The following is a 144179-nucleotide window of genomic DNA, read 5'->3' as shown; positions in this document are numbered from 1 at the left end:
AATTCAGTTTATAAATTTGGAAAAGTAACTTAGCCTCTTAGTGTCTCAGCTTATTCAACAGTAAAATTAGGAGATTAATAGAAACTTGCATAATCATAATACTGAAATGGCAATAAAGTAATTTTCAAATTTAAGCCTATAATAATTTCTCTTTTCAATATACTTGCATTATAATACAGATCCTCGCATTTTTATGTAGATAGATAAATTTTGCCATTCAATCATGAACTATCTAAAGTTATATAAAAAGATCATCTATTAATATATAAACTATACCCTGACAATTAGGATCTTTGAGAAGCTATGTTTATTCTTTTGACTCATTGGATATCATTTAGTCATTTAATTATTTGGTTCACCATTTTTTAAATTACTACTTCATTATATAAAACAACACCCTCATGGCTTAAAAAGGTTAGTAAGTCTACTCCAAAGTTTTTTTGTTTTTTTTTTTCTATTAGAAGGTAGGCAAAAAATCCAACTAGTTAAAAGGTCATTGCAAACACTATAGGCCCTTTCTATGTGTAATGAGTGAAATTACTATTTTTCTGGTCACATTAGAAATCAGTAAGCTCTTTTACATAGCACAGTCAATTGAATGGCAGTTTGAATTGCCCCTTGGGGCATCCTCAGAACACCAGAATAATCCAATAATTTTAATTCCATAGACATAGCAACAAATTGTATGCAAAAGTTTTCCCATCTATGCAGGTCTAGACTTCATAGAACCACACCTAAGAAAAAAATTCAATGGCATTTAGTTATAAAGTTATCTACAAACCCCCAGGTATTTGTTACTATGTAAGAATAAACACAAAGAGTGATATTGCTAAGATGGCAAAGTGCGAGACCTTAGCCTCCATCCCTGACAAAGATCAACAATTAGACAACTATCCCAAAACAAAAACAGATCTGGGAGAGCCCACTTAAGAAACTTCAATCATTCAGTGGAACAAAAAATTGAGAATAACTGCACAAAAGGAAAGGAGAACAGCTTCACTTTACCTACATCATCTCATCCCATAAGCTGGCATTTCTCAGTGCCAAGAAGAAACAACCCAGCTAGAAAGAGTTCTCCTCACAGGGAAAAGAAGAATGGGGTAAGTGAACAGCTTCCCTAGCCTTTTAGAGCACTGAAGGAGGGTCCTGTTTTGGTTTCATCCCACTCAGAGATTGCCAAAGCTGAGATGTATAGAGATGGTTATGGACAAGGAAGAGGCCAAATAAGTATTTTAAGATGCTCAGAGAGCTGCAAAAGAATACCAAGAATTAATTGAATAATATCAAGAAAACAATACAAAAACAAAAGAGAAGTTCAACAAGATAGAAAACATACAGAGAACCAAACAGGAGCACCTGGGTGGCTCAGGAGATTAAGTGTCTGACTCTGGATTTCGGCTCAGGTCATGATCTCATGGCTTTGTTGGTTTGAGCCCCACATCAGGCTCTGCACTGGCAGCACAGAGCCTAGTTGGGATTGTCTCTCTCTCCCTCTCTCTGCCCCCCCCCATACTCATGCTGTCTCTGTCTCTCTCAAAATAAATAAATAAACTTAAAATAAATAAATAAATAAACAAACAAACCAAACAAATTTTGGAGCTGAAGAAACCATGATAAATTTGAAGAATTCAACAGAGAGCTTCAATATCAGACTAGACCATCAAGAAGAAAGAATCAGTAAACTTGAAGACAGATTACTGGAAAATATCCTGTTAGAGGAGAAAAAAGAAAAAAAAGTGAAAAGGAATGAAAAAGTTTACAGGTCTTATAGGATGCCATTTAAACAAACAATCTTTATATCATTAGGCTATGAGGAATAAATGAGGTAGAAAGTTTATTAATATAAATAATAGCTGAAGATTTCCCAACCTAGGAAGAGATCTGGACATCCAAGTTCATGAAGCTAATACGTCACCTCAAAATTCCAATCCAAATGAACTTCTCCAAAACACATTATACTAAAACTCTCAGAAATCAAAGATGACAAGAGAACTTTAAATGCAGCAAGAAAAAAAAATAACTTTCTAATACAAGAGAATTCTCATAAAGCTATCTGTGAATTTCTCAGCAGAGATCTTGCAGGCCAGGAGAGAATAGAATGATACATTTGGAGTTCTGATAGAAAGAAACCCAACCAAGAATATTTTGTTGAGCAAAATTGTCCTTCAGAAATGAAAGTAAGATAAAGACTCTCCCAAATGAACAAAAGCTAATGGAGTTCATTACCATTAGACCTGCCCTATAAGAAAGGCTGGGAAGGGGTTCTTCAAGCTGAAATAAAAGGTTGCTAACTAGTAGCATGAAAACATATGAAAATAAATAAACACTGGTAGACACAAGTATATAGTCAGATCACAATACTCGAATGCTTGTGATGTGTTAGCCACTTAAGTCTAGCATAAAGGTTAAAGGAAGAGAGTATTTAAAATAACTATAGCAACAAGAAAATGTTAATGGATACACAATATAAAAAGATGCAGAATGTGATAGCAAAAACAAAAATGTGTGAGAAGAAAAAATAGCCCCTGCATTGGGCTCCAGCTCAGAACCTGGAGCCTGCTTCAGATTCTGTGTCTCCTTCTCTCTCTGCCTCTCCCCACCTTGCTCTCTGTCTCTCTCTCTCAATAAATAAATAAATATTTAAAAAAAATTTTTTAACTTGCCACAGTCTGGCCAATGACCAAAAACTGCCCATGTAGGCACAGAGTCCTCTGCAGAGGACTGGCCTGAAGGACAGAGCAGCCAAAATGCACACAGCAGAGTTCACACAACACACACTGTAGACATTCCCTGAAGCACCAGTCCTTGGTCACCATATGACCTCTTCTTCATAAAACCATTACTCTGAGGATCAGGAAACATAATAGGCTTTTCTGACATGGAGAAGAAGACAGAGACCTAGACAAATTGCCAAGATGTTTAATTCATCCCAAATTAAACAAAAAGATAAGGTCATGGCCAGAGATTCCAAGGAAAACAAATATAGGTAATATACCTGAAGGATAATTTAAAACAGTAATCACGTGGATATTCACTGGGCTTGAGAAAATAAAGGAAGGCTTCAGGAAGGCCCTTACCACAGAGAAAAAAGAGTTAAAAAACAGAAATGAAAAATACATAACAGATTAGAGACAGACTGTGTGCAATGAACACAAAGATGGAAGGAGGAGAGGAATGAATAGGTGATATAGAAGATAAATTAATGGAAAATAATGAAGTTGAACAAAAGAGAGAAAGAAGAACTATGGAACATGAGAATAGACTTAGGGAACTCTGTGACTCCATCAAACATAATAATATTTGTATTATAGGAGTCCCGGAAGAGAGTCCCAGGAGAAGAACAGAGAGAAAAGGGAGCAGAAAATTCATTTGAGGAAATCATAGCTGAAAACTTCCCTAATCTGAGGAAAGAAACAGTCATCCAAATCCAGGAGTTACAGAGAACTCCCATAAAAATCTAGAGTAGGCCAATACCAAGACCTATTACAAATAAATTTGAAAACTATAGTGATAAAAAAATCCTAACAGCAGAAAGTCAAAAGAAGTCCCTAACTTACAAGGGAAGCCCCATAAGGTTAGCTGCATATCTCTCAACAGAAACTTGGCAAGCCAGAAGGGAGTGGCATGATATATTGAATGTGCTGAATGGGAAAAATCTGCAGCCAAGAATACTCTATCCAGCAAGGCTATTATTCACAATAGAAGGAGAGATAAAGAGTTTCCCAGACAAACAAAAACTAAAGGAGTTTGTGACCACTATACCAGCCCTGTAAGAAATATTAAAGAGGACTCTATGAGTGGAAAGGAAATACCAAAATTGACAAAGACAAGAAAGGGAGAGAGAAAATCTCCAGAAATGACAAAAGAAGTAATAAAATGGCACTAAATTCATATCTGTCAATAATTACTCTGAATGTAAGTGGCTAAATGCTCTAATAAAAAAATGTAGGCTGTCAAAATGGATTAAAAAAACAAGACCCATCTATATGCTGCCTATAAGAGACTCATTTTAGACCTAAAGACACCTGCAGATTGAAGAAGAGGGGCTGGAGAATGCTTATCATGTGAATAGATGTCAAGAGAAAACTGGAATAGCAATACTTTTATCAGACAAACTAGATATTTTTATTTTATTTATTTTATTTTCAAATTTTTATTTAAATTTTAGTTAACATACAGTGAAATATTGGTTCCAGAAGTAGAATTCACTGATTCCTCACTTACATACAACACCCAGTGCTCATCATAACAAGTGCCCTCCTTAATCTTATCACCCATCTAGCTCATTGCATCCCCATATCCCTCCATCAACCCTCAGTTTGTTCTCTATCTCTAAGAATTTCTCATGGTTTGTTTCTCTGCCCCCCCCTCGCCTCACCATATATTGTTTCTTAAATTCCACATATGAGTGAAATCATGTGGTATCAGACAAGCTAGATTTTTTACCAAAGATTGTAATAAGAGATGAAGAAGGGCACTATACATAATAAAGGGGACTATCCAACAATATCTAACAATTGTAAATATTAATGTCCCCAATATGGAGACAACCACATATATGGAAAAGTTAACAACAGACATAAAGAAACTCATTGATAATAATACAGTAATAGCAGGGGACTTTGACACCCCACTTACATCAGTGGGCACTTACATCAATCATCTAGGCAGAAAACAACAAGGAAACAATGGTTTTGAATGACACAATGGACTAGATGAACTTACCAGATACATTCAGAACATTTCTTCCTAAAAGAGTAGAATACACATTTTTTTCAAGTGCATGTGAAACATTCTCCAGAATAGATCACATATGAGGTCACAAATCAGGCCTCAACAAGTACCAAGAGATTGAGATCATACCATGCATCTTTTCTGACTGCAAAAGTATGAAACTTGAAGTGAACCACAAAAAAAAAAATGGAAAGACCATAAATGCATGGAGGTTAAAGAATATCCTACTAAAAAATGAATGAGTCAAACAGGAAATTAAAGAAGAAATAAAAAAATACATGGAAACAAATGAAAATGAAAACCTGATGGTCCAAAACCTTTGGGATGCAGCAAAGGCAGTCCTAAGATAGAAGTATATAGCATTACAGGTGTACCTCAAGAAGCAAGAAAAATCTGAAGTAAACAAGCTAAACTTACACCTAAAGGAGCTGGAAAAAGAGCAACAAATGAAGCCTAAAGCCAGAAAAAAAGGTAAATAATAAATATTAGAGCAGAAATAAGTGACATATAAGCTAAAAACAAAAACAAAATAAAACAAAAAAAAAAAAAAAACAATAGAACAGATCAGTGAAACCAAGAGATGGTTCTTTGAAAAAAATTAATAAAATTGATGAAACCCTAGCCAGATTTGTCAAAAAGAAAAGAGAAAGGACCCAAATGAATAAAATCACAAATGAGAGAGGAGAAATAACAACCAACATAACAGAAATGCAAATAGTTCTAAGAGAATATTATGAAAAACTATGCCAACAAATTGGACAACCTAGAAGAAATGGATAAATTCCTAGAAACATATAAACTACCAAAACTGAAAAAAGAAGAAATAGAAAACTTGAACAAATCAATAACCAAAGAAATTGGATCAGTAATCAAAAATTTCCCAACAAACAAAAGTCCAGGACCAGATAGCTTACAGGTGAATTCTACCAAACATTTAAAGAAGGGTTAATAACTTACTCTTTTCAAACTGTCCCAATAAAGAGAAAAAGAAGGAAAACTTCCAAATTCATTCTATAAGGCCAGCATTACCCTGATTCCAAAACCAGACAAGACTCCACTAAAAAAGAAAACTACTGGCCAGTATCCCTAATGAACATGGATGCAAAAATTCTCAACAAAATACTACCAAATCAAATAAAATAGTACATTAAAAGAATCATTCACCATGATCAAGTGGGATTTACTCCAGGGCTGCAAGGATGATTCAATATTTGCAAATCAATCAACGTGATATACCACATTAATAAAAGAAAGAATAAAAACAACATGATCCTGTCAATAGATGCAGAAAAAGCATTTAACTAAGTACAGCATCCATTCTCAATAAAAACCCTCAACAATGTAGAGATAGAGGGAACATACCTCAACATCATAAAAGCCATATACAAAAGACCCACAGCTAATAATATCCTGAATGGGGGAAAACTGAGAGCTTTTCCTCTATGGTCAGAAACAAGACAGGATTGTCCGCTGTCACCATTGTTATTTAACATAGTACTGGAAGTCGTGGCCTCAGCAATCAGAAAACAAAAAGAAATCAAAGGCATCCAAATTGGCAAAGAAGAAGTCAGACTTTCAGTATTCACAAATGACATGACGATACTCTATGTAGAAAATCCAAAAAAACTCCACCAAAAAATTGCTAGACCCAATTTATGAATTCACCAGAGTCACAGGATATAAAATCAATGTAGATAAATCTGTTGCATTTCTATACATGAATAATGAAGCAGCGGAAAGAGAAATCAAGGAATCGATCCCACCAAAATCCATAAGATACCTAGGAATAAACCTAACCAGAGGCAAAAGATCTGTATTCTGAAAACTATAAAACACTGATGAAAGAAATTGAAGATAATGGAAAAACATTCCATGCTCATGAATTAGAAGAAAAAATATTGTTAAAATGTCTATATTACCCAAAGCAATCTATACATTTAATGCATTCCCTGTTGAAATACCACCAGGATTTTTCACAGATCTAGAACAAACAGTCCTAAAAGTTGTATGAAACCACAAAAGACCCTGGAAAGCCAAATCAATCTTGAAAAAGACAAGCAAATCTGGAGACATCACAATTCCAGGCTTCAAGTTGTATTACAAAGCTGTAGTGATGAAGACAGAATGATAGTAGCACAAAAACAGACACGTAGATCAATAGTACAGACTAGAAAATCTAGAAATGGACCCACAACTATATGGTCAACTAATCTTTGACAAAGCAGGAAAGAATATCCGATGGAGAAAACAGTCTCTTCAACAAATGGTGTTGGGAAAATTGGACAACAACATGCAAAAGAATGAAAACTGGACCACTTCCTTACACCATATACAGAAATAAATTCAAAATGGATGAAAGATCTAAATGTGAGACAGGAAACCATTAAAATCCTAGAGGAGAACACAGGCAGTAACGTCTGACACTGGACATAGCAACTTCTTACTAGGTATGTCCCCAAAGATAAGGGAAACAAAAGCAAAAATAAATTATTGGGACTTCATCAAAATAAAAAACTTCTGCACAGGGAGAGAAATAATCAACAAAACTAAAAGGCAATGTATGGAATGGGAGAAGATATTTACAAGTGACATATCTGATAAAGGGTTAGTATCCAATATATATAAAGAACCCATAAAACTCAGCACCCAAAAAATGAACAATTCAGTTAAAAATGGGCAGAAGACATGAAGACACAATTTTCCAGAGAAGACACAGACATGGCAAACAGACACATATAAAGATGCTCAATATCACCCCTCATCAGGTAAATACACATCAAAACATACTAAGATATCGCCTCACTCTAGTCAGAATGGCTAAAATTCTGAAACATAAGTGTTGGTGAGGATGTGGAGGAAGGGGAACCCTCTTACACTTTTGGTGGGAATGCAAACTGGTGCAGCTACTCTGCAAGACAATGTGGAAATTCCTCAAAAAGTTAAAAATAGTACTACCCTACAATCCAGCAAGTGCACTGGTAGATATTTGCCCAAAGGAGATAAAAATACTCATCAAAGGCATGCATGCATCCCCATATTCACAGAAGCATTATCAACAGTAGCCATATTATGGAAAGAGGCCAAATGATGGATGGATAAAGGTGTTATATATATATATATATATATATATATATATATATATATATACACACACACACACATACATATATACACATATATGTGTGTGTATATATATACACACACAATATATACAATATAAAAGGTGTGTATATATATATATATATATATATATATATACACACACACAATATATATATACAATAGAATATTACTCAGCCATTAAAAAGAATGCAATCTTGCCATTTGCAATGACATGGATGGAACTAGAAAGTATTATGCTAAGTGAAATAAGTCAGAGAAATACAAATACCATATGATTTCATTAATATGTGGAATTTAAAAAACAAAACAAACTTAAGGGGGAGGGGGGCAAACCAAAAAACATACTCATAGAGAACAAACTGAGGGTTACCAGAGGGAAGGTGGATGAAGGGAATGAGTTAGATAGGTGATGATGATTAAGAAAGGCACTTGTGATGAGCACCAGGTGTTGTATGTAAGTGTTGAATCACTAAATTCTACAATGTTGTACAATGTTGTACAATGGCAAAATAATTTTAGAACTACAGGCAACAGATAAGTAGGAGACTAGGAGTTCCCCTAAAATAACAGGGGTGGGTGTTGGAGAATGACAGTGAGTAACTGGTATTTGTGGTCTATGTAAATACTTCAAGAAGATCACTTTCACTATTTTGTGTTCTAGATACTATATTTCCATATTAGATTTCATTTGAAGAAATATTTTGTTGGTTAACATTTCAAGACTACTTGAATTCAGCATATCCAATATATGACGTAACTTGGCTGGTAATAGTAAACATATTTGAAGATCTGTATGTTTATATTATATAGTGACATCTTGATTATCACAGAAATGAGTTTGATAATGTAATATTGTTAGTAATCAATAGGCATAGATTTTGTTTGAAACTCTCTTTCTAACTTAGCTTGAGATGATAGTTAATGATTATTTGAGGAAGATAGTATGGCATTGATGTATAGCTTCTCTCCAGCCAGGAGATAAACTCAACTTCAGCATTGATGTTTTCAATTCAAAAACCAAATTCTTCTCAAGTCAGCTAACATACACTGATGTACTAAATATTCTACCCTAAGCTGACCATATACCCCAATGCTACATTTCTTAAACACAGTATAATACATATACATGTATCTTTACATCCTGTCCTTATATCCTTAACCTGTTATCTCAAAAGGTAGGTAGCAATCCATCCCAATGTATCCATCATGTACTATATACATAGTATGCTTTTTGTTACTGTCTTATTCCATTATTTAATCACTTCACTTAGGTATAATTCCTATAACATACAGAGAACAAGTACCTATACATGACCCAACAATCAGTGTCCATATGCACAAAAGTGTCTGAACAGATACTAATATTATGTGTATTTCCTCTGAAAGTACTATTAAACACTACAAACATAAAAGTTTGTTAAGAGGAAGCTGGGTGCCTCAGTTGATTGAGCATCTGACTTCAGCTCAGGTCATGATATCACAGTTCATGAGTTTGAGCCTCTCAATGGGCTCACTGCTGTCAGTGCAGAGCACGCTTTGGATTCTCTGTTCCCCTTTCTCTGCCCCACACCAGCTCATGCACTCTCTCCCTCAAAAAACATTAAAAAAAGAAATTTAGGGGTGCTTGGGTGGCTCAGTCAGTTAAGCATCCAACACTTGGTTTCAGCTCAGGTCATGATCTCACGGTTTTGTGAGCTGAGGCCCCTTGTCAGGCTCTGTGCTGGCAGCACAGAGCCTGTTTGGGATTCTCTCTCTCCCTCTCTCTCCCTCTGCCCCTCCCACACTTGCACTGTCTCTGTCTCTCTCAAAATAAATAAATAAACTTAAAATAAAAGAAATGTATATTTAAAAAGGTGTTTTGTTAAGCCTGGTGTTTTTTGCAATGACATAAACATAAAAGAGTGGAGTGTTTGTTTCTAGCACAATATTATCAGTATGGAAAATAAAGCTAACCCTAAATTTTTAACTAAGCCATTTGATTTTGTTTATAATGTTTAAGAAAATATGCTGTAAAAAGCATTGTGAATATCTTACTATTACAATAATATTTTTTAAATCTTCTTAAATAAATTTAGGACTCAGAAGATGTCACACTAGTACTTTTAGGTTTTCTCCCTGCAACAGATGACACAGGAAGCAAAAATTTTAAGACTAGTTGTGAAGTATGATCACATAAAAGATTAGCATTGTAGTTTACTTTTTCTCCATGGATGCTGACATTTTTCATAGTTTAACCTATTAGACTCTTTCCTTTTTTGGCTTGAAAAATGTATTCTGTGTTTTAAAGAAAAGTTCTATAATGATAATCTATTTGGAATCTTTTCCGGTTCCCCTCCTAGTAAAAACTGTAATCATCTAGAATAAGTCCATATTGATCACTCCCTTCTCTGACCATATACTTCAGGCTGTGATGACTCTTAGCTTGAATATCTTGATGAACATCCTTTATGGAAATTAGATACAACCCTCAAATTTGTTTCTTCCCTGTTGTTAGAGCAACTTGAACCAGAGTCCTGGAGAACTTGTCAAGAATACCTTAAGGAGGGCTATCAACTTAGCATATCCCCATCATAACTCTTGCCAACTCCTGCTTTACATACTTTTTGATATTTTCTTTTACATCTTCCTCACTCTCTTTGTGACTCTTTCCCTAGTTATAGATTACTGCTTAGTGCTATGAGACATCTATTCTTAATGGTTAGCTACCTGTTACCCAATTTACTGGTATTCTTATCATTCTGCAAGCACATATTTATATCCCTAATAATACCCATATAAATATTTGTGAGTATAGATTGGGAGATGACACTGGAGTTAATTATATTCATCAGGGACTGAAAACCTGTTTTTATTTCACTTGTAATCTTCTAGCATGAAAATACAGTAGAGAATGTCTCAGCTGTATTCATAGGTGATCAATTTACAATAACCAAACTTGTAATAGAAAAATTCATTAACAAGCTATACAGTAAGAGCCCTTGTTAATAAGAAAGGAAAAGAAAGAAAGAAAGAAAGAAAGAAAGAAAGAAAGAACATCTCTCAGAATACTAAGCATTTCCTCTTGTTTAGTAATTATAAAATTAGGAGAGAAAATCAATCCAGAAATGTATTGTATCAGAATAAATGAAGTTGATGATGTTGTACAGTGTGGGAATATTAGCTTAATGAATTATCCTTCTCTATTTCAAGGATATTCCTACATTGTGGAGTAGTGATTAGCAAAAGCAGTAATACCCCAGTTTTGAGTAAAGAACACCTCTGAGTTGTTTGTCATTCTTTTGTTTTCCTTTTTTCTAAACTCTAATGTAACTCCCAACCTTCCCTTAATATGATTTTGACATTTTGCAGTTACCAGTTAACTCCCATCAGCTATGTTTTGACTCATTTTTGAGAACTGGCAGAGACTTTGTCTGCATAAGCATAACATTTATCAAGTTAATTTTTGTTGTCATTTTTATCTTACTCATTTTATGTTGATTTTTCATCAATTTACATTATAGAGAATGACTTTTAGTGAGCTTACAAAGTCTGAAATTGTAGCTTGTTTAGAGCCAGTAGCTCTCTATTCACAGATTATGGTGACAAATTAAGTTTTTTGTACGTTTAAAATGCCTCCCTCTGCTTTGCCTAGAAATACCACCTTAGGAAAGCTTGCCTAAGATAGGTATCATGGAGGTGAGTAATAGGATACCGATGATGTAAGATTGTCTGTGCAATCCCAATACTTGTCTGAAACATAAAACCATTTCTTTTTTTCTTTTATAAATGTTCTCAAAGTGAAAAGTGATATTTGGGCAAGCAAATTATTAACTTTGAAAACAGAACTTTAAAAATAAACAAAATTAAGGACCTTGATGTTTATTGCTTCAACTTTAAATATTATCATGAGAGAAATGATTGGCTTTGAGGATAAATGTTAAATGGAAATAGTTTATTTTTAAGCATTATAAAGTTGCAAATTATCTCCAATAAAATATATTGAATTTCATAATGTTTACATTTTTAAGTGAGAGAAGAAACCAAATTGGCATAGCATAAATTAAAACTTAAAATATAACCATATTATTAAAAAAATAAACTAAACTCCTAGAGTTGATAATCTAACAACAAAGCATTTTTGCATATGTTTATACTTCTTTCAATTCCAAGAACAGAGTCAGCACCCTAAAACAATTCAAAAGCCCTTAAACAAATCTTTTAGATTCTCAGCATTTAAATTTTGGACTCAACGTATTGCTACAAGGCTTTGCTGTTTATCTCTTAATCCTTTATTGTTTAATAATCTTTCTTCACAGATGGTGACATGCAAATTATATTTTCCCAATGTAAATAGTGCTGGGAATGCAGATTTAAACCTGAATAAATCAGATTTGTCTTAGGTGGCATTGACAATGAAGAGAAGGACACATGGAGGTGCCAAACAAACTTCTTGTTTCATTCCATTCCTTATGGCCTTTTGATTCCTAAGCAGGTGGGAAATCATCCAAACAGATTGTATCTCAGTATTAACTCAATCTTATCAACTGTTTACATTGAATTAAGAGTGAGTACTTGTCAATTCATATAATTACTTGAAGATGTTTGTGCCTGCATTGCCATCAGTGAAAGGAAAACTGTCTGAACTTTGGCACAGTTATATCCTGTGTTCAATAAAACCCCTCTTTATGAACTGTCAGCCCCTTTCCACTTCCAGGTGACAAATGTGATTCCCCACCATAATCTGGAATTCCTCCTCCTAAGTGATAGTACCACCAAAGAAAGCTATTCTCATTTAATTCAGTGGTCATATCCAAGTTAAGCATATAATGCAATGCTAGGATACTAAATACCAATTTAAAAAATTAAGAAATAAGAGGAGGTTTTGGTAAACCCTTACAACCAATGCCATTATTAAAACAAAACAAAACTTCTGAAAGCAGTTACTGTGTAAATAGCCTAAACAGTATTTAAAAAGAATAGACTTGGCACTTCAACTCACATTTCCATTCAACTGACTCTTTCAAATATGGTTTTGGCTTACTGAGCATTGGCAGGTGATTTTAAAGCTGATTTGGACGTGTGTTATGAGTGAGAAGCAGAAAACTATTTTTTCCCTTAATTTCCCAAACATATTTTCTGCATAATGATGATGATACTTTTTCTCCACAGTATCTTTGGTTTTCAAGGAGCACAGGGTAAATATAAGCAAAAAGAGGTCCAGATAAAATATTTGACGCTGGTTTCCAAGACAGCTTAACATTCAAAGAATTTGTTTTCTGTAGAATCAGCAGGTGTCAAACCAGGAAACCACCAGCAATAGAGCTTCAGTGATTCCAGTTAGCTGGGCATAGGCAGAATAAAACCAACAGGAATGAAGACTCAGTAATTAGAAAGAAAGACATAGGCTACAATTTGCCTAGGTCTGCAACAGCTATAACTTAAGTAAATAATTATCAACAAACAGGCAGAATGGCAGAAGTCAGAGATAGAACAAATTTGTATACAGAGAATAGAGGAAAAAGGGATATGATATCAGATCAACATTCAAAGCCATGATACTAAAATCTGTCTTCAATTTAGTACATTTGGCAAAAGAGAGAGGTCATTTGAAAGATACCAGCTCTTAAATTTAACTACTGTAGATTTTGATTAACTGTTCCAGGGCAGTCTTGGATTTTGGTATGTTTTTGAAGATCCTTGGGTGATTTAAATTGCAGCCAGAGTTAAAAAGCACTTGTCTAGAAAAACATAATAAGCAAATCTGAATGAAAAATAGCCAAAATTGTATGCAGATTGGCTATGGCTTTTTACATAAAAAGACACTAATGGATCCTTACTGAGATATTTAAGATCTTTCCTGGCAGTCCAACTTGTTGGAGTCTATGTATTGTAAATCTTAATAAGAAATATGAATTTTGTCTCCAAATATGTATTTTGCTCAGAGTTCTTAAAAGGCTTGGAATTACCTAAGGGATAAGAGTGATAAAGTTATCTTTTGTTATTCATAACAAGCCCCTTTCAACCATATCAGAGTTAATTGTTAACTTTTGGAAAGCCCCTAAAGATAGAGGCTGGTTGCCAGGGAAACCAATGGACCATTAGAGGGCTGGAACTTTCAGCCTTACTCTACTCTCACCAGATCTCTGGGAAGAGGAGAGGGACTGGAGATTGAAACAGTCATCAATAGCCATTGATGTAGTCAATCATGCATATGTAATGAAAACCTCCAAAAGGAGGGGATTTGGACAGTTTTGGGATTGGTAATATGAAAGTAAGCAGATTAGGCCCACAATGGAGTCGCTCATTGCTAAACCCTTATCAGCACACCAAAATTTACCTGAGTTTCTGTGCTTTGCTTTCCAAGAAAAAGAAGCTCTGGTTCAACCAGTCAGTGCTTGCCGACTCAGGACAGGCCACCTGACCCAGTTCCAAGACTTTCTTTTGCTCCATATGAAGAAGGCAACCTTGCTTTAACAAGTCAGCAATTGCTCAGTATAACTTTCTTGTTCCCACTCACTTTAATCTGTAAAACTCTCTTTCTTGCATTGTATAGCTCTTCGGACCTCCTTTCTGCTAGATTAGATGCTACTTGATTCATGAATTGCCAAATAAAAACTTAGATTAGTAAATTGTCTGTGGGAAAAGAAATTTAACAGTGAACACGTAGAGGTGCTGGGAAGGTGGTATGCCTAGAAAGGAAATGGAAGCTCGGTACTCCTCCCTCATATCTTGCCCTGTGCTTGTCTTCCATCTGGCTATTTCTGAGTTATTTTCTGTTATAATAAGCCAATAGTCTAATTAAAGTAACTGTTTCCTGAGTCCTGTGAGCCACTCTAGAAAATTTATTGAATATAAGGAGGAGGGTCTTAGGGAATCTCTGATTTGTAGCCAGTTGGTCAGAAGTATAGGCAATAACTGGTACTTTTGATTAACATCTGAAGTGGTAGTGGGAGGGGACAGGTTTGTGGAATTGAGTCTTTAACCTGTGGGGAATGACAGTATTTCCAGGCAGGTAGTCTGAGAACTAAATTGTAAGATACTAGTTGTTGTCCACAGAGTTGGGGAATTGCTTGGTATTAGGGAAAAACCGACACACATCTGATCACAGAGGTGTCAGAAGTGAAGTATTGAGAATGAATAAGAAACACAGAAGTGTTTTTCCTTTACAGGGTTCCTAAAATTATACACTCTCTTTTTCTCCCCTGTCTGCCACACCCATTTCAGGTTCTCCCAATTAGGCCTACGGGTGAGAGGATGTACATCATCAAACTTGGAGTCCCCTTAAGGAACTGGGTTTTGTTTGTTTGTTTGTTTTTTAATGTTTTTATTAAGTTTATTTATTTATTTTGAGAGAGAGAGAGGCAGACAGAGAGAATCCTAAGCAGTCTCCCTCCACACCCAAAGTGAGGAGCCTGACACAGGGTTGAACCGCGAACCGTGAGATCATGACATGAGCCAAAACCAAGAGTCACACTTAACCAACTGAACCACCCAGGTGCCCCCCTCTTAAGGAACTGTTAACCAGTGTTGACCAATGATTGTGGCTTTTGAGTTCTTTATGGAATCATTGAATTCTTCTAGTATTTCAGCTATACTCTAATGTTATACAAAATGTTTGATGTTTATTAATGAAATCAAATTTCTTTATGTGAGAGGCACAGATCTTAATTCTATAAACAGTTTGAAGAGATATGATGAATGTACATACCAGTGATCATCAACCCAATCAATATATAGCACATTTCCATAATCTCAGATTTGATCACCTTATATCAACTTCTATTTAGTCAACATGCTCCAGGTGCAGCTCACCTATTTCTATCCCCATAGATTAGTTTTGCTTTTTCTTTAAGACTACATAACAGCAACTATACAGTGTATGCTCAATGTCTGACTTCTTTCACTCACCTTCATGGTTTTCAAAATCATCCTTGTTGTGTGGGTATCAGTAGTTCTTTCTTTCTGTAACTGAGTAATGTTTCATTGTATGAATATACCACAGTGTATTCATCCATTGTCTTATTGACGGACCTTTGACTAGTTTACAGTTTGGGGCTATTAGGAACAAAGCTGGTATAAACATTCTTGGAAAAGTCATGTTGGGGAAGTGTGTTTAAAATTCTCTTGAGTAAAGGGAAAAAGAGTGAAATTGCTGAGTATGGGTAGGTGTATGTTGAACTAAATAAGAAATTTCCAAATATTTTTCCAAAGAGTTTTACCACTTGGTACCCAGTGATGGTGGAGAAGGATCCTAGTTGCTCCATATCATCATTAGCGTTTGCTGCTATCAGTCTTTTTAAATTTTTTTTTGATGTTTTATTTTATTTTTGAGACAGAGAGAGACAGAGCATGAACGGGGGAGAGTCAGAGAGAGGGAGACACAGAATCTGAAGCAGGCTACAGGCTCCAAGCTGTCAGCACAGAGCCCGACGCGGGGCTCGAGATCACAGACTATGAAATCATGAACTGAGCCGAAGTCGGATGCTTAACAGACTGAGCCACCCAGGTGCCCTGGTGCTATCAGTCTTTTTAATTTTAGCCATTCTCGTCAGTGAATATAGTATTTAATTGTGGTTTGAATTTGTTTTTCCTTGATGACCAATGATGAAGAGCAGAGCTTCTGAAAATATGGTTTCTGGACAAGCAGCATCATTAGGAAAGTTGCTGGAAATGCAAAATGTGTACCCCACCCTAGGCTTAATGAATCAGAAACCCTAAAGTTGGAGCTTAGCAATCTGTGTTTTAACAAGCCCTGATTCATGATTAAATGAACTCACTTAATCATGTGATTTTTCATCTCTTAAATTCTATAGCAAAAAATATAGGTAAAAGTTAGATATCATAATTTGTATTTAATAGGGATTATTTTGCACAATAGAAAATAATTATGCTTATATAGATAATTTTCTTGGTTATTCCTACAAACAAAACTAGAACTCAACCAAAATGCAGACACACACACACACACACACACACAACACACACAACACACATACACAACACCCAAGCAAACAAAAGCAAACAAACAAAAAAATAAAATAAACTAGAACTCAGCCAATTTGAATGTCTTCAAACATTTAGTGCCCATATATGTAGGTACCTGTTTGACTTTCTGAACAGTAAAGCTTAAATAATTCCTTTGAATCAAGGAATAAATTAAGAATGAGATTTTAAGGAAGAATACTATAGCATCTCAGACATGTAGAGCCCTGTAAATACTATTATTTCCTCCAATTTAATATTATTATCCCCAATTAAAACCATATTATGCTATACAACATGTAGCAACTTTTCAGTTAGCACCTACATTAATGTTCAACGTTTCTAATATATATGAGAACATGGCACAATAGTGGGCATATTACAATCTTTATCATTAATTTAAACCACTGTTAATCATCATAGAGAAAGTTTCCCTTGTACTTTAAGATTTTAATAAAAGTAGGAAAAAGTTATTTAACCCGGGTTTGTGCAAAGTCACATTTCTTTACAGTTTTCCAAAATTCACACGGTCTTAGGTACTTAATGTTCAGTGGTATTCCAGATTATTTTATCCACCCTATTTTTGATTTCATTTTTGTCCTACATATTCTCCTCACCTTACACACATGCCAATCCACTTATAGAATTCATTTAACTCTGAATTTCCTAAAAAATATTTACAGTTGGGATTTATGTGTATGACAAGTTTAGAGTAACATTGTAGTAATGAGTTGATCTTTCAACAAAGTATCATAGTCGTCCTAGATAATAGACATTCTCATTCTTGGAAGTCTTTCACCCATGCCCAAACTGGAAATTTCTCAGCAACTACAGTTCTCCACAAAATCCAGTCTTTCATTTTGTTTCTTGGACTTTGGTTCCCCTTTTCACCTTTTCCAACAAATCTCCCACTCATATTATCTCCTTTTCTCTCCCCTACTCTTCAATTTCTCAGTATTCTTTACTGTCACAGTATAGCCATGTTTTTATTCCATTGTTCTGTTCAACCCATGCCTTTGAAGATCACAGATGTCAACCCCAAAGAGCATGTGAAACTATCAAACTGCTTTAGAAACCACCTACAAAATAAATGTTATATCAGCTATTAAAGTTTATATGTATCTGTACAATATATAATTACATATATGTATATGTAAGTATTGAATGTGGTACATTAGCAGCTTATTCTTATTTGACAGATGAGGAAACTAAGGATTAGAGAAGTAAAATCATTTGTCTAAAATTTTCATACAGTAAGTAGCAAAGCTAGAATTTGAACCCCGAACCCCCTACGTTCTATTACAGCAAACTGCACTTCCAAAGATGGTGGTAGGTAGCCTAGATGGAAATTGCCCCCTCCACCAACACCAAACACACTCACCCATAGGACCAGCTACAAAATTGGCAAGACTTAGTGCTAGATGAAATGAGGGACGCTTGTTCAAAAATGAACAATTTCAAGAAAACAAAAATAGATCATCAAATGAAGTGCAGGCTCTTCTTAGCATGGAATCTTATGTAACTGAAGTTGGTCCTGCTCTCACATTATCCATTTAGTAATCCACTCATTTTCTACTATAGGATACCAGTTTTCCATGCAATTTCAACTCCCTCGTTAGACATTTTCCATTTCCTTATGTTAGTTTCTCTTATTTACTAATTTTCTATGTGCTTCCTGTGTTAGGTTCAGCACAGGGTTCTGTTAAGTTGATATAATTTCCTATCTTGTTTGCCTCATGAATTCCCAATAATATTCTCTCTTTTTTCAAATAACCATATATTTGAAGTCCTCACAGCCCACTACTTCAAGAAAATAAATTTTTTAGCTTGGCTGTATTTCACATAAAGTGAACTGGGCCCATCCAACTCTGGAGCTATTACACAAGACTTGCTCCATGTAATGGATCCATATAAAACTATACATTAAAATGCAAATAGTAGTTTATTGCAAACTCCTGCTAATTCTGTGGAATGTATCTCTCAATAACTTCATGTAAATTTAATAAGAGTTTTTCTGAGGGGGGGAAACACTTTCTTTTCATTTTTGGCAATCAGTAATTACATACATTTTAATCATATGATGATATACTACTTTTCCCTCTTACCATCACAATGGAAATTTAAACCTAAGACATTTTAACATTTTAGAACTTAAGCATTCAGCTATATCACTATGAGGCTCAGTGGTTTTGCATTGCATAATTTTGAAAAGCGGCTTTTCATAAAGTGCATGCATGATATTGAATAGTTTAGCTGCTTTAGGATTGACTGTATAATTCTGAGGCATAAAAATAAAAATAGGGTTTTATCTGAATTTCCTCCTTAGCTAAATTTATAGTTTCATGCTTTTTCCTTTAATTTACATTGTTAAAATCTTTAAGGAGATCTCCAATAAATAGCACTCCTTTTCCCTGCCTGAGTTCTGATCCAATTGAGAAAAAAGAGAATATATGTTTTTAAATGTTTATTTATTTATTTTTGAGAGGGAGAGCACAAGTTGGGGAGGGGGAGAGAGAGAGGGACACAGAGAATCCCAAGCAGGCTCTGTGCTGTGAGTGCAGAGCCTGATGCAGAGCTCAAATTTATGAACTGCAAGATCATGACCTGAGCTGAAACTAAGAGTCAGATGCTTAACCAACTGAGCCACCTAGGCTCCCCAAGAATATTTTTAAAATGGGACACAAGATAACCCTTTATAATGGAAAAAGTGTAGGCTACAGCATATGACTTACAATTCTGAATCTCAGATTTATACAGATTACTCAATGCATCTCCAGGGCAGCCTCTGACATGGAGGTTTTTAGTTATCTAATGCTATACAAGAATGTTACACCCAAAACTTTGTAAAGTAAAACAATCAATTAGTATGGTCACAAATAATGGGAGACAGATTTGGCTCTCGTAACCTAACAGACCTATTCATCTAGAGCTGGGCTGTACACTCCCACGATCTGGGGAAGGAGATAAACAGTTTTGTTGCAAAGTCCTGTACTGATGTTATGACTAGCTCCTCAATGCCAATCTTTTGTTTTTCTTTGGGATTCTCCTGAGACTACTGATGGACAAATCACATTTACTGTTAGAAATCTCTGAAATAAGTCGGAATAGAATTAAAAAAAAATACAAAACTCCAAACCACTGTATTTTATTACTTATTCCACATTTTGATATTATGTCTAGTCCAATATAATCTAGCATACATTCTGCAGTGAAATCAAATGGCAAGATCAAAATACTCCAATAATAAAATATCACCCTGATAGAGATGATCAAAATTTACATATAAACCTACTTTCATCATCAAATTCCATTATCTCTAATTTTTGCCTTTCCTAGCCCTTACTTTGTCCTAGAGGTGGAGAAAGGAAAATCCACCAATCAAACTTCTTTATAAGTTGGATTCTAAAATAATTAGTAAAATCAAAATCCCTTTCCCCCATGAGTTAAGTGTCCAAAGAAATTAAAGCCAACAATACTCTCTTCAAATTCATACATTGTTCAAACTTAGCCAGAAGACTCTCAATGCTTGTGTAGATTTTTTAGGCTACCTCTCACTGGAATAAGATTTATTATGAAATTTTTATGGCCTCACAAATGGAATTAATTTCATGTCAAGTTTCTGATGTTCGTCACTTTTAAAGAACACTTAAAGATGATAACATATGCAAAATTAATGTAGAATTAGTCCCACGCTCACCAAATTTAAAAGCGAGCCAACGTTTCCCAAAAGCGGTTCCTCAGGCAAAATTATGTTCCTATAATCTGGTACTTAGTGTTGCCAAAAACAATGGCAGAAACTCAGTTGTTTCTGAGGAAAAGAGGCTTGGAAGAATAAGCATCAGATCAATCCTCCAGGATGTTTTCAGACTATAATACTTGTGAACATAAATTCAACAGAGAGAAATATCCTAGCAGAATTTTAATTTTGCCAATATGCAATAACCATTTCTGGGAGAAAACTCTAATCTGCATAATGTTTAAAGTCTTCTCTCCAAATGATTGAGTATTGCTGACTTCTTGCAAAGTTTAAAAATATAGAGTAATGGAAGTCTGTGTTGTCAGGTCTTAGGTCAGTTTCCCTGTAACCAGAGCCTGTGGATTCTTGTTCCAGGGATTTATTGAGGGTATGCTTTCTGGTAAAACCTATACAGAAATGAAGACAGCAGAATAAATCAAGAGATGATGCTAGACAAAGTTGTGGGTTTACCTGAAGTTTAGATTTAGCTTGACCCAGTGGAGAGCTCTGTAGAGTAATGGCACAGAGGATACAACTGGGAGTTATAATAGGACTCTCAGCAGCAAGGGAATCTGACAAAAGAGATCTGCATGAGGCACCAAAAGCATCCACTAACAAAGGGTAAATAAAAGTAGTAAGTTTGAAAGAACAGAGTTTCTTCTGATTTTTAAAGCCATATTCCATAAACAATTATCCCTGAAGTGGGTGATAATTTTGAGTTTGCAAATCTGTGAAAAGCTGTCACTGAACACCTTAAAAATTTGATACCGTATTTTGAATTTTATTTTCAATCAAATGAAGATACATGAATAGGAAATTAATGAATCCAGAATCTATTTCTTCTGCCAGGAGATAATTTAAATGTAACAATAACTTTACAGAACAAATTGTTGGACCTGGCTACTAGAAAAGGTTTGGACATGAATTTTGAAAGTATAACATATCTTGGTTCTTTCTGAATAAAACCTAAAATGAATATTCAAGCTTTCAGAAACTGCTTTAAATTTTTTTCTCTTGTTCCTATTAACTACTTTTGTCAGACTGAGATCTACACTGTCGGAGTCGAAAGCAAAGAGAATGAAAAACAAAATAAAACATTGAATCAGTTTAGATATCATTTTCCCATATAAGTAGCATTCATTCAATCTATATTAAATAAGTTAACAAGCAAAGAGAAAAAGAAGTTCATTTGTCACTATAAAACTTTTTAATACCAATGTATATAGAGTTACTCCAAGAGTGATATCAGGTGCCTAACTTAGGGAATCACCACTTCATGTGTGAGTTCTGTTGAATCACAACTGAGGGACAAGTTATGACCATAAGAGAGATTCTCTATGTTAATCATGTGTACAAGTAATTTCAAAGGATGTCTTAAAATTTGTGTGTAATTCTTTATTTTTTTACTGTTTTATGTTCTGGTTATAGCTATTGGAGAATGTATATATTTTGTTATCTGTTGAATAGAATGACAAAAACACCGAGGCTTATATCTTTGTATGAATTTCCATTCAATTTTTTAAATAATTAATCAATATTATATTTTACAACAGTGTTGGTCCAAGATGAATTTAAAGTTTAAAAAAATAACAGAAGAGGGGCGCCTGGGTGGCGCAGTCGGTTAAGCGTCCGACTTCAGCCAGGTCACGATCTCGCGGTCCGTGAGTTCGAGCCCCGCGTCAGGCTCTGGGCTGATGGCTCGGAGCCTGGAGCCTGTTTCCGATTCTGTGTCTCCCTCTCTCTCTGCCCCTCCCCCGTTCATGCTCTGTCTCTCTCTGTCCCAAAATAAATAAAAAATGTTAAAAAATAACAGAAGAAAATAATTTCTTTCACCAAAGCTAGTTTGAGAAGCACTGCTCTATAGGGTATGTGAGAATCAACCACCTTGAAGTTAAAAAACTAGCTCCTTGCTCTACCTGTGCCTATAAAGTTCAAGACTGAGCAGCAGCAAACTTGTACTCTGGAGCTGTCCAAACCTGACTAAAATAAAATAAAATAAAATAAAATAAAATAAAATAAAATAAAATAAAATAAAACTATGCTTTTGCTAGGTCAGCGCCCCAGGCTAAGCACCTCCCACTCCTTGTGGTAAGCAACCAGATAAGGCGCATCCAACACTACTGCCAAGGTCTACACCTTTCCTGATGCCTCATTGACCTTTAAGCTTCTGCTAAGACAACAGTTCACAGGGTCAGTACTGAGAATGGTGTAATCTTTTCTGAGGAGAATGTTTTTCCTTTTCCTCTCATCTCAAATGCCCACTCCTCACCCTAAAATCGTTATCTTACTTTCTTTTTCTTAGGAAAAAAAAATTAAAGAATCAGGAAAGAACATCTTTATTTCATCTACTACATATCCAAAAACCCAACTTTTTTATTTCAAAAAGGATGGATTCTCTCTGAGACTGGCTCTCCTTGTATGTACAAAAATTCTATCCCTTCTCTCCTCAACAACAAAATGTTTTATGATTATTCTTTTTTTCTCGTCTCTTTGATTTTCCTGTTTCTACTGAATTATTTACAAATATGATATCATACTTCACTCCTTAATATGGCTCATCTCCTCCAGCAAATGCACTATTTTTCTGTTCAGTTTTCTCTAAAACCAGGTTAGATCCATCTATTCCCCCCATCATTCCAAAGTCTTTGCTTCTGTTAAGGTTACTGATGGCCTTCATTGAACCAAATCCACTGGTTTGCTCTCATCTTATCTGACCTGGGAGACTATTGATTCTTTTTTTTTCTTTCTTTCTTTCTTGAAACATTTACTTTTTTTGGAATTCAGGACTTGATGACCTACCAATTTTCCTTCTACCTCATTGACAAGTCCTTCTTAGATCCCTTTGTCCAATTCTCCAAACTACTTTCTAAATGTTGGAATGCCCTAGATTTCTGACCTTGGCCCCTTTCTCTTCCCTGGATGTATGCAATGCCTGAGTGAATTCATCTGGTCCTGTAGCTTTACACCTTCTATTTTTTGATATCTCCTAAATTTATATCACCAATACTGGCATTAACACTAAAATTTTCAACCAACTATCTAATTAACATCTCCACTTGAATGTCTTTAAGCATCTGTCACCTTAATATGTGCAAACCGAACACTTGGATCCTCACTCTCCAGACTCTCAGCCAGTGTTTCCCATTTCACTAAATGGTGCCAGGATTTGCACAGTTGTTCAAGACAAGAACTCTGGCATTACATTTAACTGCTCCCTTTGTCTCGCAACCCGGAGAAATGTAGGTAGAAGCCATTGACATTACCTGCAGGTCTAGACCATTAAAAACAGCAGCAGATTTCCATTCTCTTTCTCTTTTACCTTCTTAGCTAAGCTGGAGGCAATGTGTACTGAGGCCTTAGAGGGTAACAGAGACAACATTTGCAGGCACCTGGATCCGTGAATCATCAGATTGGAGAAAAATCTTCCATGTGGGTCATCCAGTAAAACAAACATTAGACTCTTGTGTAAATGAAAAATGAGCATTTGTCAGGTTAAACTACTGAAATTTTAGAGTTGTTTGTCAGAGCAGTGTGGCCTGTCCTTACTAATATAAAAGTTCCTACTCAGAAGGATGGTATTACTTTTCAACAAAAACAAAATTGATCATGTGCTATTGGTTTTGTGGTGACACAGCAGAAGGCAAAGGAACTGAAAAAAAATAATAAGCTTGAAGGCTGGTGAGCCATATTATTTTGTGGCAAAATATTTAATAGAAATTTACCTGCAATAACTTGAAATGAACACTGTATACTTACTGAGCCTATAATCTTATAACAGTGCCTAGAAAGTGCCAGAATGATATTATCCATCAGCTATTATGAGTTCCTTTTTAGAAGTCCTTATAAAAGAGAGAGCTGCCCATAAAAGAAGTAGTTCATTTTCAGGGAAAGATCAAAGGGAATGGAGAAATTTCACCAATCAAGGGTATTAAAGTTTTGGAAAAATCACTACTCTGGACCCTAAATAGTTAAGAGATAAGACAAAACAGGAAAAAAGAAAAAGAAAAAAAGCTTTGAGCAACAAAAATCCAAGAAAGCTTTTAAACTAAGTGACTTAGTTTTGCAGGCAAAGTCAGATCAAGAATATTACTCAAGACCCTTAGTCTCTATAGCCTCAAGGTGGCTGTCATTAATCAGAGAGGAGGTAGGTGGAGATAATAAAGGAAAAAGTCAAGCATGGGAAATAATTTTAGGTACAAATTTGTGTTTATTGCCAAATAGATCTGTCTGGAAGCCAATAGATAAAAAGCTTCCTAAGTTTTCAAGAAAATTGTATTACCAAAGAAACTGCAAGCCTAGTTTAAAAAAATAGTCTATGGCTGTCTACTATGTTCTAAACCTCTACTGTAATAACCTAACAGTAACCTGACAAGCAGGTGCCACATCTGTGTTTCTCTAAAGAAGACATACTTCCCATCATCTCTGTTAGCTGTGGCCATGGTGAATAGTAGACAAAAATAAAATAAAAAAATAAAAAGAAATTTAAAAAAAGTACTTTCTAAAGAGAGAGGAAGGAACCATGAAAAATATTGTTTTACAGGAATGTTATCAGAGAACAAAACCAGAATCTACATGACATTTTCCTTACCCCAGGTTAGGTTTTCATAATGCACATCCAGCAGATTCTGATAACTTTTGTGAAGCTATGACTGCTCTGAATATTCCATTCTGCCCATTCTGAGCCAATTTTATTATAGTTGTTCCATCCTCAGTTTATCATTATATATTGGGTATGGAGATGCATATATTTTTAAATAACATACATTATCAGTTCATAACACAAGCAATATCTAGGCCAAATAAAAATAACTGCTCATCACCTGGAGAACATGGGCTAGTAGTTAAATGGAGTTATTAGAATAGGGTCAACTAGTAGCTAGATAAGATTTTTTAGTTACCTCACATAGGAAGGAGGTGATGTGTCCTGTGTATTGGGCAATGGTGAAATGAATATTTGGTGGCCAAATGCATATTGTGGCAGAGACTGGCTAGATTTGAAATATTTTACCTTTTTCTTCTGCACACATAACTTGATTATATTTCATAGTTTTGCTTGCTGGAGTGATGAGATAGAGTACTGACCAATGGAATAATGGTGGAAGGTATCTACAGTTGACCATTGACCAACACAAGTTTGAGCTACTTGGGTCCACTTATAATGGATAATTTTCAATAATTATATATACTTACAATATTGATACAGTAGAGTACTGTTAAGTATATTTTCTTTTCCTTATGACTTTCTTAATAACAGTTTCTTTTCTCTAGCTTATTTTATTATAAGAACACAGTATATAAGACATGTACAAACATATGTCTTAATTGACTGTTTACATTATCAGTAAGGCTTTGGTCAACAGTAAAATTATTAGTAGTTAAGTTTTGGGGGAGTCAAAATTATATGCCCATTTTTTTACTGCATAGGAGGTTGGTATGCCTAACATTTGCATTGTTCTAGGGTCAGCTGTATAGTCTACTAAGCCAGACTCAAATAAACAAACAAACAGACAAACAACCCTACGAGATCCTCCATTCTTTCTTTCTCTGATAGGGATTGTTTTGACAGAGTCAAAAGAAGCAAGAAGCCTAAAATACTGCTTGACAAATAGAAAAGGAAGCAAAAAAGCTGTACATATCCAGGAGACTTGCCTAACTAGAAACTGGGCTAGTATTGGAATGATAAATAATGTTTTATTATGTTTGCCCTGAAAATGCTTTATTTGTTATAGTTATCTTTTTCTGCTAATAGAGTAGGTGGTATTATTTATGTTATTATTTTATACTTTTTAAATTATATTTTCAACCAATAGTTGACTAGGAGTTACTTGAGGGCAAGACAAAGCCTTAGTTTTTATTTTAATCACTTATTAAAATATCTTTCAAAACACATTCACTGGGATGTAACCTGTTCAAATAATAGTATATGCTATACCCCATTACACTGTAGTGGTAACTTCAGAAGCATTAGAAGGTTAATATGAGGTATCTCATTTATTAATATCTAAATATATATTAACATATATTAGTATAAGATGCTATATATCATATGAGATATATTAACGAGATATGATATGGGAGAACATGTATTTCTTTACAGATTTTTGAAATGTGCTAAAATAAATACTACCTGTCCAATATTTGGGCAAAACTTACTAGCTTTGGTGTGATAAAACCTGGAAAAAAAACCCCTCAAGCTCAAGATAATATTAATTCAAGTGAAACAGAGACAAAGCTACCCTGAAATTGATTTCATTGAAATCTTCAGCAAAATTCTTATTCCACTAAGGAAAAAAAACCACACTAAGTCCTAATTATAAACCCTGGATTTAGCTGTTAAGACTAAAATTAAAGTTAAATTCTCCAATGATACATTCACTGCAGTAATCCTTATTTTTAGTGCCATAAGATACATGACAGATTCCTATGTATCACACCTAATCATGAATATATTTTGGATTAAGGTATCTAATTCCTATAGAAGAAGACAAATAGTAACTTACCTCTATGTTTAAAGGACTATCCTATATTTTCCAAACCTACATACCCATTAAAATTTTGTGTTATTTCTTAAAATATCCTGTCCTCTGCAGTTTTTTTTTTTTTTTTTTTTTTTTTTTTTTTTTTTTTTTTGGTAACAATCTGCAGGTTTAAGTCAGCCTATTAAATATCTTCTATGAAAAAAATTTCAGTTTATTTCAAATGATTTACCACTAATAATACATATACTTTAACCCAAATTTACCTATAATAATGTAATATTTTATTGAAGTAGAAATAGAAGCTTGAAAACAAAGGGCAATTCCTGAGTCCATTTTTCTGAACTATAAGCTTTCTTTTCAGTGTTTCTTATAATTTTTCATTTATCACAAGTGTCTGATAAGACAATTTTCAAATTCTTTCATGTCATTTACTTCTATAAGGTGAGTTTTGGTGGTAGATAATGCAAGTGATCTTTGTTTAAGTTTGGTTTGAAAAATAAGTGTCTAGAAATGTAGTGGGCAGATTTTGAAGGCAGCAGAGATGTAGTCTATGTGGTCACTGAAACTGGTGACTGTTATGAGGAAGATGTCTACACGGGCCACTTGAGATCATGTCATTCAGCTCCCATAATGTCTAATTCTCACCGAGACAATTGGGAAGCAATGAGCTTCATTTCACATATACTTCCTCTGGCCTCTCTAAGACCCTCTGAAAATTGGAAGCTGGTCAAATTCTTATTCTGAAAAGTAGATAATGGGAGAAAACTGTCAGTTATAAGAAAGTCAAGTAGAATTGTAGGTGTAAGTTTTCTGTCTCTTAAAATAACTTAAAAATTTGAATCGATAAAGTCAGTATCTACTCTTGAAGAACCCAATGACTGACTTTGAGGGTTTTATTCTATTCTACTGGCAGCTATGGCCATTCAAATCTGGTTTAAAATTTTTTTTTAACGTTTTATTTATTTTTGAGACAGAGAGAGACAGAGCATGAACGGGGGAGGGGCAGAGAGAGAGGGAGACACAGAATCGGAAGCAGGCTCCAGGCTCTGAGCCATCAGCCCAGATGCGGGGCTCGACGCGGGGCTCGAACTCACGGACCGCGAGATCGTGACCTGAGCTGAAGTCGGACACTTAACCGACTGAGCCACCCAGGCGCCCCCAAATCTGGTTTTAAAAACTAAGAAATAAGAAATAAACGCACTGTTTAATTTATCCAGGCACAGGAGATGCTGGGCATGGTCAGAAACAATAGCCAAAAATCAACTCTGAGAGCAGAGCCCAGTTCTGCTTCATCTTTATGTTCCCAGCGCATTATAAATTGTAAATATTCCTGTGAATATATTAAGAAAAAAGAATTGGTATATTGGTCTAAAGGAGAAAGATGCACAGATGGAACATTTAGGGTTGGACTTTCAATGACAGTCTCACTCTGGTGGGAAGTTCACATTGATCTTCAAAAGACCTCTCCTGATAGCCGAATTTTGGTTTTAATGGAATAGAATCTATACTTCATTCTCTGAAACCCAGTATTTATTTATTATGGAAAAGTAAAGTTATCATGGGTCGGAGGAAGTATTTACATTTAAGGAAAATAATGCCAAGTAATGTTTTAAATAAAGATGTGACAAAGCCAAAGTAGTAATTACACAAGGGATTTACAGGAATAACACAGAAAGCAATGTTTCCATAACCCCTGGCTCCTCTTTCTCCCTCTTGCTGAACTTGAACTTGTGTCTGTGTATAAACATGTTTGCTTCTTTGTTGTACAGAAGATTGGGTGAGAAAATAAAGCAAACTTTATTAACTCAACTAAAAAGATAGGTGGGTCTGTTCAGGAAACAAGTTTGGATTATTGTCTGGAGGTAAATTTTCTTAAGGGAATCTACAAATAAATTATGCTAACATTGAAATTCTTTAAATGTATTTTTTTTCCTGCAGAATCTTTAAAGGATATATCAGGTAAGAAACAAGTAAGGGAGACAAATAATAAAACAGTCTTTATGATGCATAAAAATTACCTGATTATGCTAAGGTAATACTAAATAAATTTAGTAAAATATGAACTGAATTTATAGACAAAAAATTACATTCACAAAAGCAAACAAAATGTCTCCCATGATAAAATATGTGTTTTTCTTTGAAGAATGAGTTATGGGATAGTAGTATAGGATAGTAGGTTATTATGTATCATAGGATAGTAGTATATAGTAGGATGTAGTATAGTAGTATATTGTTACATGATAAGCTAAAATGGAAAAGATAGTAGTAAGTTGAATAAAAAATTATTGAAGTTACATTGGAACCAGCCATATAGAAGATTGATGTGCAGTGGATGAATATCATCTAATTCATTATCAACTCCACAAGAAAAAATAAATCAGTCCGTTTATGTATTTATAATTTATTAATTTTAAATAAAATGATGCTTTAAGTTAAGCAATTTAATTGAAACATCTGATACCTTTATAAATTTAATTAATTAGCTAATTAATTTTTATTTAAAAGATTGATCTAATAATCCTGTACAATCACAACAGCAAAATGCAGTCTAAACTGTACTTTCTACTCCAAATAATATACAATAAAACCAAATAAAATGAGAGAACAGATAGCCAATAATTATTATAAGGACTATTCTTCTGTCACATGTGCACACATATAGCAATATTATTTAGTATCATCCTTTGAAAATATAAACCATTAAATAAATTTTGTTACTTTAATCTAGTTTGCTAAATAAACATTGCCTGGTAGTCAATGTATAATTCACTTTCCAAAAACTTCTCAAACTGATGTTTAAGCCACATCTTCAATTCCAACTAAAGTAAAGTGAGCTTAAAGTTGCCCTTTGTTTTTTACCTAGTTGAAACTGGAATAAAATTAGTAGGTAAATTAAAGCAACAAATAGTTGCTGAGATATATTTTTTATTAGTAGAAGCGGAAGATGAATAGACATTCCTGGGTGGCTCAGTTGGTTAAGTGTCCAACTTCAATTCAGGTCATGATCTCATGGTTCGTGGGCTTGAGCCCCCCATCAGTCACTGTGCTGACAACTCAAAGTCTGGAGCCTGCTTTGGATTCTGTGTCTCCCTCCCTGTCTCTCTGCCCCTCCCATACTTGAACGCGCTCTCCCTCTCTCTCTCCCTCTCTCAAAAATAAACAAACATTAAAAAATTTTTTTTAAAAAGATGCATGGACATTTCTAAATTCAGAGCTAACAAAATTAAATTTTAAAAATTAACTTTGCTTAATTCTTGCATATTTACCTGGGTAAGTAGAATTTTCATCTTTGAAAATATACTTTTATGGTTTATATAAATGTAGCAAAATATCTGGATGAAGAGTAAAAAATAGTATGGCCAATCATCCACTTATTCTAGTTACTCACATAAATCATACTATATGCTAAAATTCATGTATTAAAAAAAAACAAGGTAGACATAAGAGCATTCTAATGTTTTATACTAGCTGCATCAAACATTTAGTTTCAGATACATAGATTTGTAAATTTCAAAATGGAATTCCTTCCTTTCCTCCAGTATTTAGACATTAGTTGAAATTTATGAATTCTGAAAAACACATAACAAGATAATCTATAAAGTCAGAAATTTTCCTCCTCATTAGTGAAAACAGCCTTACTGTATAAAAGTATTATTATTTCTCTCTTTCAGAAAACATTCTGAAGTTTTAATTTGTTTGCTGTTTATTAAACAAGCTCTCTCAGCTTCCATTATATCATAGTCTTTTTCCTTGTATGCTACTTTTTGTTGCATTGCCTGTTTTTTCTCTGCTTAATTTGTTTTTCCTCACATTTTACTCATGACCACATGTTTTTCTCCCACTGTACGTCATTCAGTAAGTCATTCCCGATATACATGGTACATTTTGGAAATTTTCTGGAGTATTATTGGTTATCACGATCAGGAGCATGTTTAGTGGGAAGGGAATAATTAATTATGCTGGATGTCCTGCTCTCTGTGGGATAATTTTATGAAATGAGAAGTGACTCACAGCCTGAACAACTTTAAAAAGTTTCACCAGACATTCATGGTAGTAAACGTGATGAAATATTTCGAAGTGAGCATCTAACTCCAATTCACATGAAATTCAATTGATGTTTAACCAAGGGTACTATTGTAATTTTTTTTTCTATTTGGCCTTTACCAATTACCAAGTCTAGCTTCCTTTGACCTAAAATGCCTAAAGTCTCCTTACCTCTCCTCTTTGCTCCCAGCAATTCAGTTCTGACACTACCCAGAGTTGGGACAAACTTTACAAGATAAGGGCATAGGCCTCCAAAAAACTGTCCTCACTTTAGATACCAACCTTGAGCCCAGGAGTTCCCATGACACCAGCCCTCTTGACAAACTGGCAAAATACTTGGGGGTTTCCACTACTCCCTCAGTTTGAATAATTCACTGGAAAAAGTCACAGGACTCAGGAAATGTGCTATACTTACAGGGTTTTTGTTGTTGTTATTTTTGTTTTTGTTTTTAATAGAAGAAAAGGATACAAAACAGGACCAAAGAAGAGATGACTAGGGTGAGACCTGGGGGGGGTTCTGAATGCTAAGTTCTTCATCAAGTCAAGATACATCACTCTCCTGTCACACTGTTGTGTAACAATACACACAGAATGCTGTTAACCAGGGAAGCTCACCCAAGCCTCCGTGTCTAGAGATTTATTGGGATATCATTACACAAGCTAATTGATTGAATCATTGGTCTGGCAGTTGAACTCAATCTTTTGGCCCCCTGTCCTCCCCAAAAGTCAGTCAGATACCAATTGGATCAAAGCCCCAACCCTCTAATGACATGGTTGGTCTTTCTGGTGTGGCCAGCCCTGATCCTGGTTTTCCTCATCAGCAGAAACCCAGCTATGGTCACAGGGGACTACCTTGCATAACAACGGTACACCTGTCACTTATGAAATTTCAAGGATTTGGAAGCTGCCTCCTAGGAACCAGGGATAAAAGCCAGCCAAATTCTTTATTACACAACACTCCCTATTACCTTTCCTTATTTCAGATTCTCATCATCTTTCCAAAGACTTGTGTTATCATCTAAGTTATGTTCCTACTTCCTACAATGGTTCTGCTTCAGATCCATTGTCTGTAATCTTATAGGAATAATCTAGCTAAAATGCAATTTGAGCAATCTCAGTCCTTTGTTTGAGTCCTTTAGCAATGCTCTGAATTAAGCAAATCTAGGTTCCTTAGCATAATGTACAACTCTCCGAAAGCTTCACCTGCCCAGTTCTCTAGTCATATTCATACCCCAAATTACTTTTTTCCATTTGAAAAAAAAAACGTAGTTGTATATCCCTCCTAAAGTGACTGATATTTCGCTTTTGGGTGCGATTGCTCATTCTAATTTCTTTTTTAGAAGACCTTTCCCTCCCATAACTGCATAACTCTTTAAAATTCAAGATTCAGATTAGGCAAAATTGAATCTTTCTTGCTCTACTCAGGTTGGGTGGGGTTCCATTTTTTTGTGTGTGTGTTCTTTTGGTACTCTGTACACTATTTTTGGGAAGTCATTTATTTTCTATTAAAAATTTTATTTATGTAAATGTCTACATTGTAAAATTATCCCTGATACTTGTTTTCTTCTTTTAATTTGTAAGAGAGACCCGAGTTTTTATATGGCTCTTAAGATTTCCCACAAGAAAGACTACATTTTCCAGCTTACATCATGGGTAGTGTGTCATGTGGTTCTGATTTAAGGGATATAAGTGTGATGTAAGACTTCCAAGAAGTGCCCTAAAAGGGAAGAATTGGTCCTGTCTTTTATGTTTTTTTCTGCGTGCTAAAGTGAAAATATTCAGAATGGAATCATATAGTGCCATAAGGTGGAAGCCATGTGTATTGGAAGCTGGTATGAACTGTTTCCTGAATAATTGTTGTCTTTATCATTCTTAGACTATCTTGATTTTTTTTTCCACAAGAGAGGAATAATGTCTGTCTTATTTAAGTAGCTATTGTCTTGGTCACTCTGGCCAAAATCCAGTACTGATTGCTATTCTTCTCACAAAGTGTAAGCTCTTATTATCTTCTTAATTTCCAAGAACAAGAACAATAGCTAGAACTGTATGTACTCAGTCATTGTTCACTGAATTGAAATAAAATATAGATGAAAGAGCAATTGATTTCTATTTATAAGGAGATAACGAAGTATTTGTTCAATAGTTTTAATAGATTTATTCCACTGAAATAGGTTTTTGGATAATGATAATTTAAAGTTTTAAATATATGAAATAATTACATGAAATTGGTCAAGTGAGTAAATATCTGTTAGATAAAAGAGACACATTTTGGAAAGACACATTTGGCCAAATTACCCAAATGGCAAAATCTATTATAAAGATAGATTGTATATTTCAAATAGATTGTATATTTCAATATTATAAATTGCTTATTTACTTTAGTATTGAAAAGCTTAAGGTAAAAACATAATTATCAATATACAAATTAATGGGAAAATATTTTGGTTTATTTATTTGGTTTGCTTTCAACAGAGTATATCTTTATCAATGTCAAACACAATGTTCCCACTTTTGGGCTTTTATTACATCACTTCTTCCTTGTTTTCCTCTACTTCATACTTTCCTCTCTTCTTAGGCTTATTGGCTGACTCTTCTATTTCTGTTCAAACCCTATGTGTTGCAGTAGCCCAGGTCCTGTCTATCAGCCCCTCACTCCCTGGGAATCTCATTGAATCCATAGCTTTAGTTACCATCTATAAGCCTGTATATCCCAAATCTGTGTTTTCTGTCTGTATCTCTCCTTGAAATCTCGATTTGTATATCCAAATATTTACTTAAACTTTACATTTTGATGCCCAGTAGTCATCTAAGACAACACATTCAAAACAGAATTATTGAAATACCACATAAACTACCTTCCCAAAAACAAACCTGCTTTTTTTTAAAGCAGTTTTTTAACATTTATTTATTTTTCAGACAGAGAGAGACAGAGTGTGAGTGGGGAAGGGGCAGGGAGAGAGAGAGGGAGACATAGAATCCTAAGCAGGCTCCAGGTTACGAGCTGTCAGCACAGAGGCCAATGCGAGCTCAAGCTCACAAGCGGTGAGATCATGACCTGAGCTGAAGTCAGACACCCAACCGACTGAGCTACCCAGGCGCCCCAACAAACCTGCTTTTATACCTGTCTCCTATCAATGAAGTCCATTCAGTAGCTCGTATCAAAACCTTAGATCATGGTTTTGATGTGCCTTATTTATCATATCCATTTGTATTCAATGACAGATTCAACTCTAAAAGATAGCCACATCTCTTGGAATATATCCAACTCTTTCTATCAAATCTACAACTCTCCTATATCAAACATCCATCTCATTCATTTGAATCACTACCATAAGATCTTAGATAGTCTCCTCTTTTTGTCTTGTTCCTGGGCTCCTAGTTTCCCTCAGAAACTATTCTCCACATATGGAGAAAGTCCTTTTACATGTAAGAAGGAACATGCCATTTCTCTACTTAAAATAAGACATTTAATATATGTTTCAAAAGAGTAAACACATTCTTATAAATGGATTGATTATTCTAGTCTTAATAATAGGAAGATGATACTTCTAATACAATTGAGCTAAAAAACACTAAAAGTCCCTTATACAAGATGTGGAATAGAATAATATTCAGCCATAAAAAAAAGAACGAAATCTAGCCATTTGCAACAATGTGGATGGATCTAGAGGGTATTATACTAAGTGAAATATATCAGGGAAAGGAAAATACTGTGTAATTTGTCATATACGTGGAATCTAAAAAACAAAACAAAACAGAAACAGACTCAAAAAATACAGAGAACAAACTGGTGCTTCCCAGGGGGGATGGAGTGGGAGGGATGGGTAAAATAGGTAAATGAAATTAACAGATTCAAACTTTAGGTTGTAAAATAAATGTCATGGGGATGTAAAATACAACACAGAGAATATAGTCAATAATATTGGAAAAACTTTATATGGTGATAGATGATAACTATACTTAGTGGTGAGCATTTTGTAATATATGTAGATATTGAATCATTATGTTGTACACCTAAAACTAATATAACATTGTATGTCAACTACACTTCAATTTAAAAAATTCCTTTATGTGTCATTCACCTATATATCTATAAAATACTATTTCAATGTCAGCAGTAAAGTCATATGTTTTACAATCTGTAGAGTAAAGTTGGTGAATTGTGGTACATTATCACACACAAATGATCCATCACATAAAGGTGTATTAACAGAACAATAATAATTTGAATCATATGCTAAAAATAAATGAAATTGGTGATTTGGTTTCTTGTTTATTGTTTCCTTATTAACATTTCTCATTCAAATCTGGTGATAGAAATTACTCTACTTGGATTGTTTTCCAGTGAAAAGATGGAATAAATGAAAAGAATTTCTTAAATACAGAACAATGAAAATTTTATTTTCATTTTGTTTCATTTTGTTTTAGAGATCAGCTTCCCCTAGAGGCAAAGTGTTTTCCCTTCCCATATTATCACATTATACCTTGATCAAAGTATCTCAGTAAACAAAGTTATCTAGCCCTCTATTACTAGGTAAACTCCCTATTACTGAATTTTCTTTTGTTCCCCACTGAATTAGTGTCCATTTGCTACTGTAACTTTTTATCACAAACTTATTGGCTTACAATAACAGAATTTTTTTTCTTTTTTTGCATGTAACAGTAGTTCATTCCTTTATATTTATTATTTTTTCAAGTTTTTATTTAAATTACAGTTAATATAATGTTACAGTATAACATTAGTTTCAGATGTAGAGTCCAGTGATTGATCACTTACATACAATACCCAGTGCTCATCACAGCAAGTGCCCTCCTTAATGTGATCATTCTGTAGCTCAAACGTTTAAAACCATCTTATTGGGCTAAAAACAAGGTGTCAGCATGGCTGCATTACTTCTGCAAACTACAGGGGTCTGTTTGCTTGCCTTTTCCAGCTGTGAGAACACCTGCTTCCCTTGGGTCAGGACCATCATTTTTTATCTTCAAAGCCAGTACTGTCCAGTCAAGAGCTTCTAAGGCTGCCACCTTCCTGGTTCTCTCTTGTGTTTCCCCCTTTCACTTTTAAGAACCCTGTGATTGTATTGAGCCTGTCTTAGTCTGTTTAGGCTGCTGAAACAAAATATCAGAGTGAGTAGCTTATAAACAACAGTAGTCTATTTCTCACAGTTCTGGAGACTTGGGAAGTCCAATATCAAGGCACTGGTGGACCTGTGAACTTCTCACTGTTAATTTCACATGGCAGAAGGGGAAGGGAGCTCTTTTGGGCACCAATCCCAATTAAAAGGACTTTGCCCTTATGCCCTAATTACATCCCAAAAGCTCCACCTTGAACACTATCACAGTGAGCATTAGGATTCAACATATAGGGGTGCTTGGTGGCTCAGTCATTTGTATCCAACTCTTGATTTCAGCTCATGTCATGATCTCATGTTTCATGAGTTCAAGCCCCATATCAGGCTCTACGCTGACAGTGTGGAGCCTGCTTGGGATTCTGTCTCTCAAAATAAATAAATAAACTTTTTTAAAAAAGGAATCAACATATAAATTTGGAGGGAGTATTACAAACATTCAGTCCACAGCAGGGAACAATAGTAATAATCCAAGATAATCACTGTATTGTAAGGTCAGCTGAATGGCAATTTTAATTCCATCTGTAACCTAATTCCCCATTTTAATGTAAGCGAACATGTTCACAGGTTTCTGGAACTGGGCCTTGAACATCTTTGAAGAATTATTACACTTAACGCCATCACCAACTGGTGGACTACTCCCGTTGAGTTGTCAGGGGATGGAGAGATATATTTTGGAACTCAAAAAGTGCAAATGATGTGTTGAAAATTAAATTTTCCATTCTCAGATTAAACACATTTTTATTCATCCAACCACATCTTCAGTAAAACATTTATTAGACATTTACTCGACCTACAACACTGAGGATCCCCTTGGAAATAGACACACCACCCATTCTGATGAAATTTATAATTCATTGGGGGAACAGGCACACTGGAATTGGTGTGAATGTTACAGAGATACACCCAAAATTATGGGATTTGTTACAGGTCCCCAGATAGTCAGTGGTAGCTAGTTCATTAAGAGAAGTGGGAAATTATTTCACCTAAAAGAATTATTTCCCACTAGTAAATATTAGACATTGAGGCAGATGGAGAAGTTATCCAGAGCCTTTCAGTATAGTTCAGATCACATCATGTAAAAGTCTGGCCTGATCTTAGCACTTTTTGAGATAAAATTCAGTTTCTTAAAAAATGACTGGAATGTTTGTTTTAACCATAGCAGGTAAACACTCCGATTGTTACACTAGTGATCAGATTGTTATCAGACACATCAAAGACAGGAAGAAAAGAGTAATGGTGGTTTTTACTACAATAACATAGCAGTATAGTGTATAGGCAATCTAGAGAGAACATTAAGCTCTGTGGGAGCAGTGCTAGAGTATGAAGCCATTTTCTTTGTTACCATAGAAACAGCAAAATGTCAACTATTTTTAGAGCTTTGTTCCAAGATTCAAGCATCCATGCTAGTTATCAGTATGTTTAAAGATGCCAGAAACATATGCCAAGTAATATAGCTAGAAATTTAAGTTTGTAAGGTAATTTATTTCCTCTAGGACATTTTAATAATATGCATGTCCCCCACATTTAGTGGTATTTATGCAAATAAATGTCCACACTTTATAAAAGATTATATAAACAAGTATTATTTTATATACACATACTTAATAAAATAAGTTACTTCCACACATGGTTTTTCAAGGGTGAGTATAACATTATAGTGTTCATAGCTATAAACACTATAATTAACTTGGTACACAGACACTCAATTAGTTGGCCTCTGTTATCACTTAGCTAATTTCTTTCACCTTCAATAAACATCTACTGAAAGCCAGGCACCCCACTAGGTACTGCAAATATAAGGATGACAAAAGTGCCATATTTTTCCCCAAGTACATATTTTCAAACATGAGCTTGACCTTAAGATGCGTTATATTATAAAACCTGACAAAAATTTTAGGACAAACAAATGTTAATTAAGGTGCCTTTCTCCAAAAATAAAATGCTGGTTCTTAATTTTTGCCAAGAAGCAAAAATGAAGAATGGATTCATGTTTAACTGTAATTTTCTTTGTGTTTGATGCTTAATGAAGATCCTCTGGCAAATAAGAATGTAAAATCCATCTGTGCAGAATGCTTTACATATTTGTATATAATGGAAAATTAGTAACTTTTATGTTTTTATGGGTAAGACATAAACCATGCAATTAGGAAGAATGATGCAGTTATCAAAATTTTGAATTACCAAAAGTACTGTTCTCTCATTACTATGTATATATAACATGTTTATAATTCATGACCTTCATCTTCTTTTTTTATATTTTAACTTAAAATGTGTATTTGGGGGTTTATAGACAAATGTAATTATTGAAAGCAATTTGAGAAGAAAGTGATCTGGCAAAATATTCTCACACTAAGATTTACTTTCTTAGATTACCACTGATGCCTCCTGAATTCTGTAGATAGAGACAACTAATTGAGAATAACATGGTCAGAAGACCTTTTGCAGGAAAACTATCCTCTCATTTGGAGTGACTTAAATACTGTTGTTACACAGTCTTTAGTAGCAAGTTATTAGGCAAATTTATCTAACTTAAATGGATCAAAAGTCCATATTTAAAATTAAGAAAACAAACTTGTATGGATTCCTTCAGTAGGATTGGTGTTTATTGGTTAAGAGGTAATAGGCAAGCCTTGATAGCAAAAAAAGAAAAAAAGTGGGGGGAGCATGGCTGCAATAAGCTAAAGTTGCCATCTCTTTAACATGTGGAAAACATTTTACAATATTCCAAAAATACACATACAGATATCTGCATATTTTTTAAATGGCATTTGATGGTACTTTAATGACTCACATATCCTGAGATAAAAAGTTAATACAATTATCTAGATAATTGCATGTCAAATTATTTAGATATCTCCAGCAGAGAAAAAAAATAAAGATTTTACTCTAATTGCCAATTTTCATTTCCTTTTGTGCTAGAAAATATGTCTTTGCATAGTCTGTTCCTTCCTAAAGGTGAAAGCACGAACACATTATTCTTTAGATTGACTCTGCAGTTTGCTGTAGTCATAACTTGACCACCAAATGACCTCATGTAGTGCATGCTACTTAGGTTTGCCTTTTGGACTGAGAACTCATTTTCCAAACTGATAGAAGTGTTGACTGCATTCTCTCTAAGAATTGCCCTCGGTGGAAATCTGTTGTCTCGCCCCAGGCTTCATGCATTCATTGGGGCAAATAGCATCCAATGATGGAGGATATATGAAAGTCTGGTCTTTATTATTTTCTCAATCAATATCCCATATATTTCAAATGGTACCTAATATTGATTTACATGACCATCCCAGGTTCAAAGCTCTCTGTGAGATTAATTGATGCTTCTTTTAAAACAAGTCACAGTTCGACTTCTCCCTCTACTGAATCTTGGTCCCTCATGCCCCTATAGGAAACTTTTCTTAGAGCTCTCCCGAATAAACCTCTTGCACTCAAATCACCATATTAGAGTCTGTTTCCAGGGAATTCCAATAAATACCTTAAAGATGTGTTTGGAGGACTAAACATCAGCTATATAACAAAACAAGCAGAGGGTTGAAAAAAGTAGGTTTTTACTATTTATTTACCTGTTATTGGTTAACACTTGTAGATCTCACATACTACCTGATTGCTTTATTAATAATTATCTATGAAAATGAATAAGTTCTTTTGCATACTTATTGCTACTATATTAGGTAATGTATAGGCAACTTCACATTCATTAGAGCTTATTTTTCTGCATTTATAATCTATGTAGGTGACACCATTGGTAATGCCTTAATTGGTAGTCTTTTCTTTTTGGTAATGTAAAAAGTATATATAACATAATTTGTATATTCTAGGGCCAAGAATTCCTCTCAGGAAATAATTCACATTTTTCCTTTAATAAAAAAATCTGATTATAAAAATGAGTTAAAGATGTATATGCTATCCTTATTGTGTAATTCTTATTATCTTCCTCTTAATAAACCATGTATTTCTGATCATCCTACACCTCTTTATTACCTAGCACAAAGTACATTTACAATAAATGAATTAATTATGAATAAAATAATTGATTCTTACACTGAGCTGCCATATTCATCAAGAACAGGCAAATAGCACAAGTTAAGGTCAACTAACATTTATATGTTAACTTCCTTGTGCTTTTCTTATGATGTAGGTTAAGCAGGTTGGTTAGTGTATAAGAAAGAACCTATTTGGAAGGTTAGATCAAGCTGAGTTCATACTTCAATTTTGCCATTTATTTGTATGACCATTGCAAGTTAATAAACCACCTCATTTATTTTTATCTTCTTGGTTTGTCTTCATTCTTTCTTTACTCTCTTCCTTCACTTCTCTTTTTTTTTCCTTCCTTAACAAAAATTAATTATAGTCCATCTGCTGTGGACTGAGTGCTATGTGGGTGTTTACAAACAGGATTGTGCACAAAATAAGTTTATATGCTTAACTTTCTTACTATTTTAAGTAGTAAATAAGAAGAAAATAAAAGGGTGGTGGTGGTGGTGATATTTAACTCAGTCTAGAGTTTTTAGGAAAGGTTTCCCAGAATATATATTGACAAAGATGGATTCAGATACAAGATTTTGGTAAGATGTAGAGATAGTGACTGAAGAGGAAGGAGAGGATCATTGACAGAGGTTATAAGCAAAGGAATATGTGGAAGTGTGGAGGCAAGAGAGCAGAGTGTAATGGGAACTTTGTGTATTTTAATTTTGGGGACTTATTTTACTATGAGCGAAAGAAATGCTCTTAGCTCTAACCAAGAAAGAAGAGGGACATGTAATAAGAATCCAGGAGTGTCTGTAGGTCCTTTGAATGGCTGCAGTCTGTCATAGGCAAGCCATCATGATCTGATCCTTTGGACCACATGGTGTTTTATGTCTGCTGCATTCAGCATCTCTGTTTCAGTCATCCCTGTGTTTCTATTTTGCTCTAACTTTTTTTTCTTCTTTTTGTGTATAATGGAAACATCACTTTCCCAATCCCACATCTACATCACTGCTCATTTCAGAGACCAGCAGAATCTTGATAAGGAGCCCTATCTCCCCAATACAGTTTACTGCAAGTGAAAATTCCCATGGGATCATATGTCTTCCTGATATCCAACCTTACTCTAAATGGATTAGAAAGATGGTATGGTTTGGACATTGTGGGCCAACTTGAGAGCTCATTTCTGTAGAAAATGATTACTAAAGGAGGATTGCCCTTCTGGGACTGGGTCATAGAGTGGTTGGGGTAGAGAAGGGAGAGATAAAATATTTATTGCCTTGCAAGTTATAATAAGGACTTTGGACTTTATGCCAGAGGTATGAAAAATAGAGATTTGTAAGTGACATGACAGGATTTTCTTTTTTAGAAAGTGTACCTCATGTGTCAGTGCAGAAAATTTATTTGAATGGGTCAATATTCAGTGTAGGGAGACTTGTGTAGCCCAACTGAAATACAATTCACTAGTGGCGAAAGATTAATAGTTCGTAGAGACTGGAAATAAAACCAGGTCACAATGAAAACTGCAAGGAGCCTGCAGGATTACATTGTCCTCAAGGTTACTATTAGGATTTCTATCAGGAGCAGATCCAGGATTTGGTAATCCAAAACACTGACAATTTGGGAATATTCTTTAATGAAAAGAATACATTATAAAAATAAAATTTGGAATAAGTGCAGATATTTATTTGTATCAGAAAGGAGATAACAGTGAATTTAAATGTGTTTCCAACTCAACTTCCCCTTTCACAATTTCACGAATGCTTAAGATACCCCGTTGTCACCCAACATGAGGGGAAGCATGGCAGAGAAGAAGCCAAAGTGGAAATACACAATGGTCCTGACTGAATGCAGTAAAAGTTACTGAATTTTTGAAAAATTTAGCATACATATGATCATATGAACATATTGCTTAGGTCCCTTCTAGAGACATTAAAGGTTAAAGGCTATTGCAGCTTAGGCTTTATTAGTTTCATTATAAATCTACCTCCAGTTATTAAATGTGACAGATCAAATTCTTCCAGGAAAGCTGAAAATTCCAGTGTCCCCACAAAGCTATAAATATGTTTGAATCAATCTAATATGTCAGGAAGAGAGTAATGTTATTCCACAAGACCTCAGATGTAACTAAAGGCTATATTCAATGACTATTCTTCTTGTATGTATAGTAAATAGAGCAATATTTTAAATGCTTACATGTGCCCAGTAGTCAATGCTCTGAAAATGAAAAATACATTGTTTTTTGGAACTATATGTTGTTTGAAATTTTTAGGGTTCAGGTTTACTTAGGATAATCTATTTACTTCTAAGTTACTTTTAATTTTTTAATATTTAATATCCTGAGTATACTTTGAGAAATATTCTCTTTCATTGTCTGCAGATGACTGAAATGAGTGAAGGAGTCACAGTTCACTGGTTGTATTCATGCTCCCCTAAAGGGGTAGCATCCAGGTTTAAGAATAATTATCCTAAAGTATTTATTGTCCTTTGAAAAGTGATTTTTAAATAGATATGCCAGGAATCCTTGTCTTACAACAGTACTGGAAATAGGCAACTTTTAAAAACAAGTTCAAAGTTTATTTCCACTGAGTGGATAGGGAGTTCTTTATGGTCAAATGAGAAATAAGAGCCTAATTTCTTGGACTTAGAAAATATTACACTATAATACATTTTATAAAGGGATTTTAAACTTAAAAATTGATAGATTTTATATCTACATAACTTTTTATTCATCTGGTTAACCAGAAAGTTTCCTGTATGTATTTCTGAGCAAGATAACATTATTACTTGGTTTTTATAAAATACCTCCATGTAGAGCATGTCGTTTTACTTTTTGTAATTTGTGAGTGTTTGATGCTCATGAAAAATGTCAGATTGACATCCCTAGATACCAGAGTCCTCAATTTGTGATTTATATAAGCCTTGGGGAAGCACAGCCTTCTCAATGATCCTAGCCAACATAGTTACAACAGAGCAGTTTAAGCAATAACTGGATGGCTCAGGGCTTGGCCTCTTTGCTGAATCTGTCAGCCAATGTACCAATTAACTCAAATACAATTTTTATGATGTGTACCAATTTCATTGGAAAAGTGAATACATGGCTGTAGGTTTTACAGTTGCCTCAAGAAACAAAGAGCCTAAACTAATTGCAAAAGCTGTCACTATTGTCATTGAGCCACTGAGTTGAAAAGTTTACTGAGCAATCTCTCACAGTTTGCTTTGTACCTACAGTCATGCTTTTACCTAAATTATATTATTTGCCTTGGAGGCAAACACAAAACAAGGAGAAATTAATTAAATAATCATATAAAGGCAGAATGTATTTTATTTACATGGTCATAAATTTCATTGTATATATTGAAAAATCTCATTCTTCTCAATTATAATGCTTACCAAATCTATTGCTAAAACTTCTTATCAAGGAACATTTGGCCTTCATAAAAATGTTGTTTTTAAAATGTGTAAACATATTCTATATAAGATCTGTTTCTGTGACTTGCTGATGATTCCTAAAAAGACGAAATGTGTGGATGACTTCTCTCTTGATTATGAAAATCAGACAATCTTGTGGATCTGTGAAACTAAAATAAAAATCAGACACTTCTAAGGAAACAGAAGAGTTTGATCTGAGGTTAATATTGGGTAGAAGGGAGGAGGGTCTGTGGACAGTTAAGAGTTAAGGAGAGTCTGGTTCCTTGTGGAGAGTTTAGGCTGAGGGAAAATGTACTTGTTCCTTTTTTTACTTCCATAATGCCATGGGTGGGTTATTGCTTTAAAAATGGCCACTGGAGTCAGAATAGCAACAGTGTCAACCCAGATCTGACTGGAATCAGAGACTATACTGTCTAGAATAAGAATTAATAAAATATGCCTAGAGAGACAAGACAGAAACTTTTCCCACCCCATCACCTCACAGGTTGGGCTAGAAGATCATAATTTGGGAATTAGAAACTTCTGGAAAAGAACAATACCCAAGCATGAAGCGTGGAGAATGTCCTGAAGGATAAGGTCACCTGCAAGATTAGGCTGAATGTTCAACTATAGAGGTCTCCTTGCCCTGGAGCATATTTTTAAACCCCCTCCCTTAAATTCCAAGGACAGATGCTAAAACCAGACTTTTAGCCTTTCTTCCCTCCCTAACTATCTAAGGTAGCTGAAAGAGAGCTTATGGGGGTGGAGGGAATAATAAGAAATCTAAGGAACCAAAATGCATACAAAAATAAGACTACAAATTGAATGATTTATACTACACAAAACAGAATTAATGTAACTGTGAAATAAAAATAATAAATAGGTCTAAAATACCCCAGGGGCGCCTGGGTGGCTCATTTGGTTGAGTGTCTGACTTCGGCTTTAGGTCATGATCTCGCAGTCTGTGAGTTCCAGCCCCATGTTGGGTTCTGTGCTGACAGCTCGGAGCCTGGAGCCTGCTTCGGATTCTGTGTCTCCCTCTCTCTCTCTGCCCCTCCCCTGCTCATGTTCTGTCTGTCTCTCTGTCAAAAATAAATAAACATTAAAAAAAATAATAATAAAAAAATAAAATACCCCAAAGCATTAAGTAAAAATAATAATAATATTAAGCAAAAACAACTAGAAACATCTATGGAATAGACAGTATTTAAATTTTTAAAAAATAGTAGCTTGGAAGAAAGGCAGAATGTATACAGCAGAAAATCATCTTAAGAAACTCTTTTAAAGAAGATAAAATGATGGGGCGCCTGGGTGGCTCAGTCAGTTAAGTGTCTGACTTCAGCTCAGGTCATGATCTCGTGGTTTGTGAGTTCCAGCCCCACGTTAGGGCTCTGTACTGACAGCTCAGAGCCTGCTTCGGATTCTGTGTCTCCCTCTCTCTTTGCTTTTCCCCCACTCATGTTCTGTCTCTCTCTCTCTCTCTCAAAAATAAACAAACATTAAAAAAAATTTAAAGAAGATAAAAATGAATAAAAGTTTGGCAGTTCATGGCACTGTAAATAAAAATTAAGATATGTGGAGTCTAGTAATAGGCATATCAACATCCTTATATCTGAAGTTCTGGGCACAAAAAATGTAGACAGGGGAGAAAAATACTGAAAAGATAATGACTAAGAACATAGACTAACAACAACCTAATCTCAAGACCAACTTAAATTAAAAATTTTTGATAATGAGGGGCGCCTGGGTGGCTCAGTCGGTTAAGCGGCCGACTTCAGCTCGGGTCATGATCTCGCGGTCCGTGAGTTCAAGCCCTGCGTCGGGCACTGTGCTGACAGCTCAGAGCCTGGAGCCTGTTTCAGATTCTGTGTCTCCCTCTCTCTGACCCTCCCCCGTTCATGCTTTGTCTCTCCCTGTCTCAAAAATAAATAAACGTTAAAAAAAAAATTAAAAAAAAATTTTTTTTGATAATGAAATATAAAAAGAAAATTCTAAAGCTTCCTAAGAAAGATAGTATATTCTACAAAGAAACTAATGAAATTGACACTGAACTCCAACACTGGATGGGAAGTTTTTAAAGTGCTACTGGCAAAGTCCAAAGCTAGAATTTAAACTTAGCCAAATTACCATTTCAGTGGAAGGGTAAGGGGTGCCTGGGTGGCTCAGGTCATGATTCTCAGATCATGGGGCCTAGCCCTGCATTGGACTCCACACTCAGCCTGGAGCCTGCTTGAGATTCTCTCTCTCTCTCTCTCTCTCTCTCTCTTTCTCTCTCTCTGCCCCACCCCTACTTGGCTGCTCTCTCTCCCTCTCAATAAATAAATAAATAAATAAATAAATAAATAAATAAATAAGATGTTTTCTAGCGCTTCTCTATCTATAGATCTTCTTGCTTAGTAATTATATGTGAATATTGACTACCATATTGGTAAGAGCAGTCCTAGATACTTCCATTCCACACAAAGACCATCTTCAGATTTATTCTTCCAGGAACTACTCTGGCAAGAAAATAAATCAAGGAGGATTCTATGAGATATACTACAAGTGTAAGTAAATTAATAGTTTAGGGTAGCTTATTGTTATTTAGAAAAGTAAAACAAAACCAACAAACGAAACATACATCTATTACAATCAGAACTAAATTACAAATAATGTCAACATATTTGGATAAAGAAAGAAGTGAATAAGATATAAGGAGATGAGCACCCTATATTCAAGGAAAAAAGATTTGTGAGCTTAACAAATTGAAACAGAAAAGGATGAAATATGTATGTATATAAATGTAAAATGTGTAACTTTTAAAATAGCATAAAATGTTGATCCATCTAATGGAAGCCAAGAAAAAGCCAGGAAGCCAGGAAGAAAAGAAAAGAAAGAACTGTGATAAATAGAAAATAGAAATTTCAAAAATAAGTTCTAATTTAACAATATTTTCTCATGAATTAAAAACACAGATTCTTAGATCCATGATAAAAGGCAAATCATCAATGTTTTGCCCTAGAAGAGATATATTAAAAACTATATATGTATAGTTTTTAATGTTTATTTTTGAGAGAGAGAGAGAGAGCACAAGCAGGGGAGGGGCAAAAAGAGAGGGAGACAGAATCTGAAACAGGCTCCAGGTTCCAAGCTGTCAGTGCAGGGCCTGATACGGGGTCCGAACCCAGAAACCATGAGATCATGACATGAGCAGAAGATAGACGCTTAACCGACTGAGCCACCCAGGCATCCCAAAAAACTATATTATATTTAAAAATGAATAAAAATATGAGAAAATAAAGCTTCAAATAGAAGGGAATTCATGTGTAAAACAAAGAAAAAGAGAGATGACATCAAGTAGATAAAAGAAACAAAACAGATCTAATAAACAAAGGAATGTCAAAATATATAAAACAGCTGAAAGAATTATAGGAAAAATATCTCAAAATACCTTACGATATTCTTATATTTATTTGAAAAATGTATCAAACTAGCAGGAAAAATAACTGAAGTTATAAAAATTTGAACATAAGTATTAACTTTGAAATATATGCATATGTATATATGTGTATATACATACATATACTTTACATTTCAAAAAATACATATTCACACTTAGCATGTGAAAAACAAAACTGTGCACATAATATACAAAAGCAAATCTCAATAAATTTGATAGAATCAACAACTTAGAAATGATGTTTGTTGATGACAATGAAATAAAACTTTAAATTACTAAATATGAGTAAACCATAAAATCATATAAAAATTATGTAAAGATAAAGTATAAACATATTTGTATGTGTATGTGCATATACTCTTACTAAATATGTTTTATTTTTTATAAATAAAGTTATAAAGATCAGTTAAAAATACTTAGAAAAAAAGAAAATGAAAACACTACATTTCAAAAGTGTAAGGAGTAGCTGATAAAGTAGAACTAAAAAGGAAATAAATAATTTTATGTATATTTAAACAGAAACAAGATGAATTCTAAAAAAAATACCTGATTTTAAAAGTTAGCAAAAGATCAAGAGAGCAAACCCAAGGGAAACGGAAAAAATAATAACCGTAAAACTAGAGGTCAGTAACATAAACAATAACAACCAGAAGAAAAATCAATAAAGAAGATAAACAAAATTAAAAAACAGCAACAACTGTGTTTTAAGGAAGAACAATAATTTTGCCAAATCTCTGCAAAGAGGGATAAAATAAATGAGAACATGCAAATACAATTCTGAATGTAAAAAAGAAATAATTGCAAACACAACAGAAGATTAAGAGCTTAATAAAAGAACATAGTGAACAAATATACACCAATGAATTTGGAAACTCATGGAACTTAAGAGAAAACAAATAGCCTTTTATCATCTTATATTTTCTATCTTTTCATTTACTTCCAGGGACTTTTCGTTTACCTCATAGTGCATAATTTTAAGATTGGCTTTAAAGTCTTTATCTGATCATTTCAACATCTGGGACATCTTGCTGCTGACATCTTTTTATTGTCTTTTTTTTTTTTTAGAATAAAACATTTTTCTGATTTGTTTGATGTTGAGTAATTTTTATTTTCATCTTGTGAAAATATAATATATATACTCTGGGTTATGTTGTAAAGCTGCTGCAAAATATTTCAGTCTTTGTTTGAGGAGACAGTCAATCCTGTTAGTCTTACACAGTAGTTCTGTGTTGCTTTTTATTGGAGTTGATTGTAATCTGAGTTCAGTTCTTCAAGACTTTGCTGAGCTTGTTTGAGTCTGACCCATGCATGTATAGATCAGAGGTTAGTCTGGAACTTGTAAGGGTTCATGCACAAAATTAAGGATTCTCCTTCTCTGGTTCACTACCTCTGTATCCTCTCTTCATTTTCCAACCTGTATAGGCTCCCTTTCCTGGTTCCTTTGGCCCAGAGTATATTATGATTTCTGTCAGCATTTTACCACTGGCATGGTATAGCTTCTGGACTGGGATATACTTATGGAGCATGACCTTAAGAAAAATAAAACATTTTTTTTTTTACTCTCCTCCATAATCCACCTGCTTTTGTTCACGTTTTCAAGCTCTCAGGTATTTGTTTCTGTGTTTTGCAGAGTTGGTAGTTGTAATCAGTGGGAGAGACAGACTGAAGCCATCACCATAGGAGACTCTCCTTTGGGTTTTATATTCATATTTCTGAATACTAAGTAACTAAAGAGTATACTGCTTTAATTCCCACCCCTTTTAAGATCTTGGAGATATTCACTGCATTTTGATTTTAAGCAGTGTGCCTTTATGGAGAAATTACCATCGGCTAATAAGCACAGGAAGATAGGGTTGAAAGATGCAGCACCCGATCTCAAGAACTTTGAAAATCAAGAATAAAGACAGTTTAGTCTTTAAAAAAAAATAAGTATGATAAGGATAACAATAGAGACATGTACAGGATTCTATGAGAATTCAGAAAAAGAGCTGTTAACATAGCCTGTTAACTCTTCCTAGAAGAGGATATTTCTGAACTGAACCTTGAAGATGTGTAGTAATCACCTAAGTGAAGAAGTGAGGGATAGGGGAAGAAGTCCTAGGCATGAACAAACAAATCAAAAAATAACATATTGACTGGTATAGGGAGGCTGGTGAAAACTTTAGTGAAATCACATAAATCAGTATTAATACCACAGCAGGTATGCCAAGGTATTGATGGAGAGATTAGTAAGATTGTATAAATGCTAGGGGAGAGACTTGCTCTTTATGACATTGTAGAAACAAGTGGAAAGGCATGCTATGGGGAAAACTAAATGGCCTGGTAGGCTATGGTGCTGAACCCGATGGGGCTAGAGGGAAATATTCCCTGAATTAAGGCAAAGAAGGTAGAAATGGAAAGAAGTGAATGGAGTAGATTCAGGGAGATTATGGAACTGATGTGAGAGGGCTTGGTAGTGGACTGGATGCTCCAAGTATGGGAGAAGTCCCAGGATATTTCCAATTCTTGCTTGTTTTATAAGGAAAGTGGTTCCATCAAGGATCAATTTAAGAATTATGGGTTGAATCTTGAAAAAAGAGACTGTTTGGTTTAGATTATGTTGCAATTTGAGATGCCCATAATTTTCTCAAGTGAAGACACCAAATCGGCACTTAGATGAATGCAACTGGAATACTATCTATCTATCTATCTATCTATCTATCTATCTATCTATCTATATGTTAGAGCTGCATGTAAATCTTTGTCATAGCATTATAGATGTTAGAGATAGAAGGGACGTTGGACATTTAGTTGATTTCTGTTATTTTTCAGAGAAAATTCTCCAAATAGAGAGTTAAAGTGATTTGTTCAGTTGGTAATTTCAGGCAAACTAGGAATCAAATACGGGTATGTTGTATTTATATCACACATATTAATACCATGCTGCCCTGCACTACTGTTCTATCTTTGTGGGGTAATACTGTTCTAGAAATTAAAAATCACACGCTCAGATGCAGGTACATGAGTGACAGCTTGATTTTATTTCATAGAATTTCAAAAGAGTAGATTTCATTCCTGCTCACAATTTATGTCTAAATTTCCAATGACGAAAGCAATGGACAGAACAAAATGGGAAAACTAGTGGAAATGAAGAAATAGAGTTTGAGTTTGACTGAACCTGAATAATTTGAAAAATAAGTACTTGAACTAGCTAACAATGGAGGGTGTATATATATAGTGTCTAGAAGACAATCTGGCACAATAATAAGCTCCCACTCAAGCAATTGTAGCGTTATTAGTTTGAAAACACAGCCACTGAGGTTATTCCTACAGTGTTCATTAAATTGTGAAAGACTATTCTGAAACTAATGGTCTAGAAGAGCTAAAGCACTGAGCAATCCAAGGGAGACAAGAACTACTGAGGTGTGTAGTTATCACCTGAGGATAACTTTCTTGTTCAACAAGTTTCTTCTTGCAAATGAAACAAAATATAACCACTCATGAATTCACTCTTTGCTCCAAAAGCATGTGTATAATACTTGATATAGTTGGAATTTTCCTACAACTATTAGAAAACCAGCTTCTGGATCCAAACCAGATATATTTTTGCTGTCATAGCCAAGGTAATGTAGAAAACTTCAAGATTAGGGGATTCATTCTCACTTGTCGATGGAATTGACTCTGTCTTTGTCCTCCAACCTTTGACTAATATAAATGCCATGACTATTCAAGAGGATCTTGAATAGTTTATTCAAGCAGTTTATTATAGCAACTGTGAGATGGAGGGAAGTGGTTAAGTCAAACCTCCTTTTATTATGATTTCAATAGATCTACCTTAAACCTATAGTGATCAAAACCAAAGATCTGTGAAAAGCAGTAGTGAAGCATAAAAGTGTAGCTAAACCATCGGAGTCACTCTGTTCCATACTTGGAGGCCTGTCCCGTGAAGCTCTGCTCCACTGCCAGGCTTGGCTAACTGACAGACTAGCCTGGAATGTTTCTATAATTGTGATATATTAAGGAAAGTCTGTGCTCATTTAAAAACAATAAGAACAATAATGAAAACAAAAACAAAAACAAAACAATGACAGGCCCCAATCTGGTAATTACCAGGTTCCGATAACGCGAGTGTGAATTTGTTTTCTTAAGTTCTATGAACAAGTAGGAGTTTGGATTAGATGGCTTTGAAGGATTCACTTCCACTGTAAGAATCTGTGATGCTGTGGTTTGTTTAGTGATACATAAAGATTCCTCTCTGGCCCTTCAGAAAACCCTTATCCCCAAGATACTGTTAAAATCTCTTGATCTAGTTAAGCAGAAATATTTTATCTTTCCAGACCTTATAAACATGTACTTAACAAAGTATATAGTTTCTTTACACTGACTGAGAATATGAAAAAAAAATGAAACTCTGGCTGACAAACTCACTTTGAGGAGATCTTTGAGGATTCTTATTTCTTTATGATCATGACTCTTAAACTCCTTTTTATTCCTTTAGCAGCTAAGACCATGTTTGGCACGTGTGATCCGTATCGAAACATATTATCACATATTAATCACAGTACTGAATTACAAGCAACACCAACCCTAGCTGATTTTAACAAGAATGAAAAGTATTGATTACGTTTTAAGTCAGAAAATGTCTGGGAGAGCTGGAAAGTCAGGGCACCAAGAAAGGGAAGCAATGCAGCCAGAACCTCAGCCAACATCATGTCAAACAGTGTCAGTCCTGGGTTGGCACTGCTTCCTGCTGCCATCACTGTGCACACTGGCACTTGAAGCTGGTGTCACTGTCACTGTTGGCACTAACCCCAGGATTCCTGTCATTGCTAGTCTTGCAACACATGGAAATGGACGTTGCTGCCTCTCCAGTTACTGCCAAAAGAAATTCTCTGTATTCATTTGAGTCCATTTCTTCGGGTTCAAAATCTCAAGAGACACATCTCATCAGCCACCCTTAGGTCTTGTGCATATGCCTCAGCTCCCAGGCAAATGTATGGCGTTCCTCTTAAACACACAAATGAAAGACTTTCTCAGAAGTAGACAGCCAAAAGAATTACAAATGTCTATAATAAAGGGGCCGAAGAAATAGCTGCTAAAATGAACAGATGAATAAAAAAGTGAACATAGTCACCTTGCATAAAAAATGCACTTCAAATAGACAACGATTTATACTGCAATGGAGAGATCAAAGAAGCCTGTCATAAATAGTAAATTTTATTTTTTTAATAAGATATCCACAATGAGCATCTTACTGTGCAATGTAAAAAATAACAAGAATGGTTAGTAGAATACTAAGGAGAAGAAAAGAGAAGAGAGACAAGGGTCGTAGTATTAAGAAAAGTACGTTGTATCCATGCCCTGCTCTGGTCTATATGCTTCAGAAATTTTAGACCAAGTTGAGAAACAAAACCACAATCAGTAGCTGGGTTACTGATAAAGCCAGGTTAGGAGATGCCACTTGGAGCTGGAGTCAAAATGGATCTAATAATTCCCTGCAATATCTATGTTCTGGTGAAAGAGAAAGAAGAGAGAGAACTGAACACCCCACATCAAGGTCATTTGTGTGATTAGTCAACTAACTCACTTTACTTCTAAAGAGAAGAGTAAGAAGTAGGGCAAGAAATTCGGGTTATTTAAGGAAACATAGCATAGAATCAAGAGAAATTCTTAAAGGGTTTACCATATATTATTCTTAAACTTCATTTCATAAAACTTCAGACTTCACTATTAACCCTAAGGATTAACCAGGGTATAACCATTTCACCTGTTAGTTGAATTATTTTCCCCCAAAATTCATATGATGAAATCCTAACCCCCAATACCTCAGAACATGACACTATTTGCAAATAGGGTCATTGCAGATATGGTTAGTTAAGGTGACATAAACTGAAGTACATTGGGCCCCTAATCTAATATGACAAGTGTCCTTATAAAAAGGGGAAATTGGAACACAGAAGCACACACAAGGAGAACGCCATGTGGAGAAGAAGGCAGAAATGTGAAATGATTCTTCTGCACAAGAAATGCAAAGATTGCTAGCAAACAACCAGAAGCTAGGGGGAAGACGTGGGACAGATTTTTCCTCACTACCCTCAAAAGGAACCAGTCCTGACAAAACCTCGATCTCAGGCTTGTGGCTTCCAGAACTGAGAGATAAAAAATTTCTGTTATTAAGCCACTCAGTTTGCAGACCTAGCAAATTCCTACACAGTTCTAGGGAGATCGACAGAAGTCAGGACAGTCACGTTTCCTGTTTGCCAAAAACACTGCCCATTTATAACCACAGATCCTTTGAGCCTTCTATTTAGTCTAAATTGTCCTTCCTTCTACTTCCTTATTTCTCCCACTCTTCAGAGCCAACTTCCTTCAAAGAAGTATACACTTGCTGTTTCTACTCTCATTATATTCCCACTCCTCAAACAAGAGCAATCTAACTTGTTACTCTTACTCACCAGTTCACCGAAATTGCCTCCTTGAAAGTCATGAATGACTCCTAGTTTAAGATTTGTTACATGATGTTCAGAACTGTTTAAATCATTCCCTTCTCCAGCCTTATTGATTTTTTTAAATCTCTACTGACTATTATGACATACTCTTCAGCTATTTTGTTTAGCTCTTAGCGATTAAAGACCATTCTCATTTTTCTTTTCTTCTCCTTCTGTGAACTCACCTGTAAATGATCTTATGGACACTACCTCTATATTGATTACATTAGAATCGATATCTTTAACTGTGACATCTCTCATGAGCTCAACTATGTCTTTTCAAAGTTTTGGTGGACATCTCCACCTGATTATCCATATATTATATTGTGTATATACATATATATGTATGTGTGTTTGTATGTATATATATATATATGTATACACACGCACACACACACACATATATCTTTTAAGACTGAACTTACCATGTTTGTTGCTCCCATCACCTGCTCCTCCACAAGCTCCTCCATAGGTAATTTTTTTCAAAACCCACTCAAAAACCTAGGTGTCATTCTAGATTCTTCCTTCTCTATCCCATCCCAATTCAGTAAGGCATCAGGACTGATAGAGGATTTTTCCTTACAAATAAAATTTCAAATAGCACAAAACACTTGAAACTCTCTTGTTATCAAATGCATGATGCATTCTTTAGCATATATAGCAATATTTGACAGTCTCCTAAGTACCCCAAGCTGTAATGAACATATTCTTCAATAGACTCAATTTGAGCAAGCTTTTTTGTTTACCTCAAGGTCAAGTATGTGTGCTTTCTGTGTGTTCCTTTAATGTATGTTCCATTGCTGATGGTACTAAATTTTAAACTCCTTGTTCAGTTGTCTATATATTCCCTGCATGGTGAGTTCCTCAGGAGCTAAGAGTCTTAATTCTATGGCCTAAAAACCAAGATAGTAATTGTAAGGTTGATTGACTACATTTGTTGAATAATTGGAAGATACCAGACTGTTTGGAAGCACTTGTTACTTTCAGTGATATCATAACTGGAGAGAGAGAGAAAGAGAAATTTTACTGTGACTGAACTTTAATGATTTCCTCTGAATGTCAGAATTCCCCAAATAGTAAAATATCACTGACATAAAGTAAAAGTATACTATTTATCCTCGGGGTTTCTTTGAGATATTAAGTAGCAATGACCTGAATTGTAGCACATCCCCATCCTGTAAAGAACCATATTTCAGGTTTCTCTTTCTCCACTTGTGTACATGACCAGAAACAAGGCAAGTTAAGTCCCCAAAAGGAAATCTATCTGTTGTGTATACAGTTGACCCTTGAACAATGTGGGGGTTAGGGGTACCAACCTCTCATGCAGTCAAAAATTGGCACATAACTTTTGACTCCTCCAAAAACTTTACTAATAGCCTACCATTGACTGAAAGTTTTACCAATAACATAAACAGTTGATTAATACATATTTTGAATGTTATATATATTATATACTATATTCTTACAATAAAGTAAACAAGAGAAAATAACATTATATATATTATTTATTTGTTTATCATATATATATATATATATATATATATTTTTTTTTTTTTGGTAAAGGGAGAGACAGTGTGTGAGTAGGGCAGGAGAGGGAAAGAGACAGAGAGAGAGGCAGAGAGAGAGAGAATAATAGCAGTCTCCACACTCAATACAGAGCCCAATGCAGGGCTCCATCCACAACCCTGGGATCATGACCTGAGCTGAAATCAAGAGTCAGATGCTCAACTAACTGAACCACCCAGGCACTCCAAAAAGAAAATATTAAGAAAATCATAGATTGGGGCGCCTGGGTGGCTCAGTCGGTTGAGCGACCTACTTCGGCTCAGGTCATGATCTCACAGTTTGTGAGTTTGAGTCCCACGTCGGGCTCTGTGCTGATGGCTCGGAGCCTGGAGCCTGCTTGGGACTCTGTGTCTTCCTCTCTCTCTGCCCCTCCCCCACTCGTGCTCTGTCTCTCTCTGTCTCAGAAATAAATAAACATTAAAAAAAGAAAGAAAGAAAATCATAGGGAAGAGAAAATATGTTTATAGTACCATACTATAAAAAATCCACACATAAATGAGTCCACAATTCAAACTCTTGTTCAAGGGTCAACTGTGGTAGAAAATGATGATGAAGGGGCACCTGGGTTACTCAGAACTGAGCATCTGACTTCAGTTCAGGTCACGATGAGCCCCACGTCAGGCTCTGTGCTAATGGCTCAGAGTCTGGAGCCTGCTTCGGATTCTGTGTCTCCCTGTCTCTCTGGCCCTCCCCCACTCACACTCTGTCTGTCCCTCTCTCAAAATAAATAAACATTAAAAAAAGAAAGAAAATGATGATGGATTGGCAAGAGACAAACAGAAATCTACCACATTCCTTTCTTCCGATTCATTTTACAAATTTAGCTTTTACAAATGATTCTATTTCAACAAATATTTCTACAACTATAATTAAAAATTACCAGACTAGACAAATGTAAATGATGAATGCAATACATAGATGACAAAATTTAGAATGCTGGTGAAGTCCGCATGACTTTGGAGAGAAAGCTGATATGACCAGAATAAAGAATTAATCTTCAAGGGGTGCCCGGGTGGCTCAGCAGGTTAAGCATCTGACTCTTGATTTTGACTGTTGATTTTGGCTCATCATCTCTCAATTCATGAGTTCAAACCCCACATTGGGCTCTGCACTGAAAGCGTGAAGCCTTCTTGGGATTTTCTGTCTCCCTCTCTGCCTCTCCCTTGCTCTCTCTGTATCTCTCTCTTAAAATAAATAAATAGACTTAAAAAAAATTAATCTTCAAAATCCAATATAAAGAAATAATATTTATCCCTTTGACAGTAAATATTTTAGAAAGTAGTGAAATGAAACTTCTAAAACTAAAGTAACAAGAAAAGTCACGAAGTGCAAAACATTAGATTAAAAACGGTTCCAGTTCTGGATCTGGTTCCTTCTGGTCGATATTTAGAAAACAGAGTTGTGAAATTCCCACTCTACTTTTTAATGATCTACCTTCCTGGGGCACCTTGATGGCTCAGTTGGTTGGGCATCCAACTCTTGATTTTGGCTCAGGTTGCGATCCCACGGTCCTGGGATCGGTCCTGCCTCAGGCTGTGTGATGAGCATGGAGGCTGCTTAAAATTCTCTCTTTCTCCCTCACCCCTCTCCCATTTGCATATTCTCTCCCTCTAAATAAATAAAAAAAGAATATACCTTCCTAAAAACCTACTTCTAGTTGTCCTGAAGTAGGAGATCCTAGATGATCCTTGTCTTTGTCTCAAAAAGATCAAAAGAAACATTAAAGGCCAGAGATATTTTTGTGAGTAAGCACTAGAGTAGCAAACCCAGATACTTTCAAGGAAAGTAACAAAAATGAAAAAGTAGTCTCATTTGGTGAAAGTATCTGTACTTTGGCGTAAAGTAACAGCCATTGGTGATCTCTGAAAAGGACTGGTCCAGTGATGCCAGGTTTTCTGAAATTATTTTCCAAAAGAAACAATAAAAATATATTCATAATTTTTAACGTTATTTATTTTTGAGAGAAAGAGACACAGCATGAGCGGGGGAGGGGCAGAGAGAGAGGGAGACACAGAATCTGAAGCAGGCTCCAGGCTCTGAGCCATCAGCACAGAGCCCGACGTGGGGCTTAAACCCACAAACCGTGAGATCGTGACCTGAGCAGAAGTTGGTCACTTAACCAACTGAGCCACCAGGCACCCCCCAAAAATATTTTTAATCTAAAATCTTCAATATTTAAGTATTGATTTATTATTTTATTACATTGTGAAGGCAAAAAAATCCCAAGTCTGCAGTCTTGACTTAAGACAGCCAATTTGCCACCTCCGGTTTACAAAAGTCCTTGCTACTCTCCTTGATAACAAGAGAAACATTTTGTGTTGTAATTTTTAAGTAGGGATTTTAATTCACTAAATAGCTTAGCTTTTCACATTGTATTGTTTTGTACTGTCTGGTTGTCCCTCATGCGTGGGCCACTTGTCTCCAACAGCTGCCTCCTTCAGGGTAGAGATAAGCTTATGCTTCTTTGTTTTCTCTCTCAGAAATAATGCACAGTAGGTATACAGTAACTCCTTGTTAGTGGGATAAAATAAAGGTCCTGGGCTCTTTAGCTTGGCTCTTCTAAGCCCTTTGAACACATAACACAAATAACAGAAATGTTTCATAGAATGTCCTGCCAGATCCATGGCTTGGTCTATCATTTTACCCTTAAATCAAAAACAAAAACAGCAAACAGATACCTTGCTAGCCCCATTTTTTGTGTTTCACATTAAAAGGTCTGCACAGTATTAAATGCAGATTTAAGCTTTTGATTAAATTAAATTCCATTTATCCATTCAACAGATATTTATTGAATTCCTGTTAAGTGTTCTGCAGACTTCTAGGTGCTGCAGATGAAGCAGCTAATAAAGCAAAGTTCCTGCCTTTATGCCCAGTAAATATTTGCAAGAGGTTTTGCAAATAATATGCTGATAATAAGATCTGGTTTTTTTTTCTGGTCTTTATTTTAATATTAGAAAATACTTGATGTTAAAGATATAATTTTTTGATTTATGATCTATTCTTAAGTGAACACAAGAAGTCCAGTTAGAAACTTTGAAGTAATTATACTCAATAATTAAACAATCAAGAAAAATCCATTCTATTTTGTTTAAATGATTCAAAGGGAATTGAAAGTGATGGTCTATCTGGCAGAGTTGTGTGTAATTATTTTCCATTAATATTTGCAGTAGACCAGAACTCAGGCTTGGAAATATACAGTGCTATGGGGGATATTACGAAAAAGACTAGAAACTAAGTAGGCTTGTATAATGTTGTACTAAGTAGCATTTTATTGTTGTTATATAAGAAAATAACATATTGCTATTGCCATTAGTGCAGCTAGCATGGAGATTCAGACCTTCAGGAATAAACCCTGATGGGGTGATCTCTGACTGATGTTAACATTTTCCTCTTAGCAACACATACTTGCAAACAAAACAGCATATATTTGCTATGACCTTGGGGAAACATCAGTTTCCTAAAGATAAATTGACCAACATATAAAAGGCATGTAATTCCAAACTAATCAAACATAAAACAACTTAAATAACTGGCATTCAGGAAATGAGCACAATAAAAAGGAGTGCAGAATCATGTCCTTATCTTGAATTCCTTTTACAAAAGTTGCAAATGTTAAAAGGATGGCTACTGCTTACACAAGTACTTCAGTATTTTTGCTCAAGCTGTTCAGAGCCTCCAGACCTCCCAGGCACATAGAAAGTTCTGTCATTGTTTCTGATTCTGCCCTTCCTTGTTTGCCTCTGGGTGAGTGTGGGGAAAGAAGTAACCCATGAGGTCTACACTAGAGCCAGCGTTTCCTGGCAAGCCTGATAAATGAACAGCAATTAGTAGAGTTACTTGCAAGTCAAGATCAAGCAGCAATGATGACTTTTTTGTCTCTGCTTCAGTCCCTACCTCTCCCTACTGTATTTCATGCCCTGTCACAATCCTCTTACTCCTTCAAGTGCCTTCCTACTTTCCAGATCATCAAATAGCACCTCTGCAAGCATGGTAGTAGGTAATCAAAATTAGCGAATGGACTTTTATGATTTTTTGTTAATATTTATAAATTTACCCAAAGGCATAGATGGTCTTGAGTCTGTACATGTTAAGATTGTTCTTGAAAAAGAAAGTGCACAGTATGGGAAATAAATTTGTTTAGGATATGACTTTTTGCTCTTTAATCTCCAAAATTACAATGAAGAATAATGCATATGTTGAGAAATTTGGTGATTACTTCTTGTCTCTGGCAATTAACACTCATTTCAAGGAATAATTTACTCCTCACACTCACAGAACAGATTATGAATTTAACATGGTATAATCTGGAGACTGTAAAACAGGAATCAATGGAATTAGGTCCTGTTTAAGCATTCTGTATTTAGAATAGTCAAAAGACTAAAAAAAGAAGTCCTATTTGGATTTCTTTTTGGATTTTCACTTTGGATTAGGAAAAGCCGAGGAAATCACCTAATAAGCTTGCTTAAATTCTGTGAAAACTAATTGTGAAAGGCTCATTATTGTTGCACTGTTCATAATTGTATTACAATCAGCTTTATTCATCAAAAAGTTCTATGCAAAATATGTCTCTTTGCAAATCCACCATTGGTTAAAGTTCTGCCTTTTAGAGTCACAAGAAGATGCAGGTTATGTCTCCATATATGGCTAGATTCACATATATTCCACATAGGTAATATTTAGTAAAATATAGGGTTCAAAAGGAATGGAAAATTAATACATATGGACCTTAAGTTTGGAAGTACTGCAGGAAAAATTTTAGTCCCGCAATAAATATTCATTAAGCTGTGCACTACACTGGTGGGCACTGGAAAAGGTTGTTAAAATAAATTGTGTGAAAAATATAGCTTCTGAATTCATATATATGGCTAAAATGCATAAAATTCTTTCAAATTTCACTTTGTTTTTATGAACAGTGTCTACCATTTATATTTCTTTGTATTTTACAATTGTATGATTGAGCTCAATAACCTTCTCAACCTAAAACCACATCTCCAGCTACTCCCATGCATGCACTATTTGCTCCAGGTGGCCTGAGCTACTCAGCCTTTTCCTAAACATCATTTTGGTTTTATTCATCTATGTCTGATTCCTTTCTTCCAATAGTTCCTCCTATCTCTTTGAAAGATCTATTGAAATTCTACTCACATAATCTTTATGAAGCCTTTCCTTGACTATAGTCAGAGAAGAAGTCTCATGGCAAAGTACACCATTATTAAGAACAACTATTCTGGGGGCGCCTGCGTGGCTCAGTTGGTTGAGCGTCCGACTTAGGCTCAGGTCACGATCTCGCGGTCCGTGAGTTCGAGCCCCGCGTCAGGCTCTGGGCTGATGGCTCAGAGCCTGGAGCCTGCTTCTGATTCTGTGTCTCCCTCTCTCTCTGCCCCTCCCCTATTCATTCTCCGTCTCTCTCTGTCTCGAGAATAAATAAATGTTAAAAAAAATATATTAAAAAAAAAGAAAAAAAAGAACAGCTATTCTGCTTTTTAATAAACATGTATATGTGTGTATATTTATATACGCACGTGTGTAATTTTCCATATAGCATCATAGATTCCCCCCCCCAAAATGCTATTTTCAAATAAGTGTTATCTTCTTATGGATAAACACATCAATTGGTTGTGTGTGGACTATGCCTGGAGAAATGGATGCTTCTCAATCTACATGTCCTCATAAAGAAGCTCTGTGTGCGGTCTACAGACCGATTGCTTAAAAAGGATAGTCAAGAGGGACAAGGTCAGAATATGTTTCTTAACAGATGAGATTGTAGTGGAGAACTGTGGACAGATACACTTTAGAATGATAGTATCCACAAATTTCTAATCTCTGATTAACACCGTAGAAATAGATCGGAAATTTTCAGTCATGGATCAAGATTGGAAGAGTTACAAAAACACTAAAAACTTTATAACTTTTGCACATATATCTTTAAAAAAAAGTTTTTACCTTTTTTTTTTTTCTAGTTAAGCAAGGTATACTTCACAGCAGCAAGCCATCTGTGATGTGCAGCTCCCACTGTCCTGTCATCCATTCCTTTTGCTCCTGCTAATGTCCATCAAAAAATGTTCTATTAATGAAGAATTTTTATTAAACTTGATCAGTGGAAAATTCCACTCTGGTCTTAGCCCTGATGACTCTCTCAGAACCTCACTTATTGGTTACTTGGGCCACCTTGCAGAATATGCAAGTCTCAGTAAGATGAGCCCACGTAGAACAGTTTAGCTGTAGCCATTGGCCTAGGTTGCATCTGAGAAATCCCAAGCTGGCCATATAGAGAGAGAGGGGAAGACTATAGCCCTGGAGAAATGGCTCGCCTTGTTAATAAAACCTGTTCTATACCATCTGATTTGATGCCAAAGCTCAGAGCTTCCCAATATCATATGAGCTATACCTATCTAATTGCAACACGTCTTGTTGGAAGGTGGAAAATGTAATCTATTTTGCTTTTAAACACTTAATGAAGATTGAAAAAGAAAAAGATGAAATTGAATAGGTGTAGGGGTTTTGAGGGATTTGAGAGCACACGTTTTCACATGACCACAAGAGGCAGTTATCACACAGCAAGGTTTGTTGGGGGGTGCTTGGACATGGTTGTGTCCAAGAAAGAGAAGTGAAGTCTCTCATGGCATAAAACTATCCAGACGCTTACAGTGAGGAGCGATGATCTCGAAGGGTAGGAGAGCAAGGGAACTCCCATGGGAAAGAAAGATCACAGAGGAGGCTAATGAGTGTAGGTGATGTCATTCAGCAGCATGCTGCGGAGGCTCTGGGTCAGAAAGCCCCAGAAGGGTAGCAACAGCAATGTGGGGTCTTTATGGCCTGGGAATGAGGTCTTTATGGCCTGGGAATAACTTCTCTATTGCTAGCAGATGGGGGAGGTGAGGTTTTGCAGGGTATGCAAAGCAGGCATGCTCTAAATGGCTAAAAATCTGCTTGTTTCAGCTATTTTTAAGTAACTGGATATGTAAAAATTTGAGTTTGTCACTGGCAGGCTGAATCTTCCAGAAATAAACAACATAGGTGCTAATACGCAGAGGCCATCTTTGGCTTATTTATATAACAATAGGATCGCACTTCATAGGGAAAAGGATTGCACTTCATCTCTGGAGACCATTTTAACAGGACATGAGACTCTGGAATGTATGTTCTAGCATAAAACAAGAATGAAGGAGAGGAGTTTAATGGGATCTGAGAAGCCAGCCTGAGTCTTAGCAGTGGAAAGGCCTTAAACGGTCCCAGTAAAGGTATACAGTACCCACCAAGGGCCAGTACCCTCTACTGAAAGTAAATTCCATTATGCTTTCCAAAGCCTTTCCCTGTTTCTTCCTTCAATCTCACAGGTACAGTTCTTTTCCAAAAAACACAAATAGAGTTCTCATCAGTTCAAAGCTAGAATTTCTTTTGTCTTCTTCAAAGTGGTTTAAACATTTCTGTAGATATTAACCATTATAACCAGTTCATACTTGATTTTATGCAAAATTATATGTGTAAGAATTATATCCTACCTAAAACAAAGAACAATATTTTGTTCTTTAGATATTTAGAGTATTACCTCTATGTATTTAAAGTAGATTATGTGTCGGGCTGTCTTATGCCACACCTTGGCAACAAATCTTGGGGTGAAAGACACAGTTCTTGGCCTCATAGAGCTTGTGTTAAAGAGTCATCCCGGGCTAAGGTATGTAACTAGACTGTCTTTCTAAACAGCTTGAGTGGATAAAATAGTGCCATGCCAATATATTCTGGGAGTGTTATCAGGTAAGCTTAGACATTCTAGTTATTGTAAGAAGTCCAGTAGATCAGTAGCAATAACTCCCTCCATTTTGTGTTTTGTGTGTCTTTTAAGGCTTCAAGTCTCTGGAGAGAAGTCTGGTCAAGATAACTTCCGTATAGGTGAGTTGACTACAAGAAAAAGGAAACTAAATGCTGAATAATGGTCTGCAAGAAGAGAACCGGCATGGCAAATTTCCTGGCTCCTCCAAAGTCCACATGTACTAAAGCAGATTCCCCTTTTTGTGTTAGGGAATCATAGGAGAAAGTTTTCCACTCATATAACCCTTAAGGAAGGATTCACATATAATTAGGACCCTTGGGTACTAATTAGACCTGAGATCTTTCAACTCTCTGTTGCTTCATGGGCAGGTGGTTGAAGAGATTCAGGTTGTATGTTATCAGGGCCATTGAGTACCAAAGTACTCTTACTTAAATGAGGTATCTCAGAAATGGGGAGAATGCTATGGCATCTTCCTAGGACAGGCGATTGCTGCTTACTCCAGTGAAACCTTACCAAAGTGTTACGTTTGTGGTACAGAAGTGTATTGGTTTGCTAGGGCTACCATAACAAGGTACTACAGACTGGATGCGCTTACACAATAGAAATTTATTGTGTCACAGTTCTGGAGCCTTGAAATCCAAGATTAAGGTATCAGTGGGATTGATTTCTTTTTTTCTTGGGCTTGAGGATGGCTTTCTTCTTTCTTCTGTCTTTTCTTAGTCTTTCCTCTGTGCATGTGTGTGTCTGACATTTTCTTATATAAAGAGAGCAGTCATGTTGGATAAAGTCCCACCTACATGACTTCATTTAACCTTCATTACCCCTTTTAAAGCCCTATATCCAAATATAGACACATTCTCAGTTGCTGAGGATTAGGACTTCAGCATATGAATTTAGAGGGAATATCATTCTCATAATAAGGGGCCATGACTGAATCCTGCATTCTACTGATATATCTACTTAATGAGAACATTGTGTAGGATTCTTAAGGAAACAATAATTTGCAAGCACCTATCTCAATAAAGACAACATCTCTTTGTCTTGAGCACAATCTCTATTTTAGTTCATTATTCATATATGAAATCACTATATGAAAGACAAGAATGCCTCAATAATACTAAGTTGTGGTTAGATAGGGTGTCTGCTCCTTACAAAACTGATAACCATACCTTAAGTCAAACCGATCATTCTTCTAAAACAACTGGCACCCTTGACCCTGTAGTCAGAGATTCTGTCTTCTGTAATGACAAAGGGTACAATTCTCCTAAAAGGTGACCTTCCATAATTATAAGGTGATTTTCTGTAGCTGCTTATTCTGTGGTATAATTGACAACTATGCTCATTAAAGAAAAGAAAATCACATATTTAGTCTTTGTTGGGGCCAACCACTTGTATGTGAACAATTAGTATGCAGTTGAAGACAGCGGTAGGTGTGTTCTAGGCAGAGAACAGCAGCTGTAAGAGCACACGCACAAAGAGGAGACAACTTACAAAGAACTGCGGTGTTTGGTATGAGAGTTGTGTAAGGAAGGTATTTCTGAAGGCAGAAAGTGAGGCAGAAAGAAGGAAAAGTAAGTCATAAAGGACTTGGGACATAAAACTAAAGAATTTCAAGCTTATTCTGAGGCTTTTCCCCTATTATTGTCATTGTTTTCTTTTAAATGTAAATTTATTTTTGTTCTTTCATAAATGATCCATTACTCAGAATATGTGCCTCCTGGGAGTTATATGGAAAAACAGAATTGCAAGTTCTCACTGTTATCAACATACTTTAAAAGTTTAAAGTTCATGAAAATATTATGCAGGTGCTCAAAATATATGATGGATCACAATGCATATCATAAAATTATTCAGCAATGCAACCTGTGCACGAGAGGAATTGGAGTTAAATGATTGAATATTCATAAGCAAGAAGAGAATACTGAAAACAGATATGATACTTAAATTCTCAGTTTCAAAGGTCAAGACAATTAATTGGCAAAAACTCTCAAATACTTTATTAAATTTCTTTTAAGTGACAGTGGTTTCTGAATTCACTTGTAAGGTACTGTCATACCATGTGATAAATGATAAACTGTAATTCAGACACTGAATTAAACTCTGGAGGTTGTGTCTATGCCCTTAAAAATATTTATGGCATCACTTTATTCCTCATGAGTGAAATGCCGCTATTTATTTATTTATTTATTTATTTATTTATTTATTTATTTATATGCTGCTAGTTTAGATCTTCACTTATGGATTTAATTTAGGAGTTTCCCAGAGAAAGCATTCCACTATGGGCCTGCAATGTTGTGATGCTTCCTTTTTTTGTGACCTCATCCATTGGCTTCACCCTCACTTCATTTATTTCAATAGAATGCTGACATTTGTCTAATATTATTTCTAGGTTATCCCTACCAGGCTTTTGACCTTTATCCTCCAATCTGAAATGTCCTTTTCATAGGTCATCCCTGTACATTATAGAAAATCTCTCTTCTGCACAATACTCTCTTCCCCATACTTTCTCCATATGAGCAGTGAATTTGAAAGCTCCCTACCCATCAACTTACCAACTTACCTTATCATTTGTCTTCTTTATTTTAATGAAAGAGTATTATGTGATTACATAGTTGTATATGTTAAAGAAATAAATTATTCTGACACTTGTTAAAATGACAAGGAAGACTTTTTTCAGGACTGTTGCTATGAATGTCAATACTATTGCAATAGAGAATAAAAATGGGGCTCAATTCCGAATACAAGGACAAGCAAGAATTTATAACTAATGACCAGAATGAGGGGCATCAGTGGATGGAAAATTACTAAGAGATAACAAGGGTAGGAGGGTTTTTGCTAACCCAGTTTAACAGAATTCTTGCTGAAGGCAGGCCAGAAGACCAGATATCAAGGGTGGGGGATGAACAGTTTGATCAGATATCAAGGGTGGGGATGATGCTCACTAAACTGACTTAGCAGGATTCTTGCTGAAACCAGAGTAGGCCAACTAAAGACAAGGCCCAAGGATAAGGCCTAGTTAAAAAGTGTTCAGAGGAGCCTGACTAAAGTTTGAGCAAGGAGACAATCTTTGTTAGTAATCTAGAGTTACTTCTTTTTATAGGAAATATGAGTTACCTCATTGTTTTTTGTCTTTTTTTTTTAATCTGTCGGCTAATTAAATGGGATTTGTTAGCTAAATTATCAATGCTTTCTCTGGAAACTGCTCTTCAACTGTTGCAAAATAAAATTAGGAACAGTAAATATGTGATATCTTATCTAGGTTTCTGGTGAAAACTTCCCAACCCAACCTTTGCATATTCATCTTTTAGCATTTGTTTCCCACTTTTAAAAATAAATTCTTCTTTGCCAAAATGTGTGTAAAGTTTTTGTGACTCAAAACACTATGCTTACTCCCTCAATGTTCTTGAATTTTAATGTTTCTCCTATTTAAACATTCTTTTCTTTAACTCTCTGTCCAGATTCTCTGACACATACATATATGTCTAAACTACTCAGATGTGTCAAAAAAATAAACTACTCAGATGTATCTGAAATTTCCTGCTGACCTGTTCTCATCTTACATTAATATCATGCACACAGCAATAAGTCTTTGTGAGGGGGAGATTTTGGCCTTCAATACTGTAAGGGATTATGTTGGCAGCCATTTCATTCTTCTCATTTTTTAAAGCTTTTTCCTCATTTCCCTCTCTAAACCTATGAAGAGTATTTTAAGCATAATATATTTTTCTTTCTTCCAGCAGTTTGCTTTTGGAAATGTCTATTGTTGCATAATAATAAGAAAAACAATCTTGACTTCCTTGACCAATAGTGCATTCTTTTTATAAAAATCAGAACAATTGTTCTAAACTTTCTTCATATTTCTATTTATTTCCCCAAAGTTCAACAAATAGTCTATAATTTTATGGCCCCTTGTGATGTACCACTGTGCTTAGTAAATCTTGACCTCTGACATTCTGGTCAACCTGTGTAGCAGAACTTTTGTAAGAATTCTCTAAGTCAATGTTGAATAATGTCAGAAACTGCAATTTGGATGGCCTCCCTCTTCCAGTGTAAATGCTACTGTTAACACACCTTGTATCATTGTGCTAATCATTCCATCTTCTTCTCATACATAACAAAAATCAGCAGAAAAATTTCCCCCAAAAGCTCTAAAAGTCTTTGTTCATAAACAATACCGTTAGATGAAGCATTTTTATCTTTGCGTGTGTTGGTCTTCTCTGACTACTGTATATGTGTTTCTTCATTCCTTGATGCCTGACATTCACCTACTTAAATGTCTCCTTCAGCGACTATGACATGGCCTTCCGTCACAGTCAAACATCATGAAAAAGTTGTTTTCCTCTTCCATTCCCATCACTATGTGACTATGTACTGGACCAATCATCCCAAAATGAAAACAAGAGAAATACTAAAATACCAGAATAAAATTTTAATTTCTTATCAAATGTGCAATATGAAAGGAAAAAAAAAAAAAAGGTTACTGGAGCCAAAAACTTTACAAAGACAGAAACAGGTAGCTGAACAATGTGCTAAAGTAACTTACACCTTAAGGAATTTTAGTATGAAAGGATCTACCTGCTCACTGAGTAACCTCTGCTAAGTATCTGCTCAGTTACTCTTTGTCAGGGCTGGATATTTTGTTAGAATCCTGACACATTCCAGTGCCAAGCACAAGCCTTCTCACTATCCTTGGTCCTGAAATGCTCCCTTGTCCCTGCTTCAAATATTTCTATTCCATCATTTTGGCACTTATGAGAATCAAATGAAGAATTCTCAGCTGATTGCTCTGTACCATCTGATATAGTACAAGATTCTGTGAAATTGTCCTTGGGACCAATCATCTTCCTCAGCAGTTCCTGTGCTACTTTTCTTCGCCATCTGAACTCAGTACCATGCCAAACATGAGAATTTTCTGAGAAACTTGCAAAAAATGAAAGAAAGAAGGAAGGAAAGAAGAAGGGAGGGAGATAAAAGAAAATTGCTCACAAACTATTATTTTTAGATTCCCTCAAACTATTTACATCCTTCCAGCCATCCAGTACCTCAAGTTTAGATTCCAAGGTGGGAATGAGAGAATTATATTTCAAAAGTTCTCTTTCTCGTTCTCCCTCTTTTTCATGTTGTCTGTCTTGCCCTTGTTTTCATGTTCTCATTTTTATGCTCTCTCTTAAACATACCTCAACACAATACCAAGTTTTATTTTATCCTGTGGACTTCTTTAAAATTTTCCCTGAAAAATGAAATGTTTTTTTCTGAAATGTTGTCTAATTAAATGTAGCTAATTGCACAAGCTGTCATTTACTTATTTATCAAAAATACATTGAGCATCTACCATCACCCAGAACTGTTTTATACCTGAGGACTAAGTGATAAATGATATAGGCAAGATCCCTGCTCTGATATAACTTACTTTTTAGAGGGTGGAGACAGATTAATATACAGTTTCAAAATAGTACAAATAAAGAAAATATCACAAATTATTAAGAACTTTGCATATACTTATACCAGGGTAAATACATATAAAGTAACCGTTGTCAAACAATTACATTATATTGAGGAGTCAGGGAAGATTTCCTGTAATGGTGACATTAATCTGATATTTTAATCACAAGAAAGAACTAGCCATGTAGAAATGATGGAGAGGAACATTCCAGGCAGAAAAGAAGACCAGAGTGGCTGAATTGTAATGAGTAAGGGGGAAAGTTTGTTGAAATTTTGCAGCAGTCAGAGCATATTAGACTGTAAGTTGGGGGAAAGTATTTAGATCTTATTTAGATGCAATGAGAAGTCAGTGGAGGGGATGATATCTTAAAATATCAGTCTAGCTAGTGCCTGTACAAGTGATTCTTAAAGATTTCAGTCTCAGTGTTTGGTTAAATTATTAAAACTTTTGAGTACCTCAAAGAGCTTTTGTTTGCATAGTGCATATCTATTGCTAGTTACAATAGAAGTTAAAACTAAGTAATGTGGTGTTTTTATTAATTAACTTAAAGACAATAAAAAATTACATGTCAACAAAAACAATTTTTTATTGAAAGTAACTAAATTTTTTAAACCATAAAAAGAATGAAAATATTAACATTGCTTTACATTGTTACAAATCATTTCAAAGTCCGTCTTAATGTAAGAGCTATATTTTTATGTATGCTTCTGCATTAAATCTATTGAAATGTACTTTTGGGTTTAATTATATGAAAAACAAATCTTACATCCCATAAATATATAGTTATAAAAGGGAGGAGTAATCCATTATTTTATGTTATTTTATTACTTTATTTATTTATTTATTTATTTATTTATTTATTTATTTATTTATTTTTGAGAGAGAGAGAGAGAGAGAGAGCAGGGAAGGGCAGAGAAAGAGGGAGAGAGAGAATCCCAAGCAGGCTTAGTGCTGTGATCGCAGAGCCTGATGCTGGGCTTGATCATGAGATCATGATCTGAGCCAAAATCAAGAGTCGAACACTTAACTGACTGAGCTAACCAAGCATCCCATAAATTGGGGGAGTATTTTAATAGCCCTATCAGATTTCTGTGGATATTCCTCTCTCATACCATACCAAACTTGCAAGTGATAGTTCCTTCAAAGTTAGTTTCAATGTGCATTTTGAAACCATTAGTGAACTTTTCGTACTTAGCTCCTGTAAAATATCTTGATCTATCTCACATTTAAAATGAACACTTTACCATGCATAATTTGATAGAACAAACATTATTCAATAAAAAGATGTAGTTGCATGAGCTATGCATCTCTTCTTCTTGACACATTTAACCAAACATTTTTTTAAGTCATACTTATTAGTACCAGCACTGACTTTACCAGACAAGTGTTTAAGTAGTGGGAAGTTGTTAAACTCATGGTAGTAAGTAGATTCAGTTTTGTAAACTTCTGACTTTTCTCTTGAAAGATAAAATTTTATAATTGGCAATAAACACTATCAGTTCTCCTTGAAGTGAAAATCTTGTTTAGTTCATTTTAGAGAATACCTATGACTAAATAACTTCAGTTTTTCTATCATTCTCTCAAGTAACAATATTCTATGAGTCAGAAGCTGCTAATTCGTCTCACATCACCAACAGTTGAGTAAGTTTTACCTCATACAACTATCATACCTTTGAATGTAACAAAAGTGTTTTGTATGTACGTCACACAGATATTTAAAAGTCATGAATTTATAAGCTGAAGTTTAATAAATTTAATATTTTTCCAGTTTATCAAGGATATTTGTAAATTAAACTGGCTTTTTTTTAACTGTAACTCTGTTGGTGACAAACATAACGACCAGCAGTATAGTCTTATGTCATTGCCTCCATTTGTGCTAATACACCAGCTGTTTACCCACCATTGCTTTTGCATCACCTGTACAAATGCTCACACAGTGAAAAAGGCAAATAATATGTTAGTATCATGATAAAAATGGTTTTGACCTCAAAGACACGCTGAGTCTGAAAATCTCATGGTCTCCCTGAAGTCCATGGATCTTACTTCAAGAACAAACTGGCTTAGAGAATAACTGAGGTGGAGGGTGAAAACAGAAGCAGTTGGGAAGCTTTGTGTAGTTCTTGAAGATGGAAATATGAGGTTTTCATTCAATTTGGAGGTAATGAAACCATAAAGAAGTAAACAAATACAGATTATATTTTGTAAATAGGGCCGACAGAACTTGGTGTTGGATGTGTTGTGAAAAATGAAGGTAAGAGAGGAATCAAGGATAACTCCAAGATTTTGCTTTCAGGAAATAGAGAGCCTTCAATGACACTTATTAAGATGAAGAAGATAGGCAGGGACAGATTTAGTGTGAGAAAATGAAAAGCTTAACTATGGGAATTTTAAAGAAACCCTTTCCATATTCTCAAATCTTGGCTTTTTCTCTCTAGATCTAAAAAGTCTAGTGTCTAATTTAAAACCTGAAACTGGACAAAGTCTTCTTCATTATAGACATTTTCTTCTATCCTTTTCACCTTTCCTATTTGCTTGATATAATGGTAAATAGCTAAATAAATGAATTTTTAAAAACCCTAACTTTAAAACCACCCTCCAAAAACCACTTTAATGAGAAGGTATAACTTTAGAGAACAGTTCTCCAGCTACCCTCATTTCTGACATCAGTAGCGAATTCAGGGATTCCAAAGACAACCCTCACTTCTGACACCAAATGCAACTTTGGGCTCCTTAAAACCACCCTGAGGTTTGATAACCCACTAGAAGGACTCATATAACTCACTGAAAGTTGTTATACCCACAATTATAGTTTATTATAGTGCAAAAATACAGATTAAAATCAAACAAGGGAAGAGACACATGAGACCGTCAAGGGAAGTTCTAAGCATGGAGCTTCCAGTTGTCCTCTCCCGGTGGAGTTATAAACAGTGCTAACTTTTCCAGCACAATGTGTGATAATCAAATTGTCAACAAGGGAAGTTCACCCAAGCCTTGGTGTCCATAGTCTTGGGGCTTGGTCATATAGACATGGTGGACTGTTTATATAGCTGACCTCACTTTCTAGGCTCTCTGGAGTTTGAGCTGATAATAGATGACCCAAAGTCTCCACCATATATCACATTTTTATACTACTTGGCATAATTTAAGATCTTCAGGTAAACAAAAACACTTTTATCTAATAAAACATCCCAAGGGTTTTGAGATTACCTTCCATGATAAAAGGGCAAAGTTCACATCTCTCCCTGAGCAAAGGTAAATCGTTTACCACACTGACAATGGGTTGTTTTGTTCTAGGTAGTTTCTTCTAACCCCTTCATCCTTCCTCTTGGCTTAGCCTTAATGGCTAAATGACCAAATAACTAAAATGCTCGCTACCTGTCTAACTCCTCATTCCTCAAAACAACACTTAGTGAGAAAGGAAAACATATTAGGTGATATCTTAAAATATTTTTTAAATGTATATAAACAAGTTCGCTGTCATACTTGGCTAACATATTTTGAATATTTGCTATGTGCTACGTACTGAAATTTTAATTCTTATGATCTTATAAAAATAATATTTGCATCCTAATGTTATAGGTAAGGAAACAAGGCCTAGAGAACTTAAGCAATTTGACAAGAGTCATACTCAAGGTGTATTTGTCAGAGCCAAGGTATATATGCCAGTGGGACTCCACAGAGCCTTCTCCTGACTTCTAAGCTATATGTATCAATAAATGAGAGGTATTGTATCTGTCTTACAGGTATTACTATTATAATCATTTACAGTTCCTTCTCTTAGAGTCCTAAATTTATTCTTCTCATTCATTTAGGTAAAATTTATTCTTAGAGATTTTTATTTCATTTAATTCTGGGCACTTGACTTTCTTAGCACTGCCTATCCACATTTTACATATCGTCTCTGACAATGTGCATGGCTATGATAGCTTCCTTCCCACAAAAATACAAGGTTATACACTATTACTCTTCCTTTAAGTACAAAGCCTAAAGTACTCTTAATCTTTATTCTTCTTGCTTAGCATACTCTACATACTGCACATTGTTCTCAGTGTGTAGAGACCCCCTTAATATATCTTTGACTATTTCCTACATCTTCACCAGTTTCTTTTTCTAAGTGAAAAGCACCTTTTAGGTGGTTATTCCCATTTTTCCTTGTCATATTTCCCATCCAAAAATGTCTTTCACTGAAAGACTTTCACTAAAATTATAAAAGTAATCACAGGATTCTTTGAAGTAATTATATCACCTCTTGCCCTCCCCACAGTTTTTTTTTTCCCGTGAGAATCATTTAGTGTCAACCTTCAGAAACAAAATACTATTCAATACTTTATTAATAGTCATGTTCTCCATCTCCTTTTTATGGATAAAATTTCCAGGACAAATCTATCCTTTCAGTAGATCTTAATTTCTGAAGACCTTATTTCCAGTGATTTCAAACACTGTCAACTGTTTCTACATTAAATGAAATAAAAAGTGGATAGAACAATCTGGCAGCATAAGTACTAACAACGGATACCCTCTCAAAAGAGCTCCCAAAATTATCTGACTAGGCACCTTCCCTATCTCCTGCTCAATTTTATTCTCTTTCTTGTCCTTTCCCTGTTGTATTTTTTTTTTCTTCATCATTCCTGTTCTGTTACCCCTACCCACATTACTACATTATAACCAGTGTAAAGTTGTAGAGGTTTTTGCTTTTTATCCTCTCTAGTATCCCTCTACTTAGAGGTTTCTACATGTGCCTGAGAAGAGAAGTTCATAGTGTTATTACCTACAGCTAGATAAGAACTAGTGTGGTGTGGTTAGAATTCCAAATGTGGGTCTCCCAATTCTGATGGATCTGCTTCTGTTGTTGTCACTTTACATTCATCTCTTCACCTGGTTCTTCTATATCACTTGTAAAACCATCCATTATTATCCTCAACCCTGGATCTAGTTCTTTGAACTTGTGTAAGATCTAGTTTGACTCCTCTTCTTTTTTTTTCCTTTCTCTTCTCTTCTCTTCATTTCTTTCTTTCTTTCTTTCTTTCTTTCTTTCTTTCTTTCTTTCTTTCTTTCTTTCCTTCTTTCAGAATGCTACTTATACACCCAGGTAAAAATTGTTTAAAACCATCCCATTTACCAAGGTTTAAAGGGGAAAAAAAAGAGGTTAAATTACCATCTCAAGGTCACTAAGCCAGATGATGATAGATAGGCCTAGTTAATAGAGTCCCTTATTTATCAAGCTGCATTACTTCTAAGTTGCAATATAATAAATTTTATACTTTCTAATATCCTATACTAAATTAAATCACTAAAGCATGATTTTTATAAGAATTTAACTGAGGAAGATGGTATTCTTTCCAAAAATGCTTTATTCCAACTCAACTACCATGATCTTTCCTTTATGTAGTTTCTAAAAATTATTTTTGCCTTGAAACTTCTTGATTAGACAAACATAGGTTTTCTCTGGTGACAAATAAAATGATGTTATGTTGGTTCTTCATCACAATCACATCATCATAAAGATGTTGGCACAATTAAGGTTTTTAGTAGAAGTAAACTTATAATGAATATTCATGTGATTTTTGATAAATTGCTGAAACATTTCCTATGAGTAGTAGACTTAATTCATAGGTAAATTCATTCAAAACATGTAATTTTAACTTTCAGCACTTCAACTTACATTGCAGTTAAAATGGGATATTTAAGCTAATCTCTCTTAACATTATAAATAGAATCACTTACATCAACAAGCAGTTTCTATGTTAATTCTGGCACCACCAACTTCCCCTTCATTTAAATGTAATAATATTTAAGAGTTATTTCACTGTAGAACTTTTAACCAGATGATAGCAATAATTTCTTGTGAAAACAAATTTAAAATTAAATATCAAAATTCCATTCTATCAAATTTTGAAGGATTCTAACTAATGAGCAGATCTTCTGATATCTTTCCCTATATGATATATTTGGGAAGTGATTGAGACTTCCTTTTTGTTTCTCTCAGGATGGATGAAGTTACATTGTGGTAACAGGTAATTCCCAAATCACAGTGATTGAAACCTAAAATGAGATCATTTTAGCTTGCACTACATGTCTATCAAGGGGCACAATATGGGACTCAGCTTATCACCATCACCCTAGGTTCCTTACCAATAGAGCCACCCCCGTCACAACTGGTCCTAGTATCTGGAAATATTGCCTGACCACTATTTACTTACCACCTCCAACCACCCCTTCCCTCCTAGTGAATTCTTTTCTTTCCCCTTTTTTTGCAGTTTTGTGTTCCTGTTTATTTTTTCTTCGTCATTCCCAATATCTCTCCTTATCTTTAACTTTATAGTTCCATCATCCCCAATTTTGAATTTTCTAGTTTACTTGTGATCTCTCCTTCCAGAAGTTTCCAGTTACTACTGAGGATAGAAGTACACCATATTTATGTATGAATCTGAGAGGATACAGAGAGTTCTGAATTTGGTTTGACTATCAATTAAATGTTCAGCCTTAGAATGGCATATGCCACTTCTATTCACAATTTATTGCCCCTAGCTAGTTATATGACTGCATGTAGCAACAATAACCTAGGAAATACAATACTACTGTAAAACTGGAATGAAGAGAGACAGAAATATTTAGTGAGCAACATCAATGCCAGACAGTCCACTTTATGCCTATCAACTTGGTTCATTTTTGTTTTCAAGGCAAAAGACATTTCTTTCCTTCCAAAAGGAGATAACCCTAAAATTCCATAAATTCAAGACCCATCCCTCAAGCCCATGATCTCTAAGTGATGAGCAGTAGTCACTACAGCAGGTCCAGTTGTGATCCTCTCTTGATCCACAGATATATCAGAAAACTGTATGCCCACTTCCAAAAAATCCACAGTGATTGAAAACAAAGCAAAACAAAACAGGACTATCAAAGTAAGCACTCCCATTCACAAGTAGTAAAAAAAGGAAAGGATGTTAATGGTCCAGAGCAATTCTGAAATCCCATGGTCAAAAGCTCCAAGAAGACCCTATACTGTTGTGGCAAGCATATCTCAGTTGAGCCCTGATTCCAATGTCAGGAAATTCTGGTCATTGGCCTCTTAGATCCTTAGCTCTTTCTCCAAAGATATCTTCTCTCTTCTATTATTCTGGCACTTCTGAAGAGGGTATTGAAAACTTTGATGTCATTAGGGACTGATCTGCTTTCTTAGCCTACCTCTCATCTATAGAAAGCTGAGGACTTCAAGTAAGCACAGATATTTTTTAGCCTAGGCTCAGTGGTTACTTTGGCAGGATAACTCTCTCAAGAAGTTAGCTTCAAATCTGTTTGATTCCAGCCAGTCCCATGAGCCATGAGCTATATCCAGAGTTAATTTATCTCTCTTGGTTTAACTATAGGAACCTTGAGCCTCTTCAGGCACAGTGGGAGAGTTGTACCCTTAGACTTGTTCCCTGAACTCTTTTGTCCAATGAAAAGAATATACCTTCTATCACCTTAATCCATCAAGTAGTTTTAACAATGGATGTGACAGCCAAACCATTGATTGCATTCTTGCTGCACGGCTGAGTTTTAATCAACCTTTGTTGTTTGAGGAATTTCTCAATAGTATCTTTTATTGCTTGGGATTGAGAAGCAATTGCTTTTTCCAATCCTATAATTCCTTACATTTTTGGATTCTCTCTATGCTCTCTCGTTTCTGCTTACAAACTGGCCAGTTATTTTTTAATGCATTTCTTCATCTCTTCTTTGTATTTCTCAAATGCAGCCAATGATAGCTAGCACACATTACTAATATTCTATTTTCCAAACACATTCCCTAAAGTGACAAGGTCAGAAGATTATCTGCATTGCACATTTTACAGCTTTATCATCATGTATTTCTCCATTGTATATTATGGATGAATATCTTTCTAATCTCTAATAACAGTTTCCTCACTACTAAGCAAATTTCTTATAGCAATGCAAAATATGTTATTTTGTTATTATAGCACTTGTCTTTCAGTGCCAAATTTGCATCAGTTAAGATAGGCTATCTTAGGCTGTGAAAAAAAGAAAGATAGGAAGGAAGGAAGGAAGGAAGGAAGGAAGGAAGGAAGGAAGGAAGGAAGGAAAGAAGGAAGGGAGAAAAAGCCCCTAAGTATCAGTACTTAAGGAAACAAAGTTTTAGCTTTTGTTCTCCTTATATGTGCACTGTTGTTTAGCAAGAGTACTGTATACATACATAATCTTAGTTCAGGAAACTAATCTATAACAGCAATCTTGTAAATATTGCTGCTTATGTGTTACGGTTTTTTTTTTTTATTGCTTTGTAAAAAATTACCACAAGCTCAATGGCCTAAAATAACACTTAAAACAATGTACATTTATTATCTTATAGTTTTTGTGAGTCAGGGCCTGGGCACAATCTAGCTGGGTATTCTCCCATCATATCAAAAAATGACAATCAGCATTCTTTACGGAACCATGGTCCTCATCCAAAATCACATAGTTGTTGGCAGAATTCAGTTCCTTGTGGATGTAGGACAGAGGTCTACTTATGGTTATTGACTGCTACTCAGGGTTTGCTCTCAGGTTCTAAGAGTCACTCATAGTTCTTTACCACTAACCCCACTCACAGACAACATGTCAGCTCACTCTCTTAAGGTAAGCAGGAGAATTTCTCTTTTAAGGGATTCCCTGATTAAATCAAGCCTGGCCAGAATAATTTTTTTAATTCAAAGTCAACTGATTAGGGATGTTAATTATATCTGTAAAATCTCTTCAGATTTTCCATATAATGTAACCCAATCACAAGAGTGATATCTCAGTGGGTCTTCTCCACTTCAAGGGAGAGGGGATTGTACATGGAATGTATACTAGCAGCAGGAGCTTTAAGGCCATCTCATGCCTACCATGTGTTATAGAAAGAACAAGAGAAAATTTGAGGGTTCTGTCCTGCCATTCAATGCCCAGACCATAGTTTCCTTCTGCTCACAACCCATTGGCTAGAACTAGCCTCATATCTCTACTGAAACATAAGAGGCCATAAAATCAATCGTATCATATTTCTGAAAATATTAAGTCTTTGATCAATGATTCCCACATAGCCTGCAGATAGAAAAATGTGTATAAATCACTATCTACTAAATCTTTTAGATATCTATAACACAGACTCAAAACCAGTGATATGAGAAAGCAACATTATACACTTGTTTTTTGTTTTTTTGTTTTGTTTTTTAATCATACATATTAGTCTGAGTGTAGAGCCCAGATCTGGAATATGGAAGAGAAGGAAACAGCCTCTCTGAGGTTAAAGAACTTGCCTTTGGTCATACTAGGTGTTAGTAACAGAGTTAACATTTAACCTAGTTTCTCTATGCTCTGTCCACTGTCCAAGCTATTTTCTATGTACGTGGACTGTGTAGGAACACTGTTCTGTGAATTTCCAGAGTGCTAGAAATTTGAAGTAGAGATTTTTCATGCTTGATAAACAATAATCATCTAGTAATTTTTTTCATTGATTTACTCAAAAACAAGTATTGATCATCCACCACATTTCAGGCATTAGCTTTGAAGTAGAAATAAAACAATATTAAGATACAAACCAGTACTTCAAATTTGTTTCATTAAATTTAAAGATAACTGTGTAGAAGACTCTTCTGAAGTTTCACAGTAAAAAAGTTTCGTAGTTTTTAATAGTAAAGATAGAGACAAGGAGCTATCTTACCTCAGCTGTCCCTTTCCTTCTTAGTATGAGAATCCTTTTATTCTACAATGTAGGAACATAACTACATTCTGCCTGTGAGATGTAAGTATAAGCCTTGGAGTCTGGTTTAACAGCCAAATCTAATTCTGACACCCTTCTACCATTCAATGTTCTTGTCATCATTCTTAGAGACTTCAGTACCCATGAAAATGATTTGCACAATATTATGACTTCTCAATTTCTTAGTCTTATCAACCCCAAAGATCTATGTTACTTCCTGATCTCACCCGATCATCCACATCCCCATCTTGATTCATAGTAAGAGTTTATTTCTTAAGCTTCTTTTCATTTATTATTAAAATGTCACATTACTTCCTCCCTGTACCTTACTCTCAGCTGATGACCTGACACACTCATTGAGCCTTTGCACTTACTGTTCCGTCTTCATGAGTGCTTTTCTGTGCATGACTGGTTTGTTCCTGGGACCTTCCCACAGAGTCAGTTAAGAACAGGAGTCTGAACAGGCTGGAGTTACAGTTGAGTGAAGCATGACCAAAAGCCAAAAGTGAGAATTGTCATTATATACAGAAACAAACAAACAAACAAGAAACCCTCAAGTTAAAAAACAATGCAATAGCTTTCTTACAAAGTAAACAATAGTTGAATAAGCAATGCTGGAACTGAAAAGATAAGACATCATAACACCTTTGTCAGAAAGATATTGAGAAAGAAAGGCCTGGAAAATGTAGTTGACCAAGGTCCTTACTCTCCAGCAACAGAGATGAGTTGTGTGAATTCCTCCTCAACTATATAATGGACTGAAATACAAATGTTAAAATATATATAACTATATTTATTGATTTAGAAAAATGTCCCTGATATATTTTTAATGAAAAAGGTTTAAAAAAAAAAGAATGAAATCTTGCCATTTACAACAATGTGGGTGGAGCTGGAGGGTAATTAAGCTAAGTGAATTAAGTCAGTCAGAGGGAAACAGATATATGATTTCACTCACATGTGGAATTTGAGAAACACAACAGATGAACAAAGGGGAAGGGAAGGAAAAATAAGATGAAAACAGAGAGGGAGGCAAACCAGAAGAGACTCTTAAATATAGAGAACAAACTGAGAGTTGCTGGAGGAAAGGTGGGTAGGGAGATGGCTAAATGGGTGATGGGCATTAAGGAAGGCACTTGTTAAGATGAACACAGGATGTCAGATCTAAGAGATGAATCACTGGGTTCTACTTTTGAAGCCAAGACTACACTGTATGTTAGCTAACTTGAATTTATTTTATTTTATTTTATTTTTAAGTGTATTTATTTATTTTTCAGAGACAGCATGAGCAGAAGAGGGGCAGAGTGAGAGGGAGAGAAAATCCCAAGCAGGCCCTGCACTGTGAGCTCAGAGCCCAATGTGGGGCTCAAAGTCAAGAAACCATGAGATCATGACCTGAGCTGAAACCAGAGTCAGACACTTAACTGACAGAGCCACCCAGGTGCCCCACTAACTTGAATTTTAATTAAAAATAATAATAATAATAAATTTTAAAAAACATTTTTAAAACTACTAAGAAAATAAACAATTATAGAGAAATCAGACTGGCAGTATGTAGTTCAGAGTGCAGGGGAATAGGCAAGGCCAGTCAAGTACAGTGAAAATAGCACTCTAAACTCTCAGGTTGAAGTCTGGCTTCAGCATTAACTAACTGAACAACCTAAGAAAGCCACTTAATATCTCAGAGCTTCTGTTTCCTCATCATAAAAATGCCTACTTCTCAAGGTTGGTATGAAAACCAAATGAAATGATGTACAGTAAATATTTCACCAACACCCCCCCCACACACACACACAAAAGAAATCTGTATAATATACTCTCCTTTTTAAAAAACAATGGAAGGCCATAACCCAATATTAAAACTTAATAACTTGGAGTAAAATTATGGGTTTTTCATGTCTTTCATATTTTGTTTTATACTGAATATACCAATTATGTAATAAGAAATAATGGAGAATGACTAGTTTGGAATAAATCATCCAAATGGTCCATATGCATCCTGGCATATGAAAAATATACATTGGGACAGCAGATGAGAAGGACAAGACAAGATCAAGAGTCATAATCTTCATTGTATGCATTAGGTATACTCTGATAGAAAATAATATCCATGTGGCCAGCCTGAAATGTAAGAAATAACATGTACAGAACCCTAGAAAGATTCACTAGTATAATGACAACAACAAAAAAGGCATTTTCCTAAATGCCAATATTTCCTAAATGCCAGTTATTTTTATAAGTTCTAAAGCTCAAAATAAGTTTGATAGATCATAGTGTTTGTTTTAGTTCTTTATATTACCAATTCTTAGAGTTTACTTATTGGGACTTATGTTTCAATGATACCTTCAAAATCTATAAAAATTATATTAGAATTATGTTTTTATTAATTTAATTTTTATTTATGGGTGGAATTAGTATATCTACCTTTTTTTTTTCAATAAGACTGTTTATAGGATGCCTGGAATATAGGCTATTACTAGGAAAGAATGTGGTGACAAGTTAAGGAACTAAAATTTTTAAAAAAGGGTTTGGTTCCTTGGACAATATGACCTTTGCAGCAGCCCAGTGCTCAGTGGGCATCTGCACTTGATTTAATGCTCTGATGTTGCCATCTTGAAATTCTTAATAATTTTTTAGTAAGAAGCACTTAATTTTATTTTTCCCTGAGCTACACAAATTATATAGCTGATTCTGCTTATAGTATAACTTGTGATTTGCATTGCTATAAGATGAGATGGGAAAACTCACACCATCAAACATAAAAGATTAATTCATTGGATGTCAAATATACAGATATTAGGAATAGTCAACTGACAATTTGGGCAATGACCAAAGGAAATATTAGTTTGGAAGATATCGGGAAGTTTAGTTTTAAAACTTGATAATTACATAAAGATTATTGTTTAAGATTTGTATAGAGCAGGATATCAAAGCTATGCATGCATTTATGATTAATTTCAAAGGTGTTTTGAAATTGCTTTAACTATTTCCTGGTATAAAAAAAAAAACTCTTTTGCAAAGGATTTAAGGTAACAGAATCAGAAAATAAAGTAGGATTTCTAGAATTACATAGATTATTTCAGCATGACTTTGTCTATGTCAGGACTTGTTACCATCAGAAGCTGGCAGTTACAGGCTACCCCTGGACCTTGTGAGTGGTAAGAAGCAATTGAACAATTTTGTGTTTATTTATTGCCTATAGGATTTACCCAAGTATTGTCCCTGTTGCGTCAGCATTTTTTACAAAGTCTTTGGAAAAACAGGACATAGGGGACAATGGCAATCTTTAAGAAGAACATTTTTTTTTAATGTGAAAAGGTGAGAAAGAAGAAATTTTGTTTTTCTAATAAAAACAGAGCACAGCTTGGTGAATATGATACCTTCTCACAAACCCATAAAGAACTGAAAGTTTATGCAATTTTAAAATACCTCAGGAAATGTTCATGAATATCTTTTAATTCCAAGTCATTTAACTTGCATTTAAACATGCTAGCCTAGCAAAATCATATTGGTAATTTCATTGGTACAAATGAAATAGATCTGAATGGAGTGGGATTTGGGGAAAAGAAAGAAAATTAAAATTATTGCCTTTAGGAAATAACACTTTTATGACATAAGAAAATTTTAATAACTTTAAGTTTATCTACCAAAAAAATCTTTTTAAAGAGTTTGAATCCAAGCAATTAGTTGAGCTGGAGAGACTATTGTAAAAATTCTCGCTCCTTTAGTTACAAGCTGACCTAGGGTATGTGATACAACCTTTCTCAAGAGCACACTGTTCATCTGATTATAATGCTTTTTTTTTTCAATGCTATTGGAGACTGAATGTAAAAATATACGCAAAATGGTTGGCCTGTTGATGTACAAAAGATGCAACTTCTTGATCTCCATTTTTATTTAGTAAAATTATATATCCATATGCCACATGTATACATATTTGGCAATCAGTTTGTTGTCTATCCACTCTGTGGGCATAAAAGAGAACCCAGGGTCCATCTTTCTCCCTTCTCAACTATCCTCTTAATTCCTCCAGTCTCCCCCAAGATCTGACTTGTTCTTTTCTCAGCCTCTGGCCTATGTCAGTCCCATCAGGTACTGGAAGGGTATAATGGGCTTTAGCAATCCCAGGTGGGAGGGGAAGGAAAAAGATATATATATTTCTTCCCAATCCAACTTTAAAATGAAACAACTAGCAAGCAAATATATCTTACCATACCTAAGTTTGTTTGGCCACTTAGCATTAACTTTGGTATGTTCATATGCTAAAAAGAGTTCCGGTTTTTCTTTTCCAACCATCCTAGAGGCTCCCTTCTGCTCTCCTAGATTGATCAGGTGGTGGGTAGGAGCTAGTGTGGTGGTACCCTGCACTGAGAAAGGGATAATCCTGGGAGTCAGAAATTCTGGAAAATAAGTATTTAGAGAAAGGTGCATAGTTAGAGTGTATTTTATATAATCAATTAGTTGGTAAGTGAGATATATCTTTGAACATTTAATGGATAAATGGACTCTTCTGAGGGGTTTGGATAGTTTTACTGCAGGAAGATGAACAAAGCAAAGTATGCTCTATAAATACTGATCTCAGTGGAATCAGACACAGACTCCTCACTATTTAAATCTTCATAGGGTCCAAACTTCCTGCAAAAATTACAAATTATTTACATTAGAATATTGGACTAAAAGCAGTAAGGCTTTTTACAAAAAATGATTAAGAAAGCCTGAATGATTAAAAAAAAAATAGCAATGGAAAAGAATCATGATTGTGTGGTAGTTCTCCTCTTTGAATCTAAGGGTGCAAGCACTAAGGAATATAGTAGAAATAAGAAATTTTAATTTGTCCAAAAATGACAGAGAAAAGACAAGCAGTTATATTATTTTAAAAAATTACTTGAACAATTTAAGGTAGGAACACTTCAGTGTGCTTTTGTTTGTCATTGGGACAGCACAGTTCAGATCATAAATTACAGGCCTGGGAAATGCTATAGTTTAGTGAGATTAATTTTTTTAATGTCACACAATGTTTTGACATTGCAATCTGTGCTTGTGTTTGTGTGTCAAAGGCCTTTACATTACTTTGTACTTACTTTATATAGAGAAACTATGTTTGAACTTGTCTAGGTGGTTAATTGCCCTGATATTCCTAAAGGAAGAATCTTTATAAAGGAAGCTCCCTTTCCTTCTCATGAACGCTGTATCAGGGACTGTGCTAAGCTACCTAAGTCCATACATTTGGGAATCTCTGTATTCTATCTAAGCCACATGTACTGTCTCTAAGTTGGCAGATTCAGACAACAACTTCTTCCTCCACATCGTGGGAAATTAGGAAATAGATGTCTTTCATGGTTAAAGGCTAGTATTTATATGGTTCTCAACAATTAATCAATGAAAATAAATATCAACTTAGAAGTTTAAAAAGCTATGAGATATATCCAAAAAGTGCAATATCTTCCAAAGTAATAATAGTGTGTACCTCTCCATAGGTACACATAACATACACATTAACACATATTCCAAGGCACATACATACACACACCACATATAAGTGAAATAACATTTTTAAGGAAATCAACAACAGCTATTTTAGATATTAAATATAATATAGTCAAATACACGAGTAGTCTTATAGGACTAAATATATTTTAGGAAACATGTTCAGCTTTATTCTAACTGATTTATGTATGAATTCCTCACATAAATTATATCTATCCTAAGAAATTAGTGTGGTTAATACGCACCTTAAAAATGCTGATGGGAAATACAGAGAAAGTAGTATCTTCCTCTGTCAAAGGACGTGCATTTAAGATTAGAAAGCAATAAATAGAATTTTTATAAAATAGAAAATAGTGTTATTAAAGGGATTGTCAACTGAAGTTCAAAATACTAAATTAAATAACTTGGTAACACTCTTTAAAAATCATTCCTCTGTTTTAAAAAATATTTTTAAAGCAATTATTCATTAATTTTATAAAATTGTTGGTGTAAATCAGTATTAAATCCTGTAACTGATGCTATACGTCCGGAGTAAGTAATTTTTTTTTTTTTTTCTTGCACTCGTTTCTATGCAGTGTCTCCACTGTCTGGGGACAAATAGAAATATGTACAATAGAATATTATTATGAAACTATCTTATCTTAGACAAATACTGTATGGTATCAGCTATATGTGGAATCTAAAAAGTCCGACTCATAGAAACAGAGTAGAATAGAGGTTACCAAGGACGAGGTATTGGAAGAAATGGGGAAATGTTGGTCAAAGGGTTCAAACTTTCAGTTATATGATAAGTAAATTGTGGGGATCTAATATATAGCATGGAGATTATAGTTAATAATACTGTACTTGTACTTGAAAGTTGCTAGGAAAGAAGGTTTTAAATGTTCTTATTACAAAAACGAAATGGAAGTTTTGTGAGGTGATAAAGGTGTTACTTAATGCTATGGTCATAATCATTTTACAATATATAAGTGTATCAAATCAACTTGTACACCTTACACTTATATAATGCAATATGTTAATTATGTCCCAATAAGACTGGAAAAATAAAATAGCATATGATTATAATAAAAATTGAAAAGATAGATTGCTTGCATTCATCAGTTATTATGCGTAACATGTGGCCCTAAAAGCACTCATTCATTAATGTAGGTGGTGCATCTTTGCATTTTATTCAGCATGTGACATCATGATAGAGTGATACAATTTCATAAAATGTAAAAATATGTAAATTTTACTCCATGCTATAAAAAATACTGTGATTTACTTAGTCTTTCAGAAATTCAAAATATGTTCAAATGTAAGTTTGGTTTGAACTAAATTATAATACAGAATCTAATTCTTTTTTCCTTTGCCAAATCTCAGATCTCCATGTGTGCACCAAGACCCATTTTTAAATCACGTTCAATAAAATAGCTAAATTTATGTTATTTTTCAGTTAAGGATGATGTTTGCAATCTAAGACAATTATCCAAGATGCAAATTGAAAATTTTACATGCTATTATATTAAAACCATTCTGAAGGACTTTCTTTATAATAATACAAAATAAATTGCAAGCATTAACATGGTCTGTGAGATGTTCAATGATATCTCCTCTCCCTACTTCTCCATCCTTATCTCAAGTCTCCAGTTAGCACCTGCTTCATTCTTTATATCAGGGGCTACAGAAACAAAAGTCTTAAGAAGTTTGACAACTTACCTAAATGTGTGTCCACAGTTGGTCCCTCTTCCTTAGGTCCACCTCTGAATTCACCTGCGGCTATAGAAAATAGTTCTTGGCATGTCAGTAGCATTTCACTCTAAACACTGCATCTCTCTCCTTTGCTGCATGAGGGCTAATTCTAACCCCACGGAAGCTTGCTGACTAGGGGCAGTTACAACTGAAATTCTTGAGAATGACTGCTTCAAGGGTGAACCTTCACCCAATGGTGAGTGTGGACAGGTGGAGGTTGGTGAATAAATGCCCGTCTCTCCATCTTCTGGTGAAACAATTCAGAAGGATGTTCTACATGGTTTCTCAGAGGGTCCCCATTTTGAGCTCCAATTGCCTAAAATGGAAACCCACTTATTAACACACACCTATTTGTGTTTCTTTCTGTTTCTTTTTCAGCTCTTTTTCATTTGTGCTTCTTAGGATCATCTCTCAAGCAAGTACCTATTCCCAAGTTCTTGTTCCCAGGTTTGCTTAATTTAACTTAAAAGGAATGGGAAGCATTGTGTTCATCTGAAGAATCAATGACCAACACCAAAACATTTGATTTCTTTTAAGCAAACGAAGGTGGGGAGGAGGGTGTCTTCAGAGGTATAAGTCCTTATGATTAAGCTTTCTGATACTGAATTGCTAGAAGTTCCCTGCATATATTGTTTTACTTCATGTGTCTATGTCTTTTGTGCTATTTTCTGAATGAAATGCCCTTCCTCAGCTTTTCACTCAGGTAATTTCTTACCTTTAAGAAGCAGTTCAGGTATTCTGAGAAACCCAGAGCCAAATTTCCTCCATAGAAACAGGCATGGATTTCATACTCTACACATTATATTGAGATGATCAGGCTAAGTTCTTTGAAAATAGAGGCCACAACTTATTCACCTTTGAGACTCCAGGATAGCACAGTGCCTGGTATGAACTCGGTACCTATAATACTAAATGAGTTAATACCTCCCCACCCCCTAAAAAAAAAGCACATAGATGTCAGGCAATGCTTTAAGTGCTTTCCTATATTAACTCATTTAATCCTCATGACAACCTCTTGAAGTCTGTACCATTATTATCACCATATAAAAATGAAAAAGCTGAGGCAAAGTGAGGCCAAGTGACCTGTAGGTCACACAGCTTGCAATTTATGAGCCCAGGACAGACTAAGGCTAGAAGCTATGTTGTTCACAGCTCCCTGTCATTGCTTCTCATGAATTAAATATCAAACTATAACACCTAACCAATATAAAACACCATTTCCCAAGGCGCCTGAGTGGCTCAGTCGGTTAAGCATCTGACTTAGGCTCAGGTCATGATCTCATGGTCCGTGAGTTTGAGCCCCACGTTGGGCTCTGTGCTGACAGCTCAGGGCCAGGAGCCTGTTTTGGATTCTATGTCTCCCTCTCTCTGTGGCCCTCCCCCATTCATGCTCTGTCTCTCCCTGTCTCAAAAGATAAATAAACATTAAAAAAATTTTTTTAATTAAAAAAAACACAATTTCCTATCATTTTTAGAGACCTCTATATCTAATCTGAGATAGTCCTTATTCTGTGTCTCTACCTAGTTTTCAAAAGAAGAAGCAAAAATCCTCTCTCAAAACACAATACTATTTACAAAAGCACTAGTAAAAAAACATTTGAAATGCAACATTCCTAAACATCATATGATTTGTAAGTAATCATTGTAGATTTCCTTGTGTACCAGAAATTTATTTAAAAAATTTTAACATTCTATGAAAAATAAGATGCTCTGGGTGTTACTGGTTTTTAGAGGTCACTATTCTTTTGAGAAAAGATTCAATGATTATTTCTGAAAAGCGAATGACAAATGATCAATTCTCAATGCATTGTTTTGCTATGTAAATAAAACCAAAATGTTAGGCTCCTGCTACAGATGCTGTTAATGGCAATAGACTTGGTAAATTTCAGAGAACAAGCCTCAAGTGATACTGCAAGTCCTGTTTCACACTGTGTGCATCCTGTTTCCTGTCGACAGTGGCTGTAATGGGCACATAAACTAAAATTTACACACTATTTAGTCTGCAAATGTTCTGTGTCCTTAGCCTTTAGCAATGGAAATATGCCAGTATCTTTTTCGTACATAATACCCTATCTTTATCAGATTTGAGGCAATTTTATCTATCATGGAATTATAAACTGTTAATGTCATTTGTACATTAGGAGGCTCCTAATAAACTTAAATCCAGATAAAGAGTTAAACTTAAATTATACCACAGTTATCTGATCAGAAAAGCCTACAGTACATATCTAAAATATATTGCATTAAAAACAACTTTAAATGCATAACCTACATAAACTTGAGAAATTATTTACAAATTTAGGAGTCCTTGGCCAAATCTCCACTGAAGGATGAAACTTATAAAAGCATTATCTAAATGAATAGGGCAAAGTGAAGAGATTTATTTTGTTAGCCAAATCATATAATTTAACATTGACCTTTACTTTTTTCCTTTCCTAAATTTTCTATAATCTCATTTAAGCCATTATTTTAGGCATATGATTTATTCACCACATTCTTCCTTTCTAAGTAAATCTTAATAAGCAAACAAGATTTTTTAAATGTGATGATTATTTAAAATTTCAAACTCTTTTATTTTTTCTAATAAACATTCTAGTAATAATTTACCAGAAACTACAGAGCAGAATAAAAAGGAAAATTAAATGAAAGGCTATGACCATACGTAGAGTAGGATATTGACTTATTGACAGCTGAGTTTATATATCTCACCAAATACATTATTTTTATTTTTCTAAGAGTTATTTTCCAATTATGTTTGTCATAAAGCATGGTAATCTCTCCAGCATAGAGAACTACTCAATGAAACAATGTACTTTAGGTTTTAGGTAGAAATTTTAGAATTGTTATGAATGCCTTTCTTCATTTGTATGGAATTGGGGTTTATCAAAAGTGGGCGTACTATTTCTTGAAGGCTTAAATCAGGGATGAAATTTGAAGACAGATTTGGCTTAACAATTTTAAAAATTTTATCTGAGAAGTTATGAGGTAATTATCAAGTAGCATTAATGAGTATATCTTAATTCTGTAAAATAAATGAATTTTAAATTATTTCTTTAATGTTATACTAGACAACTAGTAGATGGGAATAAAAAATCAATTTATTTGCATATTTATGTTTCAGAATTATCAACACATTTTCCTCGTAAATTTCCAGATTCTTGCTTATTTTGAAGTGTCAAAAATGAGGCAATAGTATTTTGCAATGCTGTGAACAAAAATTGTGTTGTTGATGGAGATTAGGAAGATAGACTTGAAAGGCTTTTGACTTGTAGGAAGTGGTTTGCAATTTGCATTTACCATGTATTTCTGCAGTTCAGAGTTAACTACAAAGGACCTGTGAACTTGAATATCTATGTGTACAAAACTGCATAAAATGAATACATAGATAACATCACACACTTCTTGTTCCATTGCCTAAAACATATGCATGATAAGGAATGTAGATACTTACTTAAAGCCATTAATTAAATCACAGTATTTTTTGTTATGATATATTTCTCGATCAACATATGCTGTAAGTATCACAACTAACTTGGTATAAAATTGCATTGATATTATAAAAAAAAATCTTCATATTCAAAACACTTCGGAAACTTTCCACCAAAGGGAAGACTTGCCACCAAGGAGAAAATTATCTATATGTTCAATTTCAGAGTATTTACTGTTCATATTGACTGATGTAGAGAATAACTTCAGTATGTCATTGTAGTAAAAGAACCACTTTCTACTAGGAGTGAGGAGGTCAAGGACATGAATGGATTGTAGAAACAAAAAATTCCTCTTCATTCCACATTTACATTTTTACTAGATATCTGAACTGTAATATTTAGGCATCAGTCAAAGAGACCATAGAAGAAAAAACAATTTAAACAATGAAATGTATGCAGACTCAAAATCATTCTTACTTCAAAAGTATACACTGTCATTAAACCAAACTCTCAACTATAAGGATAATTGAAATTTACCCTAATCCTGTTTTATGGGCTTTTCTTGTTGTGAATGTATGTGTGGTAGAGAGACTAATGGTCTTCCAAAAATGTCCGGGCCCTATTCCCTAGAGCTTTTTGATATGTTTCATGGCCAAGGGGAATTAAAATAATAGACAGAATTAAGATTGCTAGTCAGTTGATCTTAAAATAAAGAGATTAGCATGCATTATCCTTATGGTACCAGTGTAATCACAAGGGTACTTAAATGCGGAAGAGGGAGGCAGAAAAGTCAGTGTTAAAGTGATGCCAAGGGAAAAAAAAAAAAAAAAAAAAAGACTTGGGGATCCTGGGTGGCTTAGTCAGTTAAGCACCTGTCTCCTGCTTTCAGCTCAGGTCATGATCTCACCATTCGTGAAATGGAGCCCCGTGTCAGGCTCTGTGTTGACAGTGTGGGGCCTGCTTCAGATTCTCTTTCTCCCTGTCTCTGTTCCTCTCTCTCTCAAAATAAATAAACATTAAAAAAAAGAAAAAAGGGTCAACTGGACATTGCAGTTTTTGGAGCAGGACCATGAGCACCTCTGGAAGCTGGAAAAGGCAAGAAGATGGATTTACTCCAGAGCCTCCAGAAAGGAATATGGCCCTGCCGACACTTTGATTTTAACCCAGTCAGACACATTTTGGACTTCCAACCTCCAAAACTGTAAGAGAAAAAAATGTGTGTTGTTTTAAGCCACCTGGTTTGTAGTAATTTCATACAGCAGCAATAGGAAACTGATAGAGTATGCTAAGGTCTATGCATTTGATAAATATATAAATTTTCATGAACATAGAAAGAATTCAAGTGAAATAACAATGAATTAGTTTAGCCCTCTCCCAACATAATTGCTTAAAGATAATGACATTTTTTATGTAATGAGAAAAGATGCCCTGCTTGTCCTTAGAAAAGAACATTTGAGCCAGTAGGATGAGGCAGAAATCTGGATAGGTGTAACAAGTTTATGGGGGTGAACAAAGCACTGGGCCAAAAATGTTCAATCAGGGCCATTCCAGGACCACCTGGTCTTTGATTTGATCATCACAGCACTGATTCTGCACAGAGACAGGCAGAACAACTTAATGAAACTACATGATTCATAGGCAAGTGTGAATACTCCACAGGAGATAATGGGACTTTCTGTGGGAGAAGAAATCCCTGGGTAGGGGGAGGTAAAGTTAGAAAGGAAATTATGAATTTATTCTGGAAAAGGCAGAAGCAGCTCTAAGTATAATTTTATTATTGAAAAGACTTACATACTCAAGGGTAGGAAGGGCTAGGCATTTGATTTACATTTGAACATGTCTCAATGGATTAATTAAGGAGGAAAAAAATGCAAATAATAAACGAGGAATGTAATTTATGTTTTCAAAACCAGAGCACTTCTTCCCTGGGTCTTCTGTCAAGAGCACTTCCTTTACAGTGCCAAGGCAACCAGGTACTTGAAAGCTCGTGTTTGCTTCATGGACAGAGAATAAGAGCAAAAGAAATAGATGTCCTGAAAGAATATTTTATCTGGTCATGAAAAAACACAATGAACTAGCCTTGCTCAAAAACCTTGCTCAAAAACTTTCCAGTGAGTCAAACACTAATGTCACTTGAAATACTACAATATTTCTCTCAGTGTCTTGGACTTAGACTGACCTGGAAAGAAAATGTCAGATTTTAGTATTTAAATTGTTAGAATAAGCAGTTAGTTAGGTCTAACAAGATGCCTGGAGGCCAGCAAGGAGGAAGTCATGGCTACTTATGAGAAAGTTAGAGGACTGTCCTGGTAGCATTCCAAAAGAAAGCCACAAGAAACGAGATCAAACCAGACAAGCCCAAAGTATCTGGCAAAGTAGGCTGGAATCCCCTGAATAAACAAGGAAGAAAAGGCACATAACCCACATTCTTGGAAGAGACCACCCTGCTTCAAAGAAATCCCCACCTGAAGTAATGAATATTCCACCCATCTGTTAACAACTGTCTATAAAAATAGAAACCTAAACCAAGCATCCAGCTCTCCCTTGAGCTTGTCTGATCTATGCTTTCACTTTAGTAAGTTTTCCTGCTTGTACTGCTTATCCGCTGTGTTGTCTGTCCTTTTAATTCTTGTGACAAGACCAAGAGACTTTGGCAAATCTTTTGGATGGGCTGGGTTGAGGCCTCAGGGTCTAGGTCTCCCAAGTCCACCTAGCAACAGAATCACCTTTATGAACTTATATGAACCATATTTAAACACAAAGTTATGAAAAATGGCTTAAAACAAAAATATAATTTGTTATATTTTATATTTAGTTTTACTTTTGTCCTAAGGGTAAAACCTGGTCAGCTGGAATTTGAGAGTCTCCTGTCTTCATTAGGAATTCAATTATATAAGCAATATTTTAAGTTGGATTTCTAAAGATTGTCTGTCTCTCTCTTTTTTAACTCTTTCTCATTCTTTCTCCCTGGATACATAGGTACTTTGATTATTATCGGTATCCTTTTCAATTTTGACATCAGCTCCATATCCTAGATATTTTATTTTGTCCATCTATATTCTAATATGAAAAAATAAAGCAAACAAACAGCAAAACTTTTTTGACTAATGCTTAGGGAATATGCATATGAAAGTTACCAGGTTCCAAAAGCAGAGTAAAACTAAGACCAAAGAAAGTTTTCATTAAAACTGTTTCTCAGAGGTCATTTCTTTCACACACTTCCTAAGAATGACAACATACTGATCACAGAAGGAAACTTAGAATCATAGGTAATCAGTGATAAATGTCAGCACGTCCAATCAAGACCACAAAGGAAATGTAGAAACATCACCCAAACGGTGGCCATTTTTACCCTTAAAAGAGTGGTGTGAGTAAATATGTGCATGTGGAGCTGGGAGGGAATTTCATTATAAAAACACTCCAGGACTCTGTGTGAAATGTTCATGAAATTAAAAATAACAGAATTATGTGTAAATTTCCAACAGAGATGCCTACAACTACAATATATACTTAGTCATTTCTGGCCTCCTCTGACTGAGACACTCATTTATACTAAATGTGAAAAAATCACCACAATCAAGCTAAAACACTTATCCACCCCTCCATATAGTTACCATTGTGTGTGTGTTTGTGTCCGTAAGATTTAAGATCTATCCTCTTAACATATGTAAAGCAGACAATGCAGTATTATTAACTATCATCACTATGCGGTTCCTTAGATCTCCAGAACTCATTCATCTTGTATAACTGAAAATGTGTACCTTTGGGAGGTACAATATAATTAACTAAATTATTGACTTCACTCAGATTTCCCCAACAATTCCCTAAATACCCCTAAATGCTTGTTTAATTTTCCCTCGTCCAATGACTAAGACTGAGCATAGTTTCATGTATTTAAATCCCACTTACATTTATTTTTCTGTGAACTCTTTTTATAGTCTTTTCCATTTTTCCATTGAGTTTAATCTTTTTTATTTTTAGTAGCTCTTTAAATTTAGGGATATTAACCCTTTCTATGTGTTCTATATTTTATTTGTCCCACAGTTTGTTTTTTGGCTTTTGTGTATGGTTTTTCAGTTTATGTTTGAATAAAATTCTGGTTTTATTTTAATATACTCAAATTTATTAAACATTTTAAAAACTAAAACACTTTCAGATTTTGAGTTATTTTTAGGAAGAATTCTATCCTCTCCCAGATTTTAATGAAATCTACCCATGTCTTCTTTTAACTTGTAAAGGGTTGTATAGTTTCATTTTTAATATTTAAGTCCTTGGGGCATTTGAAATTTATCATCTTATAAATAGCAAGGTAAGGATCTACATTTATCTTTTTATAATGGTTATACATTTGTCTCACCATAATTGTTTTTAAAACGCCAATCTTTTCCCACTGATGTAAAAGGTACTATTATTAAATATTGATTTTCTCTAATATTTAAGTCTACCTCTAAACTTCAGATTTTTTTCTATCAGTCTATCAAAAAATATAACAAACACATTTTTTTAAACTGTGGAAACTTTATGATTTGTTAAGCATAGGCTTCTTCTCTTTGTTATATGACTTTCTTGACCATTAACATGTATTCTTTTTTTTTCTGTGTCATTGTTTAAATAGCACTGGGTTGGGAGGCAGGGGCACTGTTTGGATATAACTGAGATTTTATTAAAATCGTGTCCATTTTTTTTAATTAAAAGTAAAGTCTTTATTTGTATTTCAGGAGTGTTTTAAAGTTTTTCCCCAGATATATTTTACATATTTTTATTATTATTTTATGTTATATTTCAAAAGGGAACAAAAAGAATATAGAATGTTTTTCTTGAAAATCATCAGTAGGTGGGAATTTTAGAAATTTTATCACAATGGTAATGCATATATAAATACTATACCTCAAAATGGAATTGAATTATTTAAAAAATAAGGACAGGGTGCCTGGGTGACTCAGTCAGTTGTGCATCCAACTCTTGATTTCAGCTCAGTTCATGATCCCAGGGTCATAGGATCAAGCCCCACATCAGGCTCTATGCTTAACATAGAATCTACATAGATTCTGTCTCTCCCTCTTCCCCATTCCCCAGCTTATGCTCTCTCTACAATAATAAATAAGTAAATGAATAAATAAATAAATACATATAAGGACATAAAGGATAAATAAAGTGTGGCAACACATTGCTAGTTTTAAAACTGAGCATTAAAGTGTATGGGGAATTATGATATTCTAATTCCAAACTATAGCAAACATTGTATTTTTTTTTTCTCAAAGTTTTTTTTGTCAGCAAAATCCATCACATTAACTTAAAAAGTCATTTCAAGATTTATTGATATCAAAAAAAATTTTGCTTCCCATAGTAATAGTTAAGAAATGAAGTGTATTTAATTACTTAAAAATCCTGCAACAAGGAACTAATTTGAGTTACCAATGACAAAAGCTGGAACTATTGGATATCAAAATAAATCTGCGGTTACTAGATTGTAACTGAAAATGTAAATACACATGAGTCTGTATTGATGGAATGAATTATTAGATAAATAAATGTAAGAGAAGAGATAAATCTTCCTTACAAAAGAATTAGAAATAATTTGTGTGGATACTTCCTCTTCCAGAGGTAGAACTTAATTCTGCCCCCCTCCCACTTGAAGGCAGGCTGAACTTAGTGACTTTTTCCTAAGAATAAAGCATAAAAAGTTTGGGAAAAAAACTTTCAGTGGAAAATCCTGGCAAATTCTACCTAAGCCAAATGATCAAGGTTAGCATCACCAATGCAAGTCATGTTGATAGTATATACCCACTGATAGGTTGTGATAAAAAGGCATTCCACTTCTTTGGTATTTTTATCCTAAACTCATCCAGTCTAGTCCTGGTAAAAACATCAGACAAACCCAAAGTAAGAGATACTTTACAAAATACCTCACCAGTATTCCTCAAAACTGCCAAAGTGGTGAAAAACAAGGAAAGACTGAGACACTGTCATGGATAGAGGTAACTAATCAGGGATGACTAGTAAATACAATGTGGAAAAAATAAAATAAGTGCAATGGGGAGTTCTTGATTGGAACTTGGAACAGAAAAATGGCATTAGTGGAAAAAAGTGAAATCCAAATCAAACCTAGTTTAGTTCATCATCTAGGCACCAATAGTGATTTCTTTGTTTTCACAAATATACTATGGTAATGTAAGACATTAACAATGGTGGAAACTGAGGAAAGGATAGGTGGGGAACTCCTATACCTTTGAATATCTTTGCAATATTTCTATAAATCTGATTCTTTCAAAATAAAATGTTTATTAAAAATAAAAATTTCTAATCAAATTGAAAAACTTAAAATATATTGAGTCCTAGTATAATTAGCAATAAAGGATCAGAAAACAAGCCTGTTACAGGTCTGCAGGTGGGGAAGACCACCATCAAACTATGATGTAATAGTAGAGCAAAAAAAGTGGGAGAACTGTCAGAGGACTAGAGGCTGGAAGAGAGGCAGAATAATGGTAGCTCTTTCTTTTAATGTTTCTTTATTTATTTTGAAAGAGAGAGAGAGAGAACGCACAAGTAGGGGAGGGGCAGAGAGAGAGGGAGAGAGAGAGAATCCCAAGCAGGCTCCATACCACCAGCACAGAGCCCAAAGCAGGACTCGAACTCATGAACAACGAGATGATGACCTTAGCTGAAGTCAGACACATAACTGACTGAGCCACCCAGGCACCCTGGTAGCTCTTTTTCTAATCTAGCTTTTTTTTTTTAAATCCAGTTGCAGGTTAAAGCCCCAGTGGAAGAAAAAAAGGAATCTTGTAGGAGGCTAGTAAAGTCACAAGCAAACTGGAGTGCTTAGACATGGGACATGAGTAGAGCAATTTCCAAGCCAAAAGCTTTTAGTCACTTTCAGATGAGCTGAGGGAAGGCCCAGGAGTTATAAAAATCTTATTCCATTTTCAACTCTGCCAGTAATATGCTGACAGTGAGCAAGTCATTAAATTTTTCTCATCTTGGTTCTCTCATCTATGGGTTGAAATCCATCCATAGTTTTGATTCTATTAATTTACAAAGACAAGTTTCTTAATCCTTTTGGAAATGTTAAATGAAGTTGTATATTTGACAATGACATAAAAATTAAAATAGGTTGCAATATAAAAAGGAAAAAAAGTTTTGGTCAATATATAAAGGTTTAAATTTTCATTTTGGCAAGTCCTTGGACATGGTCCAAGGTAATTTGTCATACGATTACAGCATAGGCAGGTTTGACCATAGTCATGCCTTTAATTCCTGAAGTATTCATCATGCTTGCTATAATAATACCTGAAAATATCATTCATAATCAGAAGAATATGTTGAACTGCACCATGAATGTGCAATCAGCAAGATTCAGATAGTGGGGAAAATTATAGCTCAGTTTTTCAACAGATAAATTTTAAGGAAAAGAAGGGGATTGATGAGGGACCTATTAAAAGAGACTTAAAAGTCATAGCAAGTTGAAAAAAGGGAGAGGATAAATATAATATCAAAGGATACGTATCTGGGTTACAAAATTAAAAATCAATGATCTTTTTGAAATTCAGAATAATAGTTACCCATGAGAAGATGGAGGGCTGGTAATTGTGGTGTGGCACATGGATGGGGCTTCTGTGTGGCTGGCAAAGTACTGTTTTTTTTTACCTGAATAATGATTACAAGGGTGTTAACATTTAAATAATTTTTATGGCATGCATTTGTTTTGTGTGGTTTTCAGCACTTTTTGTGTGTATTACAATGTGTGATAAAATGTTCAAAAAGGTAAAATTATGATTCTTTTCCAAATGTAAAATAAACATACATCTAAGGTTTTATTTAACTCACTAGTTAATGAGGGAATCAGTAAGACATTATAGAGTGTTCAAAAGAGAATTGAAAACATTCACACATATACTGGTCATCAAGAATACTAAAATGAATTTACAAATAGATGCAAAATTATCAACATCCATAGGGCAATAGTCAAATGCATCTCCTTAGGGCTAATCTGCATATCTGTGAACAGGAATCACAGGCATTGCTATCCGTGTTCATAATTTATAGAACTGTAATATGCTTCAAAGACAATGAAAAGGGAAGACAACTCTGAAGGGTGAACTGGGCAGGACACTCAGTAATCTTTTCCCTATTTTAAAGTCTTTTACTATTATTCTTGACAGTATAAATACTAAGTATTGCAAAACAGCACCATCCATTGTAAGAATGGCAATGATTTTATACAGCTGGGGTTAAAAGGACAGAATGGATGGGGTGAGAAATGAGGCTGGAAAGATGGGCAGGGCCCATATCATGAAGCTGAGTGATGCCTTTTATTTTGTTTGGCACTGGGGAAGAGGTAGAGACAACTCTGGATGGCCCTGCTTGTCCTCTCCTCTTCTTTTTTTCTGTAGGATAGGAATAATTTAGCATAGCAGTTATGAGTTAGCTCAGTAGAAGAGTGTGGTAGACTCTGGAGATTCTTTCTTTCAAATAAGGGCATTTCCTCAACCAGTGCACTCCCATTGATACACAGCTGCTATCTGTCCTCCTTTCCTTATAAATATTTTTTTTTTTTTTTGTTTTTTTAATGTTTATTTATTTATTTATTTATTTATTTATTTATTTTTTATTTTTTTATTTTATTTTTTAATATATGAAATTTACTGTCAAATTGGTTTCCATACAACACCCAGTGCTCATCCCAAAAGGTGCCCTCCTCAATACCCATCACCCACCCTGCCCTCCCTCCCACCCCCCATCAACCCTCAGTTTGTTCTCAGTTTTTAACAGTCTCTAATGCTTTGGCTCTCTCCCACTCTAACCTCTTTTTTTTTTTTTTTTTTTTTTTTTTTCCTTCCCCTCCCCCATGGGTTTCTGTTATGTTTCTCAGGATCCACATAAGAGTGAAACCATATGGTATCTGTCTTTCTCTGTATGGCTTATTTCACTTAGCATCACACTCTCCAGTTCCATCCATGTTGCTACAAAAGGCCATATTTCATTTTTTCTCATTGCCACGTAGTATTCCATTGTGTATATAAACCACAATTTCTTTATCCATTCATCAGTTGATGGACATTTAGGCTCTTTCCATAATTTGGCTATTGTTGAGAGTGCCGCTATAAACATTGGGGTACAGGTGCCCCTATGCATCAGTACTCCTGTATCCCTTGGATAAATTCCTAGCAGTGCTATTGCTGGGTCATAGGGTAGGTCTATTTTTAATTTTCTGAGGAACCTCCACACTGCTTTCCAGAGCGGCTGCACCAATTTGCATTCCCACCAACAGTGCAAGAGGGTTCCTGTTTCTCCACATCCTCTCCAGCATCTATAGTCTCCTGATTTCTTCATTTTGGCCACTCTGACTGGCGTGAGGTGGTATCTGAGTGTGGTTTTGATTTGTATTTCCCTGATAAGGAGCGACGTTGAACATCTTTTCATGTGCCTGTTGGCCATCCGGATGTCTTCTTTAGAGAAGTGTCTATTCATGTTTTCTGCCCATTTCTTCACTGGGTTATTTGTTTTTCGGGTGTGGAGTTTGATGAGCTCTTTATAGATTTTGGATACTAGCCCTTTGTCTGATGTGTCATTTGCAAATATCTTTTCCCATTCCGTTGGTTGCCTTTTAGTTTTGTTGGTTGTTTCCTTTGCTGTGCAGAAGCTTTTTATCTTCATAAGGTCCCAGTAATTCACTTTTGCTTTTAATTCCCTTGCCTTTGGGGATGTGCCGAGTAAGAGATTGCTACGGCTGAGGTCAGAGAGGTCTTTTCCTGCTTTCTCCTCTAAGGTTTTGATGGTTTCCTGTCTCACATTCAGGTCCTTTATCCATTTTGAGTTTATTTTTGTGAATGGTGTGAGAAAGTGGTCTAGTTTCAACCTTCTGCATGTTGCTGTCCAGTTCTCCCAGCACCATTTGTTAAAGAGACTGTCTTTTTTCCATTGGATGTTCTTTCCTGCTTTGTCAAAGATGAGTTGGCCATACGTTTGTGGGTCTAGTTCTGGGGTTTCTATTCTATTCCATTGGTCTATGTGTCTGTTTTTATGCCAATACCATGCTGTCTTGATGATGACAGCATAAATATTTTGATGATTGAGGTAAAGTCTCTGTCTTGAAGCTCTTCTATGAAGTTGTCAAGTGCAGCTATGCCCATGTCAGACATACTTTTAGGTGAAGCAGTGCAGGTGTGGGAGATCTTTTACACTTTGCTGTTTCTCTGCCTGTGAGCTTCCTCAGTAAAACATAATATATAACATTTGCACTGAGGATGTAGGAACTTTTTCCCCCTTTGCATTAGAGGTAGTCAATGAATTTGCTTTCTGTTTGGTTTTTTTATTGCTATTGCTGGTAGTAGAAATATCGTGACTTTTGAATTAGTATAATCCTGTAGAGTATTGGAAGAACTAGTGTGTTCCAGTATTCACCCTGAGCTGCTGTGTTGAAAAATTACCAAATTACTATGATTGAGAGTAGTTGGGGGTAATTATGGAAAGGGAGACTTGATTTATTTTCTGATATGTAAGTTCTTACAGAATTTCCTTACCCCAGGTGTTTATGCAGTTACTCTTAAAATGGCTAGTAAAATCATATGTCAATTTTGACCACGTGATTAGTAGTAGAACATGGGTGTTTTCTAGATAAAAATCAAATAGAGTTTCAGGTCGAACTAATGAAGCAATTAGTTCTTTATTTGAAAATACATATTTGGTTTATAGATTAATATTTTTCAGTCGGTCCACAGATACAATTCTAATTCCCCCTTATTTCAATCACCTTTTCCTTGAAGAAGTGAACTATGTAGTTTCCCCCAGTCTGGATCTCACTGATTGCACATTCAGGTGTGGTTCAACATGTTCCTCTGTCTTCTCTCATTCCTGCTAACTAGAAACTGGGTCCAGAGACTGGAACAAACTCTGATCTGATCTCTTTGGAAAACTGTAAGTGGGATATGGCAAGGCTATAGGAAACCTATAATGTTTGTCTCTTTTTGTGACCTTAGCAACCATTGAAGCTTAATGCCTATATTTAAATATTTGTTTAAAAAGTTGAAATACTTCTTCTTATCTACTGTTTGATTACTCATCGCAGAATTAATAGGAAAGGCAGGAAAATGGCTTAATTCTTATTTTAAAATTTTTATTTAATTTATTTTTTAAATTTACATTCAAGTTAGCGTATAGTGCAACAATGATTTCAGGAGTAGATTCCTTAGTGCCTCTTACCCATTTACCCCATGCCCCCTCCCACAACCCCTCCAGTAACCCTCTATTTGTTCTCCATATTTAAGTCTCTTATGTTTTTGTCCCCTTCCCTGTTTTTATGTTATTTTTGCTTCCCTTCCCTTATGTTCATCTGTTTTGTCTCTTAAAGTCCTCATATGAATGAAGTCATATGATGTTTGTCTTTCTCTGACTGACTAATTTCACTTAGCATAATACCCTCTAGCTACATCCACATAGTTGCAAATGGCAAGATTTCATTCTTTTTGATCGCTGAGTAATACTCCATTTTATTTATACACCACATCTTCTTTATCCATTTATCCATCGGTGGACATTTGGGCTCTTTCCATACTTTGGCTATTGTTGATAGTGCTGCTATAAACATTGGGGTGCATGTGCCTCTTCAAAACAGCATACCCGTGTCCCTTAGAGAAATACCTAGTAGTGTAATTGCTGGGTCATAGAGTAGTTCTATTTTTAATTCTTTGAAGAACCTACATACTGTTTTCCAGAGTGGCTGCACCAGTTTGCATTCCCACCAGCAGTGCAAAAGAGATCTTTCTCCACATCCTTGCCAGCATCTGTTGTTGCCTGAGTTGTTAATGTTAGCCATTCTGACAGGTGTGAGGTGATATCTCATTGTGGTTTTGATTTGTATTTCTCTGATGATGAATGATGTTGAGCATTTTTCATGTGTGGGTTGGTCATCTGAATGTCTTCTTTGTAGAAGTGTCTATTCATGTCTTTTGCCCATTTCTTCACTGGATTATCTGGTTTTTTTGGGTGTTGAGTTTGATAAGTTCTTCATAGATCTTGGATACTAACCCTTTAACTGACATGTCGTTTGCACATATCTTCTCCCATTCGAGCAGTTGCCTTTTAGTTTTTCTGATTGTTTCCTTCACCATGCAGAAGGTTTTAATTTTGATGAGGTCCCAATGGTTCATTTTTGTTTTTGTTTCCCTTGCCTCTGGAGACATGTTGAGTAAGAAGTTGCTGCGGCCAAAGTCAAAGAGATTTTTACTTGTTTTCTCCTCAAGGATTTTGATGGTTTCCTGTCTTACATTTAGGTATTTCATCCATTTTGAGCTTTTTTTTGTGTCTGGTGTAAGAAAGTGGTCCAGGTTCATTGTTCTGCATGTCACTCTCCAGTTTTCCCAGCACCACTTGCTGAAGAGACTGTCTTCATTCCATTGGATATTCTTTCCTGCTTTGTCAAAGATTAGTTGGCCATACATTTGTGGGTCCATTTCTGGGTTCTCTATTCTGTTCCATAAAAATCTGGAACGCTTCACGAATTTGCGTGTTATCCTCGCGCGGGGGCCATGCTAATCTTTCCTGTATCGTTCCAATTTTAGTATATATGCTGCCGAAGCGAGCACGAAAACTTCTTAATTCTTTATTATTCCTTTTATTAACAAGTTTTCATGATAATAAGTTAATTTCTATAATCTTCTGAAGGTAGACAATTATTTTTAGATAATATTATGTACCCCACAGATATAAATAAGTTTAATGTGTTCAATCCATTCTAATTATTAAAATTCTTCAAATTCAAAGGATTTCATTTTGTTTAGTGGAAGACTTGCAGTGTCAGCCCTTGAATATCTTTTATATCTATTCTATTTGTCTTTGATAGTTACTTGCTAACTGACATGACAAGATTGACCAGTTCAGCATGTTCATTTCCTGTCTCAGACATCAGCAATATCTACACTAAACCTAAGCTGCTTTTAGTAAGGGGTGACATTTCAAAACCACAATCTGGGTCTTAATGCTAATGCATTAGTAATTATATATAGGTCTTTATAGTGGAAAGAGGTAGGAAATATTTACAGGTAGGAAAAATATATATCCTGTGTCCAATATAAAAGACTAGAAACTGTGACCAATCAAGTATCAACTTGCAAAGTTGATACTGATTCTTGCCATCAAATTTCAAGACTAAGGAGATTTTAATTAAACTGTTTCCTATTGCATCTATGTGTCCCTTATTTCACCCTAAGAATTCAGTTTCTCATTGGCACAGGGAATGATAAATTAGAACATCCACTAATTACTCATTTCTTAAATTATTCTCAGAATAATATAAATACTACCTCCACTCTGATTACTGAAATTTAATAAAAATAGAAAAGGTTCCTTGAAACCTGGTCCTTTCTAAAAGCACAAGAAAACTAATTTCACAACAAAAATGTATCAAAAGAAAATAAACAAGAGAAATATATCAAATTTAAATTCCATACAAAGTTATAGTAAGGAGAATAAGGAACATAACTGTATAAATTGTGTAAGTTCACAAAAGATAAGTATGAAACCCAGCCTAATTTTAATGGGTCTTAATTTTTCCTAATGCAATGGAAAAGAAGGTGAGGATTCCAACTATCAACTTACTACACTGAAGTTATAAACCAATCATATTAGACTGGAAAATAAATTAGAGTATAGCAATTTTAAAAGGGTTTGTTGAAACTACTAATATTTATACAGAATCTATTTATTGATAAATTTAAGAAAACTAATTGAAAAAAATCTATGAGTTAATTCTATGAGCAATAATAGAATTCAGTAAGGTAATTGGACATATATATGTCAGGTAAAAGATGGCCAGGATCGTGACTAATTGGCCATGATCATGATGGCCATGGCCATGATTAATTAATAAATACGTTACCTTTTGCCAAAAAAACTACAAAACTGAAAAAATAAATGTAATATAACTGTTTCTAGACACTGAGGAATCTGAGATCCTTAACATATGAGAGACAATGAAATGAACCATACAACATCAATCACTTTCTTAAAAGACTTTAGTGTGGGGAAGAAATATCAGTCTCATTTAGAAACTGAGAAGTTTACAGGGGTATTCCTTAAACAGAAAAAAAAAATACGATTTTAAGCTGAGGAAATATCAAGAGTAAGGGGGGCAGAAATTTGCAAGACAAAGTATTAGAAAGAGTACAAGAAATTTGTGCAAGGTTACCTTTGAGTCTGGCTTATTACCAAGCAGCTCACATGCAGGATAAAACTCCATGAGTATTGGCAAAGAATACTTACCATAAGATATAAGTTAATAATTTTCAGAGCTCATGCAGAGCTGAGGGACATTCAATTTCTTACCATCCAAAATAGGAAAGCTTTAATGAACACCCTGGGAATTCATTATAAATTTAGGTGTCATCATACCTCAGTAATTAAGGCTTATATGCACCCATAATATCAAGCTTTTAAATAAAAGTCTTTAAAGACAAAGCTGATACTTAAATAACTGCTGATCAATGTTAACTCCATCATCATTAATGAAGACCAACAAAATTCTGATATTTAACATCATAAAATTCAAATACCCAGCATCCAATAAATAATTATTGGACATCTGATGGATTGAGAAACTGTGCTGTCATCAGGGAGAAAACAAATATAAAAGCAGACCCAGATCACAGAGATGAATTTTCAGAAATAAACTTCAATATAGGTATTTAAAATATGTTCAAGAACATTAAAAAACATAATGAAGGTAAAATATTCAAATTATAAAAAATCAGATCTCTGGAGGTGAATTAACATTATTGGATAAGCTTAACAACAAATAAGGCATTGTGGCAAAAAAGATCGGCTAAAATTGTTGTGAAGACATAGCGATGAAAAATATCCGTGAAACAGAGAGAAAAGAGGCAAAAAACTGAATATTTCCTAAGTGACTAATGGGACAATATCAAGAGGTCAGACATACCTGTAATTTGAGTCTCTGAAGTTGTGAGAAAGGGAAACAAAAAATGGAGAGCTAGTACCTAAAAGTTTCCAATTTTGACAAAAATTATAAACCCACAAATCCAAAAGGCTCAACGAATCCCAAGTAAAATGAACACCTTTCATATCTTAATCAAGTCTTTAAAAACCAGAGATAAAGAAGAAATCTGAAAAGTGGTCACAGTCTTACATTAGGATGTAAGAACTCTTAAACGAATTAGCAGTGACTTCTTAACAGGAATAATGGAGGCCAGAAAACAAAAATACAACATCTTTAAAGTTGCTGAAGGAAGAAAAAACAACTGTCAACCTAGATTCTATCTTGTGAAAATATCCCTCAAACTGAGAAGGAAAAAAAAAATTTAAGAGACATTTTCAGAGTATCAAGAGCTGAGAAAATTCGTTTTCAGCAGACCTTCACGACACAAATGTTAAAGGTGTTCAGGCTAAGGGACTTGTGCACTTCTGCACAAAGAAGTGAAGAGAACTGGAAATCATTAACTTGTAGGTAAATATAAAAGACTGTTCTCATTTAAAATATATATTTAATAGATTATTGTGCCCAAGAATGCTGGCCACCATGCAGCATCCACCCTTTTCTTTCTCTCCTGCTTCCGACTGTTTGCATACAAAAAGAGTAAATCCACACATCTCATAGTTCTCTTTCAGATCTTTACACAGGCCTTTAATGTAGTTTCCTTGTGTCCATATTTTCACAATATCTCTCTCCTTAGTTCTATGAGCTTGCACACAATTTCAACACATCTAATGAAAACACCAGTAAGTTTCTGTCTCTCCTCTGGATATAGTACTTCAAATATAGTCTCATTATAGTCAACAGTCAAGATGAATTTAAAAATGTGTTCAGGGGCACCAGGGTAGCTCAGTTGGTCAAATGCCTGATTCTTGGTTTCGGCTCAGGTCATGATCTCACTGTTCGTGTGTTCAAGCCCCACGTCAGGCTCTGTGCTGACAGCGCAGAACCTGCTTGGGATTCTTTCTCTCTCCCTCTCTCTTTGCCCCACCCCTACTCTCTCTCTCTCTCAAAATAAATCAATAAACTTTTTAAAAAATTATAAAAATATGTGCAAAATAAAAGTTATCAAATCAGGAGGGTGTGTGTATAAATATATACTAAATATTCTTTAATTTCAGTTCTGTAAATGTTTTGAGCTCCTAGGTGGCATCCCTGTCAACTATTTTCTTGAAATCAATAATTTGAAAAGACTAAAAATAAAACAGGTTTATTATACATTTGTTAACTTCCTTTTTAATAGACAAAATTTTAGAGGAATTAAAGCATCCACTACTGGAGATCAAAGACTTTTCGAAAGACTAAATCACATGCTCCTGGTGATCAAAGGCTCCGATAATTCCAGATCTTTTCTTCCACTGACCTCTGGGGCTTTGCAAGAATAAATCACTTAATATCTATCATTCTTGGTTTCCTTTTCTACAAAATGTAAACTATGGACTACATCAGTATTTCTTAGATATGTAGGTGTCTTAAAACAGTGGAATAAGTGGATGTTTAACCAACTTGGAGTTGTCATTTTTTTTTTAATAAGGACGTAAAATAAACAAACACAAAACCTGCCATCTCTAGTTAAAATGTTTCATCAAAAAGAATTTTTTAACAATCAAAAAGGTAGAAGGGCAACTTCAAAATAAGTAAATTCTTCATATTAATATATATGTAGTTTAAGAAAAAATTTACATATTATCTTTTTATCCCCATTTTTACCATGGACTGCTTAAAAATTTCTTAAATGTCTAAAATCATTCCATGAAACTATGCTTAAAAATTATTGAATTAAATACTTTCTACTGTCTCTTTCAACTATAAAACTCCATGATCTATATTCTTATTTTGATACAATATGTTAATCAAAGGTAATTTACATTACATAGCATTATGTCAAGTAAATGAAATTTACTTAACTCCTTGTAATTAAAATATGCAAAAAAAAAAAAAATTAAGAACAAGGGAAAATATCTCCTAATGTTTGATGTAGTACTTCACCACAACATATTTGAATACACACTATACACATTTAAAGATGTTTTAAAAAGTTCCTGTGGGAAATGACAGTGTCATTTGGGTCGATTAAAGCATCATTCTGGTTGCACAAACTAGAAAGAGAAGTTCCACTGTGGTAATACTAGTCTTTATCTTAGGGACCAAGAGTCATTTTGCAAATTTGTAGTATCATTTCCCTAAACAACTCAGAACCAAATTGTACTTCAGTTCCTCAGTTCTACTTTTTTGTAGAGGCAGACACACAGCTCTGGACTCTTTTTTTGTTATTGTTTTTTTTTGGGGTTTTCTTTGGCACTGCTGACAGAGTTGAGATAACTTTTTATTGTACCATGTATAACTATGAAATACCATTAACAAGTGAAAGATGTAATAAGCTAGGCATCTCTTCCTTTTAGAGAAAGAAGATGGAAACATCTTTGGTTTTCTTTTCTCAATTAAATATGTGTGAACCAAAGGAAAAAGCTTTTTTCAAGTTAATACATGGTTTAGGAAAAGAAGAAACCAGCAAAGAAGCCAAAATCAGGTAAAATCAGTTTTATACTTCTAAAACATGATTGATGTTGAATATTTGTTAGCAGTTGTTTTTAAAATATCTGGTTGAAAGTATATTGACTGTACTGTTAAAACTGGAGGAAAAAGGTCTCTTTGTTAGGCGTAAACAACTGTCAAATCTAAAGTGTTTTTATTTTTTTTAATGCAACAATTTTAACCACACAAAAGAAGTAATAACAATCTTAATTAAAATATAGCCTCAAATACTTCCTAGTCACTGTGGGAAAAAACAAATATATTTCACATATGCTCTCCTAATTCCTCCACAAATTGAATGAAATTCATTAGGAAAACCATTTTGAGTGTGTGGAGAGTGGGTGGTGGATGAGAAGGGATGTTCAGGTGATTACCAATTCCAAATTTGTTCGACAGTCAGAAGGAAAGATTTTAATTGTCATCCAAATAGTCCTGAAGCTAATGCGTTTTCATTTCAGAGCTAAGGAAAAAAGAAATAGGCTAAGTCTTCTTGTGCAGAAACTTGAGTTTCATGAAGAACCCCCCTCCAGCAGATCTGGGAACTTGGCCAAAGAAACAAGGTGAATAACTTTTAATTATTTCAGGGAAGATTTTGCTGATTCTAACATTAAAGGTTTAAGAAAGAGGAAATTAGGGATTTACATTTTATTGGAAATTACACCGTAATATAAGGAAGGTTAGAGATCTCATTTCAAAAAAACTAGGAATATTCCATAAAACTAAACTATTTTAATAACTCAAATTAAATAACCTTATAAAAATTTAAAGGTGCTCTTTTAAAATTATATACCTGTCAATTTTAAATGATATATTTTACTCCTTATAAACTGATGAAATACTCATTAATTTAAGAGTTTTCACAATGTAATATTGTCATAGAGGAGAGCTATTCATCTCTTCCTTTAGTAGTTTGAAAAAAAAATTCCTCTAGGTATAAAAGAAAGAAAGCACAAAAAGGGATGTTCTGTCACTTTAGGCCATTTCTTCAATTCAAACAGAAAATGAAATAGCCTTATCTACTAGTATAATACAGATTCTTCCAAGAATGAAATATGACCAATAAAAGATCCAAAACAAATATATTATACTTTGTAAATTATAACTCTAAAATACTTGTTGTATTGCAGCTTTTTAAATATATTTCTTATCCCTTTAGAACTTCATTAGCCAAACTTCCTGTATCTGTTTTTTTTTTTTTAAATTGCTGCATATTGTGGTAAGAGCTTCAAGGAAATTGCAGTTAAAAAGTTTGACTAAAAAATACCGTCAGTTTATGTTCTTCTAATTGTTGAATTAAACTGGATATGCAGAAATGAATAAATTGTTTTCTTAAAAAAATAAAAAAGATAAGTGACCTGATTTCCTTTCCTTTGTTCTTAACCTAACACATGATTAATTTTAAATAAAATGATTCGTACACTCATGAGAAAATAATGAATGTTATTTTATTATATGTTAAACTTGACCAATGATTTTGAAATTTCCAATGTAAAAACAACTTTCATTGAATAATAATAAAAGAAGAAACCCCATGAAATATGACTGTAAAGAGCAGTGTAATAGCATATGTTAGAGCAGATCCATAAACAGACTTTCTGCATACTCCATTATAAACATTTTGTTTCTTGAACAGAGTCTCCCCTGAAGAAGCAGTGATATGGGGTGAATCATTTGACAAACTGCTTTCCCATAAAGGTTAGTGGTATTTTCCCCAAATGCTTTACATCTTAATGGAAAACTGCACAAAATATGCATGTAACTATACAAAACAGGCTGCAATAAAAATGTAGTCTGATTGGTAATTGACGGCAATCTGAGTTTCTGATCAAGAGAAATAACTAAAAGAATAGTCAACAAATGGAAAGTATTTCTTCAATATTCTAATTTTACTGAGAAATACTTATTGTGGTTGAAATATTACCTCTTTGTGTCATGATTAACAGTTTCAAATTTTTCATTTATTGATTTTTTTAATGAGATCCTTGGGTTTTTTTATTTTTAATATTTATTTATTATTTATTTTGTGTGTGAGAGAGAGAGAGCAGGTGAGGGACAGAAAGAGAGAGGAAGAGAGAATCCCAAGCAGGCTCTGCACTGACAGTGCATAGCCTGATGCAGGGCTGGAACTCACAAACTATGAGATCGCGACCTGAGTTGAGATCAAGGGTCAGACGCTTAACTGACTGAGCCACCCAGGGACCCTAAGATCCTTTTTTTTCTTTATTAAAAAAATTTTTTAATGTTTATTTATTTTGAGAGAGAGAGACAGAACATGAGTGGGGGAGGGGCAGAGAGAGACAGAGACACAGAATCCGAAGCAGGCTCAGGTCTCCAAGCTGTCAGCACAGAGTCCCACGCTTCAAGATCATGACCTGAACCAACATCAGCTGCTTAACCAACTGAGCCACCCAGGTTTCCCAATCCTTGTTTTTTTTAAATACTTGATTATCCTATGTTACTTTTATTTTTAAGTGATCTAAAATGTAAAGAAATTCTTTTATTGGAAATTCAGGAAACCCTCATGAAAATACTTATTTTTCCAAATTTTGTAAATATTTCACTCCTCATATCAATAATCTCTTATGAGTTTTGTAGGTGACATGGAAGGTGAGGACAAATATTGAGTCCTTGTTTGACTATTCAACACTATGATAAAGCATGAGTCAGAAGATAGGCTGCCTAGATTGTTACTCTGTAGTGTCAACTTACATAAAGCAGGGGTGTGAGCATTTTTTGTCTTTACTGAGTCCCTGATTCCTTTCATGAAGCAAAATTGGTAAGTTTAACTGAGTAAACGATGGGCCTATGAACCACAGGGTTGATCATTTTCGGCAACCAAGCAGAGTTGTTTCAGAAACACTTTACCATTACACACTTCCTCAAGTGCACCACTTTTACTTGTATCTCACAATTTCCCTGGTTCCTCACCTCATTCTTTGTCTAAAACACAAACCCTCCTTGCTCTTGCCCAGACCATTCCAAGATGAGGCTAGCTAAACTACTGTACTGTCACTCTACTGTTTATAGTATTCCTAGTGGAGTTCACATTCTAAAGTTTCTTTTGGAAGAAGAGGTTTCTGTTGCTAGGACAGCTAAGAGTGCACTACTTGTAATTCAGCCTCAAGTACTGTGCTCTGTTTGACGAAACACCAACTTTTCTTGTCTGTCTTCATTTTCTGTATTTTTCTCCTTCCTAGTTGTCCATCTCTGTAAGGTCTTGGTGTTCTGTTAATGCTTCCCTGAATTTATTGACACAGAATTCTATTTCTGTACACCATCCCTGAATACTTTCCCTCTTCCAATGAAAATACATTGTACCTCTGAATTGTAATATGGACTGAGAGAAAGAAAAATATAGGTAGAAAAACCAAGGCTTGCATTTAAGCAAGAATGTAATCAATGAAAATGACATAAGAAAGAAGTTGATGCTAAAAAAAAAAGTAACTTCTTACTCCTTTCTCCTTATTTCACCTTAATACTGTATCGGTCCATATTTTGGAGAAGAGTAATTTAAACATCTTTCCTCAACTGCTCACTTTTCTTCATCCCCGATATCCAATCATTTTTTAACTATTATTCCAATTCTTGCTCAATATATGTCAAATCTGTCTTGTTCTCACTAACTCCACTGTCTTGGTTCAGGAATTTGTCAGTGCTTAAGAATAATTACAACAATCTGTATAAAACTTTCCTCCATCATTAATTATGCTCCCCAAATTTGTTTCTTTTCTTATTTCTTAGTATTTCCAACATTTGAACACATCCCCCTTTATTCTCTTCACCAGTCACAGCAAGAGAAAAAAGGAATGGAATTCTTTCTTTCTCTTTCTTTCTTTCTTCCTTTCTTTCTTTTTCTTTCTTTCTGGAATTTGATAGTTTATTACAAGGAAGCAGATGTCTTTTCATCTGTGGAGGCTCAGCCCAGTCCATCACCTGATAAATATTAAGTTCTTAAATAATATAACCAATTTTGTTGCGAAGAAAAAGTTAGCCCACGTTTCCTTTGACATTTGAGTTCTGGTTCTCTTCAGCTACATAATGATTGCATAATCTTAGGTAAGCTTCCTTATGTCTCTGACTTTCAGCTTCTTCAACTGTAAATGGAGATAACAGTGTCTTTAACTCCAGTAGGAATGGGTTTCTCTCAGGATTAAATGAGATGATGAATACGAAACCAGTAACTGACACTCCATAAATGTGAATTATTACTGGTATTATGAAAAAATTAGAATTATAAACAATGAATTTAATAATCTTTTTCTATTTTCCAGTTCATTCCCAACAGGGTTAAATTTCAATTAAAAGAAATATATAAGCTGTATTTATTTATTGAACTTACTAAATTGGTACATAATAATTTCATCATATTCTCACGACTCAGAGAGAAGAAAGATTTAGCAAGGCTAATTAGTCCTACAGAAAATTCTCCCCTGGCATTCTGTAATCATTTTGCTTTGCAAGTAGTCAAACCTGAATGGAAAAAATTGAATCTGCTGCTGTCTCTCTTTTCTCTGCTGGTGGAAATATTAAAGAGCTGTAAAATAGCAATTTGAATCAAGAGAGTTCAACATGATAACAAAAGTCAGCACTGACCCACTTGGACATTATTATCATTGTTCATGATCAAAGTGCTAATTAAATTATATGGCATTCACAAAAAAATTATGTTACTAGTATTCGTTTAATCAATCCCTCAAAATCCAATTATTTTTAATTGCAAAGCTTATCATAATATTAAATAATAAAGCTTAAAATAATCAGCTAAAAAGGTCTTTTTGGTTACAATGGTTAAATTCAGCTCAATTCTACTGACTTGACTCCAGACCAAAAAAAAGGAAAGATCTTACTCATTAGTACCCTCCCCCCTCACACACACACACATATGCACACACTTTAAGAAAGATCTTACTCTATCAAATTTTATGTAATTCCCCTTTGGTTAAATGAGTAAGTTTCTCAAATTCTATATGTCATGTCTATATAAAGGAAATAGAGATTGTATTAAATTTAGGCAAATAGGAAATGTAGTGATACATAACAAAATGTAAAATCAAAATACGATGGAAATTTGAGTATTTAGTTTGACAAAAATGGCTGATATTTAAAGCACTGTATGCTGATTATTAGTATCTTTAGAAATGGAGCCACAGAGTAGATGGTTCTTACGCTAGATTTTAGGGGATTAATCAAAATTCACCAGCTGGACAAGAAGAGAGAACACCCAAGTGGAGAGTCATCATAGGCGTGGGGCATTAACCAGTTTAACTTAGGGAATTAAAAAGAAAGTAATTCTCTGCTGAGAAAAATAATTTGAAAAAGGAAGCATGGCTTACAGTGACACACAATAGACAGATAAGACTAAAACAGAAAAAGCATGATTTTTACTATATCTTCCATGGAAGCGACAGAATCCATGGAGTATTTAATAACTCCACTATTTTATCCAAATTTCATTCTTAAAATGTAGTTTTACTCTTTTAAAAAAACAGAAGATAAAATACAAGTAAATCTAAACAAAGTATGCACTTTAGTTAGTAAAAAGTTTCAGTATTTGTTTATTATCATATATGTACCTTACCAACGTAAGATGTTAATAATAAGAGGGAACTGGTTGTGGGATATAAGGAAACTGCACTATCTTCATAACTTTTCTGTAAATTCAAATCTATTCTAAAATAAAATATTCCTCATTTGTTTCTATACAGATATTAGGATACATTTTTTTCCACCATCCCCGTTTATTGACAAATTTGTCTGGAATTGTGAAATGAATCACAAAGGTCTATAATTTAACTATACATATAAAAATCAGTAATTTTTTTAATGTTTTTAATGTTTATTTATTTTTGAGAGAGAAAGAGAAAGAGAGACAGAACACAGCAAGGAAGGGGCAGAGAGAGAGGAAGACACAGAATCCAAAGCAGGCTTCAGGCTCTGAGCTGTCAGCACAGAGCCTTGATGTGGGGCTCGAACTCATGAATGGTGAGATCATGACATAAGCCGAAGTTGGACACCCAAATGACTGAGCCACCCAGGCAGCCCTCCAAAAATCAATAATTTCCAAATGCTATTTAATAGAAATAAAATTTATGATTAAATCAAAAACCAATGTCAGATTATATCTAATTCATAATCACCAATTTCATATTTAGTTATCAGTCTCCTCATTCACTGATTGACTTTATAAAAGTAAATGCTATTAATATGAAGTTAGCAAACCAATTAATACCAATAAGATTATATATATACATATATATACATTATACTTACATATATATGTGTGTGTTTGTATGTATATAGGTATGTTCCATGTAAGACATCTTTGAAAATAAAATCATGATGTTGATCAATATATGTTTGAAAATGATTAGCTAGTTTTATAAATGTTATATAACTTGCAATGTATCATGTAGCCTTTCAAAAAATTTTTAGAGATTGGATAAATGGGTACAAGGTTTCAACAGGCAGAAGAAAAAATAATTCCTGAGCTGAGAAAAAAAGGCAGGAAAAGTGCTAGAGATTTTGTTGTAACTTGGAAAAGCAACCAGTTATCTTTCACTGAGGCAGAGTACTGAAAAAAACACATTGGGAAATCAAGTTGGGGACAAATTTTGGAATTGTCAGAAAACTCTGATGGACAGAAACGTAGAATTCTATACATGTAATATGGACTACCCACAAGGTTGTTACAAATATAAAAGCTAACCTCACAGTAAGTGCTATTTTAGAAAGAAAATGGATAAACTTGGTGATTGATTGAATGTGTACGTGTGTTGTAAAGTGAGATGGTGAAGAGATATGAGACGAAGAAAAAGGATGAGCCAAAGGTCCCTAGATTTTATTCCACATTAAATAGGAAGATGACAGTGCCTTTTAAAGATGAGAAAAAGAGGTGGAAGAACAAGATTTGTGAGAAGATAACAGGTCAGAGTTTGAACTTATTTAGTTCCTGGTAAACTACATCAGAAGTTTTGCAGGGTTTTATAAGCATACACCTAGAATGTGGAAGAGTAATCGATCATAAATAGAGATTTTTCTAACCATCTCACATAATTAATAATTGAGGACGTGAAAGAGGATGTTGCTTCCTGCGGGGAGTCTCTATCAATAAGAAAATCTTTCCACTACATAACTGTATATTTTCCTATGCACCCTTTTTTCCAGTCATTACAAATAACTCCAATATTTTTGACCTTTTCATTAATGAGTATTTGCTTGACTTTTTGCACCCTGAATTGTGGTTCAAATAAACTTAATTCTGGGAATAATTCATAATAGATGAGAGAAATAGAATATATAGGTCATTGCACCCCCTTGATTTAAAAGTATAAACTAATTATACTGTGGAAAATACTTATTACTGACTGAGTAAAGGCTGCAAGGAAATGAGTACTTCACTTTTGGGGAAGGAAATGAGTACTTCTCCTTACACTTTCTACCTTGTGGCTTTTCAACTTGCCCTTCCCGATTTTCGGTTACTGATTTTCTGCAAGATAAGGGATTCCAGTGTTCTGCAAAGTTAAATTTCTGAGTCAATCTGAATCAAGCTAAACACTCAATTTCTTAATCTGTTTAACAATAAAAATAAGTAAAATCCAGTTAAAACTAGGATGGATTACATAAGTAAATCATTATTGCAAAAGTAACCACAACATTCTGTGTAGGGTCAAGAGCTATAAAGCCCAATATTAAAGGGGAAACAATGCAACCTAGTAATACCGTACTTGAGTTTCCAACTTCAGAGTTTCTTGACTTTTTGTTTCATTTGGTTTCTTGGCATCAGAAAAATACTCCAACAGATGCCAGCGTTTCAATTTAGAAACATGCAATCACAAGTGTTTCATATTTGTATGACACATTGAGCCAGCTTCTTCCAGTGTGAATTCTAATCCCAATAGGTTCCATCAGGCACTTATGGCAGCTGCATTCACCACTGCTGCCTTCTAAAGGACTGTTTGGTCAGTTACTCTGTCCGTGTGAGCAGTGGTTCCATGGTGACCTGACAATGCAGCTGCCCAGAGTAAGAGAAACAGGAAGTCACTCATGTGCTGGGATAATCTTTCACAACATTGCTTTTTACTGTTTTTTTTTTTTAAGTTTTTATTTAAATTCTAGTTAGTTAAGCATATTACTTTTTAAAAAGTAATTAAACTTTTAAAATTAAATACTTCTCATTCATTTTTTCAAAAAAAAATTTTTAATGTTTATTTATTTTTGACAGAAAGAGAAACAGTATGAGCTGGAGAGGTGCAGAGAGAGAGGGAGACACAGAATCCAAAGCAGGCTCCAGGCTCTGAGCTGTCAGCACAGAGCCCCATGCAGGGCTCAAACTCACGACTGTAAGATCATGACCTGAGATGAAGTCAGAGGTCCAAGCGACTGAGCCACCCAGCCACCCCTCATTCATTATTAACTCATTTCTTGAATCAGTATTTCTTCTTTTTATTGTATTCATATATGCCAACAAAATCCATTCACTTTGATTTTCCCACTTATCAGCACTTTTTAGCACATAGCGCTTCTCCTATTCAGAGTTGGACTTCACTCTGAGTGTCCATATCAAACTCAAGACCAATCATGGTAACAAAGGCCTTTTGCATGATATTTCAGAGCACAATGGCAGGCACATAGTCAACACTCATATTTTATGAATTACTAAAGGACTGTATTTTAAGAAACATTTGTGCTATTTTCTGAAGTCTTCGATTTGAATTCCATACAAGCTGATTTTCCTGGGCTGCTCCAAATAGAATAAATCATCCCACAAATATCCTTCCTTAGTCCTTGGTATATAAGTGCGTGCCTTGTCCATTAACCTTCATATTACTCAACACTAGGGATTTTGTTGTTTTATGGCAGTTTATAACTTTGAACAAAATACACTACAGTTCAGACTTCTGCTCTATATTTTACCAGCTATAAATTTAGGGCAACTTAACTCTTTGAATCTCAACTTCTTTATTTATAAAAATGGGTATAAAAGGACTTACTCCACAAGGTTGACATGAAAATTAAATGGAGCCGCACTAATAAAAGTCATATAGCAATGTGCCAAGACCTTAGCAAACACTCAAAACTTCCATTATAATTAATATTATTGCATTTTCAGTATATAATACAGTTCTCGGGCTCATACTAGGTGTTTCATAAATAAAATAGATGAAGAAAGTTATTTTTAATATGTAGCAATTTCAGTTGCCTGGCATATGGATGATCCCTTTTGGATGTTAGTGCAAAAATTGAGATATATTAATAGGAAAAGTAATGATCATATTCTCCCAAAATTATGACATTTATTAACTCACTTTAGGAATAATTTGGCATTTAAAAATTGATCAACCATGCTTATACATGTCATGTGGATAGAATAAATTGAAATCTGAAAAGTTTTTTCCTTCACTTGGGTCAATGTAACTTTATTCACAAACCCAATAAAGCTTATAATTTATTTCCTCTTTCTAAACTAGGTTTAACCTGGAACAGATTATTGTCTCATTGTAAGATAGCAGGATTTTTTTTTAATTTTTTTAACGTTTTATTTATTTTTGAGACAGGGAGAGACAGAGCATGAACGGGGGAGGGTCAGAGAGAGGGAGACACAGAATCCGAAACAGGCTCCGGGCTCTGAGCTGTCAGCACAGAGCCCAACGCGGGACTCCAACCCACGGACCGCGAGATCATGACCTGAGCCAAAGTCGGCGGCTTAACAGACTGAGCCACCCAGGCGCCCCATGATAGCAGGAATTTTATTTTTAGTCTGAAACGTATACATTTTAGGTATTTGAGGAAAAGCTTCTGTGTATCAAAATGCTTCAGAGAATCATTACCCATTCATATTTCCCTTGCACCTTCTGAGAAAAGCACACCGCTCAACATGAGAAATAAATCTTGAAAATGAAACACAAAGTGAGCTAAAGAAATTAGGAAAGTGGTTAAATATCACCTATATTGATCATTCTTGCTATTCTCAGTGATAAGAATTTGTTGACTCACTCAGGAACTGCTTAGCACTAAGAGCTTTTTAAGAAAGTTCTGTTTAACCAGGAATTATCTTACCAGCATCTAGTGACTGTAGACAAGTTCTGAGTTGCTTGTCAGTCTTAACTGATACCTTCTCAAATCTTGTAAGCCCGATCTTTGCTTGTCTTCCTCGTTTTTCCACGAACAGTTAACCATCAACATCTGCTCAGTGTTAATTTACTGAGAAAGAAAAATGGCAGAATCTCCCTCTTTATCTCAGTAAAAACGCCAGCGGCAGGAGCAGTGGGTAGAGACATGATTCTTTTGTCATGGTTGTGGTTGGAGTGATGCCATAGTCAATATTTTGGAAATACTTGTAGGTTGTCATTTTCTGTTCCTGTATTTCAAATATATGTTTTAATTGCTTACAACATTAAAAAAAAATGATGCTTCATGACAAAGAGGACAAGTTCTATATATAGGAGAAATAAATGGTGAAATGTAAAGCATCATTTGAGGATTGTATTAGTTTCCCATTGCTACTGTAACAAATTACTATAACTTTAGTGGCTTCAAACAACACAAATCTCTCTTATAACTTTGTAGGTCAGAAGTATGGTATGGGTCTCATTGAAAAAAAAAGTCAAGGTGTGAATAGGCTGCTGTCCCTTCTGGAGGGTCTAGGGGAGAAACCCTTTCCTGCTATTCAGGGTTTTAGCAGAATTTAGTTATTTGTAGTTTTGGACCAAAGTCTCCATTCTCTTGCTGGCTGTAAACTGATGGCCATTCCCACCTTCTAGAAGCCACCACATTTTTTGGCTCATGACCATCTTCTTTCATTTTCAAGGTCATTAACAGTCCTTCTTGTGTTGTATCTCTCTGACCCACTCTTCTGCCTTTTTCTGCTTTTAAGGATTTATGTGCTTAGATTGGACTTGATTATCCATCTGGGTAATCCAGGATACTCTCCCCATCTCATGGTCCTTAACCACACTCACTTTTTCCAGGTAAGGTAATGCATTCACAGGTTTTGGGGATTAGGGCATGGACATCTGTGGAGGGCTGTTGCTCTGCCTACCATAGGAAGTGTTACCTTCCTGAGACAGATACACTTCTACAATTTGTTTTGTTTTGTTGTTTGAAAATGAGATCTGGGGAAATTGAACTTATTTGAAACTCAGTTTCCTCATCTATGAAAATGAATATAAGACATATTCCAAGCAACTGTTGTAAAAGTTAAATGGTAAATGTGGTAGTGCATATAAGCAGCACTTAGCCCTCAGAACCTCTAAACATGTCACAAATGCCAGATCTCTTAACTGCCTTCATTCTACCAATAGATTCATTATTCTTGCTTCACTCAATATGGAACTTTTTTTTTAATTAAAAAAATTTTTAATATTTATTTATTTTTGAGAGAGAGACACACACACAGTGTGTGTGCCCGTGGGGGGGGGGGGGGGGCTGTGAGAGAGAGACACAGAATCTGAAGCAGGCTCCAGGCTCTGAGCTGCCAGCACAGAGCCCAACGTGTGCCTCAAATCCACAGACCATGATATCGTGACCTGCTTATCCAACTGAGCCACCCAGGTGCCTCAGAACTTTTTATATTAGACACCATCACTGACCGTAAGGAATAGTGCTAGACAGAAGTGAGTATAAGAAATTAATATAGGTGAAAATGAATCGAGGGGAAAAAAAAGCTATCACTTTATTTCACAGTATTTTTTCACCATAATGCTAGAATGCTTGCTTCTTTTAATATATTACTAAATTTAAGTCTTTAATATTTTTTCAGAATCTTTGCATCTGTGATCATGAGGGATCTAGGTCTGTAATTTTCTTTTTGCTTTCTTTCTTAATATTTATTTTATTTATTTTGGAGGAGGCAGGTTTTTTTATGAGAGTTATCCTAGCTTCTTAAAATGAGGGGGAAAGTATTCATCCCTCCACTGTTTTAGAATACTTTCTTTTTTTAGGGAGAGAGAGAGAGAGAAAGAGAGAGAGAGTGCACACATGTGAGCACAGGTTGGAGCAGAGAGAAAGAGACAGAGAGAGACAGAATCTTAAGCAGGCTCCACTCTTAGCTCAGAGCCTGACTCAGGGCCCCATCCCATGACCTTGGGATCACTACCAGAGCCAAAATAGAGTCAGATGCTCAACCAACTGAGCCACCCAGGTACCACTAGAACACTTTTTCTTAAATGTTTAATAAAATTCACCAAGTCTGGGCCCAAAATTTTTGGGGAGAAGAGAGAATATTTTTATTATAAAATCTGTTTATTAATTGGATTAGGGCAATCAGATTTTTCACTTCCTCAGCGTCATTTTGGGTAGGTTTTCTTTTTTTAATGATTTTCTCATTTTATTTAAGTTACATTTATTGGTGTGAAGTTGTTCATAATATTTACTGTCTTTTTACTATCTGCCAGATATGTGGTAATATCCCTGATTTGCTTCCTACTATGAAGCAGGCTTACTAAGGGTTCTATTTTATTAACGTTTTCAAGGAACCAACTTTTGGCTTTTGTTAATTTTCTCTATGTTTTTTTTTCCTTCATATAGATTTCTGCTCTGTTTTTAATTATTTTTCCTTTCTACTTACTGTGGTTTTAAATTGTTCTTATTTTCAAGCTTCTTAAAGTAGAAACTTAAATCTTGATTTTCATACCCTTTTTTTATTAGTACAGCTTTACATGTAATGAATTTTCCTCTAAATATTGTTTAAACTCTACCCCACAAATTTTGATGTGCCATATTTTCATTATAATACAATTGTAAATATATCCTAATTTCTCATGTAATTCCATATTGACCTATGAATTTATGTGTGTATTTTATTTTCAAATATATAGAGACTTTTATAGCTATGTTACTAGTTATAATTTTTTATTAAAACCCTTGTGGGCAAAGGAGATACTCTGTAAGGTATCAGTCTTTTGAAGTTTGTTTAGATTTATCTTATACCCTATCTAGCATGTGGTCTGTCTTGGATAATCTTTTCTTGTTCTCTTGAATTTTATAAGTGTTTTATAATTAGCAATTAGGTCAATTTGGTTGATAATGTTTTACGTTACTTTATCAATATTCTGTCTACATGTTCTATAAATTTATACATGAATACAATTAAAATCTACAATTATATTATAATTTTTTTACTTCTTTCAGTTCTTCCAGTTTGCTTCATTTATTAAAGCTCTTCATATGTTAAAGGTCTACAATTAAGATCATGTATATGAAGGATTGTTATTTACTAGTAACAGTTGACCACTTTACAATTACGAAATGGAAAGATGCTATTTTGAAGTCACTGTGTCAGGCCACATCAAATTGTGTTTTTGGGTTTTTGTTTTGTATTGTTTTGTTTTGTTTTGTATTGTTTTGTTTTGTTTTGTTTTCTCCTTCCCTCCCTCTCTACTGAGAGAGAGCCATATCAAATTGTTTTTATACAGATTTCTTATGCAAAACACCTTGTGAATCATTTTCATCTTTTTATACTACCTTCCTGGTATTTTATTTTTAGCATGTGTCTCTTATAGCCAATATATAGTCATTTTAATTTTTAATAAAATCTGACAATCTCTGACTCTTAATCAGAATGTTTAGTCCATTTAAATGTAATGTCATCATTGATATAAATGGAATCTATAGGTTACATCTTATTTCCCGGTTGTCCCATAATTTTGTGTGGTCATTTTTCTTTTCCTCCTTTCCTTTTCCTTAGATTAAATAATTTCTATTCAACTCTGTTCTAGTTTACTCGCCCTTTCTTCTTTAATTTGTTGTCATGCCCATTCAATAACTTTTTACCCCAGATATTTTCAAGATTCAGATCTAGAATTTCCATTTGATTCCGTAGTTTCAGTTTCTATGCTGAGTTTTTTGCATTTATTTACTCATTATGCCTTAACTATTATGTTCTTCAACAAATTAATAATAGATTTTTTACTGTCCTTGCATGCTACTTCCAATATTTTGGATACTTCATGGTCAGTTTCTTTTTTTTTTTAATTTCATTTATTTATTTTGAGAGAGAGAAAGAGAGAGGGTGGGAGAGGAACACAGAGAGAAAGAGAGACAGAAAGGGCTCACTTCATATGTTTCTTTTCTCTCACTGTTTCCAGTTCCTATTACCAGTTGTATTATGCTTGAAAACTCCTGCCTTGATACTGGGTCAAGTTTTATGGTTATGTATGGTCAGAGGGCAAATTTGGTTCCTGCTACTCTGTCATGACCCTCTTATTTATAGTTTAATAGTAAATATGTCTTCTAATTAACATGGGGCTCTGTAGATTAAATCAAGAACTTTGTCAACTTTGTTTAGCTAGATTCTTCAGTATTGAGAACAGTGTCTGGGATATAATTAGCACTCAATAAATATGTTTTACATTTTTTATTTATTTAAAAAAATTTTTTTTAACGTTTATTTATTTTTGAGACAGAGAGAGACAGAACATGAATGGGGGAGGGTCAGAGAGAGGGAGACACAGAATTTGAAACAGTCTCCAGGCTCTGAACTGTCAGCACAGAGCCCGACACGGGGCTCTAACTCAGACCGCGAGATCATGACCTGACCCGAAGTCGGCTGCTTAACCGACTGAGCCATCCAGGAGCCCCAATAAATATGTTTTAAATAAATTAATGTGTTGCTCACTGGAGAATTTGGGATGAAAACAAACTTATTTAATAAGATAGTTGACCAAAGTTAGGAATACAAAATAGAATTAGGAATATGCTTGAATAGCCCACAGTGATATCCAAAAGGGAGCAATGTACCCCCAGAAAAATATTTCAGCTTGTCTGAAATTACATAGGATGGCATTTACCACAAACTCTAACCTTGAAGGTTGTGAATATTGATGTTGTCATTTTGTTAACACACCATGGACCCAATTCTCAGTAGAAGGCTCACCTTGGCAAAACTCATGAGGCCAACCTCCAACTTACTAATAGAGATTCAGAAATAAAATTAATCAGTTGCCATTTCTCTCCCTTTCTGTTTGCTCAAACAAGTAAAATTATAATAAAAATTCTGCTTGACAAGCTTGAAATTAGAACATTAATTAAATATTTAATAACATTAGGCTAAGATAAGTTTTGACTTTTAAATGAATATATTATTAATTTAATACCTTATGTATCCATATTTATAATATGACAAGATTTTTTGTTTTGTTTCTTTGTTTATCGCCTTTTTATATGTACTGGCTTTAACAATTTCTTTCCTAATTATTATAGAATTGATGTTTTATGAAGAACACAAAACATTTTCCAAAACTTTTTTTATTTTTAATGAAATTTTTTCTCATGTATTTAATTATTTATAGATCATTTATTTCAGTAAGTAATTATTGAATGTTTTCTTCATGTTGGACATTTGGTGGCAAATTAGACAAAGGTCTTCATCTCATGAATCTTAAAAAGTAGCATGAGATATAAAAGCAAGCAAGCAACTGTAGCACAATGTTCTAAGTTCTTGGATCTTAAAATGTGAAAAAGAGAGTGGAAAGAGATGAAGGGCACCTGGAAAATTTTAAACAGTGAAGAGACATGATAAGGTCTATACTAGCAAGATAATACTAACCAGACTGTGGATAATGAACTAAGAGGTTGTGGGAAGAAATAAGGGAATCCTGGAGCCAGGGTCACTAATTAGAAGGTTGTTATAATAATCCATGGGTAAAATAATTCTAATAAGTAAAATACGTTTAAAAAAACCAGCCTCTTTATGTTTTTCAATGGGCAAATAGTTAAACAAATGGTGGCATATTATTATCTTACTTGTGATACTTACTGTATTACACTTGACCCTTGAACAACATGGGTTTGAAATGCATAGGTGTACTTACTCTTGGATTTTTTCAATCAATACAGTGCAATACTATAAATGCATTTTTTCTCTTCCTTATGATTTTCTTAATAATAGTTTCTTTTCTCTAGCATACTTTATTGTAAGAATACAGTATGTGATACACATACATACAAAATGTGTGTTAATCAACAGGTTATATTAGCTGTAAGGCTTCTGGTCAACAGTAAACTATTTGCAGGATAGTTTTTGAGAAGTTAAAACTTACAAGTGGATTTTTGATTGCATGGCACCCCTAACCCTTGCATTGTTCAACAACAACTGTATAGTTTTGGAAGATGTTACCTTGGTGAACACTGGATAAAGAGTACATGGGACCTCTGTTCTCCTACAACAACATGTGAATTTATAATTTTCTAAAATAAAGAAGTTTCATTTTTTAAAATGTATATAGGCCAAAAAATGTAGACTATCAGGGAAACCTGGATGGCTCAGTCAGTTAAGCATCCAACTCTTGATTTCAGCTCAGTTCATGATCTCACAGTTTGTGGTTCGAGCCCCACATCAGGCTCTCTGCTGACAGTGCAGAGCACTCTTTCTCAAAATAAATAAATATATAATCTAAAAAAAAATTTAAAAAGTAGAATATCATAAAAAGTTGAATGAGCACTAGTTTTAAAGTCAGTTTGTCTTAGAGAGGAATTCTAAGCCTGCCACATTCTAGCTATGAAAACTTAACCTGACTGAACCTTAAATAAATAATAGTCATCAAGACCATTATCATCACCACCACCACTGAAACCCGTACAGTATACATACTATGTGCCAGTCACTGATCTAAGCACCTTGCATGTTTTAACACTTTTAATTCTCTCCTCTCTTGTTTACTTCTCTCATGGTTTGCTGACTTACTTTAGTGATATACTTGTATTTTGTGTCATAATTTACATCCTTTTATTTTCTTAATCCCTTGACCTATTTTTTATAGATATACTTACTTTTACTGTTTTCGTGCTTTCTACTTTTCTTACTTCTACTTATGGTTTTCCTTTCCTTTCATAGAGTTCCTTTTAGCATTTCTTTTAGGGATGGTTTAGTGGTCATGAATTCCTTTAAATTTTGTTTGTTTGGAAATCTCTTTATCTATTCTTCTATTCTGAATACTAGCCTTCCTGCATGGAGTATTCCTGGTTGCAGGTTTTTGGGTTTTTTTTGTTTTTTTTTTTTTTCTTTTAGCACTTTGAATATATCATGTCACTGCATTCTGACCTCCAAAGTTTCTGCTGAAAAATCAACTGATAGACTTTTAGAGTTTCCCTTGTATGTAACTGTTTTCCTTTTTTTTTTTTGATGCTTCTAAAATTCTCTTTTTATCTCTACTTCTTCCCATTTTAATTTCTATGTGTCTTGGTGTGGACCTCCTTGGGTTGATTTTGTTGGGTCTCTCTGTGCTTCCTGGATCTGGGTTTCTGTTTTCTTCCCCAGACTGGCAATTTTTCAGCTATTATTTCTTTAAATAAAATTTCTTCCCCCTTTTCTCTCTCTTTTTCTTCTGGGATCTGTATAATGAAAAAGTTATTATACTTGATGGTATTGCTGAGTTCCCCAAGTCTATTTTTCTATTTTGTCCTGCTCTTTTATTTGGGACATAGCCCCTGTCTCCTCATTTTGTCTAGCTCTATGTATATCTTTCTATGTGTTAGGAAAGTCAGCTAGATCTGCTCTTGAAAGTAATGGCCTTATGAAGAAGTCTTGTGGTTCCCTATAGTGCGATGTCCCCTGTTCAGCAGAATCTGGAGCATTAGGGGTGTCTCCTATGTGTGTTATGTGTGTTATACTATTATGGCTGAGCCTGGGGTGCCTGACATGAGGCTCCATTTCTCTCCCCTTTCAGGACCTTCAGCATCCCTTCCTCCTACAATCGTATGGATCCATTTGACTCCTAACTATGTCTCTTTCCTTCCTACCTACTTCAATGTGTCCTCTTCCCTACATTCTCTACATTTAGCTGTGGAGTGTCTGTTCTGCCAGTCATGAGGTCATTCTCTTGGTTATTTACACTGATGTGGTTGCTATTTATGGAGCAAAATGAGCTTAGGGTCCTCCTTCTCCATCTTCACCTGAAATCAATGCTTTTAATTCTCTAAACAGCCCTATCTGGTAGGTATCATCATTATCTTAATTTTAAATATTGAGAAAATGAGGCAATGAAAGAAAAGTATTTCACTCAGGACCACATAGTAACTGGCTGAATATGAACTTGAAACCGGGTTGTCTTCTAAAAGGCTTGATACCAATGACTAACATTGAAGGAGCTCAGGAAAAAAGTAAAAATGGAGACTCCCATACTAAATGTCTAAATGCTTAAGAGCTATAAATCAAGCTAACAAACTGTCAAAAATGTATATATTTCATCCTTCTATTTAGACAAATATACTGTGTAACCATTAAGTTTAAATTTAAAATTCTCAGACTTTTTACAGTTCTACTCTGTCAACATGGACTGCCTTTCTTCTCTTTCCACTCATGGTTTGGTTCCACACTGTGAAAGTTCTTTTTGTACATTTTTTTGGACACCCCAGCCTGCAGATCCAAGTCCTGTCCTAATGATATACATACCATTGAGTCAGTGTGCCTTTAGTGGATGAATTTAGGGAAGAAGACCATGCAAACCCTGGTAACACAGAGCTTTTAGATAGGGAATTCCAGGGTCCTGTATACAAAAGCATAGTCTAGAATTGGGGGGATGAACTCCAGATAGAATGGTTTCTTGGCTCTGTAGAATAACGCCCACACCCCTGAGAGAGGTGCTGAGAGATCTGAAAGAAACCCAAGCAAGGTCCTGAATAGGGATTTGTCACTCTTACTCAGATCTAAGTGTGATACCAGCCTCATTTCAACAGGAATGATACTTACCTTTTATAATTGTGAAGACTACAGCTTATTTACATGATGTCCCTCATTATATTCTTCAAGATGTGTGTTACTTCATTGCACTGGAGGGAAGAGGTAGTTATTCTGTTAACATTTGCAATTGTACTTTAATATCAAGTAGTACATTACTGGAGGGGAGTTGGGCAGGGGATGGGTTCCATAGGTGATGGATATTCAGGAGGGCACTTGTTGTGATGAGCACTAAGTCTTATATATAAGTGATGAATAACTAAATTGCACACCAGAAACAATATGACACTGCATGTTAACTAACTGGAATTTAAATAAATATTTGGAGTAAAAAATAATATTATGTAATATAATTTCTCAGCATTTAATTAATATTTTATAGTTAAAATATATCACTTCTTTTCTTGGTAGATGGACTAGAGACTTTTACCAGATTTCTTAAAACTGAATTCAGTGAGGAAAACATTGAATTTTGGATAGCCTGTGAAGATTTCAAAAAAAGCGAAGACCCTCAACAAATTATCCTTAAAGCAAAAGCAATATATGAGAAATTTATACAGAATGATGCTCCACAAGAGGTATAGTAAAGATGATCATAAAAATTTAAAACTGTTTGAAAAATTTTTTGAGAAAGTCTGCCTTGATCAAATTGATATCCTCATACATTCCACCAAAAGGTCAATATTTCACTGAAGTAAAAATGGGTATTAATGTAAATTTCTACATACAAACAAAATTCACTGTAAGACTTTGCCATGGAAATAAAATTATAATTGAAGTCATTCCTTGGGGTTATTTTTATTCTAGACTAAGAGTCAATGCAATTATTTGCAGCATTTAGATTCATTCACTTATCCATATTAATAACCTAAATATAAGCAATGTCTCATCAAAACTAATGATTTCTATAAGTGAGGAAGGCAAGAGAAATTAAAAAGTTTGTATAATGTGCCATTTTAGTGTGAACTCATCTACCAGTGCAAAGTTTTGATTGCCCCAAAATAATTATTCCTCCACTTTAAGTTAGACTAAAGAAAATTTCATAATAAATAGTTGAGGGAAACCTAATTTGGCAATGGTTCAAGTAAAAAAAACAATTTTGATTTTCTTTGACCACAAGCTCAGTGTGAGATAACTGTGTGATACAACCACTAAAACAATAGCTATAAAACTAGCCAATATTACCTGACTACCCTCAAAAGTAATTTAGAGTTTCTATATTTCTGTGTGTTCAAAAAATAGTGTTTCTTCACTAAAGGAGTAGAACTGGTAGTCTATCACTGGTAAGAGTTCTGTTTTACTATAAATTACTATTGTCCATGAGGTAGCATCGTCTATGTGGATATCATTTCACATGGAATGATGATTGTTTTTCTTGTTTCAGCATGTTTCAGTTGGTTCTGTGTTTCAGTGCATTATTCTGTTTTTCCCATGGCCAACCTTATACATGGATTTTTAAAAACAGCTAGTTTTATGGTGCTACCTATGAGGGAAAAGGAAGGACCCTTACCTGAAAACACCTCTACCAGAATCAGATATAGCAGTAGTAGTTTCATAAAACCATTGAAAGATTTTATATCTTTATAAGATCTCCATTTTCAGCACACATTTGTTTGTAAGAAAGCATCATAATAAAATGAAAAGAGCATGGTGATTTAAAAAAAAAAGCCCCACATTGAAATCCTAGATATGCCCCAAACTCACTGCCCTCACTCAAAATAATTTGATTTCTGTGAAGCTTAGTTTCCACTTTGAAAATGAGTTACCCTGATGGTCTTTATGATATTTACTATGTTTCGTTATCTTAAATTAGCAGAAGTGAGAAGGACCAGGAGCATAGGAAGAGAAGACCCTGATGAAATGCCAACCCAGAGTAAATCATTGGATCCCTAGACCCATAACAAAGAAAATCACCCAAGCATTCAAGTACATTATGCCCACTCCAACACTGGATCAGTCCTGCACTTTGTTTTTCAAAGGTGTTTACTTAAGTAGATTGACCATATTCATGCTTTTTTGTTATTATTATCATCTAGGTTAACCTTGATTTTCACACCAAAGAAGTTATTACTAAGAGCATCACCCAACCCACCCTACACAGCTTTGATGCTGCACAAAGCAGAGTGTATCAGCTTATGGAACAAGACAGTTACACACGTTTTCTGAAATCTGACATCTATTTAGACTTGATAGAAGGAAGACCTCAGAGACCAACAAATCTTAGAAGACGATCACGCTCATTCACCTGTGCTGAGTTCCAGGATGTAAAGTCAGATGTTGCCATTTGGTTATAAAGAAAATTAATTTTGTTCATTTTGATGGCAAATTTGTAATCTGCTTTTAAGATATAGAATATTTACTTTTTACAAGTGGGTACATCTTTTAAAATAAAATACACCATGTCAATGGATTTTTAAAATGTAAATCAAAATTTACATTCTAACAACACATACTATATCTGCCAATTTATCCTGTAAAACCTTCCATTTGACTTCATTCCATTCATAATCCCCAAAACATTACTTAATTAAAAAGAAGTAAATAAGTAATAATATTTTATGAGACTGTAAAGTTGAATTAAAGTTAAGCTTTTGCAAAATTGTCAATGGTTAGACCCAATATCTACTTTGGATTATTTTTCTAGATTAAACAATTTATTGCTCAGATATCCATATATTCAGAACACAGTTTCCATACTGATGAAGACTCTTTCTTTCTCTTTCAGTCATAGAGAGTGTAGAAGTGATCTGGTTCTACAATAGGAGAAGACAATCATTTGCTCTTGTGTTACTAACACTGGCTCATGAATAAGCATTGTATCACCTCTAGTTATAAACCAGAAACGGGAACTTTGGGGAAGACACATTCACATCTATAGAACTTCCAAGTTCAACATAACCCATATTGATAACTGAGAATAGGATCCACATGTGGGCTCATTCCTAAATGAACATGGGCTTACCCAATAAGTGGAGCACATTTCTGGTGGTCACAGAAACATGACCAGGTCATACATAGCTCCAGGTTGAGACTAGGAGCATCTTCTTACCTGCTAACATAAGTAACCTGCTATTAAAATAGTGGCAGTCAGTGGTTTGAATGACGCCCAGAGGAAGTTTACCCCAGCTGTAGTTAGGTTTCATGCTTAGACTTTTAGGATTGGGATGAAAGTTAGAAATGAGAGGAGGTAAAAAAGCAAGGAGTCAAAGGCCCTGGAGACTCATGCATCTGCTACATTGGCTCATAGAAAGAAAGTGTTCCCCATTGATCATGTTCTTATTTCCAGTCTCATTGAATCATTTAATTCTATCTTATTCAAAATAAGATTATGCTAATAAATATATGTCTCTACTTTAGGGAAATATTTAATTTTCAATGTGTGCTGCATGTAAATGCCTATATAATTAAAGATGTCATACATTTGGCTTTGGCAAATGTTATATTAGTTGAAATGTAAAATATAAAAATCATGGATTACCTATAGTAATAAATATTTTTAATTTCTTCTTTTGTACAGTTAATGTTTATTTTACCATTAAGTGTTCTTGCTAATTATTGAATATTCTTTCTGTCATCAAATTACACATAGACATATTTTCTTATTTTAGAATGATAATGGAATAGAAAGAATTAAAATGTTTTGTCACTGATCTTAATGCTAATTCAATTCTTTATACAGTTATAGATATGAAAACAAGGTATCATGCTTTTCAAAAATCAACCAAGAAAGTGATTTTTAATTTTTCTTTGGGTGATTTGTATTTTATTTTTTGTCTGATTGCCTCATGCACAGTTAAGACTTGATACAAGGTACCTTTTTTATGTTTATTTATTTATTTTGAGAGAGAGACAGCACATGTGGTGGGGGGAGGGACAGAGGAGGGACAAAGAGAGAGGGAAAGAAAGAGAATCCTAAGCAGGCTTTGCACTGTCAGCACAGAGCCAGACACTGGAGTCAATCCCATGAACCATGAGACCATGACCTGAACTGAAATCAAGAGTCAGGTGCTTAATCGACTGAGCCACCCAGGCATCCATGCAAACTTTCTGGTATCATCAGAAAAATCATGGGCTGATTTTTAACAGCATTGTTCTAGGACTACAAATACATATTATGTAGGGTTTTTTTTTTATTTGTAATACTTCACAGATGTGTCCAATATCTTGTTTAAAATATTCAATGGGACCCTTCAAAAACATACCAAGGATAATGTGGCCACAAACAGAAAACAAAATAAACATTTGGAGAAGTGAAAGAAGCCGAGTAAAACTGTGCAGACAGTACTGAGCAATGGCTGAAGGAATTGCAGAAATATATAATAAAAGTCTGAGATCTTGAGAACCTCAGTGCCTGGGCTCCCTAAACAGATGTATAAGCCTCAGAAATTCATTTAACTTCTAAACATATCTATCTTAACCATGTTTTGTTTAATAAAAGGGCTCAGCATTTCTAATTCTAATCCTCTTTATGGTCCCTACATTTACTGATTCTAAGTACATCACCTGATATTCTCCAAAGCACCTCTTGATTAATGCCCAAGGAAGGAAAAGAGGCAAATATGTATAGTTAATGAAGGAAAACTTCAGACTAAAAGTTAATATGGGATATTGGTCTAATAGTAAGGAATAATTTTATAGAAAACTTAGAAATACATGAAAGGAAAGAAACCACAGGAAATGTAGCTTACATTTTTTTGACTGATCATATGTATAAAACAGAATGTCTTTAAATGGCTTGAATAAGATAATTTGGAGTATCTTGAAGTCCATAGACAAAAGTCAATACCTATGCTGCCATATTTTGTACATAATAGAAATTCAATACGTGAATATGGAATCAAATGGAAGCAAAAGGATGCATTATGAGGAAAATTCACATTTCAGCAAAGAATAAAGGCATAGTTTAATTGAATGTGGCATATTTATTTGAATCCTGGGTCTGCCACTTATCAAGTGTAGTATGTTGGGAAAGTTACCTAAATATACTTAAATATTTTGAACTTCAATTTCTCATTTGTGATATTGAAATAAACATTCACAGTGATCTTAGTGCATGAACATTAAAATATCGGAATTATTCTCAATATTTACGTATCACATTTTAATTATGATATAAATTTTCCTAATGTTTATGTTAAAAACAAATATATGTCCCTTGAGAATAAGGAGATTTTTCTTGAATAAAATATGGGGGCGGGAGAACAGTTCTTGCTCTCACCTAATCTTTTATAAATTTGCCCTCCATTGAAAAGTAAGTAATGACATTTTAGTCATATAAAAATATTGGAAAATTATAAGTTAAAATATTCTTCTAAAGAAAAGCTGAAAAAAAACTTATTAATTATGTGCAATGAAGTCCTTCTCTAGAAGAAAAAAAGGACAAAGCATATTAAAGATACATACTTCCAAAAGTGCTCACAGACTTAACAATAACATTAGCTAAAATTTAAACACATTAATTTTATTTTCACTGTGTTACATTGATTGGTCTTCTATTTAATTTCCTTGCTTTTTAATTATTATCTATCTATAAAAGAGAAAACAAATACAAAGATCCTTGCCAATTTAACCATGGGTTTATTCATAAACACTAACTGGAATCTTTTCAATAATGAAAATTAAAGATAATATAACATAGCCAAACCCAGCTTCTGTTGCATGTTGAATGAATGAACAAATATTTATTGAACACTTTGTGTTTGACTGGTACAGTTAACTGCTGGACATTCAGAAGTGAATCAAGCAGAGTGAAAGGGAGAGAGAAAGAAACTTTCTTCATGGTATGTTCTCTGATAAAATTTGCATAATACAATATTCAGCTAAAAGCCATGCTTTACACAAGATGTTCCTTCATATTTATACCAGATAGTAAATCCATCCATGACTGATGATGCAGATATCATTTATCTTTTGAAGCTAAGAGTTGGATAGCTAATTTCTTCACTTGTTTAAGAGAAACACAGTAGTCCCACTAACTTGTACAAATTTCGTGCACCTTTTATAAAATGAAAGCGGAGCTAAAAGCATACACATATCTAAGAATACATTTTATTTAAGACTGAGGGGTTATGTTAATTTCATGTGTTTTTACTTTATAAACAACCAATTGTACAAAAGTCCTTTGTAGAGTAAAAAAAAAAAATCTAAACAACATTTTAAAAAATCATATCATTTGAGGAACAATAGAGAAAAATGAACAGCATAAGGAGAAAAATATTGCATATGAAAAATAATGAGCCAGTATTAACTGTGCTTTTAAAAGATATGACCATTTTACAGAAAATACACATATTTTTTGAGGAACCTTACCTTCAAATTGAATTTTGTAGAGTGGAAATGAAACTTTTAGAAGTAGTAACCAAGGGAAATATTTAAAATATCATGAATTTAGTAAAAACAACAGTATTAACTTTCAGATAGTCTGTTTACAGTCCATTTCTGATATCACTAGCAATACACAGAAAATAAATAATAATCAAAATAAATATTCTTTTTGCTAGAGCAAGGAAGGAGATAGAAAATATTTGGAAAGATGGCCATCAACATGTAAAACCCAATAATTATCTTCTGAACATTGAACTATTGTTACCTGTAGAGAAATTAGAATATTTAAATATGAATTCAAATGATGTCAAATCAGTATTAACAATATCTGTAATACATTTATTTAATAACCTATAGTTTGGAATACTCTATACCTAATTTATCCTTATTTTATCATACAGAACCCCTGAAGTTCAATAAATATTGGCTATACTTCACCTTTGTTCCAGTCACTGTACTGGATGGTAGGAATGCAAAAGTGAAAAACATAGTGTAGAGTATATTGTTGAGGATATTACACCTGACGATACTCCTATGTAGGCAAACACATAAACTAGTCATTTCAATCCAACATGCAAAACAGTCACAGATATCTTGCTATCCCTGTCTCTAAAAAATTGCCAGACATTTTCATGTGATGTAACAAAACACCGGAGTCATACCTTTGTGTCTTCACAATACGTCTGAGTATATTTTGTAGTACGAGGTGAGATATTGAATTGTTATCTTGCCATTGAAACTTGCTTTAAAATGCTTGTCTCTATAAACCTGAGATCTCATGGAAGAGATAAATGGACTTCATTCACATTATGATTTGATTCATTAAAGGCTACCTTTAAGTAGGAGATTTCGGAAAAGTATTTAGGTTTTATTGGCAAAAAAATTACTTAACATAGAGGCTTTGGAAGTAGATCTTTAACAGAAAGTGACAAGCAGAGTATTGAGACTCTGGTAAATGAATATCAACCAAAAAATCAGATGAATGATATCTGAAATTATGAAATATTCATTGAAAAATCATTATTGAAACCATAACATTTTACTTATTTAAATTATTTATAAGCATATTTATTGTGAAATAAAATTAACATTCTCTAAAAGGAATCACATGCTTATGAAGGAAACAATAACCTTGCAATTTGGTCCACTAACATTATTTGCTAGCCATTTATAGTGTATTTTCTTGTTTGTTTTTTCTCCAGATGGCTATTTTGCCAAGAATTTGTAAGTAAAAGATGATTTCAGGATGGTATACACATATATATAAATATACCAGTAGTGTGATTTTTTTCAAAAAAATAATAATAATTACCATTTTTTTTCAGTCTACTGGGTAAACTGTATTCTCTCTGCCACACAGCATCACAGTTTCTTCATCATTGAAAGTCTTATAGGCAAATGTTTGGGGTGATATAAGACAATATTTATACTTTGCAAAAAATTTTGACTTGAAAATTAGAATCTCTATTTAAACAGATAAAAATAGAGAGAAATCAATAAAATAGTAATTTTTGTGCTTTAAAAATCATATAAAAAGAAGCATTTTTTAAATCCCTGAATATTGCAAATAGTATTGTGTTTAGCAACTGTATCTGCCTAACAAAGGAAATGATATTTAATCTTCATTTTTTCACTTTTCATATAGAATCTATGAATCTTTTAGAAATTTAGGAATAACTTAGATTGGGGCCTCCATTTTCTTGAATGGCTGAGTCAGAAAGATTACATAAGATTACATAATTATCATAGAACATATCATATTCTCAGCTAATAAATATCTTTCTCAGCTAATTTTCCAGCAAATATTTGAAACATGTCCAAGTAATCTTGAAGTCATCGGCAAAGGTTAAATGGGGGGAAAATATCTTAATTTTAAGAACATGCATATTGGCAACAAAAGTAATGTATACATTCTGGAAAACAAGAATGCATTATAGAAAACTGAAAATTATCATAATCTGAATCACAATCTCTGATATCACATCATGGTTTTAAAAAGTACTATAAACATATCTAAGAGAAACAGTTTTTAATTCTACATATGATTTAAAGACAAATATAATGCATGAAGAAAATAAATTGAAGAAAAAAGACCTAATCTTTCAATTCACAACAAGCATTTTAGTGCACGTGTATATTTCCTTCTAATTGTTCTAAAATCTATTTACTATTGTCATCATTCTAATGATGGATTATAAACATGAATATTAATTAAGAGAATTCTGTTTGTTGATAACAAAAAATTAAATTTTCAAAATAGTATTGAAGTTTGGAAAGAATAAATTCTCTTTATTTTAAAAATATAATTTATAATATCAATTTGAACTAGAGCAATAAAGCCATGAACAAAATATAGCCAAATCTCAAACATGACAGGTGATAATATACTTGAGGTAAATCCTAAAAGCAGTATGTGAAAAAAATTAATGGATTACAAGGTATGAAGATAAGGGATGAGGAAGAGTAAAGGAAGTCCAAAAGCAGAAAGATAGACATGAGGTATACAATAATGGCTTTTAAAAGTCAGTATATTTTTAGTTATAATGCTCTGGAGAGGCACCTGCCTGGCTCAGTCAGTGGAGCATGTGACTCTGGATCTTGGGGGTGGTGAGTTCCAGCCCCACGTTGGGAGGAGAGATTACTTAAAAATAAAATCTTTGGAGCACCTGGATGACTCAGTCAATTGAGTGCCTGACTTCAGCTCAGGTCATGATCTCATGGTTCATGAATTTGAGCCCCACACCAGCCAGCTGCTGTCAACACAGAACCTGCTTCAGATCTTCTGCACTTCTCCCTCTGCCCCTCCCCCACTTGTGCTCTCTTTCTCAAAGAAAAAAAATTTTTTTAAAGAAAGAAAACATTGCATGTTGTTTTTGAACAAGGACAAATTGGCAAGACTTGAAATTTTCTATTCAAAGAATGACATTGTTCTGGTAAGGGAAATCCACTCCCTTATGGGGAAACTGCATTGGACAATTTGCAGATTTCTTACATTTTATTCCAATACTTAACACTAGTGCTGAAAGGAGATTTAGAGATTGTGTCCATCGATTTTCACATTTTATAAGTCAGGATAGTAAAGTCATCTCTAGAACAGTCAGAACAATAATAAAGAATTTGTGTGAAAACATGATTCCGATATCAACCAATATAATTTATTTATTCATCTCGTCAATAAAAATTTATCAGTACCTACTAAATATCAGGATTTTCTTCTGATATAAAATACATTATCAGATGAGTATACCAAATACACCATCCTTTCAAAGAAGTCATCTAGTTTGCTTTACTGAAAATTAAATCTTAATCAAAAATCAAAATAAAACTAGATTCTACCCTTCAAATGTATTTTTGCTGATTTATATAAATATATAAGTAAATATAAGTATATAAATATATACATAAATTTTAGTGAATACACACATGTACATATATAATTGTTTAAAGACATATTAAATTAATTATTTTTGTTTTATTTAAAAATTCTAAAGGCATAATTAAATTGAATGACAATTTTTGAAGCAATGAAAATTCACAGAAGTTTATTTTATGGAAGAAATGAAGTAAATTAATTGCCAGGCATACCTCAGAGATATTGCTGGTTCAGTTCCAGACTAGTTCAATAAAGAGAATATCACAATAAAGCAAGTCAAGTGAAATTTTGGTTTCCCAGTCATATAATACTATGCTCACACACTTCTGTATTCTATTAAGTGTGCAACAGTGTTTTAAAAAAAACAATGTACATATCTTAATTAAAAAATACTTTATTGTTAAAAAATGCTAACAATCATCTGAGCTTTTATCAAGTTATAACTATGGATCATGGATTACCATAACAAATAGAATAATATAATGAAAAAGTTTGAAGTATTGCAAGAATTATCAAAATGTGACACACAGATAAAGTAAGCAAGCACTCTTGGAACAATGGTGCTGGTAACTTGCTCAAGCAGGGTTTCCACAAGCCTTCAAATTCTAAAAAATGCGTTATCTGCAAAGCATAATAAAGTCAAGTTCAATAAAATAAGGCATGTGTGTGCATTTATTAGCATAGTACCTGATTTTTTAGTCATAATTCATAACAGTATTATAATTTTAATCATATGTATAGATAGATAGATAGATAGATAGATAGATAGAGATATATATGTGCAATTCCCAACTTCTTGACCTTTGTAACCACTGAAATACTTACTGTTATGCTTTACATTAAAATTGTATATTTAGTTTATATAACTACTCAGTTATAACATACTAAGCTAAGTAGTTTGGTATTTGGCTCTTATACTGAGGACGTGTGTCATATATTAAATGGGCTAATCGCTTAAATTATTTTTTAAATAGAAACTACCTTAATTTTTAAATATTTGGTAGAATAATTTTAATAAAACATAACTGGAGCTCTGCTGATTTATTATTTTGTTTTATAAAAAATCTCATTCCTTCTTTCATACTTTATATATACTACATATACTTAAATGCTAGAATGAGTAATGCCAGTTAAAATTAATAATATAAAAAGTGAACATTTAAATTGTAAGTTTTGGAGCACCTGGGTGGCTCAGTCGGTTAAGCGTTCAATTTCGGCCTAGGTCATTGTCTCATGGTTGTGCTTCAAGCCCCATATTGGGCTCTGTGCTGACAGCTCAGAGCCTGAAGCCTGCCTCAGATTCTGTGTCTCCATCTCTCTTTGCCCCTCTCCCTTCTGTGCTCTGTGTGTCTCTCTCTCAAAAATAAATAAACATTAAAAAATTAAAAAAAAAATAAATTGTAAGTTTTGACCATAGACATTAATTTTTCTCTTCCATATTATAAGGCTAAGTCTTTAGCAAAGATATAAAATGGGTTGTTTGCTCAAGTCTCCTCAAAGGGTAAGTGATAATTCTGACCAGACTTGACCTCAATGAGGAAAAAAAAAAGGGCGGGTTCAGATACTAAATGTAAAATCACAATTATACATTTGAAAATTTGTGATTAAATATTCTTTTTAAAACCTCTAATTATGCTACATAAAGTAAAGGAGCACGTAAAGTCATAGTAAAACAATGGATTGTATAGAAGGAAATGTAGGATTGGACAAAAATGGCAAGGAGGAGAAGGGAAGTTCTGGGAGAAATGACAATTAATCTCTATGAAAAGTTCCCCAAGTGGGAAAGAATTTTGTACATGTATTGATATATGTAGCTGAATCATACAATTTATTAAACAATTATGGAATCTACTTATATATTTTTTGTTTCTCAACCCCTAACGTCAACAAGCTTGACAATTTTACCACTTCATATATGGCTATTCTTTCTTCTACTTCTTTTAAAATTAAAATTCCTAAAAAAATAAACTGGATCTCTTGATTTTATAGATTTGGTTATTTTATCTCTCAGACTTCATCTTCCTAAACTAAGTAATAATTGAGATTATTCTAAAATATGTAAACTCTCTTTTTATAGGTGTGTTCCCTTTAAACCTGGCTTACAAACAAAACTTTCTGGGTGCACAAGTAAACACCAACGCTTCTATTTTTGATGCCATGCATGATGTTACATTAAAAAATACTTTAATATGAAAATTGAATCAGGATGTTTGGATAAAAGAAATAAAGTCCATGTAATATGATTTCAGAGTGTTGAAAACAAGATGCTATGTGAATTTAAAATAAATGGTGCATAGGAAGCTCAAAGTTTTTCTCCTTCTTTAGTATACAAGACATCACTGCCGCCAGGCATCATGAGGTTACGTTTGCAAATTTTAGGAGAAAGCTGAGATTTTGTGCATAGAAAACACACATCCTGTATTTCTATTTTCCTCAGAAATCATCGAGATTTAACAACTATTCTGAAAGCACTCTCAGATAAAACAGAAAACAGTTTATTATTTGTAGTAACATGGAAAATAGCATATCTTTTTTGTTTCTAGGTATTTAAGGTATTTTTTATTTCTTAATATGTGAATATATTATTGGAAGTACAAATTGAGGATTTTTAAATATTTCCAGAATTGAATGTCTTTGTTTCAATATGTGTTTTATCAATTTCAAGCAGCCTGAGAAAAATGTCAGCTATGCCAGTATATGGGTTGAAAAGCACCTTCAAATCCTGAAAATATTAAGAGCCAATTGTTGCAGTTACTCTTTTTCTTATCTACTAAATTCTAATATTTTAAACACTGTTATTTCATTTTCATCTTGAGAAAAGCAAAGTATTTTAATTTTTTATCAATTATCTCAAATTTCATTTCATTATATAATAGGATTGATGACTTGGAAGGCTAAAGGCTTCTGTTAAACCTCAACAATGTAGAGCAAGAGACATTTTTTTGAAAAAGATTTTCCTAAGCAGATTCACTTTACAATTTAATTTCCTTCAATGAGGTAAAGGTCAGTGTGAGGCTATAAGAAAGTTAATTTGCATGAGGTATGCACATGGAATATGAAAATAATATAATATGAAATATTCATAATTCAAGCTTTAAAAACCAACCTCAGGGCTAAAAAAGCAATTATTATAGGAAATGGCTCAACAATTACAACAAACTTTTTGTGATGATGTCAACTAGCATACTTTCATTCTGAGAGACACGAAGAGACGATCCTGTAGGATAAAAACAAAGTCTGAGAATTAGCCATTGTTTTCATTGTCTCTTTCATTTATTCATTGGCCTTAGAAAATGTTTATCAATGCTATTTGTCAACTACTAACATAATTCTCTATGCAATTCTACTAATCATGTAAGTCTATGTCCATTTTACATTTATGCTGATTGTCTCTTCGTCTCTCATTAAATCTATATTAGTATTTTTTCAACCCATGGCAGCCAACACATACATCTTTATTGACTATGTTCCATGTTTATCGATTTGAACAAGATTAAAATTGCATTCTTATTCACAGAAGTGTGGCAGATGTCTGTTGATCTGTTACTTCTTTATCTTAAAATCAAATTGTTTGAATAAAAGTTTCACAAAATTACAGTCTCTCTCCAGGTCACTCAACTGATTCCTATCCTGTTCCCTTTAAATCAGAATAACTAATAATTCTCTACATTTCTTGATAAAGAAGTATGATTTTCATGAACCTTACTGAGTATGCAGATGAGTTTCTTGAAATTATATAAAGGGTCCTGCAAAATATTAATTCAGTAACATGATCCTGTGTTTCTGTTGATCAGAATGAGCATAATGCCTAAAAAACACATTGCATGACTTGTCTTATTCCTAGGTTTCTTCCTGTAGCATTGGGCTCTTGGGTATTAAACTTTTTAAAATGCCTCTTTGCCTCCTGCGGCCTCCTTTGTCCTTCCATAGCCACCTCCACCTGCTAGAGCAACTGTGACATAGAATCTGATTCCTAGTTGCTTGTTAGGCTTTGTAGTCTGTGCTGAGATGGGAAAAATAAAAGCATCAGGGGCAGAGTGCACGGTAATAAGAGATGAGGAAAAGGCACGGTACTGTTGTTACCTACAATCAACCGTGGGGAGCTGGAGAGGTCATTACCTAGATTTCTGCTGGCACAGCCAAAATCAAACTTTGAGAGAAACACATCATCTTCTTGCATGACCTTAGCTTCTTTACCATGAGGTCAAAGTTAGGTTACACCAATAAATGAAACCTGGATTAAATGCTTTCCATTCACTATCTTTTTTTTTTTAGTGTTTATTTATTTTTCAGAGAGAGAGAGAGAACATGAGCGGGGTAGGGGCAGAGAGAGAGGGAGACACAGAATTCGAAGCAGGCTTCAGGCTCCGAGCTGTCAGCACACAGCCCGATGTGGGGCTCGAACTCACAGAGTGTGAGATCATGACCTGAGCCAAAGTCGGACGTTCAACCGACTGAGCCACCCAGTATCCTCTTACTATCTTTTTTTTTAAAACTAGTGCAGATCCTATCCTGGTTTATTTATATTATATAGCAAACTATGATAGGATAGCCACTTCCATAAATACACAACCCTGACAATTCCCTTGATTTCAGCATGGTGAGACCCTAAGTAGAAAACCAAGTTGAGCCCTACCCAGAGTCCTCACCCATGGCTAAGTTTGTTGTAGTTTGTCATGCAATAATAAAAACACTAATACATTTCTTTAAACTTCCAAACACTTATGTATACACATTTATGACACTTACAGAGTCATCATCTGATATGAATGAAGATATTAAGTATTTATTGAACAACTATTTTATGTCATAAACATGCAAGAAAGATTTGGGATACATGAATTGATAAATTAGACAGGATCAATTACTCCTTTTTAATGTTTTAATGTTTTAAAACATTAGACCTAAAATTGGTTAAATACGTTAGATTATTTCAGACCAGTGCAAAGTTCAATGAGACCATTGATCTGACTGTACACTTTGAGGGAGACAAAGGGAGCAATAGATTTTCAGAGCTATTTATTCAATGTTAGGTCATTTATTCCCATAGAGAAAATTCTTTTTAAAATGACATTTTTTAAAGAGATCTGTTTCATTTTTCACAGAGTTACCGTGAAGCAGTACAAAGATATTTAAAACATACTTTCAGCCTTTTGAAGGAAGCACACTTTACAAATGCAAAAGATTACTGTTAACAAAAGCCATTTTCATGATCTTATATATAGAGACATACTTATCTAAATATTTTGGATATATAATGTACTATTTATTTAAGAACAGACTTAATTTTTAGTTATTGAATCAGGTCAAATATCCTCCATCATTTAAAAAAAATATTTATTTATTGTTGGGGAGGACAGCATAAGCTGTCCCTCGGCAGAGAGAGGGAAACAGAGGATCTGAAGTGGGCTCCCCACTGACAGGCTGACAACAGCAACCCCAATATGGGGCTCAAACTCACAACTGTAAGATCATGACCTGAGCTTAAGTCGGACTCTCAACCAACTGAGCCACCCAGGTGCCCTGTCTTCCTCCATCTTTTAAAATGTTAAGCAATGATTAGTGCTAGAAATGAATATTAAATTACATTTTTATAAGCATAATTTTAACTTTAATTTCCACAGAATCAGACTCAGTTGATTATGGCTTCATAATTTCACATAGTAAAGTAGATTAAAATGCAACCTTATATTTAATCCTAGCATTAGTATTCACATTTAGAATTTTTGAGATGAATGTCAGACTACAATATTGTCTAACCTAACCACTTTATTATTATTTTACCACCAACCCTTGTAAGCCTCCAAAAGAGACAATTATAATGTCCAATTGCCTGCTGCCACACTTACTGACTACAGGAAGCGAAAGCTTTCAGTCATGTTGCAACTAGAGATGGAAAAAAGGAGCACTATGGAAGAGAAGACAAACACTTTTTCAAAAAGCCCAATGAAACCTATGATTTACTTTGAAAAAGAATGTTGGTAAAAAAATACTTGCTTTTCATATCACATATGTACACACTTACCTGTCTTTAGCTTGTAGCAGAATAGTAAAATACCAATTAGAAGCTACTATTGGTGTCATGGAGTGAATCTAAACCTGAAAGCAGTGGACATTTCTGGAAACATCTATGGTAATTGTTTGGAGATTGACACATAGTAAAAATGTTTTATAAACAGCTTGCATAATACTATATATTGAACTTCTGAACACACTTTAATGTACATTAAAACTACTAACATTTAACATAATTTTATGACCTCTGAAAATAAATATACAAGAAAAACCAGGCATGAATTTAGGAAATAAATATGTTTCATGTAAAGCCCTATGTTTTTTCTAGCCTTTTTGAGTATTTTCCCTCTTTATCTTGTGACCAAATTTTATCTCGCTCCCTGGGACACACATTACAGGAGGATGAGGGGAAGGTTTAGAAGATTGTAGGAGAGCAAATGAATTATTCTGAGGTTAGTTCTCCAAAATACAGGAGGCTGTCAAAAAGGATCCTATATGGGGGAAAAACAAGTGTTTATGAAACTCTGCTTATAATAGAACAGCAATATCTGGGCCATAATAACTCTAACCATTCACTTGCCTGTCGTCCTTGAAATCTAGGAATTCCTTAAGGATATCAACACAGTTTGGAAAACAGAAAAACATACTGCTGTTGGAGTTGTTCAGGCCCGTGTTTTGTGCTAGCCTTTCACGTTCTACCTGTGTGATTTTATTAGTCAGAAACTAGCAGTAGCTTTAAAAAAAATTACAGCCTTGTTTTTCCTCACATAATAAGCAGGCCAGGACTGGTCTGTTGGCTCAATCTGACATATCTATGAGCTAGGGTTCCTCTAATTGCTCTGTTATTTTTCAAGGCCTTTTGTCCTCATGATGGCAGTATGCTGCAGCAATAGTAGGCCTGAGGTCTGCTTGTCCAACAAAGAGAAGAGAAAGTGAAGAAAGTGCTAGGGGCTTCCACTGATCACAGCAGGACCCTCTTTTCTGAAAGGACACCCTCCCAAAGGGCCTCTGCCTATCCACCTGAACCAGAACTGTGTTTCATGGCCACAGTGGTTTAGAGACCTGAAATTTCAATTTTATAATTTTAAAATGGGTGAAAATTAAATGATATAATATATATGAAAAACCTATCACAGCACCTGACTCATACTGATACTGATACAAAATAAATATCAATTGCATTAATTAATACATAGAACATATTTATTTAAAAATAAAAATATATATTTGCTGAATAACTATTGGTTTTTTTTCCATGTGGTGAAGGTGGGAGGTGTCAGGACAGGGTATGGTGGTTTGTATTTCAGTATTTCATTAGAAACCTGAGTTTTTAGAACTAAAAGTAGATTTTCCCAATCACATAATTCATTGAGTAGCTTATTTAACACAAAATATGCATACTTCTATTTTACCTATAGTATACTTGAACTGTGTCTGCAGAATTATGTACATGTTGTTCTGACTCATTGGTAACTGAGTTAAAATGAACCACATCCACATGGGGGGGAGGTATCTTGGAATGTATATATTGAGATACTTATACATTTGTCCATGGAAATATTTATATAATTTGTATGACATTTTTATATATGGTGTATACGTATGTGTTTATATGTATTTACCCATTTAAATGGTAGTATCTAGGGTTTTGTTTTTAATTAAAAATGTGAATTCTATTTGCCTCAATTTATTTTTATATTACCTTTTGAAAGTCATGAGTCAGAATAAGTTAATAGATTTATAACTAGTAGATGGATTCTAACATGTCAGTTAAGGGTAGATTGAACAGACCAGGTAAGGAGAACTCTTTATAGAATAATGACTCAAACATCCATTCTTTTATACAAATTAACTCACTTAATGAGTATACTGTGAATTTTTGGATAACAAAATTATGGAAGCAACCTGTGTCCATCGATAGACAAATGGATAAAGAAGATGCAGTAGATATATGATATATGATAGATAGATAGACAGATAGATGATGGATAGATGATAGATAGATGGTAGATAGATAGATAGATAAATGATAGATAGATGATAGATAGATAGATAGATAGATAGATAGACAGATGATAGATATTATTAAGCCATAAAAATAATAAAATCTTTCCACTTGCAACAACATGGATGGGGCTGCAGACTTAAAAATATATTCATAAGTAATGCTATAATAAGTACAATAAGCATATAGTATTCTAACTAATAGTATATAGTATATAAGTATAATAGTATATAGTATAATAAGTATTAAGAGGTATATAGTATAATAAGTATAAGTATAATAAGTATAAGGGAAAGACAAACACTATATGATCTCACTCATACATAGAATTTAAGAAACAAAACAAAGGGAAAAAGAGAGAGAAAGAAAGCAAGAAATCAGACTCTTAAATATAGAGAAGAAATAAACAGTTACCAGAGGGGAGGTGGGTGGGGCGAGGGTGACATAGGTGAAGGGGATAATGAGTACACTTATGATGAGAACTGAGTAATGTATAGAATTGTTGTTATATCGTATACCTGAAACTAATATAAACTGTATATTAACTATAATGAAATTAAAATAAAAATGTTTTTTAAAGGAGTAATTTTGGCCATTCTAATTACCTACCTTACAGTCCCAGCCCAGAGCTTAACTATAAATATCAGGTGTACTACAACCTCAGGTCAGTGAATTACCAACCCCACATTAAATCGTTCTTGTGGTAGATCAGAAAATGACTTTGGTACATCATTGGCCTCACTTGATTTCTCTACTTTACACTCTAGTTCTTTAGTGACAAATACAGCTTCCAACCTATAAGTATTACAGTATTTTAATTGTCTTCCTGGGGTACACAAAAATGTATACTGGTTACAAGTGCAGAAACTGAAATACAATGAAGCCAACTTTAAATCTCTGTTCTAAAACATAATTGTTGTATAGATTTGCCCAAGTTGCTAATGACTTTTTACGCATAAGTTTCCTCATCTATAAAATGAAAATAATTATTCCTCCTTTATTAGTTGTTTGGAGAACTAAGAGATAATGTATTTATCCAATTAATATTTTTTAATATCCACTATGTTCATGGCTCATTTTTACTTACTTAGTATAGGGAAGCTTTTTTAGTTTATCATCAATACTGTTTTTTAATCATCTCTCCTACTCAATGTCTCTTGATTTTGGTTTTTGCTGTATATTGGTGGAAGCTTCATAATCTTTCTAGTCTTATATCAACTTTCTGATGCAATCATATTCTACACATATGTTTTCATAAATTTTTTTAATGTTTATTCATTTTTGAGAGACAGAGACAGAGCATGAGTGAGGAAGGGGCAGAGAGAGAGGGAGACACAGAATCTGAAGCAGGCTCCAGGCTCTGAGCTATCAGCACAGAGCCCGACACGGGGCTCGAACTCACAAACTGTGAGATCACGACCTCAGCCAAAGTCGGACGCTCAACCAACTAAGCCACCCAGGCGCCCATCTTCTACACATATTTATGGTTATTTCTTTTTTTTTAACGTTTAATTTTATTTTTTGAGTAATGGAGAGAGATAGAGTGCAAGCAGGGGAGGGGCAGAGAGATAGAGGGAAACACAGAATCCAAAGCAGTCTCCAGGCTCTGAGCTGTCAGTACAGAGACTGATGTGGGTC

The 144179-nt window shown here is 34.4% G+C and overlaps 1 protein-coding gene, 1 long non-coding RNA gene and 1 other non-coding gene across 4 annotated transcripts; 1 reads left to right on the top strand and 2 right to left on the bottom strand.

Annotated features, from left to right (window-relative positions):
- Positions 1–43479: 43479 nt before the first annotated feature.
- LOC122211629 lies at positions 43480–85308 on the bottom strand. Its single transcript, XR_006198756.1, has 2 exons — positions 85170–85308; positions 43480–43745 (listed from the first exon to the last, which is right to left on the bottom strand). It is a non-coding gene; the product is annotated as an uncharacterized LOC122211629 (long non-coding RNA).
- A 280-nt stretch (positions 85309–85588) lies between these two features.
- Positions 85589–128315, top strand: RGS18 (regulator of G protein signaling 18). Of its 2 annotated transcripts, XM_042924912.1 has the most exons (6): positions 85589–85649; positions 106019–106146; positions 106610–106711; positions 107785–107846; positions 125236–125402; positions 126861–128315. In XM_042924912.1, exons 2-6 carry the CDS (start codon positions 106028–106030, stop codon positions 127116–127118), a joined length of 708 nt encoding a protein of 235 aa, XP_042780846.1. In that variant the 5' UTR covers positions 85589–85649; positions 106019–106027; the 3' UTR covers positions 127119–128315. The 2 variants fall into 2 exon arrangements, with proteins under 2 accessions (XP_042780846.1, XP_042780845.1); XM_042924911.1 differs by lacking the exon at positions 85589–85649 and having other exon boundaries at positions 105765–106146.
- On the bottom strand, positions 101108–101214 carry LOC122212545. The gene has a single exon (XR_006199214.1). It is a non-coding gene; the product is annotated as a U6 spliceosomal RNA (small nuclear RNA).
- Positions 128316–144179: the final 15864 nt, after the last annotated feature.

Source organism: Panthera leo, chromosome F3, assembly GCF_018350215.1.
Source record: "Panthera leo isolate Ple1 chromosome F3, P.leo_Ple1_pat1.1, whole genome shotgun sequence".
NCBI classification, from domain to species: domain Eukaryota; kingdom Metazoa; phylum Chordata; class Mammalia; order Carnivora; family Felidae; genus Panthera; species Panthera leo.
This window is presented reverse-complemented; position numbering and strand designations above follow the sequence as displayed.

Bases quoted from the DNA above. Each gene is read 5' to 3' on its own strand.
- RGS18 (XM_042924912.1), top strand. From the start codon at position 106,028: ATGGAAACATCTTTGGTTTTCTTTTCTCAATTAAATATGTGTGAACCA. The intron at 106,712-107,784 runs GTGAATAACTTT...TTTCTTGAACAG, and splicing joins AACTTGGCCAAAGAAACAAG to AGTCTCCCCTGAAGAAGCAG. The intron at 107,847-125,235 runs GTTAGTGGTATT...TTTTCTTGGTAG, and splicing joins CAAACTGCTTTCCCATAAAG to ATGGACTAGAGACTTTTACC.